This window comes from Myodes glareolus, chromosome 19 (genome assembly GCF_982192425.1).
Source record: "Myodes glareolus chromosome 19, mMyoGla1.1, whole genome shotgun sequence".
Taxonomy (NCBI): Eukaryota; Metazoa; Chordata; class Mammalia; order Rodentia; family Cricetidae; genus Myodes; species Myodes glareolus.
The window spans coordinates 64,688,530-64,828,297 of record NC_142044.1 but is presented as its reverse complement, the minus strand read 5'-3'; the positions used below and the strand labels follow the sequence as shown (position 1 = coordinate 64,828,297).

The 139,768-nt window shown below is 50.7% G+C and overlaps 7 protein-coding genes and 1 long non-coding RNA gene across 12 annotated transcripts; 4 read left to right on the top strand and 4 right to left on the bottom strand.

The window, feature by feature from the left end:
- Positions 1-4,449: 4,449 nt before the first annotated feature.
- LOC125410148 (keratin, type II cuticular Hb5) lies at positions 4,450-11,910 on the top strand. Of its 2 annotated transcripts, XM_087899323.1 has the most exons (9): positions 4,450-4,949; positions 6,905-7,113; positions 7,577-7,637; positions 7,760-7,855; positions 8,469-8,633; positions 8,996-9,121; positions 9,520-9,740; positions 10,471-10,502; positions 10,938-11,910. In XM_087899323.1, the coding sequence occupies exons 1-9, from the start codon at positions 4,530-4,532 to the stop codon at positions 11,129-11,131; spliced, it is 1,524 nt and encodes a 507-aa protein (XP_087755449.1). In that variant the 5' UTR covers positions 4,450-4,529; the 3' UTR covers positions 11,132-11,910. The 2 variants fall into 2 exon arrangements, with proteins under 2 accessions (XP_087755449.1, XP_087755450.1); XM_087899324.1 differs by lacking the exon at positions 10,471-10,502.
- A 33,051-nt stretch (positions 11,911-44,961) lies between these two features.
- Positions 44,962-51,921, top strand: LOC125410183 (keratin, type II cuticular Hb1). The gene is made up of 9 exons (XM_087899321.1): positions 44,962-45,362; positions 47,094-47,302; positions 48,232-48,292; positions 48,415-48,510; positions 49,016-49,180; positions 49,414-49,539; positions 49,811-50,031; positions 51,123-51,154; positions 51,618-51,921. Exons 1-9 carry the CDS (start codon positions 45,000-45,002, stop codon positions 51,782-51,784), a joined length of 1,440 nt encoding a protein of 479 aa, XP_087755447.1. The 5' UTR covers positions 44,962-44,999; the 3' UTR covers positions 51,785-51,921.
- A 347-nt stretch (positions 51,922-52,268) lies between these two features.
- LOC146890987 (uncharacterized) lies at positions 52,269-53,753 on the bottom strand. The gene is made up of 3 exons (XR_014998147.2): positions 53,645-53,753; positions 52,762-52,922; positions 52,269-52,366 (listed from the first exon to the last, which is right to left on the bottom strand). It is a non-coding gene; the product is annotated as an uncharacterized LOC146890987 (long non-coding RNA).
- Positions 53,754-64,560: 10,807 nt separating this feature from the next.
- On the bottom strand, positions 64,561-70,938 carry LOC125410186 (keratin, type II cuticular Hb6). The gene is made up of 10 exons (XM_087898718.1): positions 70,531-70,938; positions 69,698-69,906; positions 68,974-69,038; positions 68,885-68,886; positions 68,119-68,214; positions 67,789-67,953; positions 67,430-67,555; positions 66,918-67,138; positions 65,271-65,302; positions 64,561-65,145 (listed from the first exon to the last, which is right to left on the bottom strand). Exons 1-10 carry the CDS (start codon positions 70,897-70,899, stop codon positions 64,964-64,966), a joined length of 1,467 nt encoding a protein of 488 aa, XP_087754844.1. The 5' UTR covers positions 70,900-70,938; the 3' UTR covers positions 64,561-64,963.
- A 9,117-nt stretch (positions 70,939-80,055) lies between these two features.
- Positions 80,056-84,812, top strand: LOC148119034 (keratin, type II cuticular Hb1). Its single transcript, XM_087899322.1, has 9 exons — positions 80,056-80,472; positions 81,109-81,317; positions 81,842-81,902; positions 82,508-82,603; positions 82,769-82,933; positions 83,167-83,292; positions 83,565-83,785; positions 84,016-84,047; positions 84,322-84,812. Exons 1-9 carry the CDS (start codon positions 80,104-80,106, stop codon positions 84,486-84,488), a joined length of 1,446 nt encoding a protein of 481 aa, XP_087755448.1. The 5' UTR covers positions 80,056-80,103; the 3' UTR covers positions 84,489-84,812.
- A 5,862-nt stretch (positions 84,813-90,674) lies between these two features.
- LOC125410185 (keratin, type II microfibrillar, component 7C-like) lies at positions 90,675-109,091 on the bottom strand. Of its 4 annotated transcripts, none has more exons than XM_087899318.1 (7): positions 108,847-109,091; positions 99,992-100,105; positions 99,634-99,689; positions 94,735-94,860; positions 91,674-91,909; positions 91,392-91,423; positions 90,675-91,139 (listed from the first exon to the last, which is right to left on the bottom strand). In XM_087899318.1, exons 2-7 carry the CDS (start codon positions 100,002-100,004, stop codon positions 90,955-90,957), a joined length of 648 nt encoding a protein of 215 aa, XP_087755444.1. In that variant the 5' UTR covers positions 100,005-100,105; positions 108,847-109,091; the 3' UTR covers positions 90,675-90,954. The 4 variants fall into 4 exon arrangements, with proteins under 4 accessions (XP_087755444.1, XP_087755443.1, XP_087755446.1 ...); XM_087899317.1 differs by lacking the exon at positions 108,847-109,091 and adding an exon at positions 100,277-100,435; XM_087899320.1 differs by lacking the exons at positions 94,735-94,860; positions 108,847-109,091 and adding an exon at positions 100,277-100,470.
- On the top strand, positions 105,785-112,875 carry LOC125410181 (keratin, type II cuticular 87). Its single transcript, XM_087899316.1, has 9 exons — positions 105,785-106,194; positions 107,453-107,661; positions 108,002-108,062; positions 108,829-108,924; positions 109,364-109,528; positions 109,770-109,895; positions 110,487-110,707; positions 111,448-111,479; positions 111,914-112,875. The coding sequence occupies exons 1-9, from the start codon at positions 105,832-105,834 to the stop codon at positions 112,105-112,107; spliced, it is 1,467 nt and encodes a 488-aa protein (XP_087755442.1). The 5' UTR covers positions 105,785-105,831; the 3' UTR covers positions 112,108-112,875.
- Positions 112,876-113,860: 985 nt separating this feature from the next.
- Positions 113,861-127,554, bottom strand: Krt7 (keratin 7). Its single transcript, XM_085678635.2, has 10 exons — positions 127,422-127,554; positions 126,842-127,247; positions 125,264-125,475; positions 123,417-123,477; positions 121,590-121,685; positions 121,075-121,239; positions 120,125-120,250; positions 117,833-118,053; positions 114,597-114,631; positions 113,861-114,203 (listed from the first exon to the last, which is right to left on the bottom strand). The coding sequence occupies exons 2-10, from the start codon at positions 127,148-127,150 to the stop codon at positions 114,046-114,048; spliced, it is 1,383 nt and encodes a 460-aa protein (XP_085534761.2). The 5' UTR covers positions 127,151-127,247; positions 127,422-127,554; the 3' UTR covers positions 113,861-114,045.
- Between the last annotated feature and the right edge of the window lie 12,214 nt (positions 127,555-139,768).

Below are 139,768 nucleotides of genomic sequence, written 5' to 3'. Positions count from 1 at the left end.
AGTGTAGGTCCAAGAGCAGAGGAAAGAGGCGTGTGAAGAGACAAAGGGACGGGCAGAAAAGGTCTTTTCACCTGCACGCAATAAGGAGCCAACGGGACATTAGAGCAGGTCAGTGACATGATCCAGCCCTAGACAGGTAGGTCTCTGGGAACTGGGGATCCTAGAGCAGCAGCGGGGAGACCAGCAGCGCAGCTTGTCTCTTCTCTAGATAAACACAGCAGTAAATGCACGACTGCTTTCTGGGTCCATGGCTCAGCCGAACACAGCAGAGGAAACCGCACCTGTGCTGAGTGTGTTGGGCTTTTCCTTGTCCTGTTCCCTATACACCACAGTGTGACAATTCAGACAGCACTGACATTGTATCAGATACCGAGGTTACCTAAAAATGACGTAAAGTGCTCAAATGATTGCTGCCTCGAAGCAAATTCTACACCTTTGTGTAGAAGGGACTTGAAGTTTTTGGATTTTGACATCCTCAGGGTTCCTGAACCAATCTCTCATGGACACCCAGGAATGACTTCATGGCGTTATATAGCTGTCTTCCCTATTTGGGATGTGTTTCTACTTCTAAAAGAGAGGGAAGCTTTCAGAACCACGAATGTGGCCCAGTCCCGAGCCTAGAGGTTCTGCTGCTGGAGCAGGAAATCCACTGTTGGGAGGACTCGGGGAGTCGAGAGACAGCCTGAGAGGACAGCTTGGGAGAGAATGGGGTTTCTAGAGAGAAAACCGTGATGAAGGAGTGGGGACAGGGCAGGGAGAGCTTAACCAGCTGATGCAGGGCTAGCCTGTGCTATCCCAGGCAGAGATAGTTGTTCCTCCAGCTGCTCCATATTTCTCCCATGCTGGGTCTCTGAGACATGTCCAGATCTGTGAACACTGCAGAAAGAGTCAGGGGGCCAAGAAGCCCGTTAAAGAGCTGCTCTGACCTTGAGCATTTGGCACAGATTTGGTGTCAAAGTCAAAGTGTGACCAGCAAAGTTTTTTAAAAAAACATTCCTGGAGTGAGCCAGATGTCCCCAAGTCTCCATACCATATTTGGGATGAAAAAGCAGCCAGGCAGATACACATATAGAGCTGCTGGAGTCAGCAGATGCCTCTAGGGCCACGCAGAGCAGGACCAGTAAAGTATCAGTGCCCTCCTGCCTTCTGATACATCCAAGGAGGCTTCCTGCAAGCAGAGGATCCCAAGTCCAGAGGACAAGGACAAGGAATGGAGGCAGTGAGGCCTAGCGTGGGGAAGATCAGACGGGCCCAGAGCACCCAGCGTGGTACAGGTAAAGATGGCAAGGCAGAGCCAGGAGGGGTGAGTGACTGGGCCGCCAGAGAACACGGCTGTGTGCCCTGTAGACTGCAGGCAACTCAGAACACTTCTCAGAAGCTAGGGACTCCACGGTAGTCAGCCATCTTTTCCATTCAGTTAGGCCTCCTAGACATGGCCACTGAGAAGCATTTCTAATGACGAACTAGTCAGGGACTCTTGAGTGGAAGTTCTAACACTGGGTGGGGTCTTAAAAGATGTTAGACCAGGAGGTAACCAGACCAAAAGACATGAATGACAGCACCGGAAATAAGAGGCTATAGAAGGACATGATTTGAGTGACCGGGGACACCCACAGAGGCATTTTATGAGGCTCAGAGGAAGGGAAATCACGGCTTCTCTCCCAGTGAGTTGTTCACAACAGCTTCCTGAGAGAGGCCGTTGTTCCGGGACATTCCAGGCAAAGGTATAACTGTGTAGAAGGCTTGAAGCAGAAACAAGGGTGCAGTCTAGTGACAACAGAGCCGAGGTTGGTAGTGACTAAGAGGTGAACTATGAGACCTGTCCCCACCTGTCCTCAAAGCTCCTGACCTGGAATAGTCAGGGACCTGGGTGTCCCCAGCAGGGTGTCGGGGTGTGGGGCTATGGGTTCTCTCGCCCTCTTACACCACAGCTGTCCCCAGCTGCCTGTCCGTCTGTGTCACCTCCGAGCAGCACTGAGGTTTGGCCTACCTGTCACCTTTGTCTTCTACCCAGGCAATCCAATCAGAGCTTTAGGGGGGCCGCTTCCCTGAGCAGCCTGCCAGTGGGGATCAGTGCTGCAATGGCAGGGGGCAGACTTCACCCTGAGGCAGAGACAGCTGCCCTTTCCCTGTGCCTCATGATACCCGCACAGCTTGTACCTATGTTCTGCCTGTCCAGGCCCAGGAGTTGTGTCCTGAAACAGTGGCCAACCAGGCCTTCCCTAGCCCTGGCGCCCAGGCCTGCTCTAGCTGATGGCAGGGAACACACATACAGGTTTCCATGTTTGGTGAGGAGAAAGGCTGGGACTGAACTGTGTCCCTCAGGACAAAGGCTGCCTTCAGCTTCACGGAAGCAGGAGGTGAGCTTGATCCAAGCAGCACAGCAGGGAGGGGAGAGCCCCAGGGTTAAAGTGGACTTTCCCAGCACCCTCCTGTCCGCTCTCAGCTGCCTCTAAGGCATCCCTTTGCCTTCAACACAAGCTCCAAGTCTACACAAAAGAGAGCCAAGCCCTGGAATATACCCTGGACCCCTGGCAGCAGGGCCCCATATAGGGCTAGAAGCTGGGAATCATCCCCTGTGCTCCCCCAAACAGCTTCTCCTTCCACCCCCAGGCTCCACCCCAAGTTTTTATAAGAGTGAAATCAGGCTGAGGGCACATTAAGCACAGCCTTGAAAGGGTAAAGAAGTTGTGAGGTGCAGAGGAGGCAAGAGCTAAGGGTGGGGCTGAAAGAGGCCCGCACAGCAGGGGGCGGGGTGGGGATGCTCCCCGAGGAAGGCGGTTGCTCCCTTCCCACAGACCTTCATGATGCCCCAAACAGTCTCGCAGGTTTGTCACTTGCCTCCACCAAAAGGAGGGTTAGAAGAGAATCAAATCCTGGAAGGGAACAGAAACTTTAGGAAGACGAATTTCCAAAGACACGGTTAGAGAGGAGTCGAGTTGAACTTGGTCTTGCAGTTTTGATTCAGCTACCCCAGTTGCTAATCCCTGTTGCTTTCCCTGGAGATGCCAGTGTTGGAATGTCCTTTGGGGACAGCTGGTGAGCACCTGGGCTTCCCCCACCAGCTGCCCAGAGTCTCTGCAGCTCCCCTGATGGTTCAGAGTGGGGTATAGGGTGTATGTCCATCTGCCTAATGCCAGGTGAAAACCGAAGTCGGCAGGCCGTGGACATTCGAGCTCACAGGGCAGAGAGCAAAGCATGATTAGATGGGAGCATTTGGTTCTGGCAAAAGACCCTGTCTCTAGGCAAGCTCGCCAGCCCTCCTTCTTTAAGGCCTGAATTCCTCAGGTGTCTTCAGAGCCCCCCTGGGGGCAGAGACCATATTCTTGGTGTCTGTGCTCCATAAACATTTGCAGAATGGCATCATTATCCTAATAAGTGGCCCAGGGACACACAGGTAACAGGGATGTTAGAAGGCCATGGTTCCCAAAGGCCCCAGGAGACAAAAATCCAGGTCCTCTGACAAGAGTGAACCACCACTCCACTCCCGTCTTCGTGCATTTAGTGCAGGCTGTAAACAGACCTGGAGAGGCGACACTGCGCGACAATGCGGGACAGTCGTACATTCAGTGCAGGCCCTAACAGACCTCGAGAGGCGGCAATGCAAGACAGTCTATGAACAGGCTCCCTGCTCTGGCTGGCGGTCTTGGAAGGGACAGACACTAACAAGACATGTTTCCTCTTAGGGAGCAAATAGAAGGGCTCAGGAGCAAGCTGATACCTAAATCGAGGTTCCCTCAAGGTTGGGCACGCCTTCCTATTTGGGCCACATGGAAGAAAGTGGCCGAAGGAGTCTCCCCGTTACCCACAAGTGGTCATTATGTGACCACTGAAACTTGAGTGGTTTGTTCTTCTGCTGGGTGAGAAAGACAGGCTCTAGACCAAGGTTCTCTGGACTGGAATCCAGACGGTTCCAAGGGACTGTCTTCTCCAGCCCTTTGTTCCTAAGAACACACGGTCAAAATGACCCCTAAACCACCTTCAGGCAAGCTGTCTGGGCATGTGAAGCTACTCCAGGGGCAGTGATGGACATGAGAATATGCCTGCATAGGGCCAGGGGACACAGCGGAGCCTTCCTGTGTCTCAGCCTACCTGGGACTCCAGCGATTCTATGCCCCCCACTGCTACCCATGCCGCCCCCAGATTGCTAATGGAGTTCAAATCCGTCCCCGGGTGTGGGTTGAGGCCATCTCAGAGAGACCGTGTGAAAATTAATTAGTTAATGTATGTAAAGAGCTTTGAAGATGAAAAGTGTAGCGTGGTGTCCCTAATAACATCTTCAGTCTTTTACGGAGCCCACGTCGCCTCTGAGCTCACCTTTAAGATGAGTCTTTGGGGAGTTGCTGGCAACCTCCCCAAGCCCATAAACAACATAAAATGCCTTTTCACTGCTTTTACACAGCCAACCCCAGCTCTCCCCACCAATAAAAGGACCGCAGAGGATCAGAGAGACCCAAAGGATTCCCAGCCTCACACTCTGCAGCCTACACCAAACCCCACAGCCACTTAGACGCCATCCAACTCACGCTATGTCCTGTCGCTCCTACAGGATCAGCTCAGGATGTGGAGTTACCAGAAACTTCAGCTCCTGCTCAGCTGTGGCCCCCAAAACTGGCAACCGCTGCTGCATCAGTGCTGCGCCGTTCAGAGGAGTGTCCTGCTACAGGGGATTGACCGGCTTCAGCAGCCGAAGTCTCTGTAACCCGAGCCCCTGTGGGCCCCGCATGGCTGTGGGAGGCTTCCGCTCAGGGTCCTGTGGACGCAGCTTTGGATACCGCTCAGGGGGTGTTTGTGGGCCCAGTCCACCCTGCATCACCACCGTCTCTGTCAATGAGAGCCTGCTCACGCCCCTCAACCTGGAGATCGACCCCAATGCTCAGTGCGTGAAGCATGAGGAGAAGGAACAGATCAAGTGCCTCAACAGCAAGTTCGCGGCCTTCATCGACAAGGTGAGTGTGGTTTGTGATGGCCCAGGGCAGACCTCAGGCCTGACTTCCCTTTGGAAGATCCCAGTCTGTTGGGAAGACAAATTGGCTGCCAGGTTAGGGACAGGAGAGTGGAAGAAATGCAGACCCACGGAAGTGGATGGATGCATGGCCTTCATTTGGTACTTGGAAAGTTCATTATGTAGTCTAGAAGTCAAGGCTATGGTTTAATGTGTGTGCGTGTGTGTGTGTGTGTGTGTGTGTGTGTGTACGTGTGTGCGTGTGTGTACGTGTGTGTACGTGTGTGTATATCTGAGGACAATATGAAAAGGCAGGGGTGACGCTACAAGACTGGTTGAGGGCAAGAAGAATGGAAGACAATACAAACGGAAGGCATGGTGGCCTGTGCCTAGGCAGCATGGGCAGTGCAGGGAGCCCATTGTCTCCTCATGGGCTGCCTGTGACACTTGACAGTGTGACACCCCAGGCAGGATACACCCTTGAATAGCAAGACTGGCCTCATGGGTTTATGTGAAGATTTGAGAGCTCAATTATGGAAAGGACAGGCCAATAGCAAGCATTCAATAAATGTCAATGGTTACTCTCTCTTTTTCAAAGGCAACAGTGGAGGAGGAAGTGTGACAGCTAAGCAAGGGGGTGGGGAAGAGATGGGGGGGAGGCTGGAAGAGAGATAGGGAGGATGCCTGTAAGGACACCCACCAGTACTGGCAAAGTATCAAAGTTGGGCAGCTGCCTCTAAGGAAGGGAGTCTAAAATTCCTGATGCTTTTCTTTAGTGGTCTTAATAAATCCTCCAAACCACCCCATGGGGAGGTCTTAATATCCACATTGTAATGACAAATGGAGCTGAGGATGCTTAGGGCACTGCTCGGACATACTGTGGGCCAGTGAAGGCAATAGATGGGGACTCAAGACAGCACTCCCCCCAGTGAGTGTGAACTGGTCCTACGACCCTGGGAGTCTGCCTCCCTGTCCGTGATGTGGAGGAAACGACTTCTGCATCCCCCTACCCCCACGACAAATGAGTAAACTTCATAGACAAATGATACAGACACAGACACAAATATATAGAAATACAGATACAAAAACAGAGAGAGACAGGCAAAGACATAAAAACAGATATAGAAAAGACAGAAACAGATGGACATAGGAAAAGATAAAGGTCTTAGACACAGACATAAAGAGTCATAGGGGTGTTAGATGTGTATGTAGTGAATGTGTGTGATGTGGTGTAATGTGTGTGGTGTGTGGCATGGTAAGAGTGTGTGTGATGTGTATACACAGTGTGTGTGTGTAAGTGGTGTGGTATGTGTGTGTTTATGCTTGGTATGGTGTATTGTATATGTTGTATGTGTATATATATGTGCTGTGGTGTGTGTGTGGTATGGGGGTGTGCACACGTGTGTGGAAGAGGTCTGGACACAGGCCTGGGCACAGAGTGAATGCGGGGATGTGCTTTTTGGAAAAATGGCTGAACCACCACTAGTAATTAGAGCCGCTTTATTGACTGCTATCCTTGCTGTGTGTCGGGGACTGTTCTGCACAGTACACATGTATGAACTGGCTCAGGCTTCACAGCTGTAGCCCTACTGCCATGGAGTGAGAAGCACCAAGGGGCTCAGCAGCTTGCCTGCCTCAGTCTCGGAACTGGAGCTGGAGCCTGATCTGGCTTTGAGCCAAGTTCAGAGCCGTGCAGCCAGCACGAAAGGGCAGAGAGTTCTAGCAAAGCACACCACACACATAACACACATACCACACCACAACAAACACACACACTAATCACACACAAACAACACACTCCACACCACAATACACCCTGCATGCACCACACACCATACACATCATATGCACACATACACTATAATACACACCACACACACCACATGCACACACACTACACATACACACATGCACACTCCCTAAATTCCCACTAAGTCTCTTTGCTCCTCTGAACGGCAGGTGCGCTTCCTGGAGCAGCAGAACAAGCTGCTGGAGACCAAGTGGCAGTTCTACCAGAACCAGCGCTGCTGCGAGAGCAACCTAGAGCCCCTGTTTGGAGGCTACATTGAGGCCCTGAGGCGGGAGGCTGAGTGTGTGGAGGCTGACGGTGGGCGGCTGGCTGCTGAGCTCAACCATGTGCAGGAGGCCATGGAGGGCTACAAGAAGAAGTGAGTATGCACACCCACAGGACTCAGAAGGCCATAGGCAGGAAATCTCTGCTGTGGCTTCTCAGGATCCCATAGAACTTCCTGGGCCTTGGAGGGTGTTGCAGCAGAACCCAGTCCTGAGAGAGAACTGGCTCCCAGGAAGTGAGGGTCTGAATCCACATGGGAGTCCCAGTGCTATCTTTCCCATTTCTTGTCTGCCTTCCTGCTCTGGGTCCTGGGCTCCTGGCCCAGGGTGTCAAAATGACTAGACTCGGGGTGGAATGTGTACTCTCAGGAACTCACCTCAGAGGCAAAGGACTGGGGAATGCAGCCAACCTGAGCAAGACCTTGCCAAGAGCAATGCACAAACACAACACACAAAGACACACTCACACCACCTTTCACGATCCTGGAAGAACTTGGCTAGGAGCTGAGGTAGGATTTGAGGCGTGAACCCTGACTTCTGCTTTTTCCCCACATCTAGGTATGAAGAGGAGGTAGCTCTGAGGGCTACCGCAGAAAACGAGTTTGTGGTTCTGAAGAAGGTGAGGGTCCACTTGCTGGGCAGGGAGGGAGGGGAGTCGCCCTTGTGAACGCCCGGCAGTCATCTTGTAGGACCCTGCCTTGGACCCTTCCACATGTCCTTCCCTCCTCTGTCCCCTATCAGGACGTGGACTGTGCCTACTTGCGTAAATCAGACCTGGAGGCCAACGTGGAGGCCTTGGTGGAGGAGTCAAGCTTCCTGAAGCGCCTCTATGAAGAGGTACAGACACTCACTAGCATGCCAGCAAGGATGGAAAAAGGAGGACACAGTGGTGGGGGTGGGGTTCAGGGTCCTAGGTCTGCGAGTGCTCAATCACATACCACATGTTTAAAATTATCATCCACACACATGTGAAAAGGCCCCACTATACTGGGTGTAGAGTGCTGGCTGCACACAGCTACAGTTCATCTGTGCTCGTGTGTGTAAGATAACTGCGCACTATATGTACTCATCTTCGGGGTCTGTGGGTATCTCCGCATGTTGGAGTGCGATTGCATGTTAGATGACAGAGAAATATGAAGGTTTATGGGGATTCCACATATGAAGGTTCACTCTAGACTAGTTATTATTTGACATTCAGATCTTTGCCTGGGACTTCCAGTCAGGCCTTTCCCACACTTCCCCCATTTTCAGAGGCTGACCCCAAGGTAATGTTTAGGGCTTCCAGCCTGGCTGTTTAACACTGTGCCTGTGTGTGAATGGAGGTGGTGGGGGCAGGAATCACCGAGCTTCCTCATCAGAGCTCCACCAGTGGATAAACACTGTACCCAGGGCTGGGGCATCAGGCCCAAAAGAGGCATCAAGCATAATGTTCTTCCTGTTGGCTCTGCAGGAGATCCGTGTTCTGCAAGCCCACATCTCAGACACCTCAGTCATTGTGAAGATGGACAACAGCCGGGACCTGAACATGGACTGTGTTGTTGCTGAGATCAAGGCTCAGTATGATGACGTTGCCAGCCGCAGCCGGGCAGAGGCTGAGTCCTGGTACCGCACCAAGGTGAGTACCTCCTAGTCATGGTTGTGGGATCCATGCAAGGTGTCTGTTAAAAAGGTTTATTTTCCCTTAGTACTGGTAAAAGAAAAGTTGACTGATCTCGGGGTCAGGCAGCTGGCCAGGGCTGCTATGTGTAAATACTGCACATGCTGAGCACGGTACCTGCTGCACACTCATTGCCTGAGCACTATACCTGCTGCACACTCATTGGTTGAGCACTGTACCTGTTGCACGCTCATTGGCTGAGCACTGTACCTGCTGCACACTCATTGGCTGAGCTCCAGACCTGCTGCACACTCATTTGCTGAGCGGGAGGTTGTCCTACTTTCCTTCTTAAACATCTGTGCCCCACTCTCAACTTCCAGTGTGAGGAGATGAAGGCCACAGTGATCCGGCACGGGGAGACCCTGCGCCGCACAAAGGAGGAGATCAACGAGCTGAACCGCATCATCCAGAGGCTGACGGCTGAGATTGAGAACGCCAAGTGCCAGGTAGGTCATAAGGAAGACTCAGATAAGTGACAAGCACAGGAAGGCAACAGGCGACATCACGGGGTGCTTTGCTCACTAGAATGAAATGGCCTGTCTCTAATTAAGATTGAGAAGAAGCAGGAACCCAGAGAGAAGGCAGGATTCCTTCATATCATACAGCCGTCATGCTGGGATGAGTCTACAACTTTCAAGAGATATAACCCATCCTCAGCCGTTGGCCACCAGGAAAGATGAAGAATAGCTCGGTCATCTATTCTTTGGGTTGCCAGCCCTATTAACTACCTGCCATGGACCATCACTAGGGCGCTCACTTCCCTTGCTCTAAACACTAGGGACAGCTCCGCTGTGCTCCCCCACTCCATCTTGTTCTAGCAAGATGCCCCCTTTCTACCCCATAGCGTGCTAAACTGGAGACAGCTGTGGCCGAGGCAGAGCAGCAGGGAGAAGCCGCCCTCACTGATGCCCGCTGCAAGCTGGCTGAGCTGGAGGCTGCCCTACAGAAGGCCAAGCAGGACATGGCCTGTCTGCTCAAGGAGTACCAGGAGGTGATGAACTCCAAGCTGGGCCTGGACATCGAGATCGCCACCTACAGGCGCCTGCTGGAGGGCGAGGAGCACAGGTGAGCTGAGAAGAACCATGTGGAGGTTCATTTGAGGGCCAAACTGTCCTGTAATAACAAGCTGGCTAGGGCCTGTCAGTCCTTGCAAGGCGGGGCAGAGACCCTGGGCCTCCTGGCTAACGATTTGGGCACAAGTGTGACATATAGCTCTGACCACACGACTCCAGGCCAGGCTTCAGCAATAATGGTTTCCTATCACGTATCCTATGCTCTATGTCAAGTGCCCATTTATAATCCTCCATCCTGTCAGATAAGTACCATTTTTCCTATCCAAAAACAGAGAAGGGATGGCTCAATGTTCAGATCCTTTCCCAAGTCCACAAAGTTGCTAAGCTGCAGAGCTGGGACCCAACACTAGGTCCTGGACTTCTGAAGCCCATTTGGAGTTTCCCTGGAGTCGGCCTCATGTACAATAAGGATGCTGTGCCCTGTATACCCGTAGCTCTGCCTCATGCTTACTGTGAGCATCTATTGGCATTCAGCAGGCTCAGGCACTGATGGCAGGTGGTGTGTGGAAATCACAATTCCACTCACTACTGCTCTAAACCAGGAGGGCTGGTTTCCGTGGATAGGGACACTTTAAAGTCAGAATATGAACATTCCAAGAAGATTTGGGGAGCCCTTCCTGCCTCTCCAACCTAGAACAAAAGCTGGCCTTGTCTGTCCCCAAGCAACTATCTCAAGGACCCAGCTCACTGCTTAGAACTAATGGTGCTTTCTTTCTCCTCAGGCTGTGCGAGGGTGTGGGCTCCGTGAATGTCTGTAAGTATCTGCTGGAAAGGCCCCCTAAAAAATGACTCTGGGATTGGGCAAAGCTGCGGCATGGGCCTACCCCACCGAACCTCCAATGTTTCCCAACATTCATAGTCTTTCCTCCTCCCCACGCTCCTCTCTAATGACTACTGGGCAGGAAGTGGGGTGGAAGGTGGGGAAGTAAGGGTTGCAGGTCCAGGGAAGGAGGGCTGGGGTAGCTTCAAAAACAGTTGCACACCCATTAACTGGTGGTCACTAGACACTGCAGTCCAGAGAAATGGGTCCAGATGTGCCATGAGGTTGAAAGAACAGGACATGTCATGTTAGCCACTGATCCCTTGAGGAGGACACAGGCACCTCATGTGCATGTGAAGCCCTCAGGCACCTGTGGTGGGTGGGTGACCCCAGCAAGCCCCTTATCCTTCCCTTTTTCTCTTCCCACAGGTGTCAGCAGCTCCCGTGGTGGAGTCACATGTGGGGGCCTCACATATGGCACAACCCCAGGGCGCCAGATTGCCTCTGGTCCCTCTGCCACTGGGGGCAGCATCACAGTGATGGCCCCTGACTCCTGCACTCCTTGCCAGCCAAGATCCTCCAGTTTCAGCTGTGGGAGCAGTCGCTCAGTGCGCTTTGCTTAGCGCCAGGACCTCCAAATGGGACGTCTGTCTGCCCCAGAGTGGAGCGATGTGTGAATGGAAAATGTGTGCTTGCTTCCAGAATAATCTAGATGTTCCTATGAAAGAATCAGGGCCGCTCTCCTCCACCTTCTCCTTTTAGGGAGCTGTTTCTTGGTTTTCCTTGGGCTTCACTTTAGAAGATATTCCCAACCTTCCGCTTAATTCCAACCTGTCTTCAAAGACTTATAATTGATTTGTATCATTCACCAAGCCCCCTGGGACACTACCTGTCATCCAGGGTGGCTAAACAATAAAGCCTTGCCTTTATGGGTCAAAGCACGGTCTTAACCACCCAGCCATTCCTCCAAAAACTAAAGCAAAAACTAAAGAGGGAAACCCTGGCCAAGAAGCCCCCATTTCTGGACCCAGAGGCAGCAAGCACCTGCCTATCTTTGGTTGTGTTTGGTCACCTCCCTGACTGACTGACTGCCTTCCTTGAGGCAATATGCTCTATCCATATTCCTTGAGTTGCCTCTCAGAAAACAGTCTGCTCTCCGGGGATTCCTGCTACCTACAGCCCCTGGCTAGGGAGCTTTGAACTGGTCTTGCTATTCAGGGCGCCTTTACACATTTCAAAGACTCCATATTTGCTCCAGGCCTCCCCTGCCTGCGCAGAAGGGAACTGCCCACGGGAAGGCTGATGGGACGGGGACTCTGAGGCCACTTTCTGGTTCTGTCTGTGGGTGCCTTGCCTTCTGGAGTGCCCCATCTGTGTTTCAATAAAGGCTGCTGCGATGCAAGGGCGTGTGGTGTTTTGTGCCAGCGTCGCCATCCCCTGCTGGTTTGCCTGCACCAGCCAACCAGTCCGAAGCCAGGCCCACACTGGTGACTATCGTTTTGGAAAATCCAGTATCATATGTCACAGGGGAACCTTCCCCACTCTCCCTGGGACTGTTTCTAGTCCATTCCCACAGGCTGATCTACCTGTCCCTCTCTGTCCCTGCTGGACTGGAGCACTGTTTCAGTTCCCTCTATAGCATCCTCCCCACCAAGATAAGCCATCCTGCTGTCTTAGTCGGGATTACTATTGCTGTGTGAAACACCACGCCGACCAAACCAACTTCGGGAGGAAAAGGTTTATTTGGCTTACATTTCCATATTACTGTCCATCACTGAAGGAAGTCAGGACAGGAACTCACACAGGGCAGAAACCTGGAGGCAGGAGCTGATGCAGGAAAGATGCTTGCTCCTCCCAGCTTGCTCAGCTTACTTTAGACTGAACCCACGGCCACTATGGGCCAGGCCTTCTCCCATCACTAATTAAGAAAATACCTACAGACTTGCCTAAAGCCCAACCAACCTTACGGAGGTATTTTCTCACTTGAGGGCCCTCCTCTCTGGTGAGTCTAGCTTCTGTTAAGTTGACATAAAACTAGCTAGCACACCTGTCTTTCAGCCCCACCATTCACATGCTTAGCAGGCAGAGCCCCATACAAATTCACTGCCACCTCCTGCCACTGGGCTCAGATGGCCCCAGCACAGGCCTGTGCTTCTTCCCCCACCAACTCTAATTCCTGAGCAGCTTCCCACCCAGTGCAGGTCCCCAGAGCTCCACTCCACAAGGAGACAAGTCTGCCCTCTTGAGGCTCCAGGACCACCTCGCAGCCACCCAAAGCAGACACACGGGCCAGTCCTGTGCTCCTTGTCACCTGTGCTCGGTGATCTCTGTTTTCCAGTTGCCACCACCTCTGCATCACTGCATGTAGAGCCCTTAAGATATCTAGCTCTGCCTCCATGCCTTCAGGCCTTGTCAAAAGGTCAAGCTAGAAACTTCTTGGGGACAGACAGCGTCTCCTGCTCTGAGCCTTCACTAGGCTCCAGGATGGAGCTCAGGGCATGCCAGACCTGTGATGTGTAGCGTGATCTCAAGAAGCTGAGAAAGTAGGAACCACTGACACTCGGCCCTCTCAGACTCCATCCCTGCATTAGAACACACTAGCTGTCGCCGTCGTGGGGCAGGTCCGTCCCCCAGCCCCTCTGCTGCCATACTCTCCGCCATCCCCATCTCCCAGCCTCCGTCATTGGTAGAAGGTCTGCTGACTCCCAACTTCACGCCGAAAGGCTTCTGAGCCAGCTGGAGAAGGCTAGCCGCTCCGTTGAGGTTTGCCAGGTGACCACAGACAGGCTCCTGCAAGCCCCTGGCCGTCCCCTCCTTCATCCCGACTCTCTGGGCCTTGACCACGTCCATGATCACTACATCGTTTAAGTCAGATCATTCATCTACCTGGAGAGTCAGACGGTGGGAATGGGGCTGCTGGACTGCCAGGTCTTAGTGACATCTTAGGACAGAAGTAGCCTCTGTGTTTGGGGCCCTGCAGGGCTTCTGAGATGGAAGGGTTGCCTTTTCAGCCCTGCCACATCCTGTGTTCCTAGGAAGCTGAAGTGAGTCCAGGCTAGAGAAAATTTCTTGGACTCAACAAGGATATGGACCAAAGCAACCTGAGATAGGTAATCTTAGACCCCAAACTGTGAGACCACGCGCTGACTAGTGAAAAGGTCAGACTCTGCAGGACACAACTAAGCTTTTTAATACTTCCATGTTTGTGTGCACAGAACGGTCAACCGATTCAGCTAGACAAGGGTGATAATGAGAATGTAGTCCTCTCCCTCTGGTACTCTAGGGCCAGTAGTAAGCACACAACATCAACTCTCAGGATCACAGGACTCGGGGCTCTTGTAGCCTTCTTCTAACAAGAGCTATATTCCCTGAGCAAGGCAACAGGAAGCACCTAAGTCTATTTACAGACTTTTTATTAGAAAACCAGTACATAATGTGTGTAGTGTGTGTATATGTATGTTGTGGTGTGCATATATGTGTGTAATGTATGTAATGTGTGTAATATATGTAGTGTGTGTAAGTGTGTAACATGTAGTATGTGTATTGTGTAGTGTAGTGTGTGTCTATATGTATGCAGTGTGTGTAGTGTGTGTATATGTGTGTATTATGCATGTGTATAGTATGTGTATATATGTGTGTAGTGTGTATACATGTATATGTGTGTAGTGTGCTGTATATGTACATATTATGTGTATGTGTGCATAGTGTGAGTAATGTGTTTAATGTGTGTAGTATATGTATAGCATGTGTTTGTATGTATACTGTGTGTAGTGTATGTAGTATATGTATTTGTGTATGTATGTAATGTGTGTAATGTGTGTATAATGTGTATATGTGTGTGTAGTGTGTACATATGTGTACATATGTGTAATGTATTGTGTATGTGTGTCTATAGTGTGTGTGGTGTATGCGTTTATATGTACAGGAACTGTGGTTAGTGCTTCCCTTACACATTCTCCACCTTCTCTATGAGACAGGGCCTCTCTCTGACCCTGGCACTTGCTGATTGGCTAGCCTGCACTGGGATTCCAGCTGCCCATGGCCGTGACCCACTTTTTATGTGGATCCCTGTGCTTGCCCAGCAGGCACTTTACCAGCTCAGCTCCCCAGGAAGAAATAATTGAAAGGAGTGCAGGTCTCTGAAACCGACAGATTAAGGAAAAGCCAGAAAGTGAGCGACCTAAGTGAGAAGGAGCGTCTGTTTGCTTTTCCTGTGAAGCACAGACCGAGCTAGCAACTCCCGTCAGAAAACTCAGACCTCTGCAGGTAACGGTCTCAATAGTGCGTGTCCTCCCCAAACACAGTTCCCAGCGAAAGTGTGGGTTGCAGATCTTCTGAAGTAACCATAAGCTGGGCCTGAGCTGTCTTTTCCCCTCTGAAGCCACTATTCCTCCCTCACCAAGACTCAGTCTCCTCTGCTTTGATCGTTCTCATGAACACCCCCAGGATGGTTCCTTCTCCCCCTGAGTCTTTCACTGTGCCTTGGGGAGTCACTGTGGTCCAGGAAATACAACTTCATCTTATTGCTCCTGAGGCAAACATAGTGAGAAACACAAATTCTCCACCCTGCGCAGGGAACTGTAAGGAGAGACCCACAGTTAGACAACCACCTGGGAACTGCAGCCCGTCTGTGCCATCGTTTCCCTGCTGCTCTCTGGGTGTGGGCACTGCAGGGGACCCTGTAAAGAGTCAGTTCATTGAGCGCCATGGCAGCTAGGACATCAGTACCAAGTTCTGCTTCCTTCCACATGGGGCCTGCCTGGAAGGACCCACAGTGAGAAAGGATCATTCGTACTGCCTCGTGCTAATTTACTGCCTCCTCCAGATGTCGCCTGGGTGCCCCTGCAAATCCCTGCTCATTTCTCCTTGTTCACGAGCCAAGGAAACTCCAGTGGGCCCCATCATTCCATTAGTGCTAACGCTAAAGACAGTGAAAGGGGAGAAACCAGGGAACAGAGGGGCAGGGGCAGCACAGAGGTGCATGCATTCAACATGGCTGTCATCCCAAAGCCCAAACTGGCGAGTGTGTCTTCTGCTCCACCACTGTCACTGATGCAATTGCTACTCCATCACCACTGCCTCTGCCACCATGACCATGACCACCATCACCATAGCTGCATACCACTGTCTCCACCAGCACCATGGTCACTGTCACCAGAACTATGGCTACTGGCACCGTCACTAATCCACCACTACCATCAACGCTGTTGCTGCCACCATCAACACAACCACCATCATTATCACCATTGTCACTACCACCATCATCATGGCTACTGACAGCATCAACACATACACAACTGTCACCATGGCCATTGTGGTGGTTTGAATGAGAATGACTCATCTATTGGAATGTTTGGTTCCGACTGGTGGAATGTTTAGGAAGGATTAGGAGGAGAGGCCCTATTAAAAGACATGCGCCACTGGGGGTGGCTGTGAGCTTTTAGATGACCACACCAAGCCTGCCTGTCTCTCTCTGTCCCTCTCCCTCCCTCCCTTCCTTTCTCTCTCTCTCTTTCTCTCTCTCTTTCTCTCTCTCTCCTCTCTCCCTCTCCCCCTTCTCTGCTGTTCACAAATCAGGTGTAAGCTCTCAACTATGGCTCCAATGACTGTCTCCCTGCAATGCCCCCAGTTAAACACTTTGTTTGGATAAGTTGCCTTGGCTATGGTGTCTCTTCACAGCAATAGGAATGTAACTAAGACAGCCACCATTACCACCATTGTTACCACTACCTCATCACCATCACCACCATCTCTACTACACCAACACCATGGCTACCAACATTATTACCTCCATCTCTTCTACCCATCATTATGACTACCACCACCATCATAATCACATCACCAGAACCACCATCACCATAGCTACCACCAGTCACCACCATCACCATAACCACTGCCAGTCACCACCATCACCATAGCTACCGCCAGTCACTACCATCACCATAACCACTGCCAATCACCACCATCACTATAACTGCCTCCAATCACCATTATCACCATAACTACCACCAGTCACCACCATCACCATAACTACCACCAGTCACCACCATCACCATAACTACCACCAGCCACCACCATCACTGACTGCTGCCATCACAAAGGCAAAGCCCCCTCTCCCGTGGGCACCAGCTCAGGGGCAGCCAGTTTTCCATGCGCCTCTTTCCCAAGGTCTCTCTGCCCCCTCTTGCTATCTCCTCAGGCTTTTTCCCTCCCTGCCTGGCCTGGGAAATTTCCTCCCGAGTAAATGTCACTCCTTGAGGACCTTATCAAATAAGCTGGAAATATTGAACATCAAGGAAGAGAAAAAAGCCGCTAAACTTCAACAAACTCCAGTCAGACTTGCTCTGCTCTTTGGTAAGAAGCCCGAAGAGGTCAGAGGGAGGGGGTGTTTGATGACCTTCTCTCCCTCCCCCTCCCGTAACTTGCTGCCATCCTCCCAGGAGCATCCATTCAGTTCCTGCCAGTGCTCAGAACACTCCTGGAAAGTCAGTCATCTGGCTGTCTCTTTTCTTTTTGAGTCCCATCCTCCTTGTGTGGCCCCTGTGAATGCGTTCACATGAATGAATTGATCAGTATTTCTCCCCTTATGTCTGTTGGTCTGTCTTGTCTATCAGTCTGTCTTGGCAGACACAGTCTGAACCTGCAGAGGGAAAACGTGAACTTCCCTTCCCTTCAGTGGCATCAGAACTCCATCAGAAGAACAGGGAGAATTGCCCAAAGGTTTTGCTACAACTTAAGAACAAATGTATAATTTAAGAAAATATCTTTTTGTTTGGTGATATCTTTTTCAGGTCTTATTTTGTAAGTATCAAATAAAACACTGGAAGCAGACCTCTCCCTTGGAAGCTCTTGTCTATTCCAGCCACGCAGCCAGAGGGGACTCTGAGCAGGCCTCCACAGTGTGACTTCCGGGGACCGTATTCTGGTTAGGATGTTTTTGTCAGTTTGACACGAGCTAGAGTCATCTGAGAAGAGGGACCCTGAATTGAGAGAGTGCTTCTATCCTATTGGTGTGTAGGCAAGGCTGTGGGGCATTTTCTTAATTGCTCACTGAGATGGTGCCACACCTTGGGAGGCATTCCTGGGTTGTATTAAAAGCAAGATATGGAGCAAGCAAGTAACCAGAGTTCTTCCATGGCTGCTGCTTCAGTTCCTACTTCCAGGTTCCTGCCTTGAGTTCCTGCCCTGATCTCCCCTCATGATAAACGATGATCGTAAGGTGCTTTGGGTCAGTGTTTTATTGCAGAACTAGAACCCAAACCAGGATAGGCTGTCAGCTCAGGAACCAGTGACTTCTGCCTAAGTCATTGACCAAAAGACTCCAACAGACTTCTGAGACTTAAACCTGGGTGCCCACACAGGCAGTCTGAACTGCCTAGCCTAAGATTCACTCAGGGTTCCTGGAGAGCGGAGGCTATAATACAGATGCTCAGGGGTCTCCATGCCACCTTCTATTTCTCAACTGAAATGTCCACAACTAGTTGAATAGGACAGGTAGTACCATATCTAGGAGCATCAGACAAGCCAGAATGGTGAGCCCAAACTATTAGGGAATGTCAGGGGAAGTTAATTAACGCTGAAATTCTTTATACCGGATTCTGCATCCCAAGCCACCTGTGTGCTTTAGTACAGCCTAACCCTGCATCCTGAGCCAGCTGTGTGCTTTAGCACAGCCTGACACTGCACCCCGAGCCAGATGTGTGCTTTAGTACAGCCTGACCCTGCACCCCGAGCCAAGATGTGTGCTTTAGTACTAAAGCACAGTCACTTCTTAGGGTCTTGGCTTCCATTTCTGTAAAATGGGACACTAACATTACATTTCAGAGAAATAAATGAAATCTATACATGTTGTGTCAGAAGCTGGGTAGGTGCTTAATTTATCATGGGTTTTCATTTTCATCTCTTTTTGGCCTTTTTTTCCCCATCCTGCCCTGCTTCATGTCCCAGGCTGGGCTCTGAGCCTGCAGGAGAAGCTAAAAGACTAATTAATCTGATGCTCCGAGAATCAAAAAGTAAGCCAGAACTGCCCAACACACTCTCACCTCTGCACCAAGCGGCAGCCCGCCCACTGCTGCAGAGGCATGTCCCGGGATCTTGTTTAACAGCAGGTTCCTGAAATGGCTCCTGAACTACAGATTCACCTCCATGGACCCAGTGATCTGAGTGTGAGATAAATGCCCTACAGGAACCACACCGGAGGAACAAAAGCAAACAGAGCTATGGTTGGAGAGGAAAACAGTGAAGGAGGTGAGCTGAGCCTTGGGTTACCAGGGGAAAGCCTCTTACCACTGACTTAATGCAGTGTGAAGAAGGAAAGGAGTCACATGGGCATCACAAATGCAGCCCCGCCCCAACCGCACATCAGAATTGCTAGTTCTCCACAGCCAGACTTTGCATCCTGGTGTCTGGATAGCCAGGGTTTCCAGTCTGGATACTGACTACCCTTCAGCTCCACTGCATCTGTCCCTCCTCAGAGCAACGTCTATGGCCCCTCTTGTCCAAGGAAAAAGCCCAAAGATGTTCCCACAATGCTGTAGACCCCTCTACATAGCTCCCATCCAACCCAGGGCTCAGTTGCAAACAGTGGATAAAACCTTCAGTAAAAAAGGAAACTAGAGAGCTACTTCTAGATCCCCTGAAAGGGAAATTACTAAGCTGCCATTTGGGCTGTGAGAGAAACGGTGATCCTTCCTGCCCACTCCAGCCTCTTCTCAGACACAAGAGTCCAGACCCCCAGGCCTGTCTATGCAAATCACACCAGTCTCATTCTGGAGCAAGCCTCCACTGCAGAGGAGGGGCACTGGGCACCACTGCGCATGACCATGTCCTCTGGGCCACAAGAGACGGGGAAGCCAGGTCCCCACAGACCATGCCACTGCCCTTGGAGAGAGACACGAGATCAGAAGTCATGTAACCCAGGATCATGAGCTCTATTGCCACTCTGAGGGCCTGGAGCATGGTCCTTTAAAACCCCAGCACACTGCTCCTTAGGGGAGCATGCGCAGCGATTTGGACATTTCATTCTGCTTGAGAGATGTTCATGCAAAGGATTAGCAAAAGCCATGGGGAAGTGCTGCAGGAATCATCTAGAAATGTAGCTGAGGGAGCAACAGCTGAGTTAGAGGACACCGACGTAGGCTTCATGAAAAGTGGGATCCTGAGGTTCAGGAGACCCCGCCACCTGCAGACCCTGACACACCTAAGTGTATCATTTCTCCATATGATCCACACACGGAACATTCTGTGAGGAATGGAAAGCTCAAGCTATTTTGAAGAACTAACTGTGTGGGGAGGCACTCAGAAATCTTGAAACATTTATTAACTTAAACTTCATAGGTAGTTTAGATGGATCTGTATACGGGGCAAATATTAGGGACCATTGCCTATTATTTCTCAGACTTCATGTCTGTTCTCCCTCACCCAGTACTCCATTGAAGGAGGCTCAGTTCCCAGTTAGATGTGACCTAACAGACTCTGGACACCCATGGGAGCCACATGCCCACACATCCAACTTACAGATGTTGACAGAGCCCGTGCCTTTACACAACCTAGGGGAAGAGGAAAGATGAACCGTCACAGCTGACACCCTCTGGGTTTGCAAGCTGTTCATGTCATTTAGCATAGCCTTCCACAGCCTCAGAACCTCAGTTTCCCTCTCTGTAAAATGAGTAAACAGTGGCATCATCCCACTTTGAATGTCCTCTTCCTGGAGTGCTCCAGCCACTGAGACACTATTCTGTCCACCCAGACACTATTCTACACACCAAAACACTATTCTATCCACCCAGACACTATTCTACATACCCAGACACTATTCTGTCTACCCAGACACTATTCTGTCCACCCAGACACTATTCTACACACCCACCCAGACACTATTCTGTCCACCCAGACACTATTCTACACACCCAGACACTATTTTATCCACCCAGACACTATTCTACACACCCAGACACTATTCTACCCTCCCAGACACTATTTTATCTCTAAATAAGAGCCTAAAAGGATACCCCTACTCACACCAAGAACCCCTGTTCTCACTGGCTTCCTCACCCTCCAACAGCTTCCATTAAGTGACAATCTCCATGTCCATCCCAAGTTTGGAGTTCTTGATCTCCTGGTAGTGTTTTAGCAAGTGGGCTATGTCCTACTTGGCCTTCTGCAGCTTGTGGTGCTGGAGACGGGGGTAGGGGGAATTTGAAAAGGTACAGCCAATGGGGATTTCTGGTAGGTTGTCACTGACCTTGGTCACACTACTCCCTGCCATTTAAAATGGTCACTCTTAGCAGTGTGGGGATGCACAGCTTTAATCCCACGACTTGGGAGATAGCGTGCTGGGGTTACAGGTGGGTGTCACCATGTGTAGACCTTTTCCCCTACATTTTTCTACCACTTTATTACAAAATTCATTTGATTTCACATGTGATCCAGAAGAGGGAAAGAGTGTCACACTGGCATAGCCCTGATAATTAGTGACATTTCCATAGTCTGTAAGCCAGTGCTCGTTACCGTATGTCTGTGTGCCAATGATTTACAAGGCACTTTCACAGACGCTGCGTTATTTGCCTTCAGCCTTACTCGACGGGCTTGTCAGAACAAGCACTGCTGTCTCCACTGTGCACGTGAAGAAACTGAGGCTCAGAGAGGCCATGGCCTGTCTAGGTTTTCCCGGAGAAGGGCCAAGCACAGACTACAGGAGCTGCTGTGTGGGGTGGGTGTCACTGTGACCAACAGAGTCAGCACACTGAAGGAAGAGCCCGAATGTCAGCAGCCACTTCTCAGCCAAGCACCCCAGAGAGCACAAATATGTGAGAGAAAGCCGAACCCAAATAGATGCCTCTCCTGCCTGAGGTCAAATTCCACAGCTGCACTCTATGGTTATAGATAGAGGGGCCAGTAAGCATCTAAGCATGTGACCAAATTCCACAGCTGCACTCTATGGTTATAGATAGAGGGGCCAGTAAGCATCTAAGGGCGCATGCTCTTGCTTTCTCTCACCTGGTTGAAACAAAATAAAGATCACGAGCAGTTTTTCCCAGCTTTCTTTACCCCACCCTCTTTTATAGCATTGACTGACAGCACACTTAGAAAATCACTAACAAGCTAAGATTCAAACAATTCCCGTGTGGGATGATGGGAGGAGCCATGCCCACAAGAAAGACAACATGAACCTAAGCTGTAACTACTGACAGAAAGCCCAGCAGCCACCTGAGACCTCAAGATTCCCCAGTTGGCGCGGTCTCAGTTACGGCATGGGGAGCAAAATGGCCTATGCAAATACGCACTGGACTCTTGGGGACATGGCTGACACTGGCCCCATCCCCAGTGCCTGTGACGTCATTCTCACGCCACCGTCTTCAGCACAAGCTTATCAGCTCTTCTTCATACCGGGGAGGGAGCACAGGGAAGGTTGGCCCGCTACAGCCTGAGCCACAAACCTCCCTAGTCTTTCTAACTCTCTGTGTGCCTGTGGCAGTCAGTGTTTGTCATCTGGACCTAAAGGGAGACACCAGAAAGGGAGAACCCCCGCTGAGGCATTGCCTCCGTCAGATTGTCCCGTGGACATGTCTGTGGGGGGGGGCATTTCCTTGATTGTTAATAGATGGGGAGAGCCCACTCCGGGCAGTGCTACCTCGGGGTGCTTGGTCCTGAGTTCAAGGTATCCTGGAAGCAAATAAATAAAGGACTTTTCTCTATGGTTTCTGCTACACGCTCCCTCCTTGTCTTCCTTTGATGATGGACTGTAACCTATAAGCTAAAATAAACCCTCTCCCCCGACCCCTTGCTTTAGATCATACACAGCAACAGAAAGGAAAGAGGCTTGAGGAAAGGGTGAAGAAAAAACATCAGTAGCCCCAGACTGGCCAGAGCTACACAGAGCTACATTGCACCACACATTCCGGCCATGCCCAAAAGAAAGGCTGAGGGTGCTAATGGATATAAAACCAAGGTGAAGTGAAGCAGAGAGCCCTGCAAGGTTCCCCGCTAAACCTGCTCCTCCAAAGCCAGAGCCTAAAAGGCCCAGAAAAGATGCGAGAGAAGGTTACCAAAGACAAGAAGGGGGAAGCTGATTCTGGCGATGGTGGGAATAACCCTGAAGAAACAGGGATGCAAGACAGATCAGGTATAGGCAGCTGAAGGAGCTAGAGACACCAAGGGAAGTGTGTGTGTGTTTGTGTGTGTGTGTGTGTGTGTGTGTGTGTGTTATAACAGCATACTTCTTGTGAGTGTACATTTGGAATACTATTTCTATAGAGTTTTATAAGATACAGAACTCCTGTGCTTTAAAATATGTGGCCAGCACACAGACTGTGTCATTGTTTGTAGGAGGAAGGAACATGCGTCACTAACAAAATATCTCTCAAGTTGGACTGGTCTGAGGAAAATGCCTTTCCCTGACAGTATTGAAATTCTCCTGCGGTGACTGGAATGAGAAATGTCCCACACAGACTCCAGTATTTGAACACTTGGTTCCAGTTCAGGTGGTACAGCCTAGCTGGAGGAAGGGAGTCACGTGGGTGAATGTTGAGGTCAGATAGTCTCACCCTACTTCCAGTTCCTTCTCTACTTCACACTTGCAGTTGAGGACACGAGGTGTCCACTTCCTGCTCTGGCCAGCATGCCTACATTTGCTGCCAGGCTTCCCTGCCAAGATTGATGTGGGATTCCTTTCTGTGTGCTGTGAATATGTTTTATCACTATTGATTAATAAAGAAGCTGCTTTGGCCTATGGCAGGGCAGAATATAGGTAGATGGGAAAGCTAAACTGCATGCTGGGAGAAATCCAAGCAGAGACAGAGGGAAGAAGGCAGAGCCTGAGAGATGCTGAAGGAGAAAGACACCAGAACCTTACCAGGAAGTCACAGCCACATTAATAGAAATGGGTTAATTTAAGATTTAAGAGCTAGGAATATGCCTGAACCATTGGCCAAACAATGTTGTAATTAATATGGTTTTGTGTGATTATTTGGGTCTGGGTGGCCGGGAAACCAAAAAACAGTCTTCAGTTTACACGGGATGGACTCTTACCCTCTGGAACCATAAGCCAAAATAAATTCTATCTTCCATGAGTCACTTTGGGGCAAGATGTTTTATCACAGAAATGGAAAAGTAATTAACATAACTCCTCTTGACTTCCATGAGGTATTTCTGAAGATTGATACATACGGCCACCTTGACACAAAATATCTTGTGGGGTGAGAATTCTAATTTCATGCTCCCATCCTCCTCACCTTCTGCCATCAACATAGGCTTACCTCCTTTAAATCCAGACATGTTGAGACCTGAGCCCCTAGAATTGGCTCTGTTTGTATGTTAGGGTTCATCAGAAAAGCAGCTATTCCTTTCCTGAAAGGCTGTGGACCTTCTAACTGATCAGGATCAGCTAACTAAAAGTGAAGTCGCTGAATGTGAAGTGTCGCCTGCGTGCAGCCTCCGAGAAAGACTTCACCAGCTTCTACAGTGACTACTGATCTCAGTAGAGTGTACAAGGGCAGAGGTTGCAAGTTCTTGAACACTAGTAATAACTGTCTGACCGTGTTCTTCCTGAAGTATGGAGGTTGTAATAAATGTATCTGAGTGTGACTTGGTATGGTGAAAGAAAGAGGGGTAGGAGAAGAAGAAGAGGGAGGAAGAAGATAGAGGCTTGTCTCTTGGGGTTTACAGTTTCCAGCCATGGGTGCCTAGGAAAAGGATCCTGGACTCTGGTCCCAGCTTGAACTGAAATCTCAACAACATCTGAGGCAAGTCACTTACTCTCTGTGTGCCTGGACAGTAAGCAAAGCCAGAGCCAGGAGGAGTGAACGGAGGGGGCTGCCCCCAGCGCCCTTCAACTCTAGCCTTATAAAACCATGACACTCTCCAAGGTGTTAAGATGGATCACCCACAGCCTTCCTCACCCACCCAATACCCTTGGTCTTGAATTCCTAAAAGTAGGTCCAGTCCAGAACATTCCCTCAGCCCTCTTCACCAGCCTGCTCCTTGCCCCACCCGTGATACCACCTTTCTGGACCAGCATGGCCCCAGCTGACATGGGAGAGCTCAGCCCCCCAGAGCATAGTTCCCATGATTTCCTAATCCTGGGCTGCAGTTAACTGCAGTTAACTCCCAGCCCTTTAATTATCATCCCTTGCATGCCCGGCTGGGAGCTAGACCTGGACAGCTGCCCGTTGAAAGTGTGTGAGTGTCTGCTCCACTCCAACAGAAGGAAACCCCCCTGCTGTATCTCTTGAAGTTTTAAAAGTTGATCTTTCAACATCTGATTCCAGGAGAGTCAGGGTTAGACTAATCAGGACAAGCTGATGTCAAATCTTTGTTCATAAGATTAATGCTATTCAGTGGTTCAGCATTTGCTACCCATACAGGAGGTTTGTATTTCATCCTAGAACCACATCATAGTAGTAGCAAAATCATCTTTCACACTGTCCATATCTTCAAGGGAAAGAGGGGCAAATTCACAATGATCCAGTGAGCTTGGCTGGTAAACATGTAAAACCAAAACAAAGGATTTATATTGACATTGAGCTGCAGAGCCTCGAAGAAACAGAGCTTGGTGGTATATTGCAGAATGACTAATAAAATAAGCCACATTCCTCTGATGCTTTGAGGGGCCTCAGAGAGTCTCAAGATGCCACTCCCAGGGCCTTTCACTCCCCACTCCCACTGGTGACGATTTCCCCCTACCTGCAGCTCTCTGCCTTGGGCCTGGCCCCCCTGAAATCATCTGTAACTTTTCAAAGGTCCTAGTCATGCCTGAAGTGATTTCCCTTGCACCCATTACCCCTCCCATAGAAAGCACACAATTTACACCCTTGTAGTCATTCTACAGGATGAACTTTGTGCTGCAAGCCAAGCACTGACTCCTCAAACGTGGTCCACTCTCTAACGCTTAGGACCTAAGTGTGTCATGAACCTAGTGAATGGTCTTGCTCTTAGAATAACGGTCATGGAGTTGAAGACTGGGGTTCTTGGATGCCCAGGTGGGCAAAGGACAGTCACAGGGTGTAAGAATAGCTGTCATCTCTGGGTGGTGGTGCATGCCTTTAATTCCAGCGCTCTGGAGGCAGAGGCAGGCAGTTCGAGGCCAGCCTGGTCAAAGGAATAAGCTCCAGGACAGTCAAGACTACACAGAGATTCTGTCTTAATAACCCCCCCCCAAAAAAATACCACAAAAAAACCTTGTCATCAAGAAAACAAACAAAAATGTAGAGTGAAAAGGACCCCTTATGCCTGTTGAAATTGGAATGGGTCTATGGCTATGTCCAATTTTCTGGTCTCCAAATAAATTCATGGAGCTGGATTTCCGATGCAAATTGCATAAGGGTTTTTAATATCAAACTCAGTTTGAACAAACTCCTTTCCAGCACCCCAGCATGGTGGGTGCAGAGAGTGTGTCAGGGAGCCCTGGAAGGGTAGAACTTTTAAAGGGGAAACACTGTAATTAGGGAAGCTCGTGTCCTGTCGTCTTGGCACTGGGTAAGGAAGGCATAGGGTAAGGTAGTTTCTGAAATCATTGGTCAGTTCTTATGTGTGAAAACCTAACAAAGAGCCATTAATAACTGACAAGGTGTCTTCAAGGACAGGATGACTCTTAGGAACATCTGGACCGCAGTTAAATTTTATGGCCCTGCTCCCTAGCTCCTTAATTGGTTATTTTAGGGTATCTGTTTAAATTTTGCTATTGCAGCACATAATGAGATCAGCCCCCTGCTCTTTATATGACTTAAGGTGAAGGAAGCCCCTTTTTAAAATGGAGTTTGTAAAATCGGGTCCTCAAACTATCTGCTGTGGACGTCAGTGTGGGGTCCTCAGAAAAATAAAACTAGACCAATGATACGACACAGTTGAGCCATTCCATAAATGCTCTGCAGAGATAACCGCCCTCTTGCATTTGGGACCACACTGCTCACAACGGCCAGCAGCGCAGATGTCGTCTGTTGACGGGTGCAGTGACCACACTGCTCACGACGGCCAGCAGCGCAGGTGTCTGTTGACGGGTGCAGTGACCACACTGCTCACAACAGCCAGCAGCACAGGTGTCTGTTGGCGGGTGCAGTGACCACACTGCTCACAACGGCCAGCAGCGCAGATGTCGTCTGTTGACGGGTGCAGTGACCACACTGCTCACGACGGCCAGCAGCGCAGGTGTCTGTTGACGGGTGCAGTGACCACACTGCTCACGACGGCCAGTAGCGCAGGTGTCTGTTGACGGGTGCAGTGACCACACTGCTCACAACAGCCAGCAGCGCAGGTGTCTGTTGGCGGGTGCAGTGACCACACTGCTCACAACAGCCAGCAGCGCAGGTGTCTGTTGGCGGGTGCAGTGACCACACTGCTCACGACGGCCAGCAGTGCAGATGTCGTCTGTTGATGGGTGCAGTGACCACACTGCTCACGACGGCCAGCAGCGCAGGTGTCTGTTGGCGGGTGCAGTGACCACACTGCTCACGACGGCCAGCAGCGCAGGTGTCTGTTGGCGGGTGCAGTGACCACACTGCTCACGACGGCCAGCAGCGCAGGTGTCTGTTGGCGGGTACAGATCCAACCAGATTCTCTGAATGTGGCCGGATTCTCTGAATGTGGCTGGCCCAAAGTCTTTCTGAAAAGCCATTGACAATGGCACTGGGACTTGTTTCCTCTGCATATACTGGATTTTGCGGATCCAGTCCGTCTGGACACTCACCTTCCTGGACCTGGAGGGAGGCGGGAGGAACTTGAACTTCCCACTGGGCAGGAAACCCTGACTGCTCTTAGGGATGGAGAGGGAGGAGGAGAGGGAGTGGGGGGAGTGGGAGGGTGGTGGGAGGAGGGGCGGAAATGGAAACTTTTATAATTTAATAAAATAACAAAAAAAATTAAAAAAAGAATACATAAAATGAAATATGCAGATACCACACTAGTCAGGAACTGCAGGCAGTCCCTAGAATCAACCTTGGAATCCAGTCGCAAGGACCAAGAACTCTACAACCAGAGTTCTAAAATGCCAAGCCTGTCACTGTACACACACACAGGTATGCCTCTTAGTTTGGCTGTTCATGTGACCTGCCATGCCCTCCGCACACACTTAAGTTTGTTCCCATTAGCTCTAAACCAGGTGACTTCTGCTTAAACCTGACACCTACTAGGACCACGTTATCCAGATATGATGAACTCACAATTGTCTATGTATATGGGGAAAGAATCAAAGCCTTGATTATCCAGGTCTAGAACCTTGATCCGTAGCCCACAGGCCCCAGGCAGTAGATGTCCTCTGGCCCATTGCTCTATAAGATGAAACCCACCACCAATGCACTTGGCAGCCTACAACTGAGTGCTGTCTGGAGCCTGAGGGATACTGGAGGGATATGAGTGGCTGTCAGCCAGCCTCATAGAGTTTTTCCCCAGACTAAGAGTTGAAACTTTTCAACATCAAGAGCAACATCCATGGATGATACCCAAAATGCCATGTGCTCTTTGAGTTGCATGCCTGAGGAAACAATTAGACAAAGATGCAACTGGAGGAGGGTTATCTGTCTATTGTGTTATTTTCATTGGTCAATAAAGAGACTGCCTTGGCCCCTTGATAGGACAGAAAATTAGGTAGGCGGAGTAAACAGAACAGAATGCTGGGAAGAGGGCTATGAGGCAGAAGCCATGGAGCCAGCCACCAGGTCAGACATGCTGAATCTTTTCCGGTAAGCCACCACCTCGTGGTGCTACAGATTATTAGAAATGGGTTAATATCAAGATATGAGAGTTAGTCAGTAACTAACTCTCTAAGAGATAATGGGCCAGGCAGTGCTTAAATGAATACAATTTGTGTGTTGTTATTTCTGGGACTAAGCTAGCCGTGCGGGAGCTGGGTGAGGCAAAAAGCAGGCCTGCCCGCAGCTCCTCACTACATGCAACCTCTAGGTCGGTGAAGCCTCCCACCAGGGCTCATTGTCACCACTCAGAATGCAGGCTGGACTCTAGTTCCTTCACTCTGCTTCATGTGCCATGCAATGGATACCTGCAGAGTTCCACAGTCATGGCCATAGGCATGCAGACAGGTGGGATGCTTGCCTATGGTCCTAGCGCTTGAGAAGCCAGCCTGGGCTCCATAGCCATAGTGAGCTCCAAGCCAGCCTGGGGTACATGACAAAGCCCTGTCTTTAAAAGAAAGGAAAGGAGGAGGGAGAAAGAGAAAAAGAATTAAGTCTACAGGCAAAAAAGGATGCCAAAGGACTCTGTCTCAGACTCTGAGTAAGGAGGGGCAGAGAATGCCTTGGGCAGGAGCCCCAAAGATTCACTGACTCTCTTAGGACGTCACCAGAAACGGTTAGTGTTGGCTCCAGGGGTTGTACAATGCTGCGGGGACAGATTACCAAAGTTTATTAAACCAGAAGCAAACTTTATTCTAGGAAAAGAAAAAGAAAAAAATCTCTGCAGGGCACAAAAGCTTATCAGCTCTAGCCATGACCACAGCCAGTTCGGGAAGTGGGCGTTCCTGAACTCCTCTTTTTATAGCAAGTACTTGGCATGAATAAGAGAATTTTTACAATCTCGAGGTAAAACTCAGATACAAATTGCTTTTTTTACAGTTTCCATTAACAGGGTTTTTCTGCTAAACTGGTGATTATATTTAGCCATTGTTTCTCTCTGGCCCTTTCTGGCGGTGTTTACTGAAGCTCTGACTCCCCTGATACTCCCCGTGTTGTACAGCAGGGAAGGATATGAGACAATGCGCCACCAAGAAGTCACATACATCCTATCTTTTAAAAGTTAACTTAGCTCACGTCAGGTGCTGGCTAAGAGTGGCCGGGGGGAGAGGGTTATCTAAAAAGCTGACTCTCTGTTTGCAGAGGGCCTTCAGTCATAAAACAAAGGAACCCCCTGCTAATAGTTAATCTTTAAGCTACTGAGAAAGCTGCTAGGCTTACAACTTATATTTCCTATATTTCCACATTCCTATTTCTGGAACCTACATGTCTCTATTCTTCTTCTTGGACTCTCCAGTAGGAGGGAGGAGCCTAGCCGTCTTGGTCCTGGCTCCATGCTGCGTGCCAGGTGACAGCATCCTCTGTGACAGCTGTGCAGCCCTTAGACCTTCTTGGGTGTGGCAGCTGAGATCTGGAAGTTGGCGCCACAGTCATACATGCAACTCGTTGTGTGGGTAAGGAGCAGCAAAAAGCACTCTGTTCCATGTGGTAGCTTCACATCCGTTGTTATACTTGAGTCCCATGGCAACACCGGAAAGTCAAGACTGGAGTTTGGCTGTGTTCTGCCAGCTACAGGGTAGTTGGCAGCAAGAGAATCAGAACTGCAGCCAACATGGGGTTCCAAGTCTCTTTTTTGGTTTATTTGTTTTGGTTTGATTTGGTTTTTGGTTTTTATTATTTTGTTTTGTTTTGTTTTACAAGAATAGGAATTCTTAATAGCTTTGGAGTCTTCCTAGAACTCACTCTGTAGACCAGGCTGGCCTTGAACTCATAGATATCTGCCTGCCTCTGCCTCCTGAGTGCTGGGATTATAAGCATGTGCCACCACTGCCCGGCCTCTTGCCTGTTCTTAAGCTGTAACCCTAGTGAGGATCCCACACGCCCGCCCTGATCAGACACGGAGTACTCCAGGACAGGACACCCACCTTGGTGAAGGCCGCGAACTGCTGTTGAGACACATGATCTGTTCCTTCTCCTCATGCTTCACGCACTGAGCATTGGGGTCGATCTCCAGGTTGAGAGGCGTGAGCAGGTTCTCATTGACAGTGGTGATGCAGGGGGTGTGAGCTCACAAAGGCTCCCCACTTGGTAAACAAATATGCTCCCACTGTGTGGAGGCCATCTATAATGTCCTGCAATCCAGGGGTACCTGCTGCTGAAGCATCTAAGGTGCCTGTAGCCTGCCCCCACCCCAGAACATCGTCCATGCTAGGCCACTGCAACAGAGGAGGAGCTGACATTCCTGGCCCCACAGCCAGAACTGAGGAGGTAGGAACGGACTGACATGCCTCTGCCGTGAGGAACTACCCAGGGGATGAAGGACTGGAGGACAAGGTCTCACGTTGAGACCTGGTAGTGCCCCTGCCTTTTCTCAGGCTGAGGAGGGGCCTCCTGACCACATAAAGGGCAGGAGAACAATGTTAGTGGCATTTCCAGGTGCGAGAAAGCTGCTAGGCAGCCAGAAGGGAAGGCTGCCGCTCGCTAACAGCCTACAGAGAGACAGAGACAGACGCCGCGGCAGATGAAGCCTGCTGTGACATTTCCACCTCTCTGATCCAGACTGCCTACCAAGGCTCCAGTTCCCTCCCGTCAGGATCCTTAATACCTGCTGGGTAGGCCCAGGCTTGGCCACAATATTCCCAGGACTAAAGTGTTCTGTGTTCTCCTAGGGCTCCACACCGTCACCCTTCTCAGCTAGCACATGAGGAAGAAGTTTGGATCTTTCCCTGGGACCACCATACCTCACACCCAATCAGTCCTGGACTGTGACCTCTGCAACAACAACTGTGGGTTGTTCTCGAAGGCAGGAAGCGTATCTATCCGCATTCTTGTTCCTTGGCCACAGAAGAACCATGTCCTCAGGAAAGCCTGCTGGTTTGAATGACTGAACTGACTGGACTCTCTATACGCCAAAGCCACAGCTGCCTCAAGAGCAGCAAGGGTAGCCGCGCTGTTTAACATGATAGACACACTGCTCTGAGAAACCCAGACCCAGTGCGAGCACCAGCCAGATGAAGGTTGGCACACCCAGGATGGACACAAAACTACAGCCTGGCATACTACAAAAGGTCCCTCATAGCTGTCGCTCACAGGGGAGGTAAGGCCTCATGTGGTCAGCTTTGGCAGGGGAAGAGAGACATGGATTCCAAAGCACCTGGTGGAGGTTCCTGGAGAAAGCATTCCAGAGTAGAATGCCATCAGAAGGACAAGGACGCCACATTTTTGTTGGTTTATTTTTTTATTGTTGTTTTTTTCTGTTGAACTTGTCCATATTGAGTTTCATGGTCTAAGTTGGTGAGGATGACTGACCAGGTTTCTTCCTCAAGAGGGCACCAGATCTCGTTACAGATGATTGAGCCACCACATGGTTGTTGGGAATTGAAATCAGGATCTATAGAAGAGAAGGCTCTTAACCGCTGAGCCATCTCCCACATTTTACCCAATCTTATAGGGCACCCTCTGTGTGAGCGTGGATGGAGATGGAGGGGGCTGAAGAAAGCCCCTCCTTTTGCCAGAGTGTCAGGAGAAGCCAGCTGGATCAGGCCCAGGCTCTGGGTGAAGTGTTCTGATGATGCAGGAATGGAAAGAATCTCCCGTCAGAAAGCAGCCTGTGAACCCATCTACACAGGAAGCTGTAACAGGAAGGTCACAAGTTCAAGGCCTATCTGGGCTACAGAGTGAGAGGCCAGACTGGGCAATTGTGTCACATGCCTTTAACCCCAGCACTGGAAGGCAGAAACAGATGGACATCTGAATTCAAAGCCAGCCTGATCTATATAGTAAGAACATTTCCAATAAATAAAGAGCTGAGAACAAGTTGGGTGATAGAGCACTTACCTGGCACCAGGCGTGAAACTTTAGGTCCCTTCCCCAGCACCACAAAATATGTAAGAGAATCTTCTGAAAGGCCCTGTCAGAAAGCAGGTCTAGCAGCCCAGCAAAAAGCTGGACACAGCAGGAGAAGGCAGGGACCTTTCTGCTCTCTGTCTTTACATCTGTCTTCTCTGCCTCTGTCTCTCTCTGTGTATCTATCTCTGCCTCTGTCTGTCTCTCTCTTGTTCTCTCTCTCTCTCTCTCTCTCTCTCTCTCTCTCTCTCTCTCCCTCTCTCTCACACACACAACATATAGATCCTCTACAGAGTGACAGAGATCTCAGAGCATGGGCCTCCTTAGAGACATAGAGGCACTGAGCATGGATCATGAATGGACTGGCCTCTGTGAACCTCTGTGAGCCTAGGGTAATGCTGCAGGTAGCGGGTAAGTCCATTGCTTTTCTTTTGGACACGGGAGCTACCTACTCTCACAGGAGCTAACATCTCACTAGGGCCTTATGTTCCCCTCACCACTTCCAGTCACGGGGGTACATGAGACCCCTTCCTCCTCACTTAAAACTTTGCCACTGCCCTGCATCCTTGCAGAGTGATTCCTTTTTTGTTTTTTTTTTTGATGATTTTTATTATTTTATAAATAATAGGAATCAAAATCTCCAATTCTTCCCCTCCTCCTACTTCCCTCCTACTCCTCCACTCACCCTCCCCCTCCAGCTCTAAGAGAGGGCAGGGTACCCTGCCCTGTGGGAAGTCCAAGGCCCTCTCCCCTCCATCCAGGCTTAGGAAGGTATGCATCCAAATAGAATAGGATTCCAAAAAGCCAGTACATGCAGTAGAGGTAAATCCCAGTGAAATTATCATTGGCTTCTCAGTCTGCCTCAATTGTCAGCCACATTCAGAGAGTCCAGTTGGATACCATGCTCACTCAGTCCCAGTCCAGCTGGATTTGGTGAACTCCCATTAGCTCAGGCACACTGTCTCAGTGGGTGAACCAACCCCTCGTGTTCCTGACTTCCTTGGTCATATTCTCCCTCCTTCTGCTCTTCAACTGGACCTTGGGAGCTCAGTCCAGTGCTCCCATGTGGGTCTCTGTCTCTATCTCCATCTGTCGCCGGTTGAAGGTTCTATGATAATATTTAAGAAAGTCATCAGTCTGACTACAGGACAAGGCCAGTACAGGTACCCTCTCCTCCACTGTCCAGGGTCTTACCTGGGGATATCCCTGTGGACATCTGGGAACCCCTCTAGAGTCAAGGCTCTTGCAGGGCGATTCTTCTCTCATTCTTTCCTAGTGATACCCACTTACCCTGCACCTCTACTTGGTCGAGATATTCTCAGCTGCTTGGGGGCCACACTCGCTTTGCCCCCCCCAACTCTCCTGAGTCACACTTTCTTCTCACTTTAACCGCCTCACAGGTTCCTACCCCAGACTGTCCTGTCCCTACTTTCCCTGATCCAGTAGATCCCCAAGTTCGGGACACTTCCACTCCTTTGGTTGCTACTCACCACCAGCCAGTCCCAGTTCACCTTAAAGACCCTTCGTCCTTCCCTTCCAGACCCCAGTGTCCTATTTCTGAAACCCACAGTGGAGGCCTTAAGCCTATCATCACCGTCTCCTATCTCAAGGACTTTTGATTCCTATTGACTCACCCTGCAACGCTCCAATCCTTCCAGTGTAAACCCTCTGGCGCTTACCGCTTGGTTCAAGACCTCCGCCTCATAAATGAGGCAGTCATTCCAGCTCACCCTCTGGTTAGCAACCCATACAATCTCCAGTCTAACGTCCCTCCTACCACCTTTCACTTTACTGTTCTGGACGTAAAAGATGCCTTCTTTACTGTCCTAAACTTCCTTGGATCCCTGGAATATCGAGTCTAACTGGCTAAGGCTCAGATGTGCTCTCCTACAGTGATGGTCAACTTAGCCCAGAGTCTAAAACCATCACCTCTGACAGGGTCCAGGCCCTGTGGGACTTAAAGCCCCCAACCACAAGGGGGCCTGCTAGGGTTCTGCCATTGAATCCCTAACTTTGCCATTACAGCCAAGCCTCTGCACCAGGCAGCCAAAGAGACCCCCACGGGGCCTCTCAGTCACCCAGCCATTGTCCACCACCACTTCTCTCTACTGTGAGAGATGCCCTGCTAACAGCCCCTGCCCTTGCTCTTCCAGATCACATGAAGCCTTACCATCTCTTTACAGATGAGCAATCAGGAGTTCTGACAACAGTCTGGGCCTTTGAATCGGGCTGTTGCCTTTTAACCCAAACAGCTGGACATCACCATCTGTGGATGGCAACCATGCCTGAGAGCCCAGGCGGCGGCAGCTGAACTTACTTGGGAGGCTCTCAAGATTACCTTGTCCAGGCCAATCATGGTATATTCCACCCACTACCTCTCAGACCTTCTGAGACACTCCTCTCTCTCTCTCTCTCTCTCTCTCTCTCTCTCTCTCTCTCTCTCTCTCTCTCTCCCCCTCCCCTCTCTCCTTGGGCCTTCAGTCCAGGCTTTTCACTTACTATTTCTAGAAAATCCCCAAATTACTTCGCCCTCCAGTCCTGCCCTAAACCCCACAATTTTCTTCCTGCTCCCTCCTCCTCTCCCTCCTCCTCTCCCTCTTGCCCAGAGGCTGTAGAGTCTTTAACCTCACCCCAGCTGGGTCTTCTGGACCAGCTACTTACAGATCCCCAGTTCACCCTGTTTGTTGATAGAAGTTCCCTTATAGATAAATCAGAAAACCACCAGGCAGCATATGCAGTGGTCACTTCCACTAACATAGTCAAAGGGACTGCCTGCCAATGGGAACCTCCTCACAAAAGGCCAAATTAATTGCCTTGACTAGAACACTCCAAATAGCCAAGGGCCAACCGGCTAATATCTATACTGACTCTAAAGACGCCTTTTTAATAGCCCATACTCATTCTGCACTCTGGAAGCAAAGGGGCTTCCTTACTACCCACGGCACTCCCATAGTTAACGGACCCCTTATAGCCAACCTTTTGGAGGCCCTCCAGCTCCCTGCAGAAGTAGCCATTATTCACTGTCGGGGACATCAATCCTCCAAGGACCCAGTGACCTTAGGCAATGCCACGGCTGACTCAGTGGCCCAGGGGCTGGCCTTCAGCTCCTCAGGCTCCACAGAACATATTTTGTTCTTAACTCCCTTCTATCAGCCCTGTTATCAATTAAAAGAGAGGGATGAGCTCATAAAAAGGGGACCACAAAAGAAAGAATGGATGGCTCTACTTCAATAACCATCTCATCCTCCCTCAAGACCAGGCATTGTCGATCATTTCAGACATCCACCAGACCTTACACATAGGCCCCAAAGCTTTGTTCTGCTTCTTGGAGCCCCTCTTTGACCCCACCCATCTCCAAGATCGTGTATTTCACAGGTTCACTCCTCCTGCCCAGACCAAACCACAAGGGGCTCTCCACATACGTCGGTCTCTACACCAGCTTCGTGGACACCAACCGGGCGAAGATTGGCAGGTTGATTTCACTCATATGCATACTCATAAAAAGCTCTGTTATCTCCTAACACTTGTGGACACTTTTACAGGATGGATAGAAGTGTTTCTGGCCTCCAGGGAAATGGCAGATGTGGTGGCTCAGGTACTCCTGGACCAAATCATTGCTTGGTTTGGCATCCCATGAACGATGCAGATGGACAATGGCCCAGCCTTCACTTCCAGGGTCATGGAGCTTGTGTCAGAAGTTCTCAACATCTCCTGGAAATTCCACATCCCCTACCATCCAGAATCCTTGGGAAAGGTGGAGAGGGCCAACGGACTCATCAAACAACAGCTAACCAAGCTCTCCATTGAACTCAGGTTATCTTGGCCCTCCCTTCTCCCCATTGCCCTTACTTGCCTCAGGACCACCCCATGTTCCCTTACAAGCCTGAGCCCTTTCAAGCTCCTTTATGGCAGGCCCTTTCTCCTTCCCAGTCCAAACTCCTCCACTGGCAGGGTATCTCCCCTACCTCTCTTCCTTCTGAGGTCCCTTCTCTGTTCACACGCTGACAGTTGTCTACCTGCCCCCACACAGTTAACCCTAATGCCCCTAAACCTGCCCCACTCTCCCCAGGGGACAGAGTACTCCTCAAACAGCTAGCTCCTAGGTCTCTTGAACCTCGATGAACAGGACCTCACACGGTAATAATCCTCACCACCCCCTAGGCAACCCCCTGGGAAACCCATGCTGGTACCATCTCTACAGGCTCAAGCAGGCTCCTACTCAGGACACTTGGTCTGTCTAGCAGTTAGGGCCTTCCACCCTCTGGTTTTCTAGGATGCAACAATGAAGGACCTCCCTGCTCCTCATCCTGGCACAATTATCTTTGGTGATACAAACAAGACAGGTAATAACAATATTTTTTCTCCTACTCACCTAGAGATGCCTAGCGTCTCCAGGATGACGGTAAACAGGATGCCTCTCCAGCCACACCTCTCCCTGAGAGCAAACCCACCAACACCCAGCTCTCCTCTCCCCCACATCTCCCATGCCCGCAGGAAGTAGCCAGACTTGAGTTGATGCACCTTTATTCAAAGAGAGCCTAAAATGTTGGTCATAAATATCACTTCACCATCCTGTAACCCCTTATACAAAGAATCTGGAATGGAATCCCAGCCTCAGCCTCCATCTTTAGAAGTCCCCTCCCCTGTGCCTGTCAAACCTTGACCCCTCCCCAGGAAAGGTCAAGACCACTCCCATAGGCTGTTTAAACTGCTCCCCAGAAAATAAACACATGATTTTTCCTCTTCGTGGTCATGTCGGCTTTCTGTCCCTGCTCCCTCGGGCCACCCAAGAACGCAGGCGTCCAATTAAACCTTCTAATTTAGTTTGATTTGGTCTGATTGGAATTATTTGAGTGGGCAGAGAGGCTCGTTTTTAGGAATATTTCTGACAGTGATCTTCCTGCCTCATCCTGCCAGCACCAACCATCTCTTCTGCACACTCCCGAGAGCTGAGGTTGAAGGAACAAAACAAAACAGTCCTTTTTCTTCTGTCTTTTTACTGCCTAGACCAAGACAAACTGGCTGTCTGGTGACTCCCCACATCACCCAGTTCTCAGGTTTGGAAATCAGAGTCCCCTCTTGTCCTCCAGAAGCCAAAGACTCCTTGCTTAGTTTATTTGTGTGTGTTTTGCTGTGGGTTTTTGAGACAGGTTCTGATGTAGCTCAGGCTGGCTTTGAGCTCACTATACCTGGGGCCTTATCTTGAAACCCTGGCCCTCCTACCTCCAGATCCTGAGTGCTAAGATTACAACATGCCGTTGTTCCCTGCTTGTTGAGTGCTTTTATACATTGAAAGCACTTTCTTAGAGTGTTGTTGACACAAAACTCTACATATTTAACATATCCAAGGTGGCTGTTTTGGCCTAAGTTCACAGAGTCTAGAGCAAGTCAACAGGAGGCCGTTGGGCAGCAGGGACCCATGGATGCCTAAGTCAAAGGGACCGAGCTATTCGGGCAATGATTCTAACTACAAAGTTGAAAAATGGTTAGAGAGGGAAAAGCAAGTTGTTCCAGAAAAACCTGTAAAGAAACCAAAGCCTGGTAAAACTTCTAGAGTCTGACTTCCATGTTCCAGTGTGGAAGCAGTTTTATGAAGTTTTTATAGTGACAGAACAAAGAAAGTTATAAATCAAGAAAGTTATAAATCAATATAAAAACTATATTGGTGGGAACGTGAATTAGACATCTACAGCGAGCAGAGGAATCTCAACCATTGGCCTCAGATGCTGTCTGGTAGCATTCTTAGCCCTTTTATTGGTGGAGAAGAGTATTTTGTTAATACATCCACATCCTGTTTATCAAGATGTTAGGTTTGATACAGAGGTGGGCAAGGAATGGATCATTTAGAGACTAAAAGGAATTTATATATAATTAGGCTATCAGATAAGCAACCTTTCAAACACCCAAATAGTCACTGAAGTTTTTATGAGTCTACCAGCCTATGCAGACAACTTCTCTCCAGGAATTCATATAAAGTGGGGGAAAGGATAAGCTACGAATCAGGACAGACATACACATTCCAATGGGTAAGTAAAACACAGCAATGAAACTCAAGAATCCAGAGACAATACTGGAGTCTACTGCATACCCTCATCACCAGAAAGCCTTGGGAAACCAAGATGATGAGACAGCAAAGGATCTGTGAACCCTACTTTACACAGTGTGGTGGGCTAAATGCGAATGGCCTCACAGGCTCATGTATGTGAACGCTTGGCCACAGCTGCTGGAACTGTTTGGGAAGGATTAGTGGGTGTGGCCTTGTTGGAGGAGCTGTGTCACTGGTGTTGGGCTTTGAGACTTCAGAGGATCATGCCAGTCCAGTCCAGTTCTCTCTGTCTCCTGTCTGTGGGGTCAGTATGTCAGCTTTCAGGGACTGCTTCAGCACCATGCCTGCCTGTCTGCTGCCATGCTCCCCCCTGTGACGGTCCAGGATTCAACCTCTGAAACCTTAGGCAAGTCCCCGGGTAAGTGCTTCCTCTTACAAGCTGTCTTGGCTATGGTGTTCCACCACAGCGATAGAACCGGCACCAAGATAGTAAGTACCCTGACCACAAGGTCCTCTAGAGGGGTACAAATGATTCCATCTGCTTTGCTGTCTCTATGGGGTGGGGCACACATGGGCTCCTTGGGCAGCCCAAAGGCAAAATGTCATAACCCATGAGAGGATGCAACAGGGCTGCTGCCTCAGGCTTTTTTGCACTGGGTCTGTACAATGGGGAGGGGGACTATGCACGTGGGGCCAAAGGACCTGCCTGTGTGAGGTCCTAACTCTCTGAGCATCTCCCAATCAGCTAATCTCTGGAGTTGGGGTTATCAGAAAAGAGCACCCACCTCTGAACTGAAGAAGGGGACTTGGGGGGCTCAAAAGTCAGTGCATCTAATGGGTCTGGAGCACAGACTTGTGATTTCTACATTGAAGTAACCTTATCAAGATGTTGGGCCATCTGCCGAGAAACCAGAATCTTGACTGTGGGAGTGGCTGAGGCTGAGAGAAAGGAGTGGCTACTTCATGTGACCCTGGGTTTGCAGCCAACACAGAGCGCACTGAACTTTAAGCGCCCTGTATCTGGCTACCACCAAACCCTCCAGGCACCTCCAGGTGACCTCAGACAACTGAGACTGAAAGTTGATCTTGCCGGCGCTCACCAGTATGGACGCTGGCACGTGGTCAAACGCTGGGGGCGGCACCAATGAGAATGAAACCAGAATGGTAGTAGCGATGGGGTCATTATCAAGTTCAGAAGCAGCCGCTGAAGCTGCTGCCCCCACCGCTACCTCCTCCACAGCAGAGTCCTGCTCCACCCTCCCACCTCAGATTTATTGCAGGCTGAAAGTCCTGCAGCAGAGGCTGGAAGGAATGAAAGACATCACCCCAAGTCCTGGGGGTTCTGAACAGGAGAGGGGCAGCACGGACGTGGCCAGTGTGGGGAGAAGGAAGGGGTGTGTGTGGCACTTCGTGCTGAAACTCGCCTCTGGCTTCTGGAGAAGGCTGTGCTGCTAAGTAAAAGTGGCCACAGCGCACGGGCTCCACCAAGCCCCAGTCTGCACAGGTTTAGCATCTGGTGTCAGAACTCTCAGGCCGTGTGTTACCCATTCTTCTGGTCACTGGAACGGAACACCTGACAGAATTAAGGGAAGAGGCTTGTTTGCACTCGAGGTTCAGGGGATACAGTGCATCATGGTAGAAAAGCCTGGTGGCTGAGTGGCTGGCCCTACGGCTGCTGCAGCAGTAGGTCTCAGGCTACAGGCAGCAAGGAGAATGCGACTCGGAACCTCAAGGCCTGCCCCCTGTTCCCACGGCTAGCCACACCTCCCAAAGGTCCCAGTGCCACCAGCTTCGGACAAGTGTTCAAAAACATAAGCCAGTAGAGATTTCAAGTCTACCTGAGGCCCTGAGAGTCACTCTAAGGGGTTCTAAGGAAAGCAGGTCAGGGGGTGATCGGAGGTACAGAGTAATGGGCCCGTAAGGGACAGGGACAGGCCCGAGTGTGTCCCCAAAGACATGGAGAACAACGATGGACTAAAAGGACAGGAACTGGGCTGGACTCCACCCGAGGCCTGCTTCCAGGACGCCCTCCTCACCAGAACTCTCTTGTCTAGATCCTGCAGGGACAGAGCGGGATCAGGGACAGGACAGAGTCTTCAGGCGACAATATCACTTTCCATGGACCTTTCTCTGCCTCCCGCCAGGAGCTCCCTAGCTACACTGTAACCTCTGCTCAACAGACCCAACACCCTTGTATAGCCACACCCACACTGAAACCCCTTCCTGCACCACCACCACCCACCCACACCACCACCACCCATCCACCCACCCACCCTCGTACTCCCACACACCCATACCGGACACACTCCTGCATCCTTGGGGAGGGCTGAGAAGCTATGTGGGCTGGAAAGCTTGGAAAAGGTGCAGTAGGATTGCTTCCATGTTTCCACTAGAGGGCTCCCTCACCCGGAGCCGGTTCTCTAGGACACCATCAGAGAAAGCCCTTTCTAAACAAGAAACACTCCCAAGTCCAGGAACATGGGAAGTGGCTTCTCTCAGCTCTTTCCTGTGCAATTTCTCTCTTGCAGAGGCATCCCTGGATGTGCTCAGCTCACGGGAACCAGTCTGGACCGCATTAAGGCACCACCCAGGCCCAACACAAAGCTCCGAAACAGAGCCGGGGTTTCCCACCTCCAGCTCCTGTGACAGTCTGAGCTGCCCCAAAGTCTCCTTCCAAGCTGTCCTTCACCAGAGACACTTGAAGATACATTTGAAGGCTCGGGCCCCAGCTGGCCCCCAGCCTTCTAGGCCCCTCCTACCTGGTTTCCTTTATACATGGCAGAGAGCCAAGTGGGCCCCTCTGCTCATCCTCCACCTAGGGCTATCAATATTACCTTCTTTCTTCCTTCCCCCACCTCTCTCCTCAGCCCTAAAGGATTCCTCTGCAACATGTAGCATGCATTCACCACTATGAACTAAGCGGCGATGGTGCTGCAGTGTGTACAGCATTCATGCACACATCCTGCTCCGGTGCCCAGCTCCTGCCCCGGTGCCCAGCTCCTGCCCCGGTGCCCAGCTCCTGCTCCGGTGCCCAGCTGCTCCCTTGGGCTGCTTCTATGAGGTATTCTGTTACACTGACAAAATAAAATGTAACTAATATAATGAGCATCTCTTGTCGGCATGGACCCCAGGTTCACCCTTCAGATGTGACATCCTCTGTGCTCCACCCACATAGCCACTCACCTGCCACATTCCATGCTTTTCTGAGATGTTCTTCTTCCATCCTTCCCAGCCTCCAGCTGCTGCTGAGACAGGTGTACCTACTACACCAGTCTCGACCACCTGCTTGTCAGTCGCCATTTAACTGAGGCGTAACTGCAAATTGACCCAGCTGACCAGTTGGCCCCTGGAGGACACAAGGCTTATAGTAAATTCTTCTCTGTCCTGTGAGGAGCATAGTGCTTTTGCAACATGCAGCTGTCAAGCGTGTGGCAGGGACCGCTGGCCTCTGTGCATGGTGGCTTCACAGGCTTCACAAGCAGAAACACCAGGTACAAAGAAGAGAGGTCATAAAGGCCTGGAAGAGAGCCCTAGATGGGCTGAGTTGGTATGTTTCACATATACCAGCCGGCTAGCTCATCATAGAGCCCAGGCTAACCCATCACAGAGCCCAGGCAGCCACCGTACCATTTTACAGCTGAAGAAAGAAACCTTGCCGAGATTAACTACCCTGTCACACCAATCCAATCCAGTTCAGAACTGGTACCTACATTTCCTGACTCCCAGTCCCTCTGGCTTGCCAGCAACAGCTTCCACCAAATAAATATCACTTCTACAAGCAGCCAAGCAACAGACGGGTAGGCCCCAACTCAGGCAAGTCCCTTGGTCCCGCAGGTTCATATTGAACGACTTGTGTTAAGAAAACTGAAGGACACGTGCGGAGATATTACTAATGTTTGCACAGCATTTGAGATCATTTGGAACACAGAGGTGTTCCTTAAAATTCAATTAAAAAAGGTCAGAAACAAGAGCAAAGGCCCATGGCTACTAAGACACAAAGATAAGAAGTAGCAAAGCGAGGGAGCATGAATAAGAAGCCAGGCGTTCAGGTGAGTACAACCAGAAAACCAGTTAGGAGGATAGCCAGGTGGGAGCAACAGCCCAAAACAACAGACAGGACTCAGAGGGTTGGCTGAGCAGGGCCTGAGGTGACCCAGGCAGCTGACACAGGCCAGTCCTCAGGCAGCTGAGGCATCAAGGGGCAGCCCAGAGCTGGCACAGAACACAGGCCTTATGACTGAACTGTAGTCTCAGCCAGAGCCTTTATAAGGCCTTGGTCAAAGCCAGAACCAGTCATAGCTGGAATCCAGATGGGCAGATCCAGTCTTGGTCGGGGAGAGCTGCCTAGGGCCCTTTGCCAGTTCCCTGTCTGTGTCTATATTCAGGGCCTCTCAGGTCCCAGTGTCTTTGTTCTTTGGCACTTAGACATGTGAACTCTAATTTAGGCTTTTTGAGGTGGCAATGGTCGCCTCATAAATCCATGGCTATTTTCTGCTGACCCAAGGTGTGGTGCTTGGCATCTCAGTGGCCATGACACTGTCCCTTTGCAAGGTCTTGCTGGTTTCCCAGTCACCCTGTAAGCATGAAATTGGAGTGGGGTGGAATGACCCTTCCCATGGCTTGAGCTGGTACCACTTAATCCTCTGCCAGCAAAGCGTGTGCTATGCCGTTGCCATTCCAATTTTACACACGAGGGCAGCCAGAGCAGCCTGGGCCTCACGCAGCACGAGTGAGAGACCCCGGTTGCCAAGAAAACCTTGAATGTTGGGAGTCTGCGCAACAAGAGCCGGACAGGAGTGAACATCATCATGGCTCCTTGAACTGAGGAGGTGTGCGTGTCTATACAAAGTCCCTCAGAGAAAGGACCCGATTGATTCCCGCTCCAGAACTGAGACAGACAACAATGAGGAGGTTGATCTTCCATTCCAGAAAGACTCACCACCTCTCAGCACTTCAAGGACCCAGTCCCACATGACTGCTGAAGCAAGACATTCTGATGCTTCCCTCTGCACAGGAGAGAAAGGAGCTGGGTTTTTCTTGGGTGTCTGGCAGTTGTAAACCTGCCACGGCTTAGCATGACAGAAGGAGTCAGCCCCGCCCTCCGTCCAGCAGGTGTAGAGCTCCCACTAGGCCCAAGCCTCAAGGCCAACACCACGGTGGGTCTCATACCAGATGCCCTTTCCAACACCACCCACACATTGGCCTGACTGTGTGGAGGCCTGAGTGCAGGGTCCGAAAGAGCCCTCTCCTCTGCACCCTGGCAAGTGTGGCCCAGCTTCCTGACAAGTTCCCCGTAACAGACAGGCTCCTCTTCATTCCAAAACCTTGCTGCAAAATGTGCTTGGTCCACACGCCCACACCCCAAGGAGGGAAGGGCAAAAGGTGAGGTGCTGGTGGGATGAGTGGAAGGTTATTTTTAGCTCAGCCTGTAGCTTGCTCACAAATGGTCCCATCAAAGGAGTCATTCTCAAAGGCCATCAAGAGACGTGTGCCTAGGAGGATTTATGAGCTTAGACACTGGGTTAGGGAACTCTCCTAGATCAGCCATCACGTGACCTAGACTTAAAGATAAGGAGAAATGGCTTTCAGGACAGTCCCCTGAGTCTCAGCCTTAGGCCACTCCGTGAGTCATCCCTAGGGGAGGAATAGACCCATTTTGGACCCCGTAGACCCCACACAGTACTTTTCCTGTTTCCCAGTGGATGCAGGGACACCAAGACAGCCTTTGAGCTTGCTGTTGTTCTTTGTCAGACCCGAGTTCCTGAGCCCGAACACTGAAGACCATTCTTCCCAGCTGCTGCCTCTCCATTACCCATTGGCCAAAAGCTGGTTTCCCCAAACTCTTTCCACGCTACCAACCTCCACAGCCCTGAGTCTTGGCTAAATCCCTGGAGAGCAGCACCGTAGCTACAGCCAAGGTGACCGAGTTAGCATTTCCTGGAGAATAGAGGAATGAGCAATCTCCAGACCAGAGCTAGACTATAGTGTCTCGGGTCCTCTCAATTCACCCCCCTCCCGGTTCTTCTCAAACCCACCTTCAACTCCCCACCAAGACACCTGGAACTCTGGAGAGCCTGTTCTCAAGCCTTGCTCCAGATTCGACCTGCAATGCCATCCGGAATCCAAGCAACAGTTCTCAATCTGTGACTTGTGACCCCTGGGTTGCATAACAGACATCCTGCACATCAGGTATTTACGTTACAATTCATAACAGTAGCAAAATTACAGTTCTGAAGCAGCAACAAAATAGCATTATGGTTGGGGTCAGCACAAAGTGAGGAACTGTGTTAAAGATTCACAGTGTCAGGAAGGTTGAGAAGCGCTGCTCTCAAGTCTATGTGGAACATTCCACCTTGCCTCGTCCCACCTGTCAGCTGCTCTCCTTGTGCTGGAAATACTCAAAATGCAGAGGACAAACTCTGTTCCCATTCTAGTCTCCTGAGCCCCCACCTCCACCCTACCCTGGCCAGGCTTCATGAAAAAAACCACTGGAAGTGGTTGGCCATGACAATGAAGACCTGCCCTTTGGATGGGGACTGATGAGGAGGAAATGTCCCTCATAAGGAAAAACAGACCAGCCTCTCTGCCCAAAGCCAGTCAGCTCTCCAGGATCCATAGCCCGGGTAACATGCTCCGAGGGATCCCCTTGCTGTCTCTCCCGGAGACCCAGGAGGGGCAGAGGCCGGGTGGAAGCTCGTAAATGGCTTTGAAGATGAAACAGGCCTGTGGCCAAGGATTGTTGACACAGCCACACTAGGAGGTGCTGCCAAGCCAATAAAACACAGCTATTGTCTCTTCTTGGCCTCTTTTAATGCCAGCTACTGCGGGCATATAAAAGGGCCGTAGCGACCCAGGGAACACACGGCCTCAGCTCCATCCACTGTCAACTTCTCTCCTCTTCGCACGTGTCGATCCTCCACCATGACCTGTGGCTTTCGAACTGGAAACTTCAGCTGCGCATCAGCCTGTGGGCCCAGGCCTGGCCGATGCTGCATCTCCGCAGCTCCCTACAGGGGGATCTCCTGCTACCGTGGACTCTCAGGGGGCTTTGGCAGCCACAGTGTCTGTGGGGGCTTCCGCTCTGGCTCCTGTGGACGCAGCTTTGGATACCGCTCTGGAGGTGTCTGCGGGCCCACACCCCCCTGCATCACCAGCGTCTCTGTCAATGAGAGCCTGCTCACGCCTCTCAACCTGGAGATCGACCCCAATGCTCAGTGCGTGAAGCATGAGGAGAAGGAACAGATCAAGTGCCTCAACAGCAGGTTCGCAGCCTTCATCGACAAGGTGGGTGTCTTGGACCAGCCCCTTCCTGGGTCCCACCATATGCACAGCCAAGGCTGGGGGCTAAGGGGGAAACAGTGAATGCAAACCCATTGAACCCCCAAGGCCAGAGGGACACAGACAGAGACTGGAAACAGGAACTTTTGAGAAAGGAACTTTAACCACCCCGCTTTGCAGAAGGTTAAGTGCCTTATCCAAGGTCACATACTAAGAAGAGGCAGCTGAGTTCTGGGGACATGGCTTAAGCACTTTTCATGACCCCAGGTGAACTGCCTGATGTTAGTGCTCAAGAAGGATCCCCAGGTGGTAAACTACCCAGCCCCAGTGTGGTTATGGATAGATGACACGCCAACAAAGGAGGACATGGGCTTCACGTGTCGTTGCTGCATGTGTGCAAACACACATGCATGCACACATGCACACATGTCTGACATGGAAAAACAAACTGAAAAGAGAACTGGGGCCTACAGAGCCCAGGCACAACTTCGCCCAGAGCTGCCCTCTGGGACTTTCCAGCGTGTGAGACCAAGTCGTGAAGGAAGGTAGTGTCCTCCTCGATCAAGGGCAGGAAGAGTAACTGTGGAGACTGTCTGAAAGCTCCTCTCACAGGGCTGCTTTAATCCCACGTAGCAGCTGCGCCGCTGTACTTTGTGCAAGCTACTGCACTGGCGCTCAGCATGCGACCTGAGCTTCAGACACAGCCCCCGTCCTCGGGGCCCCATAGGAAAGCAGTGTCTGTGTGGTCTGGACTCCACAGACATCCACTGCAGAGCCAGAGCAAACTTGAGCCTGCAGCCTTCTTCACAGAATTCAGGCAGCCATGTGCAGCTGAGGTTTAAGCACAGGGAGAAAGGTTTGGGCTCCAGGAGAAAGCAGCTCTGGGATGGGGAGAGCTGTCCAGAACAGGCACACACGAGACACTAAAACCAGCACAGGAGAGAACTCACCAGGGATACGGCAAGGGCATCAGACGAAATCGTCTACATCCGAGAGTGGACCGAGCTGGGGTGGGGAGACAGAGGTAACACGCAGCGTGGGACCCAATAATCTGTTATTATCAGGTGGGCTCTGCTCCTGCAGGTCAAGGGTCTCTCTCCACAGCCAGCACGTTCGCTGGCCTTCAACCCCACTCTTGAGTGTAAGGGTGGAACACGGGCATTTCTGCACTCATACCACACGTGCCTATTATTCTAATTGTGTTGTTGCTGCAGGGTTCCATAACTGCCACACACTTCACTTTCCAAAGTTTACAGTCTAAACAGGCCTGCCGAACATTCGCAGGTTGGCTGTCATAGCTGCCTTGCTGTGTTGCCTTCTCAGGGTAGCATGCCTCTCTGCACTTTGAGACGGGAACTTTAACTACCCTGCTCCGCAGAAGGTTAAGTGCCTTATCCAAGGTCACATACTAAGAAGAGGCAGCTGAGTTCTGGGGACACGGTTTAAGCACTTTTCATGACCTCAAGTGAACTGCCTAAAGTTAGTGCTCAAGAAGGAGTCCCAGCTGGTAAACTGACTCAGCCCCAGTGTGGTTATGGAAAGATGACACGCCAACAAAGGAGGACATGGGCTTCACGTGTTGTTGCTGCATGTGCGCAAACACACATGCATACATGCATGCACACATGCACACATGCATGCATACAAACAACATGCACGCACGCGTGCACATGCACAAGCACCCTTACCTTCTGATCATGCAAGGGTCCATTCTCAGACTTTAATTCTGAATGGCAGGTGCGCTTCCTGGAGCAGCAGAACAAGCTGCTGGAGACCAAGTGGCAGTTCTACCAGAACCGCAAGTGCTGTGAGAGCAACGTGGAGCCGCTGTTCGAGGGCTACATCGAGACCCTGAGGAGGGAGGCTGAGTGTGTGGAGGCTGACAGCGGGAGACTGGCGGCTGAGCTCAACCATGCCCAGGAGGCCATGGAGGGCTACAAGAAGAGGTGAGAATCGCTGGACAGTCTTGGCAGGAGCTCCCTGGGTGCATAGGAACATCTGGCCTGTGGTTGACTTCTCTGCCTGCCTAGGTCAGGAAGCCCGCCCCCACCTTGCCCATTAAGGAGCTTCTTTCCCTGCCTTCCTCTCCTTTGCAAGCTAGACCATCATCAGCCTCCCCGAAGGGGTACAAGGCTCCCTTCTCCACCTAATAAACACTCTGGGGAAACCTACATTTCCTGGTCTTCAGAACTAGCCCTTAAGCCTCTGGATGCTGTTTTTCGGGTTTCTTCATCCACTCTCTTCTCCAAAACCTTCCGCACCCAGGTAGACCCAACAGGATGCTACTAATCCAGCCAGCAGTGTGCATGGTCTAGACCCTTGGGGGCTTTACCGTCTGCTGGGACGCAGGCGTGACATTGTCACATATGGAGACTTGCAGTTACATGCGACACAGCCATGAAGGATGGGCGCTGAGTCTTAGAAAGCTTCTGCTTCTCAAAGGGACCAGCCTTCTTCAGTGCCATGATTTGCTATGGCCTCTGGCCACTATCCTTGACTCTGAGCAGGCCTTCCCACAGAGTGGTCCCTTGGCTCCTTCCAGGAAGATAATGGACAGGGCATCAACCAAAGGCTCAGAGCAAAGGAGAAGGAAAAATGGCATCTCCCTCTGCCCAACCACACACACACACACACACACACACACACGCACACACACACAGGCACGCACACACGCACACGTGCACACGTGCACAAATGCACAGCTTCCAAAAACCACGATCCTGTCTCTACTGTAAAGACCCAATGTTCCTACGGGCCTGTGCAGAGAGCCTGGCCTCTCCCAGGTCCTCGTACGAGGCCTGGAGTTCAGGCTGCTTTCTGAGACAGCTTCACGACCACTCCCACCTGAACAAGGCCTCCTTCCCCCCTGCCTCAGGTACGAAGAAGAAGTTGCACTCCGGGCCACAGCAGAGAATGAATTTGTGGCTCTGAAGAAGGTGAGTGATTGAAGCTAGTCCCTGCCTTCCACCCACCCTGCCCCCTCTAGCCTGCCACTCATTGGACAGATGCCCCAAACCCAAGGAGGAATTAGAATTAAGACTCTCTGCAACCCCCACAGGATGTGGACTGTGCCTACCTGCGCAAGTCAGACTTGGAAGCCAATGCAGAGGCACTGACCCAGGAGATCGACTTCCTGCGGCGACTGTATGAAGAGGTGAGGGTGGTAGCCTTGGCAAGCATACACGAGACTCAGAAGGAATCCCCAAACGCACCAAGTTCCCCCCATAATGAACCTAATCTGACACATGAGGCCAGGTTAGAGACTGCTTGGGCAGGGGACTGAAAAGTCAAGCAGACTAGCTGAACTGTCCACTCAGAGACCACCTAGTCCTTCCTGAACCAACAGGTATAGCCCAACCCTGCTGGCCCTAAGGCGAGTCTAAGAGAACATCAGACCCCAGGGCGCAGTCTGTCCCTAAGGAACTATCCAGAGACAGCCTGGATTCGCTAGGCCTAAGCAACCACAGAAGCAAGAATTTGGGAAATGCTCATGGCTGCCTCCGAGCGAAAGTTAGAAACAGAAATCAGTCTCTTTCCAGGGTCGGTCATTCTGCTACAAATATGACTGACATGTTCCAAGAGAGTCGTGGGGGTTGGGGGAATGGCGGGTGAAGAAAATCCCAGACAACCTGACTTTCTTCCTCCCCCTCCTCCCGCAGGAGATCCGAATCCTCCACGCCCACATCTCAGACACCTCTGTCATCGTCAAGATGGACAACAGCCGGGACCTGAACATGGACTGCATCGTGGCTGAGATCAAAGCTCAGTATGATGACATTGCCACCCGCAGCCGGGCAGAGGCCGAGTCCTGGTACCGCACCAAGGTGAGTGAGTGGTCACAACGCCTGTCCTTAGATGTGACGGTGGGAAGGACTCTGGGCTCTGTCAGAAAAGGCTTCTTGCACCCCAAGAATCACAAAAAGATTGCAGACAGCTCTCAGGTTGGGGAGGCAGCCCTGGCTGAGCACCGTGCTGCTGTGTGTCTTGTGTACTCAGTGACTGTGCTCACTGGGTCCTGTGCCTCATGGACATCTATCTCTGCTTCCCCCATCCCCAGTGTGAGGAGATGAAGGCCACAGTGATCCGGCATGGGGAGACCCTGCGCCGCACCAGAGAGGAGATCAATGAGCTGAACCGCATCATCCAGAGGCTGACAGCCGAGATTGAGAACGCCAAGTGTCAGGTATGTGGGGGTCAGCTGTGCTGAGACCAGGGACACTGGATGCCCACTCAGTGCCATAGTGCCAGCATGTGCCCGGCCTGGATCTTACCATTTAGTATACCTTCTAGTTATGTATGCCCACGGTCACGCTGATTGAATCCAGTCTATAAAGAAAAAGGGGTTTTTTTGAGAGTGAGGGATGTTTCCCAGATAGTTGCAGACTAGATACATCCAGGTAACACATAGTGCCACCCAGAGATCATAAGATATCCCATTCTCTGTGTGTCCCCAGAACACCAAGCTGGAGGCCGCAGTGACCCAGTCTGAGCAGCAGGGAGAGGCCGCCCTCACTGATGCCCGCTGCAAGCTGGCTGAGCTGGAGGCTGCCCTACAGAAGGCCAAGCAGGACATGGCCTGCCTGCTCAAGGAGTACCAGGAGGTGATGAACTCCAAGCTGGGCCTGGACATCGAGATCGCCACCTACAGGCGCCTGCTGGAGGGCGAGGAGCAGAGGTGGGTCCCTGGTCCTCTCCACTACCTTAGAAACTTTCCCTGCTTAGACTGTCTCCTACCTTCACATCTCAGTTTCCGACCCAAGAACCAACAGAAGTTAGAGCCATTTCTGCCTGGAGCCCGGTGCTCTTGAACTGGCCTTGGGTGGCTTCATTACGCAAGCCCCTGGCACCACAGAGCCAGAACTCCAACCAGCATAGGGGCCTGCTAGGACTAGAGCCAAAGTGCCCTACCTCTGGGTCAGAACTCTCATGGGTCCTAACTCTTGGCTCTTCCAAGATGGGCACCTTGCCTATAGGTCCATGAGGTCTTGCCCTGGGTTCGAACTGCTGGCCAACTTCTGCCCCTGGCCTGTGTGCCCAGGAGGACACCTTCGACCACAGTGCTGGACAGAACAGCACAAGTGGTGGGGGCTTTCCTCTGACTCGTAGTTTCAGGGGAGCTGGGTCCACTGTAGCAAGGAGAGTGGTAAGGCAACTCCGCCCACAGCAGTGGAAGCAAGTTAAGGCGGCATGAGGCAGGAACTCGCTCTCTTTCAGTCTGAAGATTTCAAAGAGCTCTCTAGTGGTTGGCTGCTTTGCTTTTCTGATCTTCATATTGAACCCCAATGTCTGTCTCTGGGTTTTTATTAATTGTCCTACAGTATGTCATGGGGATGTTCCCATGGCAGCAGACTAGACAGGATCAAGAGCCAGAGACTAGAGTGTAACCTTTGAAGTCTCTCTTCTGGTGACCTACTATCTCCAGCTCAACCCCACCTCTTAAAACTCCACAGCTTCCCAAAACAGCATTAGCGACCAGCCCAGCCCTTCAAAGTGTGAGCCAGTAGGGGGTCATTTCTTCCTAAAGCTGGGCCTAGCCCCGTCTGTCAGAGACTTGTTTGGGCTACACATTGCAGAATCAGCTGAATAAAGGCAGACGAGACTTGAAGTCAGTCTGAAGTCTGTTCAGTATAGTGCGCCCTGCATGGCCACAACCACCACAAAGACGCCTTTGTCTAAGTGACAAAGATAAGGATGTGGTTTCTGAGGAAGCCCTGATGATGCCTCGTTCTGACTACTCTCTCCTTCCCCTTCCTTCCCTCTGCTCAGGCTGTGTGAAGGTGTTGGAGCCGTGAATGTCTGTAAGTATAATCAACCCTGAAAGGAAACTGTAGCCTTGGACATCAGCAAAGACTTTCCGGTGTGGTATACAGACAGTGGGTAAACATCACTAACAGCTCTAATCAAGGGTACTAGGTTGTTCATGCAGAAAGAGACACTGAGATCAGCTTCCATCAGCTTCCAGAGTGGCTGCAGTGAAAAAGGGAAAGATACCGCTCCAAGGGCCTTCAGAAGTCACTTAGTATAATGTCTGCCTTGTAGAAGTGAGGGAGCTGTGTCCACAAAAGGAATCACAGAGCAGAAGCTGGCCCATAACTCAGCCTCCTGGCTCCTAAGAGGAGGCTTTTCTACACAGTTTACAAACTAGACTGAGCGTTCTTTGTGACCTTCCCCAAAGGCTGGAGCAACCTAACTGACCAAGGGAAGGTGACTGACTGGGGTGGCCACCAGCCAGGCTTAGAGACCCTTCCCTTGTCCTTACAGGTGTCAGCAGCTCCCGCGGAGGGGTCGTGAGTGGGGACCTGTGTGTGTCTGGATCACGGCCAGTGACCGGCAGTGTCTGCAGTGCCCCCTGCAGTGGGAATGTGGCAGTGAGCACCGGCCTGTGTGCACCCTGTGGGGGTGGCTCCTGCTACCAGGGGAGGTGTTAGAGGTCTGGAGGGAGCCGGGAAGAGGCTTGCCCCACAAGGCTGACCACAGCAGTCTCAAGCTCTGCTGCCCTTGTGTTCTGAGAATACAGTCCCCATTCCCAGCAGCTGCCCTCTGCCCAGCTACCTGCCAGCAAGGAGCCTGCTGCTGAGAGATCAGCCTCTTGCCTCAGTTACAGCCCTGAAGGTGCCCAGTGCCGCTTCCTGAGACCTCAGCCTCTAGGCCCTGTTGTGTAATAAACTGTGCCTACTCTCAGAACTGTGTGCGGTGTCGTGCTTTCTTGGGGTGAGCTCATGGTGTCACCTAGGGGTCACTGGCCTGTTCTTGTGATAGACATCTACAGGGCCTGATCCCAAACAGAACCGCCTCTCATTCCCGCCAGGCAGAGCTCATAGCACAGGCGGCCTATACCACACCTACTAGGCCCTGTGGCTTTGAGGGGATGCTCCCAGTGTTGCCCACCAAAGAGAGATGTGATGCCGAATACCTGTTTCTCCCAAATGCACATCCTTTCTTCATTCCCAGCAGCCTTCTCAATCATCCTGAGGTTGGGACAGTGAGACAATGGGCTTCCAGCTTCCGTCCTGAAGGAAACAGAGGCCACAGGCTCTGCTGAAAGGCAGGGTTGCATTGTCTGCCTGCCTGTCTGCCTGTCTGCCTGTCTGCCTGTCTGCCTGTCTGCCTGTCTGCCTGTCTACCTGTCTACCTGTCTGTCTGCCTGCCTGTCTGACCATCCATCTGTGTGTGGGTTTGGGAGGTGCTGGGGGACATCTGTCAATCTAGTCATCCATCTGTTTGGGGAGATAGGGGGAGTTGGAGGTAGGTGTCTGTCTGTCTGTTGATCCATTGAACTGTGAGTGAGCATGTATGTCTGTCTGCTGTCCATCTGTCTTTTTGTATGTCTGCCACTGTGGTTCCACCCACACCCCACTTTCTTCTCCCACATATATCACTCCCCGCACCCCAGCACCACACTCACATCACAGCAGCAGCTATCAGGAGTTGTGTTGCTCTTTGCGTTGCTCTGGCCCCCACTCCTTGTTGCCATGGCCACGTCACTGCTTTGTTCTCAGCACCTGAGCATCTCATCCCCAACATGAGGATGGCCACTCTGTTCTTTGTGGCCTGACATCACCGGTCCTGGGGATGGTCCAGAATAGAGGATCCAGAAAAGCTCTGAGCCCAAGCTAGAGAAGCAGATCTCAAGTGCTCTCTATCCCCAGGCATCCATCACTGATGCCACCCCACCCCTCTTCCTCAGTACTGCTGAGGCCCATGACCTCCTTCCCCTTCACTCTTTAGGTCTTAGGCCCTCTTGATCTACACCAAGCTCCCTGCCTCCATCTCTCCTCCACCCGTGGCCCCTAAGTCTCAGGTCTACAGCCTTTCCCTCCTGCCTCACAGGCTCTCACTCCTCCCAAGGGCATCACCCATTGGTCCACACCCCTCACGCTGCAGCCTCACCTTGAGAACTCGGGCCCCTCTACCTTTGTGCCCTGACCCTGGACCATTGCACCAGCCTCCATCTTGGCTCCCACTATGCTCAAGGTCCTGCTCCGTTAAACCCTAGACCATGCTCAGAACCCTGATGCTCAGCAGCAGGCCCCCATGCCATCACTCCACATGATCCCTCTACCACAGCCCTGGCCCCGAATTCTTCCTGCCCCTCCCTACATCTTTCTCCTCCCTACTCTGTCAAGAGACTTGTTTTTTATTCCTCTTTGCTCTTTGGGGTCCCACCACGCAGCTCCCAAATAATCACATGGAGACTTATTACTTATAAATGCCCAGTCTTAGCTTAGCTTGTTTCCGGTCAGCTTTTCTTAAATTACCCTATCTACCTTTTGCCTCTAGGCTTTTACCTTCTTATTCTATGTCTGGCTGTGTGGCTGGGTGACCGGCCCCTGGCATCCTCCTGTCCTCCTTTTCTCCTTCTCTTGCTCCTCTTCTTCTCTCTCCTCTCTCTATTTATTCTCTCTGCTTGGAAGCCCTGCCTATCCTTTCTCTTGCCTAGCTACCAGCCGTTCAACTCTCTATTAGACCAATCATGTGTTTGAGGCAGACAAATGCAACATAAAAGAATGTAACACATAATTGCATCATTAAACAAACGTTCCACAGCATAAACAAATGTAACCCGTCTTTAATTACTACTCTAGAACAAAGAGCAGTGCCCTTTGAGGCCACAGTCCTGTCCAGAACTGAAGCAAGCATCTCTCCTAGCCAGGCTGCCCCTGGATTCAGCCACCAGGACGGTCCTCCTCTTCCTCCCAACACTTTCTAGCATACTTTCTTCTCTCCCTACTGCCTCAAAACCATGTAGCAAATGTCTGTGTCTTTCAACAAGCTTAGAATTATTGAATGACAATAAATTATTTAGCTATATCAGTACCCTTGACTGCAATTTATTTAGTAATTCTGATCTCCCTATATAGTGTGGCAACTGGCAGTCACAAATGGTTGGTTAGTTGGCTGGGTTTTCTTGTTTGTTTTATGAAACAGGTTTTCATGTCATCCAGATGGGTCTGCAACTCACTATGGGTCCTCCTGCCCCCACTTCCTGAGTCTTGGATTATAAGCATGCACCACCAACAGCCACCCACCCCGCTCCAGTTGTCTTTATCCCAACAATAGTTACTGCTGTCACCCGTCAGACACAGCACATCCACACAGCAATCCATCTCTAAGTGACAGAGTAGCTACAGGAGTTCAAGACGCCTCAGAGTTCCTAGAGATCTTCCTGAGCACAGAGTACTGACACCTATGTGGGTGGCCATGACCTGCTGTGGAACTGCTGGACGGCAGAGCCAGGCATACGCACCAGCGGGCCAGTCAGGTGAGGTCCAAGGCCAGATCCGTACAGACAGAATGGTCTTCACTGTTCTTGGTGTGTTGGACAAGTTCTCAGGCCTGGTTTTTCTGATATAGTTTAATCTGCTCATGTGTCCATGTGTTTCCATCTACTCTGATAAGCTCGTGGGTGACACTTTTTAGCTTACATAAATGAGCTATTTATCAGTGTGTATCTTGTGACAGATATGCAACAGTTGATAGTATCTTCACACACACATGCTCACACAAGATGCAGAGACAGTTGAAGATATCTTCACACACACACACACACATGAGTTGCAGAGACAGTTGAAGTTATCTTCATACATACATACATGCACATGTGCGCACACACACAAGATGCAGAGACAGTTGAAGGTATCTTCACACACACACACGCACACACACGAGATGTAGAGACAGTTGAAAGTATCTTCACATACATACACACGTGCACGCACACACGTACACAAGATGCAGAGACGGTTAAAGGTATCTTCATACACACACACACACACACACACACACACACACACACACACACGAGATGCAGTGTTAATGAACCTGCCTTGTTATTTGTACGCAAATGGAACCAATTTCTGTTTTGTAAAATGGAATCACCCTGTCCAAGGCTCAGTTCAAAAGCCACTGTTTTACACAATTCAGAGTGGGGAGAAGCTTGCTCATAGCATACATAGGGACCTCCACAGAACACGAGCCCCATCTTCCATGGCTCCCTCTACCCTCCAAGTGACCTCAGGCTATCTAAATGAGTACCAGCCCCCCCCCCCACACACACACACTGGCTCTGACCCACCACACAGTGCTTTCAAGTCTCCTAGGCCCCCTTCACTTGGTCCCCTATGGGGGCCTTGAATGTTCTCAACACCTGGAGTGCGGGGACAGAAGCTCTGCGGGCCCTGCAGTCCCCCCCCACCCCCCCACCCTCCCACCCCCCACCCCCACCCCCATCCCTGAGGAAGCTGCTCTGGGCCACTGATCCCTCTTCCTGAGGACTCCAGGGGAGCAGAGCTTGAGGGCAGGCACCCTCAGGAGGTGCAGTGCAGTGCCATACAGAGGAACCCAGAGGATGCCTCCTCATTCCTGGAGGAGCTTTTGAATTTGTGCTATTTGGAGGAAACAGCCAAAGGGCTTTACAGAACCACGGGCCTTAGGGCTGGGAGAAAAGGGAACTGGGTAGGAGGATCACTAACCAGCGTCAGAAGCAACACTGAAACTGAGACCTTACGGAGAGGCAGGGTCTCTGGCAGAATCACCAAAGAAGTATAGGCTTCACATTCACTCAGGTAAGGAGAAGAGTTAAAGATGATTGCCTCATGCCGGATGTGGTGGCTGTTTTCCTGTCACCTGGGTACCCTATCCCTTTAAGAGATAAGCTCCACCCACTCCCAACCTCCCCCCCCCTTTTCAGCCTAGGCAAGTGGATCCTTCCCTCGACCTTCCAGCCTGTTCTCTGTTCCTGTCCCTCTTCTGAAGAGGTAACTACTGCCTCTCTTCCCTCTTCCTCTCTCTCTCTCTCTCTCTCTCTCTCTCTCTCTCTCTATTTATTTATCTCTCTCTTTGCCTCTCTCTTCTCCCTGCTTCTCCCCTTCCCCCTTTCTTTTCCCCTCCATAACCCACTGAATAAACTCTATACCCAAACTCTCTTTCTCTGCATGATGTATCTGTCTCTTACCCATTGCAGTCTTCCACCTGCCAAGGGGACCTATCGAGTTCTCTGGGGACCCACCAAGGCCTCGGATGCCGCCACTGCCCCTCGTGGGACTGCTGCCCCTCGTGGGACCAATCCCCCACAATATATTTATAAACAATAACATTAGTGTGTGACTCAGCCAGGCTCTCTCTACGCTCCCTCCCACCTGCAGGCGGGCCAACTGAGGACATGTGGGGACCCTGGACTCAGACCACCTTCCAATATCCTGCCTGCTCTATCTCTACAAATGTTAGGACCCCCTTCTCCAAGTCAGCTTTCGCTCATATTCTCCTCTGGTTGCTCCCCAAGGCTAAAAGCTGAGGTTTGGCACTGCTGATGTTCAGGCCCTGTCGCTGCTGTTTGGACTTTTTGTTTTGTTTTGTTTGTTTTGTTTCTTTTCTCGGACCACTTGGAAGTGGTCCTATTGCCGCCGCTGTTCATGCTGCTGGGAGCAGTCCTGTCTGGCCCCCAGTTGCTGTGCTGACGGGTCTTGAAATCGGCCTGGCCTAGTTCTCAACCCGCGCGCTTTTCCAGAGACGCCCAGACAGTTGCCCTTAGGTTTTCGTCATTCTCACATTTTTTAATCATGGGAAACAAACCCTCAAAAAAATCCATCCAACCTCCCCCGCTATGTCTTTTACACGACTTAAACCCTCTGCCTTACTTACGGATTCCTGACCTTACCTGCCTCTGCAGTAACAAATGGCCGAAGTACCCCTTGGTACCACCTGAAGTGGGAGCTTTCTAATTTCCACCAGCAAACAGGACTGCCGCTGCCCCGCTGCTGGCATCTCATGCCCATACGCTTTTCCTTTCTCTAAGCAGCCCCGTCCCTACCCACCTGTAAACACTCTTTTGTTCTCGCTCCTATTCCTTCTCTCGTTCTATCCCTGCCACCGCCGTCACTGGTCCCACAGAAATCAGCAAGATTAGTCAGATCCGTGAGGCAGCTGTTACCAGTTCTAGCCCTTGCTCCTCAGCGTGGCAACATGGCCGCTCATGGTGCTGAGTAATTTTCCTCTCTACTTCATGTATGGAAAAGTATGTGTAAATAATGTGACCACACGGATCTAATTCTGTTTGAAATGTATGTTCTACACAGCCTCTGTGCCGCTCTTGTTATTTATATCTGTTTAAAATTCCCTAAAAACATGGTTTCTTCATACAACAGGTGACTGCTGCCGTTTTGACTAAGGTCAGGTGACCTCACCATCATTTTGACTAAGGGCAGATCAGGTGACCTCACCACCATCTTGACTAGGGGCAGGTCAGGTAGCCAAGTCCCACCATCTTTACTGAGGTATTCCTTGCCTAGTCTTGCAGTTTACTTATGTTTTTGTCCCTAAATTCCTCTTACGGACTCTGTTACATGTGTGTTTTGCACTGTGACTTGCTTTTGGTAGGGCCCACTAAAAACACCCACTTTGCTCAACTCCCATTTAATATGTGTGTGTGCATACATGTGACTTGAGTTAACTTTGTATAAATATAAGTTAGCTTTCACTCTATATATCTGTATAAAACGTGGGTTCAACTGGGTGTTCATATACATATATTTACTGTTAAATATTATAATTGTCTGTTCATTGTATCTCATTCCAGACTGGGAGAGCTCAGGGTCTCATGTTTTGGTTTGGTATGTGCTTTTGAGACTCTTACAGGAATACTGTATATGTGATGCAACCCTGCTTTAAAATATATTAAGCTGTTCTCCGCTGTTGTCAGGTCTACTGCTGAGCTTCTATTGCAAACAGTCTTTCTCCTTTGTCTTTCACGAGTACAAATCTCATTTGTTAAAAACTAGTACAGTCAGCTCAGACCCAGCTCTCCAGGCAGATCCTATGCTGTAGTTATATCTTATATATACCCAATAAACAGCCCTCAACTGCTCAGAGATCTGGTGAATATGGCATTTAAATGTTTAATTATTAAAAGGCTTTTCATAACAAACAGGTTGGCTCCTAGCAGCACTCTATTTCCTCCAGAGAAGATGGAAGACAGATGGACACAGAACAACGTACATCTGCAGTTCACTTCAACAAGTGAAAGTGCTAATCACCGGGGCAAGTGCTTTTCCTCTAAACTGGAGATCTCCGGACGTGGACAGAATCGCTGGAATCGACAGCCTAGCTGCTCAGGTCAAGGTAGGTTTGTCTTCCTACAGACCTTCTCACACGCAGAATCTTCTGGAGTCTGGCAGGCCCTGCTTCTCACAACAAAAGGCAAATTTGACCCTCAATGAAACATGAAGGACCCTGAGCAGAGTAAGTTCTGTCATTATTAATCAATAACTCAAGTAAAATTTTATCCTTCTCAAAGATCTCTGATGCAGTTTGACAGCTGAGTGGTTTTATAAGTTTAAAAGGACAAACTCGCCAAACAAATTTCAGTATAACTTAACATGTTCTAAATAAAGGATGTTTTAAGACACACAAATGCAAGCTATAAAGGTGTGAGGACAAGTGCATGCTATCAAATTTCCTCTCATGCTGCCTTTCATAGTCTTTTCATTGTGCAAAAACATCTGTCAGCCATTCTGACATGAATATGCTGCTGTTTATACAATGTATGTGTCTAAAACTTATGTTTTCACAAACTCAAAGAATTATTGTGAGTTTTAGGGAGCCAAATTGAAGAATCCACCTTAAACAGGTCAGGTATACACCTCTCAATTCCCTGGTCCTGAAATGTTTCTTCCTAGGCTTAACTTTGTCCTCTGTTCTGCCAACATTTTGCCAGGTCCAAGAAACACCGAACAGTTCCACACCACAAACCCTGGATAGGAGTAAAGCGATCAGCTACCCCAGGATGTGACCAGCACCCAGCTTTCTCAGGCCCCTCCCCTCCAGACGATGCCCACAAATAAACAGGAAGCAGTCTTGAGAATTCACTACCCCAATTCCCTCAACCTGCCATGCCTAACCCCTGTCTTTTTATTATAAGAGAAAAATGGAAATGTTATCATTTTGCTGACCTTCCCTGTCACCTGGGTACCCTGTCCCTTTAAAAGACAAACTCTGCCCACTCCCAACCTTTCCCCCTTCCATGGCATGCCTCCTCTCCATCCTGCTCTCTCTCTTCCAGTCCCTCTTCTGATGAGGTGTCTATTGCCCCTCTCCCTTCCACTCCCCCCACCCCCACTTCTCCCCTTTCACCCCTTCTCCCTTCCTTTCCCCCTCCATAACCCATTAAATAAACTCTATACCCAAACCTTCTCTCTCTCTCTCTCTTCTCTCTCTCTCTCTCTCTCTCTCTCTCTCTCTCTCTCTCTCTCTCTCTCCATGGCCTATCTGTCTGCCTCTCACCCGTGGTCTCCCACCCACCAAGGGAACCTTCAGGTGACCAACTGCTGCCCCTTGTGGGACCAGTGCCCTTCATGAAACCAGTCCACCACAATATGTTTATAAAAAATAACAGTAGCACATGCTTGCAATTCCAGCACTCAGGAAACTGAGGCAGGAGGATTATCATGAATCTGAGACTAACCTAAGCCACAGTGTGAGAGACTCTGTCAAGAAAGAAAGAAAGCAAGAAAGAGAGAGGGAGGAAAGACTGGAGAGAGAGGCTTGTCCCTGAAGCTTGTCTTAAAGGGGGTTACTGACTGTGAGGAGCTCCCCAGGCAGACAGACATGTTTCAGGCTTGCAGTAGCAACCGAAAAGGGACCAGGCAATCCATGGGCTCAGGGAGGCTGGGGGGCTGGTCCCCAGGATCCCCTCGAAGCTTGAAGTGAACCATCCTGCTGTCCTGCTTTCCACTCTGCTCCCTGCCCCCAACCCCACCCAGCCTCCCTGAAGCTTCCTCATGCTGAGGAATTTCTCATTCTTGTCATCTTTGCCCATCACCTCGCTGGATCAAGGGCAACCAGGCTTTGCAGCATGTCCAGTGAAGAATGGAACCGCTCTGGCAGTCAGACCCTCTGTGCTGCTGACAAGCCTGAGATGAGGTGGCTCACATGGTGATGGTGTCAAAATAACTGTCCCTTGGCTCCTGCTCTGCTCTGCGCATCAGCCAGAGCTCTTGAGCATCCCTGGGCTGACAGCATCACCCCATTAAGCACACAGGTCAGTGGTTCTCAACCTGTGGATCATGACCCCCTTTGCCGGAGTTGCCCAAGACCATTGGAAAACATAGATATTTACATTATGATTCATAATAGTAACAAAATTACAACTATGAAATAACAATGAAAATAATTTCATGGTTGGAGTCACCACAACAGGAGGAATTGTATTAAAGGGTCACAGCACTGGCATAGGTAAACTACCTGGGGTCTGGAAGTGCGGGCCCTAACTACATGTACTGCTTGACAACCCATGACAAGAGTCTAAACAACCCGGCCTTTTTCTACCACCCCACTTCACCTTCTCAACCAGATGACGAGAAATGCTGTAGCAAACGCTGTTAGTAGGGCTCTGGAAGCTCTGGTATGCCAAGCTTAGCCAGTTAAAGACGAGTATAGTGGGAAACAGAGGAAGAAGATTTACTCAAGGAGGCCGCATTGGAAGAGGAGTAAAAAAATCTAGTGACTCCAGTCCACTTTTGGGGTGCTGGCATGAGGTTGAAGTTTAAACTGACTGCAAGAAGCATGCATAACTAGGCAGTTCTAATCAAGGTGCCACCACATTTAACCATCTGTCTCTGCTGCAGTCTCCCAGCAAGGTGATCTGACCAGTTGTCAGTATCCCTCAGGTTTGGCACCAAGCTTGAGTCTTTTAATTCTCCAGGCATGAGATTCCTGGGGCATTCCTATTCCCATGGAAACATTGTTTCGGTAGCCTGACAATCAAAGGAGGGCCACAAGTCTCTGTAGAACATCTTCATGACTGCTGGGATGCTTCCAGTGCCACTGATAGCAACAGTAACAAACGGGATGAAGACCTCATCCCCAGCATCATTTAATGCTACACAATGTCCAACAATTTATGTCTTTTTCAAGTTCATCCTCCTGAGGAAACTGTCTTCAAATATGGTCCCCAACAATTCTGCCCTTCTCTGAGCACACAAAGGGTTTAAGACTCAATCTCTTGACTTGGGACTGGTCCCTACACTCTCTTTGCCTATGAGGGCCCCTCCAGGCTTCTCTGCTCTGGCATTGTGAGAACTTGAAACCATGAAGGAGAAAAAAGGCCCCTGATCATCACTCCAGCTGAGCTTTCCAAATGCCAACCATTTCAGTGAAGGCATTTAGGACTATCCAGTCACCTGAGCCCATACCAATGTCATAAAGAAAGCCAGTTACCTGCTACCCCATGGAAAAACAGTATTTTAAGCAACTGCCTTTGGGAAATTTGGTTATGCTATAAGAGAAGTTATGCACAGAGAAATTGGTGGATGTAGAAATTCATTCTACCACTAGCTTTAGGGTACTGGCCTTAAGTCATGACTCCTCTCCCTCCTTTTAAGAGATCGCATCTGCAGACAAGGAGCCACACCTTAAGACCAGTACCCCAAAGCTATTCCAAAATGCTCCATATGGAGCTTGCTTTTTTTTTCTTGGCAAAACTGGCCTATTGGGCAAAGAAGTGCCCTTACCTTGACTTCTGACAGTAAGTATGCTGTCCAGCCCAGACAAGCAGGATACAAGGAAACATGACTGCTGAACCTTGCCAAGATAGGATAGGACAGTCTTTCAAATTTTTCTGATTCTAAAAATAGTTTGTCAGATATTCTAGGCCTATAGCCAAATTGGTTGCCCAATGTTGCAGAGAGATTTTGGGTGACTCTCCAGGTAGCCAGTTGTTTCTGTCATTTCTTACATCTCTTGGAAGTTGCTTGCTTGCACTTCAGGATTACTCAGGAAATACTATTTTGTGGGGGTCGCTCCACACCACGAGGTCAGCCTCACCATCCACCTCCCACGAGCTCCAATATCCTAGGGGTTGAACACAAGACACACACAACACAGATAGAGAGTTAGAGTCATCCTCAAGAAGAGAATGCCCAATTTATTCAGCTTAATCTGGGGTTAATATACCCTTTTGCCCCAGTAAAGAAAAACTCCTCCCACCCAGAGGGGGCTGGGGAAACTGGCGCCCGTGAGAGCTTCCCTGCAGGCAGGTGGTCGAGGGTGCAAGGCAGTGTCAGACAGGGTAGATGGACCTTGGCACCTGGGCTCTTCCAGGCAGGTTGAGAAATTACCATTTTAAAGTGATATAGAGCCCCAGGCTATTATACCAGGCTGGAGCAGAAGCAAGCACAGAACTTAGCAGGAAGCTTAGCTGGTTAGCGTAAACATTTCTTGGGTCCTGTGTTTTGGCCTCGAGGAACAGGGAAGACAGGGCCTCACACTATTTTCCATCTCGGGCCTTTGATGGGATTGAAGACTAGATGGTCACCATTACTATCTTCTCTTAGCTAAGGCATATTAGGTACAAGACTTAGACTCTTCAGGATAGGACAGAATGTGACTGTCTTTGAGAACTGTTTCCTCCCACTTTATAATCCTCTCTAGTGCTTGGATTAAAGGCATGCACCGCCCAGTTTCTATGGCAACTAGTGTGGCTACTGGGATTAAAGGTGTGTGTCACCTATGCCTGGTCTGTTAGGCTGACCAGTGGGGCTGTTTTACTCTCAGATCTTCAGGCAGTCTTTATTTATTAAAATACTAATGAAATGTCCTACATCAATGTCTCTGAGAAACTATGTGAGACAGGAAAGAGTTACTTTGGCTGGACATTGTGGACATCTCCATGGAGAGCATGTTGGGGGAGCAGAGCCACACCCTTACTGCAGCCAGCAAACAGGAGAGAGCTCCTTAACTGACTTCCTCCTTTTCTCCTTTGTCATACCCAGTCCTTTAGACTGCCGGGCAGTGCCCCCCATGTTCAGAGTAGGTCTGCTCCCCTTCAATCAGTATACTTTGGAAAACTCTTCACAGACACAACCAGAGGTGTGCTTTGCATTGGATGGTCATTCTCCAACCAATGAACTAATCAAGGTTAACCACAACACCAGGCAGGCCCAGCCATGTCTATCCCCACAGTCCTGTGCTTTCCTGCTTTACTGTTTGCTAGCCACCCCTCGTTCCCCTAGTCCTCCACTGTAGTTATAATTATTTGTGACCATTTTCTCTGCTCAAATTATTTCCTTCCCATTCAAACCTAGATGATATAGTCTAGCTGGCAACCCTTACCCACGCTCCCAACTGGCAGCCAGCACCAGGACCAGCCTTGTCAGAGTGGCTTTGAGAATCTCTCAGTCATCACAGTGCCCAGAAAGATGCCAGGTAAAGAGGAGGAGCTTGCCTGCAACCCACAGTCAAGAGAAAGCAGGTGGAGGAAGGAAGTTGTGTTTGAAGTCTCCCTGACTGGAATCAGAACTCAGTGAGTGGGAGCACTTGCCTAGGATGTGCAAAGACATGGATTTGGTTTTCAGCACTGGTCAAAAAATATTTATTTTAAATTTTAAAAAGGACACCGCTCTGGAGAGATTTGTTGTGTGCCATCCTTGCCCAGCATTCTTGCCCACACAAAGAAGGCAGCGTTGCCCCATTTTGCAAGTGAAGAGCTTAAGTCTGGTGAGAATGAGGCCTGCCTGCTGTGCCAGAACTGGAAATAGCCAAACCAGAGCTGACCCCAAGAGCAAGGCCCTTCCCTCACCTCAAAGAGCTGGGAGCTTCCTCACTCTCCAGCAGGGAAACTGAACACTCAGGGTGGCAGCAGCTCGCTCATTCACCCACAGCAGGTGACAGCCGCCGCCGCTCTGAATACCAGCTCCTCAGACCCTGGCCTGCCAGGGGCTCCTCTCCTCCTCTCCTCTGCTGCTCACTACCTTCCCTCCATTCTCCCAGTCCCTTTCTCAAGCACTGCACCCAGAATTGCCTTTCAAGAAAGGGCAGCAAAATGACTGTGCTGAGAAGTCCTAGGTGACATTTCACCTTGTCTAGAAATAGCTTTTTTTATCATAATAAGGGGAAGAGAAATACTGCCTGCATCTGGTGACGGGGCAAGGATGCTACAAAATAAGAAGTCCCAGGAGAGCTCAGGGACAATCGCCCAGCCGCTAATGCATAGTACTGAGGCCTCAGATAGAATACTGACTACCCCACAAGACTCTCTGTCTTGAATCTACCGTTGTTGTCCCCAAGGCCTGTTTTCTCCAAGCCAGAGAAAAAGTACCTACTGCAGCCTTGGCCTACTGAAAACACCCAGGTAGCTGGTGGGGTCCTGAGACCTCTGTCCAAGGCACCTGTCATAGGCAACATTTTGGAGAGTCTGAGGCACAGATTTGATTCGCTGCAATTAGTTTATTGGGAACGCAAAGGGAGACAAAGGCAAAAGTGCAGACAGCTGGGTCCCTGGTTTGGGAGGAGCTGCTGCAGGCAGACCCTGAAGGAGATACTCTGGGTCACGTGGTCTCTTGCTGAGCGGCAGGAAAACCAGCAACCACGTTGATCTGCATGTCCAAGCAAAAACATGCTAGGGACCTGGCGGTCAAAGAGGATCCAGGGCAGTGGATCCTCCAAGACCTTAAGACCAATGAATCCAGTAAAAACAACAGAAGGGGAAATGAAAGCAAGAATCGTCGGAGAAAGTTGCTCGGGAAGGCTAGAGAATGAGATGGAGGCGTCGAGGCCACTGTCCTGCTGTGCAGTCACTTTGGGAAGGGTGAGGGTGGTGGCAGTATTGCGGCTTCCTAGCACTTCTTACAGCCTCCGCTGCAGGAGCCCACCCCGGCGCAGGGGGCGCAGGCATTAGGGGTGCCCACCACCACGTTGCCGCTGCAGGGGGCGCTGCACACTCTGGTGTTGACAGCAGGGGCAGTACCAGAGACGCAGAGATCGCCAGAAACGACGCCACCGCGGGAGCTGCTCACGCCTGAAAGCAGGGAGAACAGGAGAGGCGTCAGGCACCGCTGCAGCCCGCTCTGCAGCAAGCACATGTGTTCCCACCCCAAAGGCTCGCATCACCCGGCAGGAAAGGGGAAGACTGGAATTACTTACACACATTCACGGAGCCAACGCCCTCACACAACCTGTGAAAGCGGAAAGGGAGACGTTAGTACACCGGAAGCATGGAGCAAGTGCCATCGTGGGCCCGCCTAGGGAGAGACTGGGAAACCAGGAGCTGGAGGTAGGCCTGGGAGCACTATGTGAGATCAGGAGTCAAAGTATATTATCCTCCATCTCACCATGCTTATTCTCTGTGAAGCCTGAATTTTAGCCTCCCCAGTGGGGTCTAGGTAACCTCCCAGAATAATCCAATTGTTCTTGTGGCGACAGAGAGACCTAGACACACATGCCAAGACCCTGGCTGCTGTTGCCCTGTTGATTCTGAGTTGTGAGTACATTCCAGGGGACCAGATGTGACCTTCTAAATCTTATCTGATGGTCATCATGAAAATATTAGCCTAAAGGAAACCAGAGCATTTTGCCCCAGTGTCTGAAGACAATGCCGGTCATCACAAATGACTCCTGGTGAAGAGATGAGACATTAGAAACCTAGAGCCAGCTCGGGACCACCAGCAGCAGTAATCTCACTGGGCACCCACAGAGGAAATGGCCAACAGCAGAGAAGGGCTGAAATACCAGCTGCACCCAGCCTGTATCTCTTCCACTTGCCATCATCTCCCAGAAGAGAGCTAAGCAGAGTTGGAGTTGTCCAGAACACACAATGGCCAAGGGCTGGTAAACTCAACCTCAGATCCCAGCGACCATTCCTCTCTGGTCTCTTATGTAACCACTCCCCTGCCACCCACACACTCAGTGTGGTGGAAAAGCTGTGGTCCCGTTCCCAATGCTGTGTCCATCTCTCTCTCCAACTTCCAGACCCCTGAGTACCATCACCCTGTGGACCTGGGTTTGCCAAGCTACTTCACTGTGTTGGGGGGGTCTCTCTATGTGGTCACACAGACTTCCAGGTACCAAGTCTGTGACCCCCATATCCCCAGTACACACAATTCTCAATCTACATGCCACCCTGGAGGCTGGCTATACACAAAAAGCGGCTCCAGGCACAACCAAATGGCTGACCGGAAAACATAAAGCAAAGGTACAAAAATAAGATCTTGGTTTAGAGTGGGATACTTAAGGGGTTGGGTTGTAAGGGCCCCTCCACATCAGTAAGGCAGAATGGCCAGGGCTTCCTCCGCCTTAGCCAACTCCAAAGCGCAAAAATTAACTAAATTCTTCTGCCGCCCTCTACCGCTGTCTGAACTACAATGGGAGAGCACTTTAGGACACTTATTGTCAATTAACTAAGCAGAAGTTGGTGGAATCTGCTACCACAGGCTGCTATAATGAAATAAGTCTGAATTTCCAAGGTTGGGGGGAGCTAGCCAGGGCCAGGCTAGGAAAGAAGACGGAGCCCTGAGGATACATGCAGACCGTAATGGGGAAAGGGAGGCAACCCTAGGGATGACTCCAGCTAGGCCTCAAGGGAGCAAAACCAGTGCTTCCCTGGAGGGAGCCTCAGAGACAGTCAACCTGAAGAAGTGTGGTGGAGCGAGATCAAGGTTAAAGGACTTACACGGATCTCCTATGCACGTGCAGGGTGGTGCTGAGGAAGCGAAGATTGACAGGTACCCAAGTTGTAGGGCTTAAAGCTGAGGACCCAAGAGGGTTGGAAGAATGCAAAGCTACAGGACCCACCTCTGCTCCTCGCCCTCCAGCAGGCGCCTGTAGGTGGCGATCTCGATGTCCAGGCCCAGCTTGGAGTTCATCACCTCCTGGTACTCCTTCAGCAGGCAGGCCATGTCCTGCTTGGCCTTCTGCAGGGCAGCCTCCAGCTCAGCCAGCTTGCAGCGGGCATCAGTGAGGGCGGCCTCTCCCTGCTGCTCAGACTGGGTCACTGCGGCCTCCAGCTTGGTGTTCTGGGGACACAGAAGAGAATGGAATGGCCTATAGTCCCTTGGTCTCTTTCAGTAATCAACATGTTGTCCAGTATTTCCCACCAGTTCATGTTGTCCAGTATTTTCCACCAGTTGGGGACATTCTAGAAGCAGCCTTTTTGCCTTGTTCACATGGGTCAAACCGAGTGACCGTGGGCATACATAACTAGAAGGTATACTAAATGGTAAGATCCAGGCCGGGCACATGCTGGCACTACGGCACTGAGTAGGCACCCAGCCTCCCTGGTCTCAGCACAGCTGACCCCCACATACCTGACACTTGGCATTCTCAATCTCGGCTGTCAGCCTCTGGATGATGCGGTTCAGCTCGTTGATCTCCTCTCTGGTGCGGCGCAGGGTCTCCCCATGCCGGATCACTGTGGCCTTCATCTCCTCACACTGGGGATGGGGGAAGCAGAGATAGATGCCCATGAGGCACAGGACCCAGTGAGCACAGCCACTGAGTACACAAGACACACAGCAGCACGGTGCTCAGCCAGGGTTGCTTCCCGAACCTGAAAGCTGTCTGCAGTCTTCTTGTGATTCTTGGGGTGCAAGAAGCCTTTTCTGATAGAGCCCAGAGTCCTTCCCACTGTGCCATCTAAGGACAGGCGTTGTGACCACTCACTCACCTTGGTGCGGTACCAGGACTCGGCCTCTGCCCGGCTGCGGGTGGCAATGTCATCATACTGAGCCTTGATCTCAGCCACGATGCAGTCCATGTTCAGGTCCCGGCTGTTGTCCATCTTGACGATGACAGAGGTGTCTGAGATGTGGGCATGGAGGATTCTGATCTCCTGCGGGAGGAGGGAACAGCAGTCAAAAGCTTGTTGAAAATTCAGTCCAACCCCACATTCCTGAGCCAGTCTCTCAGCCCTCCCCTGGTTCACACAGGTCTCCGCAGCCATAGAATGACTCTCTTCAGCCTCCTTGCTGTGTTTCCACCTGGCTGATGCCCTCACCTCCTCGTACAGCCTCCTCAGGAAGTCGATCTCCTGGGTCAGTGCCTCCACATTGGCCTCCAGGTCTGATTTGCGCAGGTAGGCACAGTCCACGTCCTGGAAAGCAGGGAGGTGTGAGCCTGAATCATTAGGCTGATCGTGCCCCCCAACTCCATTCTTGCTTCATCCATCCCATGCAGCACAGGGAAGAAGATCCCAGTGTGCAAGCCATCTCTGCCTGGCAGCTCCTCAGGACTGGAGACTCGTTGCCTCTCAGCCCACGAGATGGCTTCCCTCATTTGCTCTTTGATACCATTCTACTCTCAAAAGCTTCCCAGTGATGCCCAGATGAGCCAATTGACCTTGACCTCAACCAGCAAGGGTTCAAGAGGCCACCTGACCACCTGGTCACTCCTAGTAATGCTATCATTCTGTCCACACTGGCTTTGGTCCTAACATTCTGATCAGACTGCTGAATAAGATGTAGAACACACCATTTTTCCATTGACCGAATGAAACCCTGTGTCTGTTGGCACCAGAACCATATACTCAGAAATAGGGAAAGGCACAGCAAGGCCAATATAGCCACCACCCTGCAACAGCCCACAAACAAATAGACATTCCAATTTGATGTATGGCTCTATGGAAGTGGAACCACTGGCTCTCCGCTAGGTGCCAGCCTTCCAGCTGACCATTGCCCTCACAGCAGCCATTGCCACAGCTTTGGATATGACACTCATGGGGACAGCTCTTTGAGACTTTTCCTATCTTGATGTAGAAAGATTACAACTCTGCAGAGGTTAAGCCCTGGGGTCACCATAGGCACAGTGTGTCCCTCAGGTAACCACATTGCCCTGCCTCCCACAGCCCAGCTACTTGCCTTCTTCAGAGCCACAAACTCATTCTCGGCTGTGGCTCTCAAAGAAACTTCCTCCTCGTACCTAGGACAGGAAAGGGAAATGAGACAGTGTGAGGAAACCCTACACTCCTTGCCAGGGAGTGCAGGAGAGGAGCCCTCACTGCGCTTGGCTCTGCCAGGGTCTTCTGGGGGATGCTGGGCTACCTGGGAGTAGAATCTAGGTGTAAGCGAACTTCCTGATGTTCTGAAGTCACTGCAGGAAGGAAATGAGGGTTCAACCCCAACTTCACCTGGGAGTGGACAGGGTCTTGGGTACACAAGCTCCAGCCTCCCCTCACTTGCACGTCAGTCCCAACCCAGCTGTTAAGTAGACCCAGAGCCCAAAGACTGAGAACCCAAGCACGGAAGACAGGTGCATGCGCGTGGACAAGGAGCCTCCTAATCCCTGGCTGATTCTGCGCAGGGGCCACAGTGCGGGGGATCAAAGTCAGAAAGGGTGAATGGGGTTCCTGCGGCCTTCCCTTCCCAAAGAAGGCAGAGCTATTGGTCTCAGTCTCTAGAGGGAAGGTTGAGGCAGAATAGCTCACTCTGAGACACCCTGGTTCTCTCCAGGGAAAATTTGTGCAAATATTTCATAGACAGCAGGATCCCACAATGTCCTCAGCTGGCCCAGACTGTCTGTGTCCTGGATTTTTATATAAAACATGATCTTATGCCAAGGCCACACCAGGCTCTTTTCACCTCTTCTTGTAGCCCTCCATGGCCTCCTGGGCGTGGTTGAGCTCAGCAGCCAGTCTCCCGCTGTCAGCCTCCACACACTCAGCCTCCCTCCTCAGGGTCTCGATGTAGCCCTCGAACAGCGGCTCCACGTTGCTCTCACAGCACTTGCGGTTCTGGTAGAACTGCCACTTGGTCTCCAGCAGCTTGTTCTGCTGCTCCAGGAAGCGCACCTGCCATGGGAGTGAGAGGGGTTCAGGGTCAGATCTGGGGTGATGGTGGAGATGAGGTGGAGGGGCCCTGGGAGGAAGCTCAACTCTCCATTCCCTGCCTCAGCTTCCCCGCTGGGGCAGAGTTCAAGGGACAGGGTCAGTGCCCACACTCACAGACCCAGGAGACCACCTCAGTCTCCTATGCTGGGCTTGGTACTCTCCTCTGAAGCTGGGAAGGCAGGAGCCCCCACAAGCGAGCACCCACATTCATGTCCCAGGATGAGGGACTGACGAGGAGCCAGGGAGACAGTGTCACAGGCCACATGAGGGAGCTCACTAGGCTGACTCTGTCCTCCCTCAGCAGCCTACATCCCTTCCTGTCAGCTGAAGTGCAGCCTTCCTCCTTGGCTGCTCACAGCTCCATGCTGCAGTCAGCTTGTGCCCAGGGCAGCCTGGCCATAGCCCCACTTCTCAGGACTGACAGATGAGCCTCGTGGATCCTTAGTGTGCCCATCTGGACACACCTCTCCCTTGGGACTAGGGGCTCAGTGTGAGAGGTCTTTCTTCCTCCTGTCCCCCTCAGTGCTCTCAGCCTTGGCCATGCATATGGTGGGCCTCAGGAAGGGCCTGGCCCAGGACACCCACCTTGTCGATGAAGGCCGCGAACTTGCTGTTGAGGCACTTGATCTGTTCCTTCTCCTCATGCTTCACGCACTGAGCATTGGGGTCGATCTCCAGGTTGAGAGGTGTGAGCAGGCTCTCATTGACAGAGACGCTGGTGATGCAGGGGGGTGTGGGCCCGCAGACACCTCCAGAGCGGTATCCGAAGCTGCGTCCACAGGAGCCAGAGCGGAAGCCCCCACAGACGCTGTGGCTGCCAAAGCCCCCTGAGAGTCCACGGTAGCAGGAGATCCCCCTGTAGGGAGCTGCGGAGATGCAGCAGCGGCCAGGCCTGGGGCCACAGGCTGAGGCGCAGCTGAAGGCATGGCCACCACAGTAGGATCCACACGTCATGGTTATTTGGGGAGATGGGAGACTGGGAGACTGGAGACGTCCAAGTGGAGGGTACAGTGGACGTGGATTCGGGCGTTTACCTCTTTTGATTTTGTCAGCCTTTTATATATGTAGGGACCCTGACTGTGACCACGTGGTCTGAAGCAATTAGATGCCTTTTATTAGCTTGGCTTGTTTAGCTGCTGTGGCTCCTCCTTAAATGTGCTTAATTGATGCTCAGTTGCAGGCAAATGTTTATGGTCTTTTACCCTAAACTGTACAATTTTCTTCTTCAAAGGGCCAGCTCATCTCCTCCATCCTCTGCTCACTCAGAAACAGAGGTGGAGAGACAGGGTTGGTGATTCAGGTTGCAAAGAAAACGGAGAAGGGACCGAACAGTGGTGTAAATCTGCTGAAGAGAAAAATGTCGACCCTGCTGTCCGTGGTCCTGACCCACCCAGGCCTGGGAAGTGGACAGAGTGGAATTGGTGTTCTAAGTGGGATTCCTCAGCTGGGTGGTTCTTTTCTGCTTCCTCTAAGGCACCTTGTCTGCATAACCTCTAAGCCAGTCATCTTCTCCCGCTCCATCCCCAGGGCCCACTGATTTTTTTTCTCCCTTCCCTCATCATGTTGCCCTTCACACACACACACACACACACGCACACGCACACGCACACACACATTTACTAACACAGACTGTTCCTGGCTCACCCTGGCTGGCCTGAACTGAGAGAGTGTCTTCCTTCAATTTTCCCCAAGGCCTAGGGGTATACACTGCCTTGCTGGCCCCAGGAAAAGCCAACATTTTGCAGAAAGGCCTACAGCAAGAACTGAAATGTCTTCATTTCACCTCAGGAGCCTGTGCCATCCAAGGCAGTGTGGGACCTCACTGTTATGTGTCTACATGGTATTTGCCTCAGAATATAAAATCCAGTAAGAACATGCAACCTTCAACTGCCACTTGAGTCCTTCCTGTGTTCCACACTATGCTGCCCCCCATAACCTTCCATTTTGCATATGAGCTTGCCAGTAGCTTCGATAAGCATTACAACACAACTATACCATCTGGTACTGCCTGTCCAGTATAAGCCTTGAACTCAGGGCCAGAGCAGGGCCCTGACTAGTCTACATGTCCTGGAAGCAGAGGCTTCACTCTCTTAGGAAGCAGGCTGAGACTTTGTTCCCCTGGCCGTTCTGGAAGTGTGCAGAAATGTGTACAGGCTCAGTAGCCTTCAGAGCACCATGCAGTAAGGCTGTGTCCCACTCTTTCCCAGTTGCTCTGGGCAGTGCTTTTCCAGAGTTCACATTGCAGCCCACTACGTGAATAGCCATCATTTTTCAGCCACAGAAGAGACGGGAAGAACACTGTCCAGAGTAGAACAGAGGACACGATTGTTTGGCTTGCATTGCTGCTGTGCCCTGACCTTCTGGTTCAGTCATATGTGGTTTGCGTTTATTCTGTCATTGCATAAAATTATTCCTCCTGGAACGCAATTCTTAAAAAGTGGAAATACATGTTATACCAGTTGAGGACACAGATCCGGATTCCAAAGTGCCTATTTTCAAACCCAGCTCCACCACGCTCCTGGGAAACCTTAGGCAGCTCCTTAGCGTCTCTGAGATACCATTATGATTTGTAAAATGAGCTAATACTAGCACCCACCTCGTAAAGTTGTTGCAAGAATCAAGGAATTAATCTATGCTAATCACTTAGGCCTGAGCCTGATACATTCTGAGGGCACAAATAGATGTGAATTGTTGTTGCTGTGTTGTTGATGTTGTGAGTATAGTGACAGCTTTGATGGGATGTACTCACTCACATTCCCAAACCACTTATGCTCAATTACCAGTAAAGTGGCCCAGTATGGAAGAGTGGTGGGGGAACTGAATAACATGATAACACTCAACACAGCAGCGCTTAACACTCAACATAGCACTGTCCAAAAAAAAGGGTTAGCACTCAACATAGCAGCGCCCACAGAAAGTGCTCAATTATTACTGTGTGCACCATATGAGCCTACCATTGTCCTACCATATGAGCCCGTCCCAGTAGAAGAAAGGACCATGGACTTTACCCTGGGAAAGAGCCTAAGTGTCCTTCTCTCCGCTCCAGCCCAGTTGCTGCAGGAAAGGACTGCTCAGGAACCCTCATGTTGGCCAATACTTGGGCAGCAGCTCTAAGAGGAAATAAAACTCAGATGACCTAAAATGTCATTAATTGAAAAACAGTTCAAAAAATTGCATTTTTCATTTGGTCTTAGAAGAGCATCAGAGATTGCTGACCACACAACCAACCAAAAGGACAGAGTTGTGGATCCCTGTCCCAACTGATATAACTACAACAACATCCGCCCAGTAAGGGATCGTGGTGAAGGGGGGCAGAAAGATGGGAAGACCCAAAAGAATAGGAAGTTTGCTGGGATATTGTGTCTCCTATAAACATCAGAAGCTGCATAAAGTCTCACTAGCAAGGATGCCTATACAGGAGCTGAAGAACGGCACCCATAGACATGTTAATGTAGACGGAGGGAGTCTCACAAGGCCTCAGAATTACAGGCAACCTAGGGAAGCTGAGACAACAGGGAATGGAGAGTCTTCCCCAGAGAAGGGCCACTCATTAATTACTCATACCAAATGAGCATCCCCAAAACATATATGCAAGTAACATTATACAGATTGAGCAGATTTTCTTTGTGTATTTAGGAATGTTTATATGAATATATGCACATATATGAGTAACAACAATTAAAGAAAAAACATGAATTTGAAAGAGGTCAAGGGGATACGTGGGGGATTGGAGGTAAGAAAGGGAAGGGGAAGTGATGTAACTGCATCACCTAAAAAAATAAAATGCTATTTTGAAAAAAGAAATCCTTGGTCATAAATTAAACAATATCTAGCTTGTATATCTTGTTTTTTTGTCTAATCCCCAAAGCTCCTGATTGGGTGGTAGCCAGAAATCCCATGGGGCTGTTGAGGGAAATCTACCCTAACACAATAGAACTGCAGAAGAAGCAAGAGCAGACAAACCCTCGCTGGCTGGAAGCTGAGGCTGAGGAAGAACTCCCTGGGAGAGGACAAGTAGCCACACTGCTGGAAGAAGGACATTAACGGCATGGTCTCCCCTTCCAGCCCATGTAGGCAAGTGGGCCTTGTGGTGACAGCACATCAGACATTTTTTTCTTATGAAGTCCTCATTCAGAACTCATTTCAGTCTGATCTGCTTCCGGGGAAAATCCTGGGTGTGAGACAGATCCTCAAGATGGGTGGTAGAAAAGACTCGATGTACCTCGCTGATGGAGCATCTGGGGACTCGGGGTGATGTGTCCTATTAGGTGAATCCTGAACATGTGCTGACTGGAAAGAAACATGGACTCTGGACCTCCCATGGTGCAGGAGTGCCTGCTATGGAAGAAAAAGGGAGGCTCTCTGGGGAGGGCAAGAAATGCAGAGCCCTGGGGATGACTCAGAGAGGAGGTGGCAGGGAGACAGTCGAGGATAGAAGTCTAGAAAGGGTGACAGTCCCTGAAAGGAGGATCATAAAATTCAGTGGTTGGTAGTCAGAGACAGAGAGACACAAGACACAGACAGATAGAAAGACAACAGAGACAGAAAGAGAGAAAGACCCCCATCCAGCAAAGCCAAGGCTCAGGAAGCCAGCCATGTCATCCTTGAGACCAGTGGGCGTTTAGACTGAAGCAGCCCATGGACTGTACAGTTGGAGGACACCTAAGCATCACCTGCTGGGTGTGCCCTTCCCAGCTGTCAGCAGAAAGAGAAGCTGAGGCTGGTGGAGCTTCCAAGTTGAGGGAAGAAAGATGTTTCTACGCTAGCAGGACTCTTGAACAAGAGAACTGAACTCAGGTCTAGCCTCTACATCTGGGAGGCAAGTTGGGGGACATTCCACATCTGAACCCTGCATCTCATCTTTCCCCTGCCCAGGACACTGGCTAAGCATTCATCAAGATGCAACAAAAGAGATGAGAAGCAGGGTTCAGATGTGAGATGCCCAACCCCTGGAGCTCAGCCTGCTGAACCTCATACCCCAACCCCTGTGCCTGCCTGTGAGACCTCATCTCCAGGAATGTGGGCTGAAGATGCCCTCTGCAGACTGGTCCAGAACCTGACCTCATGTTGCACCTTTCCAGCACAGCAGCTGCCTCCTCCTCTTTCTCCTCCTCCTCCTCTTCCTCCTCCTCCTGCTGCTCATCATCCTCACCCTCCTCCTTCCTCCCCCTTCCTCTCCTCCTCTTCACTCTCCCCTCATCTGTTTCTGCTGAAGCGTCACCACCACACAATTCTCTGGATCTTCACCCACTTGTCCACCACCCGCTCCACCTCCTACCCTCTTTCTGTCCTCTCATTCCTCCCAACTGCATCCACCACTTCCTTCCCTTCCTCAGTGGCTCTCAGAGTAACTCATTTAAGATCACATAGCTCTTCCTCCCCCAAAAAATCCCCTCCCATTCCTATCTCTCCTTCCACCCCCAACCTGGCACACACCATATCTGCTTTGCCCCAGGCTTTCTGGATCCTTGCCTTTGCTGGCTGGCTCTCTTTGGCCAATAACACATTTTTCTTACATCACTCCTTCAGACCTCAGCAAGAAGCATCTCTCTTCCCACTCCACCCCCAGGAATGGCCACTTCCTGGTCTGTTTCGTGTGACCCCACCCCATTTGACCACAAAGCTTTGGACAGCAGTCCGCCAAGCTTCAATGACCCCATTACTCAGTACTTAATGTGAAGCTGGTACTCATTGTATTCATTCAGTAGACATTTATTGAGCACCTACTATGTGACAAGCCCTTGAAATGCATCCACAAACAACATTTTTGTTAAATAGTAATGTGTTTCAGGATGTACCTCACTATTCATGATCTGTGCATGTGTCCAGCTTTGCTCTTAAAGCTAGAGATTCACCAAGGGCAAAAATGAGTTCCCTTCCATCCTCCAGCCCACAACACTGAGAACAATGTGCAAAGAAAGCCTTGAAGAGGGTGTTGAGGGGGCTAATGAGTGTGTGTGCTCCATGAAAATATATCTACAATGTGTTGATGATGGTGGGCAGATGGGAGTGCAAGAACCAAATCATTCCTCCCAACAACGTCTGGCACATCCACTCTGGGGTCAGTGGTGTCCGACTCTCGCTCTGAGAAATTATCTTCAATATCCCTGGTCTCAGTATTTCAGAACACTAGCCTCAGAGGAGACCCTATTACACAGGGTGAGGGGGCCACTGGTACAGTGATTCAGTGCAGAGGAGTCAGCACCACAACCGCCCATAACTCCATCCCCAACTCCATCCACAGCTCCATCCCCAGCTCCATTCACAGCTCCATCCCCAGCTCCATCCACACCTCCATCCCCAGCTCCATCCCCAGCTCCATCCACAGCTCCATCCCCAGCTCCATCCCTACCTCCATCCACACCTCCATCCCCAGCTCCATCCACAGCCCCATTCCCAGCTCCATTCCCAGCTCCATCCCCAACTCCATCCCCAGCTCCATCCCCAGCTCCACCCCCAGCTCCATCCACAGCTCCATCCCCAGCTCCATCCACACCTCCATCCCCAGCTCAATCCACAGCTCCATCCACAGCTCCATCCCCAGCTCCATCCCTAGCTCCATCCCAGGCTCTATCCACAGCTCCATCCACAGCTTCATCCACTCAGTTTCCAAGGAATCTGATACCCTCTTCTGACCTCTACAGACACCAGACATATATGCAGGTAAAACACTCACACATATAAAATTAAAATTGTAATAAAATAACTAAACAAAGGTCAGTAAGATTTCTCAGTGGGTAAGAGTACCCACCACCATGACCTGTCAATCTCCACGATTCAGATTGTGGAAGGAGAGAACTTACTTCCATAAGGTGTTCTCTGACCTCCACGTGCACACTGTAGCACACACACACACACACACACACACACACACACACACACACACAGAGAGAGAGAGAGAGAGAGAGAGAGAGAGAGAGAGAGAATAAACAAAATAAATATTTTAATTACACAAGTTTGCATCAGGAGAGATTCTTTTGAAAGTTGGAAGTATTTGGAAAACACACCCTATGGCTGGTGTGCAGCTACAGCTGCATCAGAAGATGGGAAGGGATTCTCCCAAGGTCTATCTTCGGTGTATGGACACAAGACCATGAGCCAGCCTGGGCAGAGAAGTGACTGGATACGGTCTCTGCTCACACAGTGAGCACATACCAAGCGAACACAGCACAGGACAGCTACAGAAGGCAAACCAGAACAAAAGCCAGACATGAAAGAAGACATACAATGTGAATCTATGTAAAATTTAAAGCCTGGAAAATGGACAAATATGCCACTGTGGGTTCTAGAACCAGTGGTTCTAAACCAATAAAGAGAAAGGAATAAATAATTATAAGACCCAGGTAATGGATCACTGAGGCCAGGGGGCAGAAGGTATAATTTCCAAAGGAGTCATGGTCTATAGGAGCTCTTAAGGACTGTTCATGTTCTATTTCTTTTCTTTTCTTTTTGTTTTGTTTTTTGATTTGCTTTATTTTGGGTTTTTGTTTTTTGTTTTTTGATTTTTGATTTTTTTTTTGAGACAGGGTTTCTCTAGCTGTCCTGGAACTTGCTCTGTAGATCAGGCTGGCCTCACACTCACAGTGATCCACCTGCCTCTGCCTCCCGAGTGCTGGGATTAAAGGTGTGCACTACCACCATCCAGCCACGTTTTAATTCTTACTCTAGTCTTAGAACAGATCGGTGATACATTCTCCCCGTCTGTTGGTACAGTTCACAATTAAAACGTTTTTAACTTCTATAGTTGCTATGTTCTGACTTTATGCTGTCAGAGCTGAGATGTTGTCCTTCCGTCTCCCTCTCTCCTACTCCTTTCTCACCACCCCCTTTTAGTTTTTTAGCTTTTCACCAGAAGAAAACAGGCTAAATGTCCTATTAAGTGTTCAAAGATCAGCAGCAATTAGTAGCCTCTGAAGTCCAATGATGTGCTGTCATACCTGAGTTTCTTTGTATCTTGTTCCAATTGCTCCTTGGAAATTGAGAATTGCTTAGCAAGAGCTAGGCATTAGTAATGGGCCCATGCTTCTGCACGGCTTTTTGATGGGGAGTTCCCCTGGCAGAAAAATGCATTCTGGAAGGTGCTGTTTGACTCAGCACTCTCCAGGGACACCTGGCCAGCTGGTTGGCTGGGGACACTGTTGTGGGCAGTGCCCAGAATGGTTGCATAGCCTAACTCTCTGAACACATGAAGTGGCCTCAGGTACCACACCCATCTGCAAGACCAGATCACTGACGCAGCCTGTGACTCCCACATCTGTCCTGTCCATCTCTGATGCTTTGTGCAGATGCTGGAGCCTGCCCTGAGGTTTCTCCTTCCTACCCTTTCACCGAGCCCACCCCTTGCTCCTCCCTAAGATCTTTCTGTTTGCATGGGCTCACAGGGATTCCATTATACCCTGTGCTGTCTGTCCTCTGTGCCTTCCCAGATGGTTTTGCTAGGGTATTATTGGAGTAGAAATGGCTGGCGGATACACAGGACACAGTAGTGAAGCAAAAATAACTGCAATCTACCCAGAGGATGCAAATAGCTAGAACTGTTGCTTTCCATGGCCTTGCTAGTGCTCACATCCATGAAACTACCCCTCGGCCACATGGAGCCCCAGACTGACCGGGGAGGACACACACCACTGGTCCCTCCCAGTCAACCAGTCCCAATCACTGCCTCTGCCATCTCCCTTGTACTGTAAGTCACAGATATCTACCCCAGCCAGCATTCTCGACCCTCTGAAGCTTTCTCAGAGACTAGTAAACCAGGAGGCTGTTCTCTCAAAGGCTCAGCATCTCCCAAATTCATCGCTTGACAGCTGGGGGACTTTGGGTAAGTTGCTCAACCTCTCTGAGCCTCCATTTCCCTCAAAAGGCCGATGTAAGAACTGAAGGTTGACTCTTATTGATACTGATGAACACAGAGTAAGTGACCTGTGTAAGGGATGCACGCTTACCAAAGTAAGAGGTGTACTCCCTACAGAGTCCTTGTTCCGTGTAAAGGGGAACTATTCTCAAGTAATCCAACTTCAAATCTACAATCTGACATTACTGTCTGAGGCAGTAAGAAGAACCCAGAATTCATCATGAAGCATTCTGCCACCACTGTTGATTTGGAAATGGGCCAAGCCTCTAGCCCAGCACTGCCTCAAAGAATTTTGTCAAAGGGTGGCTGTTGCTCCTCTGTGCTGAGCACCACTTACAAGCAGGTAGTGAGGGCCCGGATGTCCACACAGAGCAGTTGTCACCAATACCTACGCTGTCCCATGTGAAGCCATCAGTCTCAAGTTCTGACCTCCCCTACAGAGGGCACACGGGCCAGAGGGACAAGTTAAATTGTTAAAAATCTCCTTTAAAAAATAATCCCAGGAAAGCTAGAGGAGTTGAATATGGAGTAGATGGTAGTGCTTTTCTGGATTTGTTGTTGATTTTCTTGCATGTGAAAAGGGTACTGCCTGTATTTTTACGAGATGTACATTGAAGACTTTAGGGTGCCGCTCAGGGGTGGAGCGCTTGCTAGTACACTCAAGACCCTGGTTGAGTTGGGGCTGGGGGATGAAGCACCTGAGGGCTGTATGTCACACTTCCTGGAACTCCAGGCAGGTTTTGAAGGACGAAACAGACACAAAGGGGTGGGTGCGCCCCCTTCAGGAAGAGCAATCCTCACAGTACAGTGAGGGGGGAATCCCACTGGGCTTTGGAGAAGCCAAAGTCCAGGACGAAAGTGGGTGTTGGGTGTTGATTCCCCAGCCTTGCCTGGGTGCCCTCCTCCCCACACACTGAAGGCACAAGTGCATCTGCATCCCATTCCTGGCTCTCCTCTGTCCATGGGTCTTTCCTGCCCTCCCCGATGTCACAGAGCGCATGCCCCACCCCTGACACTTTGAAGATGCAACCAACTGAGTGCCCCAGGCACAGGCTCGCATACCTTACAAAGGGGAGTGCGGGTGCGGGCCACTCCTCCATTAAAGCACACTCTAGAAAGGCTTGGACAGGGCCAACCACCCAAGCCCATAAAGTGCAATTGCCTCAACCACCTTCTTAGCCAAGCCCCCAAGAGTCTGCCATAAATAGAACCCAGGCACTAGGACTAGCACATTGGAGTTTCCACCAGGACTCCAGAGCTTCCATCCAGAAATCCATATTCAAAAACAGTCCGTTTTCAAAAGCACAATGACTTGTGGATCAGGATTCTGTGGCCGGGCCTTCAGTTGTGCCTCAGCCTGTGGCCCCAGGCCTGGCCGCTGCTGCATCTCCGCAGCTCCCTACAGGGGGATCTCCTGCTACCGTGGACTCTCAGGGGGCTTTGGCAGCCACAGCGTCTGTGGGGGCTTCCGCTCTGGCTCCTGTGGACGCAGCTTCGGATACCGCTCTGGAGGTGTCTGCGGGCCCACACCCCCCTGCATCACCAGCGTCTCTGTCAATGAGAGCCTGCTCACACCTCTCAACCTGGAGATCGACCCCAGTGCTCAGTGCGTGAAGCATGAGGAGAAGGAACAGATCAAGTGCCTCAACAGCAAGTTCGCGGCCTTCATCGACAAGGTGGGTGTCCTGGGCCAGGCCCTTCCTGAGGCCCACCATATGCATGGCCAAGGCTGAGAGCACTGAGGGGGACAGGAGGAAGAAAGACCTCTCACACTGAGCCCCTAGTCCCAAGGGAGAGGTGTGTCCAGATGGGCACACTAAGGATCCACGAGGCTCATCTGTCAGTCCTGAGAAGCAGGGCTATGGCCAGGCTGCCCTGGGCACAAGCTGACTGCAGCATGGAGCTGTGAGCAGCCAAGGAGGAAGGCTGCACTTCAGCTGACAGGAAGGGATGTAGGCTGCTGAGGGAGGACAGAGTCAGCCTAGTGAGCTCCCTCATGTGGCCTGTGACACTGTCTCCCTGGCCCCTCATCAGTCCCTCATCCTGGGACGTGAATGTGGGTGCTCGCTTGTGGGGGCTCCTGCCTTCCCAGCCTCAGAGGAGAGTACCAAGCCCAGCATAGGAGACTGAGGTGGTCTCCTGGGTCTGTGAGTGTGGGCACTGACCCTGTCCCTTGAACTCTCCCCAAGCGGGGAAGCTGAGGCAGGGAAAGATAAGGGAATAGAGAGTTGGGTTTCCTCCCAGGGCCCCTCCACCTCATCTCCACCATCACCCCAGATCTGACCCTGAACCCCTTCTCACTCCCATGGCAGGTGCGCTTCCTGGAGCAGCAGAACAAGCTGCTGGAGACCAAGTGGCAGTTCTACCAGAACCGCAAGTGCTGTGAGAGCAACGTGGAGCCGCTGTTCGAGGGCTACATCGAGACCCTGAGGAGGGAGGCTGAGTGTGTGGAGGCTGACAGCGGGAGACTGGCTGCTGAGCTCAACCACGCCCAGGAGGCCATGGAGGGCTACAAGAAGAGGTGAGGGCATGGATGGGGAGCTGGCACAGGATTCCACTTAAAGGGAAACCCAGGACACAGGAAGTAAGATTGTTTCAGAAAAGTGTGTGGTCCCCAGCTAAGGCATTGCCAGATCCTGCCAGTCAGCTGAAGGGGAGCTGGTGTCATTGATCAGCTCTCTCTAGCTCAGCTGGAAGCTTCTAGCACTCTGCCACGCCCCTCTGGGGGAGGACACTCTCAGGCACTCTACCTGTGCCACGTGACTTTTGTCTTCTGCACTGTGGCAGCCAAGTAGGTGCAGCCTAAGGCATGAGGAGGACCAGGACCCAGGCCCAGAATGTCTCAGTCTTAGGTTCTCAGTCCTGGGTCTCCAGGTCTTTCCACAGCTAAGGTAAAGCTAGTGTGTGTGAGAGAGAAGGCTGGGACTACATGCCCAAGGATGCATGGGCCTTCGTTCCTCTCCTAAGGGGACCTTAGAGCAGGATTGGTGCTGTGGGGTTCAGAGACCCCCTTTCCCTTCCTGATCTCTCCTCTCTTCATGTCAGGTACGAGGAGGAAGTTTCTCTGAGAGCCACAGCCGAGAATGAGTTTGTGGCTCTGAAGAAGGCAAGTAGCCGGGCTGTGGGAGGCAGGGCCACGTGGCACTGAGCTTGAAAGGGAACTGGAGCTAACATCAGGGAGCAGGGGTGCGAACCTTTCCATGTAGGATGGGAAATGCCCTGAGAAGCAACTCAATGTCATGTCAGGCCTTTGACAAAGGGCAAATTACCTGGAATGTCTAATGGCCCTGACACAGACCTCTGCTACCTTATCCTGCCTGAGAGGCTGTAGTCTGTGGCTCGCATCTGAGGGAATCCTGGACTCCCTTCTGTGCACCGAGCAATTGTGTGGTCCACTTCCCATTCCACAACTCAGAGCACAGTGTAAGACTCAACTAAGTATATCAGGAATGATGGACCAAACACATCATTGTCGGGGGCAGGACAGGCTCCAGGGGCACAGCCGGAGCCCATGGAGGGAGGCTTGCTGGAGCAGTACAGAATCGCTTAGAGCCAGGGCTAAGAGGCAGGGAGGATCTCCACAGAGAAGAGCTGCCCAGTGCCGGGAAGGGATGCCGAGATGGTTTGCACGTAGAAGCCCTAGAAGGACTGTTCTCCCCTGAGCTGCACGGAATGAATGAGGAAACAGGCTCACACATCCCTGCTTTCCAGGATGTGGACTGTGCCTACCTGCGCAAATCAGACCTGGAGGCCAACGCAGAGGCACTGACCCAGGAGATCGACTTCCTGAGGAGGCTGTACGAGGAGGTGAGGGCATCAGCCAGGTGGAAATTCAACAAGTAGGCTGAAGAGAGTCATTCTATAGCTGCAGAGACCTGTGTGAACCAGGGGAGGGCTGAGAGACTGGTCCAGGAATGTGGGGTTGGACTGAATTTTCAACAAGCTTTTGACTGCTGTTCCCTCCTCCCGCAGGAGATCAGAATCCTCCACGCCCACATCTCAGACACCTCTGTCATCGTCAAGATGGACAACAGCCGGGACCTGAACATGGACTGCATCGTGGCTGAGATCAAGGCTCAGTATGATGACATTGCCACCCGCAGCCGGGCAGAGGCCGAGTCCTGGTACCGCACCAAAGTGAGTGAGTGGTCACAACGCCTGTCCTTAGATGCGACAGTGGAAAGGATTCCGGGCTCTATCAGAAAAGGCTTCTTGCACCCCAAGAATCACAAAAAGATTGCAGACAGCTCTCAGGTTGGGGAGGCATCCCTGGCTGAGCACCGTGCTGCTGTGTGTCTTGTGTACTCAGTGGCTGTGCTCAGTGGGTCCTGTGCCTCATGGGCATCTATCTCTGCTTCCCCCATCCCCAGTGTGAGGAGATGAAGGCCACAGTGATCCGGCATGGGGAGACCCTGCGCCGCACCAGAGAGGAGATCAATGAGCTGAACCGCATCATCCAGAGGCTGACAGCCGAGATTGAGAACGCCAAGTGCCAGGTATGTGGGGGTCAGCTGTGCTGAGACCAGGGAGGCTGGGTGCCTACTCAGTGCCGTAGTGCCAGCATGTGCCCGGCCTGGATCTTACCATTTAGTGTACCTTCTAGTTATGTATGCCCACGGTCACTCTGATTGAATCCAGTCTATAAAGAAAAAGGGGTTTTTTTGAGAGTGAGGGATGTTTCCCAGATGGTTGCAGACTAGATACATCCAGGTAACACATAGTGCCCCCCAGAGATCATAAAATATCCCATTCTCTTCTGTGTCCCCAGAACACCAAGCTGGAGGCCGCAGTGACCCAGTCTGAGCAGCAGGGAGAAGCCGCCCTCACTGATGCCCGCTGCAAGCTGGCTGAGCTGGAGGCTGCCCTACAGAAGGCCAAGCAGGACATGGCCTGCCTGCTCAAGGAGTACCAGGAGGTGATGAACTCCAAGCTGGGCCTGGACATCGAGATCGCCACCTACAGGCGCCTGCTGGAGGGCGAGGAACAGAGGTGAGTCCCTCCCAGAGGAACCAAACTCCATCTTTCCCTTGGCTTACCCATAGCCGAACTCTGGGCATGAAATCTTTCATTGGTCCCTTTGAGGCTGTGTTCATAGTGGGCCATGTTTTGAATGACTTTTGCGGGCAAATTCTGATATGTGGAGCACGATTTTGGGTGGCTGTGTTTGCTACTATGTTGGGCTTCATAAGTTTTTTTTTTTTTTTCTTTTCTTCCCTCAGACTGTGTGAAGGTGTAGGAGCTGTGAATGTCTGTAAGTACTGGGGGTTTGGTGTGGACAGATTCACTCCCTGTGACAGGAGGAGAAGTGTGGTGGGAGGGATTTAGGTGAGAGTTAAATTCACAGCAGCAGGAGGGATTTGGGGTCATACGAAACCACCACGTCTTTGGATCTAGATGGAACCGGAGTTCTTCACTAGAAATGGGTCTGTCAGGGCCAGGGAATGGGGTCCTTAGGAAATTGGAACGCCTTCCGGGCTAACCCCCACCATCCTCACTCAGACCCATTCTTCCTTCCTGATCTGCAGGTGTCAGCAGCTCCCGCGGAGGGGTCGTGAGTGGGGACCTGTGTGTGTCTGGTTCGCGGCCAGTGACCGGCAGTGTCTGCAGCGCCCCCTGCAGCGGGAACTTGGCAGTGAGCACCGGCCTGTGCGCACCCTGTGGTTCTGCAGTGTCCTGTGGTCGTAAATGTTAGGAGCTCCGTTCTTCCCTGGCTCAGGGCAAGGCTTTTCTCCCGCTGAGCTATCTCTGGCTGCCCAATATTGGGACCTGGCACAAGGCACTCAGCGACTTGGTCACACTGAAGCCACCCTCTCACTCTCAGCCCCCTCTGGTCTCCCTGAACGACCCCCTGCTCTCAGAAGTGAATACTGGGATGGGCTTCTAGAAGTGTCTTTGGAGCCACAGTGTCGGGGTCTGGAGGGTCGGGGGCTAGGACAGCACCTCCGCTGCTTGGCCTGGGAGCCAGTTGGTAGATCCACAGCTCCACCCCTTCTTCTCTAATCTGTCTTGATCTGTTTCCAATAAATTAATGTAGCCAACCCTGAGCGTTGTCTGTCTCTGTTAGCTTTCCAAGGGTCAAGGTTCAAGTCTCCAACATCACTGAAAGCAGGGCTTCCAGGAAAGTCTTTGTCCCTGGGCTCCCGCCAGTTTTAGACTTGACTGAGGCCCATGCTAGGCCCACGCATGGTGTAGTTTTCCCCACACCATCTTAAAGGTACATCTCCCAGGACAGAGGAAAACAGTCGTCAGAGATGAGCAACGGCTGGGGCAGGGACTGTTCCTTAGTTGAGGGGTCCAGATGCAGTGAGTCCCGTGTTTGTGGCTTGTGTGCATCCTGTATAACTGCCACTACCTCCCCCAAAACAGAACACGTTTGTAAACCATAGACAAGAAGCATCATACTCCCCAGTGCCTGAAGCTTGAGGAAACATTGCTCACTGTCATGTGGGGAAGACTCAGACCTGAGGAATTTACTAGAATCCTAAAGGCATGAACACACAAATGAGATGTAAAACATAAAAAAAAACAAACCTTTGATTTGACCACCCTTTCCTGATGGCGCCCCTTGGGGCTTGGCGCCCTGCCAGAGCTGTTGCCTGCCTCGAGCACAGCAAACAGTCCAGGATGCTCTGTCTTTGCCCAGCTGAGAAAATGTAGGCTGCGTGCTTGCGTTCTCTGTGCATGACTTTAAGACAGGGGTGACAAGAGGGGGCCCCCAACTCGGGGTCCATGGGAGAGGAAAGCACTTTCAGAGATGTACGATAGCCAGGCAGAGAGCAGCCACTACCTGCGTTTATTAGTTATTGCTCTTTTGTAGAATATAAAGTAAAAATGTCTCCAGGGAGCAGGGCCACCACCAGTCTCTTATTACATGCATATTCATGAACAGAAGTCACAAGCACTGAGAAAAGTCCATATTCTGCAACTAGGGGCTGTCCTGTGGCCTTCAGGCTTGTCTCTGAACATGCATCTTTAGAGCAGAATGCACGTCTAAACTTCCACTCCCAGGCTCAGAAGACGAAGCAGAAATGGAAGCCCTCACATTGAAGACTATTGAGAGAGCAGGAGACAGCCTGAACAAAGGCTTTGTCAGAGTTAGGGTCAAGCCAATGCCAGCCACCTCTGATAGACAGAGTCCCCAGAGAGTTCCAGAGTGTGTGAGTCTTCTTGACAGCCCCCTCCCCAGGATATCACACAGCTAAGAAGCAGAGCTTATTATACAGATCCCAGCCCTGAAGCCTCAGCAGACCCAACCCAGCCACAGCCCAGTCACAGCCCCTGCCCCAGCCCCTGCCCCAACCCCTGCCCTTACTCCAGCCCCAGTCCCTGCCCCAGCCCCTGCCCCAACCCCTGCCCCAGCCCCAGCCCCTGCCCTTACTCCAGCCCCTGCCCCTACCCCAGCCCCTGCCTCAGCCCCAGCTCCAGCCCCAGCCCCAGCTCCAGCCCCTGCCCCTGCCCCAACCCCTGCCCCAGTCCCTGCCCCAGCCCCAGTCCCAGCCCCTACCCCAGCCCCAGCCCCCGCTCCAGCCCCAACCCCTACCACAGCCCCAGCCCCTGCCACAGCCCCTGCCACAGCCCCTGCCACAGCCCCTGCCACAGCCCCTGTTCCATGCGGAAGCTCATATCAAGCTGCAGTCTTGATAGGCCACTTCTCTGCCCCTCCCTGTCAACTTTGCTGCTCTCGCCAGCCAAGCTGGGCTATGACTGACTACTGGGTTGCTCCTCTGTCAGTCTTTCATCTTGCTGAGCCCTGATCCTCTCCTCCCTCCTTCCCATTCCAGTTACACAGCTTTCACACCCTCCATGCCTCAGGGATCTGTGAGCACACAGGAGTGCAATCCAGGGATGTGGACAGACCCTACGTGTGGTGGTTAATCTAGACTGTTCTGGGATCAACTAAGAAACCTGTTCCTGAGCAGATCTGTGAGGATGGTTCCTGGAAAGATTAGCTGAGGGGGAACCCCTAACCCAAAATGGGCAGCACTTTATGGCCCAGCTATAAAGAGGTCTGAACAAAAGGTAATGCTGATTTTACCTGCCTGGTTTCGCTCCTTGTTGGTGAGTGCATCTAGTCTGTGGTCCTGCAGGCATCCTTCATTTCTTCAGCCTTGCACCGTGGGCCAAGACCAGTGATTCTGAGACTTTGGTGCCAGACTGAGCCAGCTGAGAGAGAGACAAGCAGCCTCATGGGTTCAGCAGTGATGTGGTCCTCAGCTTCTCTAGTGTACAGCCAGACATTTTTGGACTTCCCAGCCCATATTGTTTAAGCCAATCATCCCCTATGTAATATGCATGCATTCTGTGGGTTCTGTTCTTCTAGAGAACCCTGACCACCACACCACATGTGCTGGTTAGGCAGGTGTCCCAGGAGGACACTGGGAGTCACATAGGAGAGGTGATGGCCTCATGCCACTGGGCAGCATTCTGGAAAGTGCTCCTCTGGAAACACTGCCTTTGATGTTCCAACCCCTGGGCTTAGCTGCCTGTTCCCGCCGGCTGTTGATCTAACTGTAGCCGAGCAAAGTCGGTGGCCTTAGGCTTTGCACCTAAATGTGTTCTAAACGCCCATGAAGGACTAGGCATGCAGATAGGAGCAGAGTGCACACTTGGCACACACAAGCCCTTGGCTCTATCTCCAGCACTGCGATAAATATTTTTAAATGACTTCAAGGAATTATGTAAGATGGGTTAGGTGCTGAAAATGCAAAATATTCCTGGATCGCTTATATGGTTGAGCCCTAAAGACAAGCGAATGAGACAATCACTGTCCTCAGGGGGCTGTGAAGTGTGGGGCAGAAAAGCAGTGGGGGCACAGAGCCAACAGAAGGCCCTCTTTATGAATGACCTCTCTGCGGGGTGGGGGGAGTTCCCAAGGCATCTTCCCTTAGGAGTTTGAAATCTTGACAAGTCAGTGTGAGCTGAGTATAGTTTATGAGGAGGAGAAAGGAGAGCAGCGAGAGAGACCTAAGCACTGTGTGTGTGTGTGTCTGTGTGTGTGTCTATGTGTGTATGTCTGTGTGTGTGTCTGTGTGTGTATGTCTGTGTGTGTCTGTGTGTGTGTCTGTGTGTGTGTATCTGTGTCTGTGTGTGCATGTCTGTATGTGTCTGTATGTGTATGTGTGTGTGTGTGTGTGTGTGTGTGTGTGTGTTGTGGCTTTTAAACTCATTATTCAAAGGATGCAACTTACAACCAGGCTCAAAAAAATTAAAGTGTAAAAATAAGTAAAGCTTAAGTTTTAAGAAAAAACGTGCCAGGCATGGTGGTGCACACCTTTAATCCCAGCATTCAGGAGGCAAAACAGGCAGATCTCTGTGAGTTCCAGGCCAGCCTGGTCTACAGAGTGAGTTCCAGGACAGCCAGGGCTACACAGAGAAACCCTGTCTTGAAAAACCAAAAAAAAAAAAAAAAAAAAAAGAAAGAAAAGAAAAGAAAAGAAAAAGGAAGAAAGAAAGAAGGAAAGAAAAAGGAAAAAACATATACGCTGGTTTACTTCTCTTATCTTAAAGAATTTCCTCTTCTGGGAGCTGAAGAGATGGCCCAGCAATTAAGAACCTTTTGTTCTTCCACAGGACCTGAGTTCAACTCACAGCACTCATGTCAGGGGCTCACAACAGCCTGCAACTCCAGTTCTAGGGGATCCAGTGCCCTCTTCTGACCTCTTCAGAAACTGCATGTATGCTGCAAACATTCACACAGGCATACACACGTACCTATAAAACTAAAAAATAAATCTTAAAAAAAATGTAGGAGACTTGTGAGATGCGTTGTTCAGGTGTAGAATAGGAGCTGAATGCCCATAAATCAGACTCAAAGCTGCACACTCGGTCTTTAACAGATACCGCCCATTTATTGCTCTGCCTCTCAGAAAAAGGGTTCTTTTCTCTTTAGGCCCTCTTCCCTGACTCGGGCAGTGTGTTACATTTATTCAGCCAGTTAAACATACACACTGCATCCTAGGTAAGGGGCTTTCCTTCTTCTCATGACCCTTAACTTCCCTTGTCCTCCTCTCCTGCCTCATGCTTGTAAGGAGAAGGAATGACTGAATGGGGACAGCCCTGCTTCCTTCAGAAGTCACCTAAGAACAAATGACTCCTCGTAAAGCTACCAGGCGGGTCTCTTCCATCCCTCGCTGGAATGTGGTCCACGGCTTGGGGAACCTCTCAGAGAACAGCTCCCAAACCACAGATAGTCTGGTGATTCAAATGGCCCTAGCCCTAGCCTAGACCTGACCTCAGGCTCTTACGATCTCAAGGAAGTCAAATCTTAGGGGTTGGAAAGGAAGAATGTGAGCATCCAGTCTCTGAGGAGCCAAAGTCCTGCCTGAGGTCCCTGAGATATTCTGTCTGCACTTCCTCAAAGCCCCCTCATCAACACATACACTCAAAGTGGAACAGAAAAAATACAAAACCAAAACAAAAACCTGCTTTGAAAATCAAACTCATTACTTCCCAGCAAAATACAAGGGACAAGGCACTGGACTCTGGACGTTCACAGAGGGGGCTGCACCCCAGGTTTTCTTGCTTTGGGAGAATTTGTAACAGTGAGATCTGATTAGAGAGGGCCAGAGATGACCCATTGGGGCCGATGAGGATATGCGTGGTCACCAGCAAGCCAAGTTTCCATCCATTCCTTTTCCATGAGACTGCTGTGTTTACCCAGGAAAGGAGCCTTTTGGATACCTGCTCCTCAGGTGCTGAAGCAAGGAAGCAGCAGACACTCCGGCACTTATGCGCCTTAAAAGGCGATGCTGGGCCTCTGGCTAATGACGCACCTGCGCCCCACCCAGAGACGGAGAGCAGGGACTATTGTTCCCAAGGCACACTGATGATGTAATCCTTTTCGCAAGGTTAAAGAATGTGAACACTCTGAGCACACACTGCTCTCCAGGCCTGTAAAGCCAGCCTTGCTCCAGCACCTCACCTCCAGAGAATCGTCCTATCTCTGCCCCTTGTGAAAACACAGACCAGCGTATCCCTCAGGGCTGGAAGCAGAGGCGAGGATGCTTCCCCGTGCCTCTATGTGCTCCTGGCCCACTACCATCACATCCTATAGGTTAGAACCCAGGTCTGGGCCACCCGGTTTTGACTATCTTGGCCCAGCCTCAACCTGAGCCTGGCCTTTAGTGGGTACCAGGCAGCAGAGGTGGCCTTTCTTTCCCATGCCATCCTTCTTTATTCCTATCTGTGTGTCAGTGTCCTGCATCCGGAGAGCAAGGTAAGAGTGTCTTACTCTCCGCAAGTCCCCCATAAGGACCTTGTACCACCATTCCAGGGGGAGCTGGGTGTTGTGGTGCATACTTGTAACCCCAGCACTAGGGACGTTGAGGCAGGAGAATTTTGAGGTCAGGCCTGGGCCACAGGAAGTTCCATACCAGTCTGAGTTGCGTAGGGAGACCCTGTCTCCAAAAAGCGGGGAGGGGTGCTGGAATGTAGCGCAGCAGTGGAGCATGCCCCTAGCATGTACAAGTCTGGCGTTAACACTCTCAACTCCAACACGAGGTTGACAGAGTGAAGGAGTGGATGCCGGGACAGTTGACTGTGGACCCCAGCACAGTCTGTGGGATTTGCCCTGCCTCACCTTCTCCACCCTCCTTTCATCTGCCCCTTCATAAAGTCCCAAGTCATACAGTAAAGTCATCCAAAATGTCAGTCACTTTGTACCCACACAGCGGTGTTTTTTTTCCCCCCGAGACAGGGTTTCTCTGTAACTTTGGAGTCTGTCCTGAAACTTGCTCTTGTAGACCAGACTGGGCTCAAACTCACAGAGATCCGCTTGCCTCTGCCTCCTGAACAAGCCATATCCTTTTACAGTATTGGTTGGAGCCGAGCTAGAACTCGGCTGTGAGGTAGCCAGAAAGTCAGGTTCAGAGAGGCTAGCTGCTTAGCCACCGCAGAAAGTTTTATTAAAGGGGGGGGAGCCTAGGAGAAAGGGGATGGGGCAAGTCAGAGGGGCAGGGTCCAAAGTTCAGGTAAGACACAGGTGTTGAGTACAGAATGACTCCAGTCCAGCGTCCTGTCTAGTTCCAGGTGAGGCACAAAAGAGAGTGAACGCGAGGGCCCGCTTTGTGGGCGGGGAATCTGAGACGGGAGGGCCAAGTCTTCAGGCAGAAGCACGAGTTCCTCCTTGTCTTCTCCGGAGGGAAGTGAGAGGGACGGGTTCAACATTCATGGGAGCCACAGGAGCCCTGGCAGCCAAAGCCCCCAACACAGCCCACCGAGCTGCAGAGAGTGCAAACACCGTCGGGGGCGCTCACATCCAGGCCACGGGAACAGACTCCTGGTGCCCGAGGTGGTGCAGAGACTGAGGTCAGGCCCGGACCTCGGGTAACATCGCTGCCTGGAGCTTCATGGAGAGTCACGTGAGAGGTGAGACCAAAGGACTCAGGAAAGCCCTCCTGCCCAACCCCTGCCAGGGAGGCCCACAGACTTCTAGACTCCCAAACACACAGGGAATCACCCCCTGAGAAGAAACACCCCCCTCCACAACTGTGATCTGCACAGACAGACAGATAAATCCCTGCTGCCTTCTCAGGGGACCGAGGGAATTGGGGTGGGGGGTGGCCAGAAGAGCTTACATCTTACCCAAGTACCTTACCTGAGCTCTCTGCCCCAAGTCCCAGATCAAGCCTGTGTGACAAAAAGAAGCCACAGCTAACTCAGTCTGCCTGCCAGGTTCCCAAGACAGACACCTCTGACTCCCACACCCCCAGACCAGATAAGCCTTTACCCTGCAAGCTCCTTGGGTCTGGTCTTGGTACCTACACTATCTCCTGTCTGACACTGACTCCGCCTGCACCAGTACTAGGGCCTTTTCATTCAGGAAGCTATTCAGGTGTGGGAAGAATGACACCCATCCCCTCACCTCCTGATCCCTCACCTCTGCTGCTGGCCCTCCAGCAGCCTACGGTAGGTGGCGATCTCAAAGTCCAGGCCCAGCTTGACGATCATGAGCTCCTGGTACTCACGGAGCTGCCGTGCCATGTCCTGCTTGGCCCGCTGCAGGGCGGCCTCCAGCCAGGCCAGTTTGCCATTGGCGCTGCTTGAGACCACATGCTGCCCAGCCTCCACGTCTTTGGCTTTCTCTAGTTCACAGGGCTGGGCATGGAGCAAAGACTAGAGAAAGAAAGATACTCTCAGCCTCATTTCCTCCTCCGGCCTCAGAAGGCCAGCCGTTACTCAAAGCCCTGAGGTCAATGTGGGTGTGAAGAGGATCTGTGGTCGGGAAGAAGTGAGGCTTGCTCTGAAATTCGTGTGTTTGTCTCAGTATGTCTAAACCATGAGATAAAAAGAAAGAAAGAAAGAAAGAAAGAAAGAAAGAAAGAAAGAAAGAAAGAAAGAAAGAAAGGAAAGAAAAACACCTGTCCACTCCCTGCACTCAAGATGACACTGGGGGTCACCAATTGGGATGGCTAAGGATTCTGTGTCTCAATGATGGTGCTACTCACGTGAGTTAAGATTAAAGATAATGTCAAATACTCTTTATCAAAGAAACTGAGCCGGGTGGTGGTGGTGGTGCACACTTTTAATTCCAGCGCTCAGGAAGCAAAGGCAGGCAGATCTCTGTGAACTCAAGGCCAGCCTGGTCTACAGAGCGAGTTCTAGGACAGGCACCAAAGCTACACAGAGAAACCCTGTGTCAAAAAAACCAAAATAAATAAACAGAAAAACTGGTTTAGTGTTTCCTAAGGAATGAGCAGAATCTGGAGGCTTTGTAATCCCAGCTATTCAAGAGGCTGAGGCAGGAGGATCAAAAGTTCAAGGCCTTCCTAGACCCCAGAGAGTGCAAGACCAGCTCAGGGAAACTCAGGGAGACTTCACACTGAAAGGGATAGATATCTGGGAGCAGCTCAGTAGCAAAGTGCTCACCACTATGGGAATAACTCTGGGCTCTTCCCCCAATACCACCCAAATCAGAACAGAAAATCTCCTTTCCCATAGGAGCCAGAGTGCACATCTCTAGAAACAGTATTTATAACACATGCTTGGTGAGGGTGCCTGCTGCCTGGGTAATCGGGGCAGCTTGGCTAGTGGGAGACTCAACCACTGTGGGCCTTCCCACCCTTTCTGTCACCACTAGAACCACAACCAGGTCATTTGCCTCAAAGCCACCAGTTTCTGGACAAAGGACCCTACACCAAGAATACACCTCAAGCCTAAGACACTTGGATCTGCCAAAAGTAAAACCAGACCCTGAACAGAAAGCCCTGGACAGGGGCACAGGATGAGCCAGGTAGATCAATAGAGAGGACTTCATGGGTAGAAAGAGGAGGCTGGAGGGCAAGAGGCTGGGAGAAGAAAGGTGTCCGTGAGCATCCTCTCCCGGAACACCGGGGCCTCAAACACCTCCAGGGTCTGCCTGACGAAGAGGAAGGCCAACACACAGAATCCTGTTCTCCGACAGACTTGGTCTCTCCCACTCCTGCTAAGGCAGGACTTCCACATGCTTTCGGTCTTTTCTCCAGTGACACATTCCTTCTTCAAGAAGTGTGGAGTCAGAGTCCTTCCTCTGCTGCAGGACAGGCGCGGGGTCAGGAGTGGCAGAGCTGGGGGCGGCACACAGGAAGCTGCTGGGCCCTGTGAGGAGTCAGATCTTCCCACCAGGTTGCTACTGCCAGTTCTGCGTGTTTCCTTTGGTTTTGGACGGGGAGGGGGGCTTTTGCTTCTCTGTGTTGTGTCGTTTTTGTGGGTTTGCTTGTTTGCCTTAGGACAGTGTCTCACTCTGTTTAGTCTAGACTTGCCTGGACTTCATTGTGCAGCCCAGACTACCCTCATCTGGAAATTCTTCTGTTTCAGCCTCCCAAGCACAAGGATTAGGGCTCCATTTTATCATTGATTTTTCAGCGAGGGACTTGAGAACCAAGGCCTTTGGCAGGCTAGGCAAACTTTCTGCTGATGAACCAGAACCCAAGCTAATAAGCCTTGTAGCTCAGATCCTCGTGAACTCACCCTACAGCCCTAGGAGGCCTGGAGCTTGAGGTCCTCTGAGCACAGGAGTCACAAATGTGTGCTACAACACCCACCTTGACTGTCACATGTTTAAGAATAAACTGGACAACTGAGTTTCTGGTGAATCTTGTCATTTCTGAACATAGCTCAGAATTATTACAAGGTAAAACAAAAACCAAACAAAGGGAAGGCCAAGCGATATGCGTTGATATGTAATTTCTTGGTTAATTATCTTTCTATATAAAACAGCCCAGGCAAAGGGAAGCATGAGTGGCACATGCAGCCACCATCCTATGTGCTAAGACACACACATTGCACACAGGCACACACACACTCAAACATACACACACATACACTCTCATACACATATACATATTCACACAAACACACACACATACACTCTCCCACACACACTCTCACATACCACACATACACTCACACACACTCTCACATACCACACACATACACTCTCCCACACACTCTCACACACATACATTCTCCCACACACTCACACACACATACACTCTCTCACACACACTCTCACACACATACATTCTCCCACACACACTCTCACATACCACACATACACTCACACACACACTCTCACATACCACACATACACTGTCACACATACTCTCACATACCACACACACACATACACTCTCCCACACACTCACACACACATACACACTAACACTCACACACACACATATTCACACACATCACACACTAACACAAGCACGCACACACATACACTCACACACACATATTCACACATATCACACACTAACACAAGCACACACACACATACACTCTCACACAATACACTCACACATACCACACACATACACTCTCCCATCCACTCACACACACATACATTCTCACACACACTCACACACACAGCATACACACATACACTCTCACCTCTTCCAGAGGATGAGGGACCTAGAGAAAGTGTCGTGGCGATGGCACCTCCCACAACTCGCTCTCACCTGGCTCTGTGCACTCCCCACTTCCTTCTTCAACTGCTGAATGGCTTGGTTGAGTCTGTTCAGGGCCTCCTTGCTGTGCTGAGGGCCCTGCACACAGTTTTGTCCAGTGCTTTTCACCTCCTCACACTGGGATGGGGCAGCAGAGCACAGGTCAGGGGAGCGGCGAAGACAAGGAGAAAGGAACCCCCGTGCCCACCAGACATCTCTTGTCCCCACCAGCCTCTTCTCTGAGCACCCAGTTCTCCATCCGTGTTATTGGGAGAATTTAGTGAGTTCCATGGGCCAGACTGGGAGGCAGCAGAGAGAGCCTGGTGTCGACTCTAGGGATCTGTCAAGGGGCTTTAGGGGCTGGGCAACCCGGAGTTCATCCCAAGAACAGGGCAAGTTAAGCTCTGTGGAATCAAGCTCTGAAACTTAGTACATATGCCCATCATTAGGAAAACCCAATGGTAACTCTTAATTTCAAAAAACACTTTAAATTTTTAAATCTTTTTGTGGGGTGTTCGTGTGTGTGTGTGTGTGTGTGTGTGTGTGTGTGTGTGTGTGTGAAAGTGTGTATGGAGGGCAGAGATCAGATCTGAGTGTTATTCTGTAGGACAACCGTAGGCCTTGGCTGTGTGTTTTACTTTGGGTTGTTTGTTTGTTTGTTTGTTTTTGAGACAGGGTCTCTTACTGGAGTTCAGGGCTTGACAATTAGGCTAGGCTGGCTGGTCAGAGAGTCCCAGGGATCCCCCCACCTCTGCCTTCCCAACTTTAGGATTACAAGAACATACCATCAAACCCAGATTAAGACTTGGGTTCTAGGGATCAAATTTGGGTCCTCATACTTGTACAACAGGCACAGCCTTCATGGACAGAGATACCTCCCCAGCTGCTCAGACTACGTTTTAGGTGACTCTACACTCTACACTCTACACTCTACACTCTGAAGGAGGGATGACCCAAGCCTCCACCCTGACAAGAAACTGCTCACATCAGCACAGTACAAATTTCACAGGCAGAACACAGGAACAGACAGAGCCTGGTGGTAAAACATCACCTCCATAAATGTCTCTTGTACCCATTGACCCTGTTGCATGTGCCCAGGGTAAGTGGGCTACAGCTGACGGCTGCAGTTGACAGCCCTTAGACTCCTAGTGGAGTCCAGGACCCTCAATCCACGCGACTAACAAGCCTGTAGGCAAGTCTCACCATGGTCAAGGAACTGTGACTCCTCCACGCCTTTCGAGCACCAAAGCCTAGCTTCAACCTGAAGAGCTCACAAAACCCTCATCTCTGAGGACTCTCTCCCCCTCTGGGAGCTCTGTGACCTCACCTGGTTACAGTTGCCAAGTTCTGATTGGAGTTTTCAGAGGCAAGGGTGGAAGGAGAAGGCTGGAGGGGAGGCTTCCTCCTATAGGATTTAGTTCACTGTGACTATCTCATACTTAGAGTAATTCTAGCTTTTTCTTATAAAAATGGTGCGCACATGGGGCTGGAGACATGACTTGGTCATTAAAGGGATTTGCTGCCCTTGCAGAAGGCCCAGATTCTGTTCCCAGCATCCAGATTGTGGCTCACCACCATCAGAACTCCAGTTCCAGGGGATCTGACATCCTCTTCTCATTGCTGTGGGCACCAGGCACAGGGGTCATGCACAGATAAACATGCAGGTAAAACACTCATACACACAAATAATTCTAAAAAATATTTAAGATGGTGGCGCATGCTTCACGGTGCACGTGCATACAGCCAGGAGTAGAGTTGCAAGGCTAGGCAGATATCCAGCTTGGCAAGAGGATAGAAAATTATTTTCTATTTTCTAAATTTGTTTGAATTCATTCATTGGTAATGTATAAAAGATATCCTCTTCAATATGTACCACCTTTTTATTTTATCTTATGGGCATTGATGTTTTGTCATGGGTGACAGGTCCCCTGAAACAGTTACAGACAGTTATGAGCTGCCACATGGGTGCTGGGAATTGAACCCAGGTCCTCTGGAAGAGCAGTCAGTGCTCTAAACTGCTGAGCCTTTTCTCCAGCACTTGTGTATTAACTTTTAACAGTTAAAAAAAAAGTAATTGTATTAGTTACTTTACTTGTTCCTGGGACAGGAAGGGTTAATTCTGGCTCACAGTTTGGTGGTGCAGTCCATCATGGCAGGGAAGCCCAGCAGCAGGAGCCTGAAACTGATGCTCACCGATCTGCAGTCGGGAAGCAGAGTCATACACACCCATGCCAGGTTCACTTTCTCCTTTCTATTTAACCCAAAACCTCAGTCCATAGAATGGTGCTGCCCATATTTAGAGTGTGTACTCCCAACTCAGTCAACTTAATATAGAAACTCCCTTCCAGATGTGCTCAGAGGTTTGTTTCCTATTTGAAATCCCACCAAGTTGATGACAAAATTAACCATCACAATAATAGATCCTGGTTTGGGTCCGACTTTGAACTCTGGCGAAGGGTGTGTCTCCAGCTTGCTCTCCTTCTAGGCTGTTTGTTTTTCTGATGGGATTGTGAGTGTTCTTTATGTTCCGGGAAGTGCCACTTTTCACAAGGACAACAAACACTATCTTCAAGTTTATAGCTTCGTTGTTCTCTCTCGTTTTTAACTAAATCTCAATTGTTTCATTTTACCAATAAAGAATCAAGAGCCAGATGCTGGGGTGAAAACCTGCTAGCTCAGAGAGGCAGAGAAAGCAGCTGACTGACCTTCCTCCTCCACCAATGTCCCAGAACATTCTCCTACTCAAAACTCCTCAAACTGAATGATCCTCCCTTCTACTTCCTGTGTGTCTCTCTATCCATCCTCCTGACTCCCTCTTGCTCTCTATGGTTTTATTTTTCCTGTCAACTGGTTGCTTGCTCTGCCTCTTGACCTATGGCTGGTTTTATTTAATCCTGTTTACAATATTTAAGCAGAAAGCTCTTATATTAGAGGTATGTTCTAGGACTGAGCCACACACAACTAGAAACAAGTTTTTGTAGTCAATAATGCAATCTTGGGATCCACAGTGTGATTAAATAGTCTGGAACACTCTATGGCTTATTTTGATAAATAAAAGCACTTAGTCTTAATGTAATTTAATATTTTTTTATTATCTTCTGTGCCTTGTTGCCCTTCTTTCTAGTATGATCACATGAAACAAATCCCTTCCCTGCTTTCACATTACTTGTTTAATGGGCTTACTGAAGATGAGTGTTCGAGGCCGGCTCACTGGAGCTGACCCCTGATAACTGCAGCTCACTGGAGCTGACCCCTGATAACTGCAGCTCACTGGAGCTGACCCCTGATAACTGCAGCTCACTGGAGCTGACCCCTGATAACTACAGCTCACTGGAGCTGACCCCTGATAACTCCAGCTCACTGGAGCTGACCCCTGATAACTCCAGCTCACTGGAGCTGACCCCTGATAACTCCAGCTCACTGCAGCTGACCCCTGATAACTCCAGCTCACTGGAGCTGACCCCTGATAACTCCAGCTCACTGGAGCTGACCCTTGATAACTTCAGGGACACAGAAAACATTTTCTAGGTCTTTGTATTGTGTTTGAAGATCTTGAGGCTCTTGAGAGTGGAGTTTTTCTCAAACATTGGATATTATATATTTTCTCCTGCCTCACCTTCCTTTCCTTCTAGGCAGCCTATTACAAGGATGGTCAGTTATTTACTGGCCTTCAGACCCCTGAGGTGCTGCTATTTTTCCTTTGGTATTTTTTTCTCTATTCATTGGGTTAGAACATTTTTACAATCTGACTCCAAAATCACTGCCTCTACTATTATATGAGCAACACAGACAAAGGTAGCTTCCAGGACATTAAAAAACAGAATACTACACTTCAGCGACCCAAACCTCTTAGGTAAGAACTAAGGTACATCTTTCTCCGGGAAGACTGGATGACCTACTTCTCTCATTACTTTAAGCCATTTAACCATAAAATGTTGTATACGCCTTATTCCACGATGTATACTAATTGCCTCCTAGCTCTTTCACTAACCCACACACACCTGACCCTTACTGTCTTACAAGACCAAAGAATGGGACTGCCCTCATGGCACCATCCCTGCTCACGGCTGTGCCCTTTTGGAGTGGTACATTTAATTTGCATATTCCATTGGAAAAATCAAGAGTTGCCTCCAGCCAATATATTCCAAAAAAAAAAAAAAAAAACAGGGAGGGCAGGCACTGGGTTAGATGTGTAGGCAGAGCAATGTAGAGGCCCACATAAACTGGACACAGATCAGGAAAGATTGCCCATGGGCTTATGTCCATTATCAGAGCCTCCTGTAAGTGACACACTCAGCTTCCTCCATTTTCCATAAGGGAAGAATTGCTATTTGCTCTGATCATGGAAACCCAATTTCTCTAGGACTTGGTTTTTAAGTTTTACTTTAGTGTGTATGTGCATGTATGTGTGTCCACACTCGAGTGTGCCACACGTGTCAGATGTCTGCAGAGGCCAGAAGAGAGTGCCATACTCCCTGGAGCTGGAGTTAAGGAATGTTGTGTGTTGTGGGGGCTGCGAATGGTGCACTGGTCTCTGAAAGAGCAGGGAGCGCTGATAACTGCTAAGCTATCTCTCCCAGCCTGCGGGCTCCTAATGTGCCCATCTTTGACATATACAGTCTATTGTTTGGGAACCATTTTTTTGAGCTTTTTATTTCAGCTAAAATTTTACACTTTATTTTGTCCTATTTTAAATTAACTTCTTGTACTCAATGAGATCAAACGAGCGCTTTGAACATGTCTGCGTCAGTTTCCTTGAAGTCTGCTAAATTCATCACCTTGGCATCCTGAGGTTCATTTCTGTGACTTCTCTGGGCCTCGGTAAAGGAAGATCCAAAGAACCCCTACCCTTTAGGTCTATGGGGTTAAATTGTCCATTCATGGATGGGGTCTGCTGATCCAACCACTCACCTTGATTACGACCAGCTTAGTCTCACTCGTGGTCCTCGCAGATGTCAACTCCATCCCTGCAGAAGGAGAGAGATGCGAGCAAGGGGAATCAGGCGGTGCCGAGAGCCTTTTAATGTCCAGCTATTATTCATATTTTTACTTTTGTCATTTCTCTGTGGATTTCATATCATGCATTCTGATCCCTCTGATCTCCTCATCCCTTTGATCTGCCCTCTGCCCTTGCAGCCTCCCCACCGCCAAATCAACAACAAATTTGAAAGAAAAAACAAAACAAAGACAGAAGGAAAATCTTGTCATAGAAGCTGTAGTGTGGACCACTGAATCACACAGTTTACCCCCTTAGTCTGTTTGTCTTTACTTGCAAGAGTCATGGGTCTGGCTTGAGGCCTCTGGCTTTTGCTATGCCACTGATAATGGGTTCTCAATGGGACTCCTCTTGGATATCCTGTTGTTGTCCTGTGTCGTGGAAAACCTGTAAAGATTTCAATCTTGTTGTTTTAACATAATAAATAAGTTTCCTAGGTTTAGGATAGCTCATTGGTAGAATGCTTGCCTAGCATGTTCCAAGTCCTTAATTCAGTCCCTACCAGTGAAAATGTAGCTTTCCTGAGCTTAGATCTAGAAAAAGGGGTATAGCATGTACCATGTGGCAGGAATGGGGTCTTTCATCTCTGTGCTCGGGAAATCAGCATAATCAGGCTACAGTCAGTGCTCAGAAGAGGCGTGCAGGATGCGTGAATGGACGGATAGAGGACGGGGCGTCCTGGCTCATTTCTGTGACTTCGCAGCTGTGGCGAGAGAATGGTTTGCTTGGCTGCAGTATCAAATCATACCCGTTATTTCTGGGAAGGTCACAGTCAAGAGCAAAGAGAAAATAAAGACTCCCCGACTTGCTCACTTCTGCTCCTTTATAGAGATTGTCCACTAAAAAAGTCACCGCTCTCCTGAGTGTGGTGGCACGCAACCTCAAACCCAGCACTCAGAAGGCGGGAACTCTGCGTTCAAAGCCAGCCTGATGTACATATCAAGTTCCAGCACAGCTACAGCTACATAAAGAGACCCTGTCTCAGGAAACAACAACAAAAACCACACATTCTTAAGAACTCCTGTTCTAGTCCCACCTCTCTGTCCCCGAATGTCTGGCCACCCCTCCATCAGACTGGGAGTTCTCCCATGGACTGAAGATTTGAAAAGGATACAGGGCAAGACAATAGCCCTGCCCCTTACTTTTGCATAACTGGAGACTGAACCTAGAGCCTTGTAAATGGTCAGCCTAGAAGCTACACCCACAGAGCTCCAGGACTTGCTAATGAAGACTGCCAGCAGACAGGATGGTGAGGAAGAGCTGCGAGAAGTCTCTAAAGCTATGTCCAGAGGAGCCCAGACCAAAGCCCCCCTAGAGGCCACATGTGGCAAGAGATGCTGAAATGGGGTGCAGAGGAAATGCAACTGAAGACGTACCCGGACGCCGCTGTCGGAGTCCCGAACCAGCCACCTATGGTCACCGGTGGCTCTAGGCCGGAAAGGATGGAGTCAGAGGAGGAAGAACGCCATCATTGCCGCCTGTTTATAACTCCAGACTCAGGGGTCCTCTGCCTTCCTACGTGCGGTGATCACTTTGTCACTTACAGGCCTGGAGAATGTCGGCCATTTCCCCTCCCCTGGAGTTTACCCCATCGAGATGTTGCTTTGGCTATCCTGCGCTCTGGTAGTTCTGACATCTTAGCAGGCTTCTTCCTGGGTTGAGGGCCTGAGTGTGTCCACCAGGGCCTTGCGTGCCGCACTCTGTGAAGTTATCCCAGCAGCAGGGGAAGCCACATTGGGCTGCATCCTTTGGATTATTAACCAAACTCAGAACCTTGACTTTTCAATTGGGCCACAGGATGAGCCGCGGCCAAGAATAAATGATACGCCATCTCACTTTGTGGAAACTCTGAGATAAAGCACCTCTCAGGCGCCTCCCCCCCAGGCAGAGCTCCAAGGGTCAAGTTCTCAAGGTAATCTGGGACACTTGGACCCTGGCATGGCCCGAGGGAATGTGTCAATCTCTACCAGAACATGGAGGTCCAGCACGCAGCCAAATTATTCTTTCTCCTTGAGGACCCATGGGCTTGGTGACCCTGCATGAGCATCTGATTTGGGAGTTCCAAATACCTGTGTCTTTAAGGACTACAGCCAGTCCACCTGCCTCCATCCTTCCCACGTGCTGTCAAGATTTCTTAACCCCGCTACATGCCTCTCACTCAATGTGCACAAAAGTCCACGACTACTCTAGAATTGGTTCTGTTACTTTGGGCTCCTTTCAGGAGGCCTTGTCTCACAAACTCTGAGTCCATCTACCAGATCTTGAACTGAAAGGGGAAACTGAGGCCTCCCCAGACCTGGAAGAACAGGTGAGGCTGATGGTGGTGGCTGTTGTTGATGACCAGGGCACCCAGAGTGACCAGCAGGTGAAGGAGAAAGAAGAGCAGCTACCGTGGATTGACAGCGTAGCTGCCCACCAGCTGTGTGCTGACCCTGCGTGGACACCTGTTGTGGAATATTATCTTAACTAGGTAAAGAGGTGGGACATTAGGACTTTAGCTGTGTGAAGGTGTGCCAGTTTTGTTTATGCTACATTTATTTTAATTAATTGTGTTTAATTATGTAAAAATGTATTGCATTTTTTTCACCTTGCCTGCCTAAGGCAACTGTCTGGTTTACTAAAGGGCTGAATGGCCAATAGCTAGGCAAAGAAAGGATAGGCAGGGCTGGCAGACAGAGAGAATAAATAGGAGAAGAAATCTAGACTTGAGAGAAGAAAGACAAGAGAGAAGTGGGTAAGAAACCAGGCAGTCAGACACAAGAAGCAGTAAAAGTAAGATATACAGAAGGAAAGAGAAATAAAAAGCCCTGAGGCAAAAGGTAGATAAAGAGAAACAGGTTAATTTGAATGAAAAGAGCTGACCAGAAATGAGCCTAAGCTGGGCAGAGCATTCAAAACGAGTAATAAGTCTCTGAGTCATGATTGGGGAGCTAGTTGATAACCCAAAAGAACAAGCCTGGTAGAGACACCCCTCGCTTAATCCTCATGGTGTCCTGGACAAGTCTGATTACGTTAGTGCCAGCAACAAAGGAAACTGAGTCTCAGATGAAATCTGTGATTTATCTCAGGTGGGAAGTGGTGGAGCTGAGGTGCATTCGATCGTTTGATTCTATACTCGACAACTATGCCATGGAGAAAGAAGAGGTAGAAGCATTGATGTTTGTGGTGATTTAAAAAATGGCTGCATAGGCCCATAGGGAGTGGTATTATTAGGTGGCATAGCCTTGTTGGAGTAGATGTGGCTTTGTTGGAGGAAGTGAGTCACTGGGGTGGATTTTGAGGTCTTTTATTGGAAGTTCAAACCAGGCCTTGTGGCTTACAGTCACTTCCTGCTGCCTGCAAACCCAAATGTAGAACTCTTAGCTACATCTCCAGCACCATGTCTGTCTGCATGCCACCATGTTTCCTGCCACGATGATAGTGAACTAAACCTCTGAAACTGTAAGTCAGTCCCAATTAAATGTTTTCCTTTATATAAGAGTTGTTGTGGTCATGGTGCCTCTTCACGGCAATAAAACCCCAACTAAGACAATGTTCAAGATATTTCAAAATGAAATTACCAGAAGTAGTGCGCGTGCACGCATGTGTGCACGCGCGCGCGCGCGCGCACACACACACACACACACACCACGTACTCTCTCTGCTCTGCTCTCTAATCTTGGTACTTTCTAACTCCACATATTCTTTAGCTCCAACCAAAGAGCCCTCTCCTCCAAGAACTTGCCCTGACCTGGCCCCAAGCCCCAATGTGGGAGGTTCACCCAATGAAAAATTCATATGACTTGGGGTTCCAAGGTCAGTCAGACCCCTGTGAATGCCCACCCCGTCCCTTCAGCCTCCTCATCACACTCTGAGCCTGGCTCCTGGTGGGCATGATGACCAAGACAAGAGAGCAACCCCACCCGAATGCCAGCTGAAAGGCCAAGGACAGTTTCCAGGGTTGAGACTGGGGAAGCCCTTCCCCTCCCCAGCACCAGTCACCTCTTACCCCCTGGCGGAGATGCCTGTCCTGGGTTGCCTCTGACATTCTCATGATTCAGCCTGCTTCCTTCCCAAGTTCTAAGAAAAATAGAGGAATCTTAGGAGCATGCTTTCCTAAGGCTGGATAAGAATTAGGATGAAGATTTGGGGGGACCATAGTGGCCTCTGTGTCAAGCTACCCCTTTCGGCTTGTATACTTAGCAGTCTCAGCTCAGCCACAGCTCTTCCAGTTTGTGCTGGCTGACTGCTCTAGCACCAATGGTCTCCTCAAGACCCAGAAAGGCTCCACGCCAGAACTGTGCAAGCCTATCACACATCTGATTTAAATACTCATACATCAGAGGAATGCCCCCAGGAAGGACTCCTCAACACTATTGTTCCCAAAAGAAAATTGAAATGTGGGCTCACTGGAGGATCAAGTTATCAGCATGCACAAGGTCCTAGTTTTTATCCCCAACAAACTGATAAAAAGGAATATATACAATCTTGAATCAGATATGGTAGCACATATCTTAGGAGAATAGAGTATTCAAAGCCACCCTGAGCTACAGATAAAACCTCGCCAAAAAGAAAAAGAATCTTACATCCAAGACACTGGAGTTGTGGGACTATCTCATGCACACAACCATGGTTGGGCTAAACTGATATGAAACAATCCCAGGCTGGACCAAAACAACCCAACCCAAGGGAGAATGTAAAAAGACAGCAACAGTGACAATGGGACACTCCTCAGAAATGAGATGCCGGGCTGCCCGTGATGATCTTGGAGTTCCCAGATTTAATTACTGCATACACAATAATAGCACGGCTTTAAAACAAAGGAAGCGCGGGTGACATGCATGCTTCCCTTTAATGCTGGCTGCTGAGTACACACTCGGTTTCCGCTGCTAATAATGGGACACATAATTAACCTCCTTTGTCATGGTTCTGGCCGCCTAGAGTCAGTGTCCTTGACCATCAGTGAACTGAGGGGAGTCAGGAGAAGCCCAAATCCTGCCTCCAAGAACTCAGCCTCACTCCTGCTCCCAGCACTCAGGCACACGCCCTGTAGAGACAGCGTTGAGCAGCCCTGGACTCGGAACCTTCCACATGAGTCCTATACCACTATGGGCTCATCTTCCTGAGCAGGTGAACGGGCACAGTCTCTGAAGAAAGCCTGCGTAGTCAGGAGAAATCAGCTGTTAAAACTGAGCATGGTGGCCAGCACCTGCTGTGCCAGCATTTGGGAAGTAGAGGCAGGAGGATTAAGCTACACAGTGATTTGGGGCCAGTTGGGACTACATGAAACCCTGTCTCCAAAAACAAGGAAAACCCCCCTACGGTGAGCTAGGCAGGATGTTGGTAAACCCAACAGTATTACTGGTTTCCCTCTCCAAGCTGCGTGGAGAAGGGTACAAAGGCAAGAGGAGGCAGGAGCTGGGCTGTGAGAGGGAGAAGAGAAAGTGTCTACCCAAGGGGACACAGGAGAAATAACAAATTAATAATAGTGGAACAAATAGATAAACAACAAACATTGCAGGAGCTCTTAGTAAGTGCTAAGTCTCACCCTGGAGGCTTTCGGGTCCATTATCCCATTAGTTCCTCCCAGCCGCTCTCGGGTGGACATTATAATTATTATCCCTTTATCCCTACTCCCCACGGGACATCTAAGGCTCAGGAAGATTATTCACCTGCCCAAAGTCGTGACATGAACTTGCCCATAACTTCAAAGGCCTTGTCCCTCATCACACATGCGCTCATGCTCCCCCTACCCCCCCCACACACACTGAACTCAAAGGTCACTAGACACCCAAAGCCAGGATTTCCTAGTCTTCATGGTGAGACCAGCTGGGGTGGGGTGTGAGCCAGCCTGGGATGGACAAGGTGACACACTGAGTCCCAGCAGCAGGGCAGGAGAGTCCCACCCGATGCCTAGAGTACCAGGCCCTGGAGCTGACCAGGCGCTTCGTGGCACCATAAAGCCCAGGCGGGCGGGAGAAGAACGCTGTTTTATGGGGGCGGGCAGCCCCGGCTGCTTTGATTCCAACCTGCAAGCTCGTAAACGCTGGGGCGGAGGGCGCGCTGCCTTCTGCAGGATATAAGGCACAGCACCGGCCTTGGGGTCCAGATTGGCCCTGTATCACCTGCACACCATGTCCTGCTTCTCCCGTCTCGGAGCCTTCAGCTGCGCCTCAGCCTGTGGCCCCAGGCCTGGCCGCTGCTGCATCTCCGCAGCTCCCTACAGGGGGATCTCCTGCTACCGTGGACTCTCAGGGGGCTTTGGCAGCCGCAGCGTCTGCGGGACCTTCCGCTCTGGCTCCTGTGGACGCAGCTTCGGATACCGCTCTGGAGGTGTCTGCGGGCCCACGCCCCCCTGCATCACCAGCGTCTCTGTCAATGAGAGCCTGCTCACACCTCTCAACCTGGAGATCGACCCCAATGCTCAGTGCGTGAAGCATGAGGAGAAGGAACAGATCAAGTGCCTCAACAGCAAGTTTGCGGCCTTCATCGACAAGGTGGGTGTCCTGGCCCTTTCTGGAGCCTAAGAACCAATTAAATGGTTTTAGAAGCTCAGGCAGAATGGAAGCTCTTAGTTAACTTTAGCTGAGGAGATAAATCATGCCTCTAAGAACAGAGGGCAATTGAAGACTGATGCCTTTATACCCAGAAGAGAAAACGGCAGTGACAACATTGTCAACCACAGTGAGTCAGATTAGACCCAGTCCTCTATCGTCCTGTTCCACGGGCCCCTGAATTAAAGGGCCCAAGGCTCACTGTCGCAGGTCCGTCCAGTCAGGCTACACCCTGGAAAAGTGGTAAGAGTCAAGCAGTATGGATCCTGGGCCCAAGAACCTGTGGCCTTTGCCCAATGCCTACTTCCTCCTCTGACTCACTGGGTGACATGGAACAGTGTCCTCCTTGCTCCACCTCAGAGCCTCTGACCCGTGGCAGTGTGTGAGCTGGCCACAATCTTGAAATGGAAAGTAGAACTAAGACAGTCACAGGATCCTGTCGGCTAAGACACAGTAGGGAGGACCCTAGACACCGTTTCAGGAAGCTCCAGCCCAGGACTCCTCAGCTGTACTCAATGGTAGAAGGTGCACAGGGACCAGACCTGGCCGTAAGAGGTGGACCAGTCCTGCAGCCAACAGGCAACTCCGCTCCAGCTCAGGGTCTAGAAACCTAGAGGTCCAGGGCTAATCTGGCTTGCTGTTGTTCTTCTCCGCCAGCACAGTGGGTCTTGGCCACATGGGCACTTCTGTCTTCATGACCAGTGACATCTTTTTCTAAAATCTTTTCCAGTCTACATCATCCACATGGTCTCCAGAGACCTGTGAGTTCAGGTTCACTTGGGTCTGCAGGCCTCTTATGTGACAAGAGCCCCAGAACATTCACCCCTGCCTGTCTAATACCCCTCCCCCTGCCCAGGCCACCCTACCCACCTCATCCATTCTCAGTTGTTCACCAAGCTCCCTGGTCACCAAGAACATCACCTAGGCCACAACCTGTCCTGAGGAAGAGCGTAATGAAAGTCTCCCTTCCTTCCCCCTCCACTGCCCTGTGTTCTTTCCTCCGGGGAGCTTTCTTGATTCGCTCTGCCTTACCTGCAGTCTCTCAGTTACCCAGCACAGCTCCCTGCCTCAGTTTCCCCATCTGGGCCCACCTGAACAGACATTCACTTGCCCATCCATTGCACACCTCTTCAATGAGTTTTATCAGGAGACAAAGGCAGGTTGGTTCCCTGCCACAGACATCCTCCCTCTCCCATGGCAGGTGCGCTTCCTGGAGCAGCAGAACAAGCTGCTGGAGACCAAGTGGCAGTTCTACCAGAACCGCAAGTGCTGCGAGAGCAACGTGGAGCCGCTGTTCGAGGGCTACATCGAGACCCTGAGGAGGGAGGCTGAGTGTGTGGAGGCTGACAGCGGGAGACTGGCGGCTGAGCTCAACCACGCCCAGGAGGCCATGGAGGGCTACAAGAAGAGGTGAGGGCATGGATGGGGAGCTGGCACAGGATTCCACTTAAAGGGAAACCCAGGGCACAGGAAGTAAGATTGTTTCAGGAAAGTGTGTGGTCCCCAGCTAAGGCATTGCCAGATCCTGCCAGTCAGCTGAAGGGGAGCTGGTGTCATTGATCAGCTCTCTCTAGCTCAGCTGGAAGCTTCTAGCACTCTGCCACGCCTCTCTGGGGGAGGACACTCTCAGGCACTCTACCTGCTCCACCTGACTTTTGTCCAAAGTGTGAGGTCCTGGGGTATGTCCATCTGGGCCTTTATTTTCTTTTTCCCCCTCCTCAAATCTGTGCCTTGTGCCCTCTGTCCCCAGGTATGAAGAAGAAGTGGCACTCAGGGCCACTGCTGAGAATGAATTTGTGGCCCTGAAGAAGGTGAGTGACTCAGTCATCCTTCAGTCCAAACTGACACGTAGCACCTTTGCTGGGCCCTGGAGGCTAGTGCTTCCGAGTCACAAAGACTAACCCCGCATAGCCCTGGGCCTCAGCGCCCCATGCCAGCCTCACCTGGGGCACTGTTATCTCATGCTCATTAGTCTAGGCTTCTAATGCCCCTTGGGGCTGGGGCTGTCAATGGAGTGGGCACTTGATACGTTGTGGTGAAGGAGAGAGTCCCAGTTGCTAGGGCTCCCTGGACAGCCACAGTGGGAAACACATGATGAAGATGCCTAGTGTTGCTTGCTTCCTAAACGTGACTCCACCCTGTGGACTCACCTCCTGACCACCTGGATGAGGGGACTTCTGTGAGAACCTGAGGCCCAGATGCAGCGGGTCAGGCTAGGCTGCCCTGGGCCCTCAGTTCTGTCACCGGCCTGGTTCTTCTCTAAGATCCAGAACATAGTTGCAGGGCCCAGTCAGAAATGGCCCATTCTACACTTCCACACTAGACCCCACATTTTAGTGGCAAAGCCAGCTGTGGGTTTAGAGGACCCATTCCAGTGGCAAGAAGCAGGCTGTGCCTGGGATCCCCAGGTCTCCTTCCCTTCCCACTCCTCACCAATGACATAAAAGGTATTGCTCACTCCATGGCCCTGGGCCCTGGGATGACCATCAGGCCTCCCGAGAGGTGCTCAGCCTAATCACTGGAGAGGAGAGAAGCACTCTGAGCTCCCCGTGAACTCCTGCTTTGTCTTCCCTTTAGGACGTGGACTGTGCCTACCTCCGTAAGTCGGACCTGGAAGCCAATGCAGAAGCTCTGACACAGGAGATCGACTTCCTGCGGCGACTGTATGAGGAGGTGAGGGGACACAGGGCCGTGGGGCAGCAGGAGCCTGCAACACTTTGGGATGGACTTGCGACCACTTTGGTCTCTGAGCCTCTCAGCAGAGTCAGGGGACAGAATACTGTAGAGAGCTGAGACAGACCTCAAAGTGAAGAACTGTAGCTTGCATCTCATTGAGCATCCCTGGCTACTGTAACCACGGTGACCACAGCTAGTAAACCACAGGCTTGGGCAACAGCACCAAGCTGAGGTTACAGACATCAATTCTGTTTCGTCCTGCCTGTGGCATGATGTGGGGAGCACTGAGGGATGGTCCCAGGGGACACCAGGGCGTGACAGTGGCCACCAGTCTGAGACTATGGGAGAAGCAGGGGAGGAGAGAGACTGGGAGAAGGTAGGAAGCCAAGAGTAGGGGTGTGAACTAAAAAGAGCTTTCCTCCCCCTCCTCCCGCAGGAGATCCGAATCCTCCACGCCCACATCTCAGACACCTCTGTCATCGTCAAGATGGACAACAGCCGGGATCTGAACATGGACTGCATCGTGGCTGAGATCAAGGCTCAGTATGATGACATTGCCACCCGCAGCCGGGCAGAGGCCGAGTCCTGGTACCGCACCAAGGTGAGTGATCTGGACACTTGTCCCTTAGACGTGGTGATAGAAAGGATATGAGGTGTCCACTAGAAAAGGCTCGTTTGTCTAAGCATTCTGCGTCCTAAAGGACAGAAAAGAGCCAACAGTAGGGTGAGGCTTGCTGCCTTGCTCTACGGGCTAAGCACTCAACAACCTTACCCTCACTGACAGTATGTTCAGTGGGTGGACATCCCACCCTGAACTTCATGACATGTCCAATTCTTCTCAGTGTGAGGAGATGAAGGCCACAGTGATCCGGCACGGGGAGACTCTGCGCCGTACCAGAGAGGAGATCAACGAGCTGAACCGCATCATCCAGAGGCTGACGGCCGAGATTGAGAACGCCAAGTGCCAGGTAAAAAGCCCAACCCCCACCGCATGCCCAGCATGAGGAGTGAGTGGAGTCAGCTACCAGGGTTAGAAGCCAACACTAATATCAGCAGTTTCCTGAAAAATGCTTTCATTCCTATTGCACGGGGACGATGCCCCATGTGGAGATGCAGGGACTTTCCTGGTCCCCAGGTCAGAATGAGGCTGAGAGAATACCAGTGGTTTGTAAGGTACTGGGAAATAGATTCTGAAACCATTCCTGGTACCCACAAGTCACAGGTTTAGGGTAAACAGTTTAATATCCAGCCTAGGTTCTAGGTCAGGAGTCACACACTCAGGCAAACAGAGTCTGGGATTATGTGCAACAGGCTAGTGTAACCAACTGAAAAACAAAGAGCAGAACTGATCAGACCCAATAGGAACAGGTAACAAGGGTGCGCAAGTCTAGCATGGTGAGGCCTCTTAACTTTTTCAAAAAAAGCCAGAATCTGCACCAGTAGGCTAATGTCTAGAATTGAAGACATGGCACTAAGAATAGGAACTTTTAGCAGTGAATGCTGGGATTTGGCCCTTGAACATAGAACAAGGAACTTTAACAACCCTCCCTGTACCCCAGAACACCAAGCTGGAGACCGCAGTGACCCAGTCTGAAGAACAGGGAGAGGCCGCCCTCACTGATGCCCGCTGCAAGCTGGCTGAGCTGGAGGCTGCCCTACAGAAGGCCAAGCAGGACATGGCCTGCCTGCTCAAGGAGTACCAGGAGGTGATGAACTCCAAGCTGGGCCTGGACATCGAGATCGCCACCTACAGGCGCCTGCTGGAGGGCGAGGAGCACAGGTGAGCTGAGAGGAACCATGTGGGGGTTCATTTGAGGGCCAAATTGTCCTGTAAGAACAAGCTGGCTAGGGCCTGTCAGTCCTTACATGGAAGGGGCAGAGACCCTGGGCCTCCTGGCTAACGGTTTGGGCACAAGTGTGACATATAGCTCTGACCACACGACTCCAGGCCAGGCTTCAACAATAATGGTTTCCTATCACATATCCTATGTTCTATATCAAGTGCCCATTTATAATCCTCCATCCTGTCAGGTAAGTACCATTTTTCCTATCCAAAAACAGAGAAGGAATGACTCAATGTTCAGATCCTTTCCCAAGTCCACAAAGTTGCTAAGCTGCAGAGCTGGGACCCAACACTAGGTCCTGGACTTCTGAAGCCCATTTGGAGTTTCCCTGGAGTCGGCCTCATGTACAATAAGGATGCTGTGCCCTGTATACCCGTAGCTCTGCCTCATGCTTACTGTGAGCATCTATTGGCATTCAGCAGGCTCAGGCACTGATGGCAGGTGGTGTGTGGAAATCACGATTCCACTCACTACTGCTCTAAACCAGGAGGGCTGGTCTCCGTGAATGGGGACACTTTAAAGTCAGAAAATGAACATTCCAAGATTTGGGGAGCCCTTCCTGCCTCTCAGGAGGTAGTTCCAACCTAGAACAAAAGCTGACCTTGTCTGTCCCCAAGCAACTATCTCAAGAACCCAGCTCACTGCTTAGAACTAATGGTGCTTTCTTTCTCCTCAGGCTGTGCGAGGGTGTGGGCTCCGTGAATGTCTGTAAGTATCTGCTGGAAAGGCCCCCTAAAAATGACTCTGGGGTTGGGTAAAGCTGCAGCATGGGCCTACCCCACCGAACCTCCAATGTTTCCCAACATTCATAGTCTTTCCTCTTCCCCAGGCTCCTCCCTAAGGACTACTGGGCAGGAAGTGGGGTGGAAGGTGGGGAAGTAAGGGTTGCAAGTCCAGAGAAGGAGGACTGGGGTAGCTTCAAAAACAGTTGAGCACCCATTAACTGGTGGCCACTAGACACTGCAGTCCAGGGAAATGGGTCCAGATGTGCCATGAGGTTGAAAGAACAGGACATGTCATGTTAGCCACTGATCCCTTGAGGAGGACACAGGCACCTCATGTGCATGTGAAGCCCTCAGGCACCTGTGGTGGGTGGGTGACCCCAGCAAGCCCCTTATTCTTCCCTGTTCCTCTTCCCACAGGTGTCAGCAGCTCCCGTGGTGGAGTCACATCTGGGGGCCTCACATATGGCACAACCCCAGGGCGCCAGATTGCCTCTGGCCCCTCTGCCACTGGGGGCAGCATCACAGTGATGGCCCCTGACTCCTGTACTCCTTGCCAGCCAAGATCCTGCAACTTCAGCTGTGGGAGCAGTCGCTCAGTGCGCTTTGCTTAGTGTCAGGACCTCCAAATGTCTGCCCCAGAGTGGAGTGATGTGTGTATAAAAAAATGTGTGCTTGCTTCCAGAATAATCTAGATGTTCCTATGGGAGGAAAGAGTCAGGACCACTCTCCTCCACCTTCTCCTTTTAGGGAGCTGTTTCTTGGTTTTCCTTGGGCTTCACTTTAGAAGATATTCCCAACCTTCCGCTTAATTCCAACCTGTCTTCAAACACTTGTAATTAATTTGTATCATTCACCAAGCCCTCTAGGACACTACCTGCCACCCAGGGTGGCTAAACAATAAAACTTGGCCTTCAAGGGTCAAGGCACAGTCCTAACCACTCAGCCATTCCTCCAAAAACTAAAGCACCAGAGGGAACCCTGCCCAAGAAGCTCCCATTTCTGGCCCTAGAGGCAGCAAGCACCTGCCTATCTTTGGTTGTGTTTGGTCACCTCCCTGACTGACTGACTGCCTTCCTTGGGGCAATATGCTCTATCCATACTCCTTGGGTTGCTCCCAGAAAACAGTCTGTTTTCCAGGGATTCCTGCTACCTACAGCCCCTGGCTAGGGAGCTTTGAACTGGTCTTGCTATTCAGGGCACCTTTATACATTTCAAAGACTCCATATTTGCTCCAGGCCTCCCCTGCCTGCGCAGAAGGGAACTGCCCACGGGAGGGCTGATGGGACGGGGACTCTGAGGCCATTTTCTGGTTCTGTCTGTGGGTGCCTTGCCTTCTGGAGTGCCCCATCTGTGTTTCAATAAAGGCTGCTGCGGTGCAAGGGTGTGTGGTGTTTTGTGCCAGCGTCGCCACTCCCTGCTGGTTTGCCTGTCCAAGCCAACCAGTCCGAAGCCGGGAGGAGGGTTGTCTCCGGATACTTATCCACTCTGCACAGCACAGTGCTCAAGGCACAGGGGATGAGTTGGTAGGCCCCACACCCACATACAAAGAATCACAAGGCACTGAGGGACAGATTCTACCCTGGATGTGGACTTCACCACTCAGAGCTCTAAGACACCAGTAGTCCACTTCCTCCGTGTCCTGTTCCACACCACACCCAAGTTCAAAACTCCATGCCCATGCGGTCAAATACACAGACTCCTCAGAAGTCACATCCTTGATGATGGGCTGCATCCTGTCCACTGTGCCCACCCACTCCCTGCTATCCTTTGAGGCTCACTTGTAGATCTTTATTACAACCACCTTATGCTGCTCCCAGCCCTACCCTGTGGGCCCCACACTTGGAGACCTCAAACCAGCCCCATGCCTGGGATCAATCCTCTCAATGAATAGACACCTGGAGCTCTACAGCAGAGACCCAGACATTGGGAGGCCCCTGCACAGAGGTCCCCTCCTCCCTCCCTAGGTATCTAGACACAGCCATTCCTCCATCCAGGGATCCAGGCACAGACTCTCTATCCATAGCCTAGGCTCTGAGACCCCTGCTATACCAGACCTCCCTCTGTCACCCCCTGGGAATCTCAGTTGCAGAGGAACCCCTCAAAAGTATCAGAACACATAGTCCTAGGTCCCAGGAATTGATGAGGATGGGTTTCTTCAGCATCTACTTGTTGCCACCTGTCCCCTGAGGCCTTCTTGAATGCCCTCAGCAGAGGCACTGGAACCAACCCCAGCCTGGACAGGGGCCTAGATGGCACCCTGGAAAGGGGTTCAGTACCTTGGAGCCACACCCCTATCAATCTGAACCCCAGTCCTGAGCATGCCATACCCTCTGCTCCCTCTGCACATCATTCCTGGCTGCCAGGGAAGGTCGTTCAGAGGAAAATTTTACTAAAACCAACAGCAGTTTCAGAGCATCTTCTGTCTTGTGACAGGGACACGAAGCAGGAGGGGTCCTGTAGGTGGGACAAGGATGTGAAGCTGGAAGGGTTCCGTATGTGGGCAAAGGGGTGTGGAGATTCTCCAAGTCCACAAGCTTGGTTATATGTGCTCAGTTGTGGGGGCTCCTGCGGGTGGTAGATGTGGTCCTGATGGAATGGGCCTTGAGCCCCCTGGGCCCCCCACTGCTTGAGAAGCTCAGAGCATTGCTCCCCATGGTTCCCTCGAAGACGAGCCTGCTGCCACTGCCCCCAGTAGAATTCACTACAGCTGGAAGAGGAGAGGGTCTGATTAGTGCACACACCCCTGCCACACTTCCCCCAGCCCACCTTCCTGTCACAGCCGCCCCCCCTTGCCCTGCCTCCCTTCTCTAGCAAGGCCCCCCAGCCTAAAAGAAACTCCTTACAGCAGCAGGGCCCTCCCCAGGGTCTCAAAGCCTTTCCTCGCTGGCTTCCCTCTACTCTCTCCTCTGCATTCTTGCTCTGAGCCCCTGAGCTGGGTGGATATGGGTTCCATGGAACCTGCCAGAACTGTGTGTGGAAGGGGAAGCTCCCAACTCCACAAGCCAGGGCTCTCGGGCCAATCTACTATGCTCTAGCTATCTAAGCCAGCTAAGTCCTCACAGCTGGCACTGTGGGGGTGGGGGAGTAGCCAAGAACTTACAGATGTTCACAGGGCCAATTCCACTTCCAGACAACCTGGGAGAAGAGGATAGGTCTATAAGGGTGGCTCTCACCTCAGGGCGGAGCTAGCACTGCCAGGCATCAGCCTCCAGAGGCCAAGCAGAATCTCCATCCCTCCCTTCTTGTTTCCAGCTCATCTTTAGCCTTGTTTCAAAATCACTGAAGAGTAGGAGCGAAGAGGCCACTTAGTCCCCGTTCCCAATCAACTACATGGCCTACATCAAAGTTCCAGGGCATCCGTATCCCATCTCTAAACCGGGCCTACCTCCAGAACCAAGGTGACAGGTTTGTTTGTGAACATTGCTGCATGCAATTTCCCTACGAGCCCCAAACACCTAGGGCTTGGGATACGATTACCATGCTTATTAGTTGTGAGCAGGCCTGCCCTTTCTCACCAGAAGTTCTCAAAATGGGCTGCTGCTTACGGACTCCTGTGTTCAGCCCCTAGCACAAGGACTGGAACTAGCAATTACTTAATAGATGCTGAAATAATTAATGAATTGTTGACTGACTTTGGCTCCAGCCAGGACTGAGAGGGTAGGGGAAGGCGGGGTGGTTTTCAGCTGCCCGTGGGCCTGAAACAGGTCTTGCAGTGGAAATTCAAAATCTGAGACAGCTGGGTGTGTTTGTTTGGTGACTCATAGTCCCATTGTCACCAAGCTCTTGGCCTTGGGGTTCAGTTGCTTGGCGAGGGGGGGGGGGAGATACCTTACTTTGATGGGGAGGGGCAGCGAGGATCCACTGGCCTCAGCAGCCTCACAGTGAAGGTGGGAAAGGGTCAGGTTTTCGGGATGCTTCCAGGATGCTAGACCAATGGCAGAGACTGCTACAAGTTGGAGCGCCAAGGGCTGGGTGCCACCAAGCAGCAATTCCAGGGCACTATCTAAAGGGCACGCTGGGAACAGTCCTGATGTCCAAGTTACAGAGACTGATTTGCTCTTCCATTCCAAGTATATATTGACTTTGTGACTAAATTTGCAACATTGTATCTCAAAGAATACAAACTCAAAACAATTATGAAAGTTTCAGAGCCACAATCCCTGAAATGCCTAGGAAAAGTTAAAGGGGTTGAGGGATTTAAAACAGGAAGAATCAGGGCCCCATGTAGATAGGAAGGTGCAGAGAGGCCTCTCAGATGCAGCTGCCTGTGGGACAGCATGTAAGACATGCCTATGTGACAGCCTGTGGGATAGCCTGTGTGACATCCTGTGTAGCAGCCTGTCTTCCAGAAGCCTCTGATGTTCAGTTCTTCTTTTCACAAAGAAGTCAGGTGGTTAAATAAATGTTCGTATAAACAGTGTAACAAATAACACTAAATAGGGTGCACAGACCCTCTTTTACCTCTGGCCTACATTCTCAACTATGCCCCCTTCCCCGTCTTCCTACCACCCAGGCTTTCCGCCTCAACACCCCCCCAGTCCTGCTCCCACACACACCCACCTTTTGGTCTGCTCCATTCATCTTACCTACACACACAGCTTAGGAGAGAAAAAGTTCTCCAGTGAACTTAGCATTTAAACATTGTAAGTTAATGGGGCCAGGATGACGGCCCTGCAGGTACGAGAGCTCGCCACCAAACCTGACAACCTGAGTCCCATCACACAGTGGAAGGAGAGAACCTAGTCCCCAAACTGTGACCTCCACTCACACTGTAGCACGTGTGTACACACACACACACACACACACTGTAGCACGTGTGTACACACACACACACACACAATATAAATGTTTTTTTTCTAAACTAATTTGTTTTTTAATAAGTGTAAGTAAACAAATGTAATAAATAAATAAATAAGCAAATAAATAAATAAAGCTAAAGATCCTGGTTTCTGAGCTTTTCCTTTGCAGGTGTTTATCTCCACGGTGAATGTGCTTCCTCCCTGAGGGCAGAAACATGGCTTAAATATTATCTGCCTCTACGCTGGATTCTAACTCTAACAAGTGAAGACTAGCGAGGCTACTCCCATGTTTTCCCGACATGGTTACTTCTCGCCTCGCCAAACCCTAACCTTCTCCAGGACAAAGCTTTGTGGGGCCCCAGAAGGAATCAGTCCCTGCAGCCTCTAAGAACAAAAGCAGCCTCAGAGGAGCTCTATCTTGCAGGAAGCCAGCCCAGCCCCTACCAGTCTTCCCCTCACTGCAGGTGACTATGCAAACAGCTCTGGGGACAGAGAAAATGCTTCTAGCACACTGAGTGCCACATGGTGAGCCCCGGTAGCCATGAAAAGTGGCCTAGCTTGTTCATGGGCCAGCAATCAGCAGCCCTCAGCTGCACACTGCTCTGTCCCTCAGGTGACTGAACCACAGCTTGTGTTTCTGCAGACCCTGGAGGCAATGCTAGGAGCTGTGGGGATGGCTCAATGAGTAAGAGCACCTGCTGAGACCTGCATTTGAATCCCCAGGACCCACATAAAAAGCCAGGTGTGGCCTCACATGTGCCTGTGCTATGGGGGAGCAGGTGGGAGACAGGGTGATCACTGGAACTATCTAGCCACCAGCCTACCTCTAGGTTCCATAGGAGACCCTGTCTCAAAGCAAGGCAAACATGGAGCAGGACACTGACATCCTCCCCTGACCTCCAAGCATCAGCTTGAATATGGGAACCTATGCACACATGTCCATGCACCATACCAAGGAACAACTCATTTTTTAAAAGCTCTGCTTGTTAGTATTAAGGCATCTGTACTGGCCTGACCTTGGGGTTCAGACAGGATCCGTCCTCAGCTGCAGCCACTGAGAGCATCCCCTGTGCACATTGCTACGTTCCCTTTTAAAGGACCCTGCCCACCTCCCATCTCTCTCTCTCTCTATTTCTCTGCCTGTCTTTGTCTCCCCCACTCTCTGCTTCTCTCTTCTCTTCTGCTGTTTCTGTCCCTAGAGGCCTGTCTCCCCACCTCCCCTTCCCTCTTTTTGCATTCCCTTTATAGAAACCCCTCCACATGAACTTCATTGCATGATATCTTTCTCTCGCCCACCACTTTTTAAATTCCAACACTGCTAATGGTCCTACTTAGGAAGGGACTTACCACATGGCTTTTCTACCCGGAAGAACATTTTCTACAGGGCTAAGCAACAATCAGGGACTTTGGGCACCCTGTCCCTCCCACCCTATACCCTGCAAAGGAAGGGCACCTAGGAGATGCCTGTGGGTATATTAATAGCAAAGCCAGACCTTACTGATCCCCCAGGACCTCCTGCTCAGCCTGCATCTCTCACCGGCTCTCCTCGCCCTCCAGCAGCTTGCGGTAGGTGGCAATCTCAATGTCCAGGGCCAGCTTGACATTCATGAGCTCCTGGTACTCCCGCAGCTGCCGCGCCATGTCCTGCTTGGCCTGCTGCAGAGCGGCCTCCAGTTCCTCCTGCTTGGCATGAGCATCTTTGAGTGCTAGCTCCCCGCGCTCCTCAGCCTCAGCAATGCTGGCCTCCAGCTTGGCACGCTGTGGGTGGTAGTGAGACCATGAGCAGAGGGAACAGTTGGCCACTGCCTTCCTACCAAACCATGATGCTCCAGTAGGCTTCACTGGCCCTGCCTACTCCCCCAAACACCAGGGAATCCTGAAGGTTAGACACAAGGATATGAGGAGCCAATGCTTAGGAGCTGATGCTGGCTCTGCCACTTTCTAGCAGTGTACCCTTCAAGCCAAAGACTCTTCTTTCTAAAAGAGTAATGATCAGTGTCTATCCCACAGGAATACAGTAAGGGTAAGGGGATGAGACATGGTTCCCACAGGCCGGTGTCTGCTGAGAGCAGCTACCACTTACTATGAGCATTAGGGCTTCCCCAGCTTTGGGAACTTCCCCTACTTATCACAGTTTTGGTCTTGAATGGACATCAAGGGCCCATGTGTGAAGCTTTGGTCCCCAGCCGATGGTGTTTATCAGGAGGAGGGTAGGGGATGGGGCTAGTGGAAAGAACTGAGGTCACGAGGTCGCTGGGGACAGGTCCATGAAGGGGAATGAGGAACCCTGGTCCTTCTCTGCATTCTGGCTGAGGTAAGACGAGGAATTCTGTACTACCATCCACCCACACACACACCACAATGTTCCACGTAGCCACCTACTCGAAGTGACGATGCTTAAACCAGGCACTGAAACTGTGAGCCGAAGCAACTCTTTTCTCCTCTAAATTGGTGCTCTGCAGTGTTTTACACAAAGGGTAGATCGCTGGCTAACACAACCACTAACAAAAGCTGCTTCCCTCTCCCATCCCATACACTCCAGCCCAGGGTGTCTCTGCCTTCATGAGGATCCCTCTCCATCCTAGGGTCTTCTCCCTTCAGCTGAAGTCGCCACCTCTCTACTCCATGGACCCCACTCAGTGGAGTCCTCACACACTAGTGTCCCCTGGGCCAGGCAAGGCAGCCCCTGCCTCTAGAGACCACCCCAGTCCCTTGAGGCCCTCAGTGATGATTGCCGTCTGAGAAAGCTGGTGGATGTGGTGAAGGCTACGGTCTGAGGAAGGACCATTCGGACCATTCGTTACCCTGAGCCTCCTGTTCTGACCAAGAAGTTGGACTGCTTCCCTGGGTGACTCACAGCTCCGCATCCAAGCCAGAAGGCAGCAGCTGCCCTGTGTATAACCCACCTGCAGGGCTCAGAGAAGGCTCTTCCTGGGTAAACCGCTCTACCTTGCGACCGCAGTTCAGTGAAACGTTTGCTGAGACTGCAGCACGCATCCTCTGCCCGCCCATGCTGCAGATGCCTGCTCGGGCTGAACTGTCGTAACCACATTGGCACCTCAGTCCCTCATTGACACCCCCATCCCAGCTTCCAATAAAGTGCATGTGCTCTCAGACTCTCCTTTAAGACTTCCGTCCCTGAGGCGTAACAGGCTCCAGAAGACAGGACCAGAGGTCAGACAGATGGCTTCCACTCTCAAGAAGTATGCAGTTCCAGGGGGCTGAAGACAGCCAATAATTTAATAACCTCCAACACTCCAGACCGTAGAAGGTGCTTCAAAGCCCTTCAGGTGGCTGCTAGTGTGGTGGCTGGGGATGGAAGATGCCAGTTCCCACACGGGGACTCTGGCCCTAAATCCCACAAATGATAAAGCAAAAGCCCTGGACAGAGATGGGGGAATCACAGGCTGGTGGACTGGGAGCCTTGGCGCATGAATGCTAGGTGAAGGAAGATTTAGGAAGCAGGCTAGCATGGCCTGAGTAAAAGGAGAAAAGGGTGTGGTCCAGACTGAAGACGGGGTGGGGCGTGTAAGGATTTCTGACGGATGCGCTGTGAGCCCAGAGTTAGGGGCAAGCAGAGTGCTCAGTGTCAGAGTGGTTCCTCTTTGGTTGGTGACCTGAGCTCCCTTCCACCGGATCCACGCCCAGCCACGACTCTTACTGTCAACCCAGCCCAGGCCCTGGTCAAAAGTTTTCCATCAGGTAGGCCTGAGATGTGAGCTACATCCACCTGGGCCCAGGCCTCCCAGATTCACCCTGACCTTGACCTGGCTAGCTGCCTCTCACTCCCAAAAAGCAAGGATAAGGCAGCAGAAGGGCAGGTCCCCACCTGGTTCTTCACGGAGTCAATCTCAGCCTGCAGCCTCTGGATGGTGCGGTTCAACTCCGCAATCTCATTCCGGGTGTTGCGGAGGTCATCTCCATGTCTCCCGGCCTGTGCCTGGAGGGTCTCAAACTGAAAGGTCGTGAACACAATGATGGCAGGGTGGGCCATCACTGCCAACCACCAGGGCCTTCTCTCCACCCACAGAAAGCCTCTCCCAGCCTACATTCCCAGGAAAGACCTCAGCCACCACTACCACCCAAGCCCCCACATTCACAATCCCAAAAGGCCAATCTACAGGGCAGTCTCTGTCCCCTCCTAGCCAGGATCTGAGAGCATGAGTCCAGGCCTGTTCTTCTCTATCTATGCACACTGCTGGGCTCCACACCCTTTGCACCCTTCAAACCTGGCTTCTGACTTCCTTCGGTGACACTGGTTTAGCCCATGTCTCTCCCATGTCCTTAGCATATTGCCTGCCCTCAGCTGTTTTGACTCTATAGTAACAAGTAAGCCTCCCGTTCCTGGAACACTGCACTTCAAGAGCTAGTGTCCGCTCTTTCACCTACCAGCTGTGTGAGCTGGAAAACTGACTTAACCTCTCTGGGCCTCATGTTTAGAATGGCAATCACAGCAGCACACACCCAGCAGGGCTGTTCTGTGGATTAGACACGTTGGGGTGACAGAAAACACTGCCTAGCCCCGTGTAAGTGTATCCCACTGATCAGCACTGACACTGAACCATTCTCAATATGTCTCATTGCTCTTCCTCGGCCCCATCAGCCTCAGCCTGTGTTCAGCCCTAAGGCAGGGAACTAGCCTTGGCTCCTTCTTACCCTGAACTCGAGCCCACCATGTTCTCAATCACTGGTGCCTGCCAGGTCCCGAAGACTGGAAACAGGATGAGGAGAAAGGGAGCTGCCCCCTAGAGGAGAAGATGTCCCCAAATGGCCACACACCTTGGTCTGGTACCAGGCTTCAGCCTCAGCCCGGCTATGTTTGGCCATCGCCTCATATTGAGCCTTGACATCGGCAATGATGCCATCCAAGTCCAGGGAGCGGCTGTTGTCCATGGACAGCACCACGGATGTGTCTGAGATCTGGGACTGCAGCTCTTCTAACTCCTGCAGGGACCAGGCAGGACACTGGGCTGCATGTCTGGGACATGATCCGCCCCATTCCATACCACACTGGAACCCACCCAAGGAAAAGAGCAAGAAGAAGCCGGAGTGGGGAGAACAGCCAGTGAGGACCCAGCACATGCTGAATAGTTCTGCCCACCCTGGCTTCTAGCATCTCAAAGAGCAGAATCTGGTAGGACTAAAAGAGAGAAAGAGAAAATGTGGTGCACACAGCAGCTCCTCCTGCGAGGTCCCCTCAGGGTACTAGCCTTGGCCCAACCCCTGCCAGGTGATGGTCAGCAGGGCTCCTTCCTAAGGCTAGAAGATGACATGCCACCCACCCTGGAACTCACCGTCTCATTAAGGGTCTTGAGAAAGCTGATCTCATCATTCAGACTATCCACCTTGCCCTCCAACTCCACCTTGTTCATGTAGGCAGCATCCACATCCTGGGGTGGAAAGACAGAATAGAGAGACACCACGTCCTCAAGACAGGGAACAGCCAGTAGAGATGAGACCAAGTCATCAATCCTGCTCGATATTTCAGGATATTTCCTGCCTCCCCGGAAACTTCCTCGCTGGCCCTGCAGGTTGCTGGATTGGTCACATTTCCAGCCTCTCCACAACCAGCATTACCTCCCCAGCACCTTCAACCCTGGGACCCAGACCAAACATGTGACCAGCTCCCAAAGGCTTCATGGTATGGACACAATCCTGGCTCAGACATCCTGGCTGTGTGCAGAGTCAGTTCCACACTGAACACCTCATCTTCTCCATCCGTGTAAGAGCAGAACACCAGTCATTCAGATCCCCTTCATCCTCCTAACGATGAGCAACCCCAGCTGGCCAGCTTCACTGGAAACACTGGGTGACTCTGAGGCCAGTGAACGCCGGTCACAGCCCAGGTGGGAGACAGGCTTCTGTCAGTGCTTTTACATCACTGTGACCAAAATGTCAGCCCAAACAATGTCAGGGAGGAAAGATTTGTCTAGCCTCTGGGTTTCAGAAGCCTCAGTTTGTCAGAGCAGAGAAAGCCTGGAAGACATGGCAGCTCACATCATGACTGACGGCTGACCAGAAGCAGAGGGAGGGAATTTTGATGCTCTTTTGGCTCTGGCTCACTCTGTCTGTCTGTCTGTCTGTCTGTCTATCATGGATCTACCTACCTACCTATCTATCCATCCATTCATCCACCCATCTACATATCTACCTGACTATGTCTCTCTCTGTCCATCCCTTTTATTCTGTCCAGGGCCCTAGCTTCCTCCCTCAGTTAGCCCTCTCTGGAGACGCCCTCTCAGACACACCCAGAACCTCACCAATGTTGCAAGTGATTAACAGTAATAATAATAATAATAATAATAAATCAGGTTCTTACTATGTGGCCCGGGCTAGCCTGGGATGCACTATATAGTCCACGCTGGCCTCAGGCTTGCAATCCTCTACCTCAGCCAAGCTAAAATTAAAGGTCTGTACTGCCATATCCAACTCCTAGCTGATCTAGTCAAGCTGACAGTGGAGAAAACCATTGCACTCTTCTACCTACTCTCTGGGTTGACCTCATGGGTCTTCAAGGGCGCGCTCTGTGGCCAGGCAGTACACCTGCAGCAGGGTCTGGAATACAGAGCTGCTTGGTGAAAGGGTTTGGACTTGGGATTCTAAAAGTCTGGTAGCACAAATCCCTCTAAGACACCTCTACGGCTTACCAAAGGTCACTTGCACATCTTCAGGAACAGGGAGCTCATCCTGACTCAAGACAGATTATTGTTCATTCTGCAAACATCTGAGACCACCCAGGAGCCCTGAGGTCTGGGGTAAAAGTTCTGACCCCCAAAAGACACTTCCTTAGATGATCCTAAGACCTCCCTCTCAAACTTCTATCTTTTGTCTTAGTTCTAACCCTAAAGGTCTGGAAACAACTCTATTTGCCTACCAGACATGTACATGTGCACAGGTGCATGTATGCTTGCATGTGCACATACAAGCATACATGAACATACGGCATGAGGACACAGGTTGTCCTACTCCTATATAACTTTGTGACTTCCCCAAACTCATAATTCCCTTCTGTTTAGTCAAAGGCAGGCCTTGACCACAGACCTAGCCCTGGGGTATAGGGGCCCTAAGGACCCTGGTACCACCCTGGGTATGAGACAGCCCCCAGTGCCTCTGCCCCTCACCTTCTTCAGCAACACAAACTCGTTCTCAGCAGCCGTGCGCCGGTTGATTTCCTCTTCATACCTGCAACCAGAGAGGGGCATGTGGACAGCCCAGCTTTGTCTCAGGCCAGTCACACACAACACTCAGTGACACACCTAAGAAAGCAGGTGGCACAGTTACAAAACCTAATTTCTCTTACTTCCATGCAAATAGGCCCAAGTCTTTGCATCTCGGCATGGAGGGAAGGGGCTCGGGAAATGTATGTGAATTAGAAGCCAAAGGCTGTATCTACTGGTGGGGAAAGCAAACAGAGCCAGGTTTAGGGGCTGTTTAATGGGGCCTAAAGTGCATGTTTAGTGGCATGCACTTCCTGTGGAATAACTCACTCCCCCTCCCAATAGCCCTACAATATAATACTGTGATTGTCAGAGCTGAAAGCACAGAGGCAAGTCACCTGGCCGGGTCATTGCACTGCAAAGGGACAAAGCCCTGGCTTTAACCCCTGGCAGCTGACTCCACTGCACCTGCTTTGACCACTAGCTAGGCCCACCCCTGAAGTGCGCAGAGGAAGTTCAAATGGGGAAAACAGACAGAGTACGTACGAAGTGGTAGCTGGTGGTAGCCCACATCTCCCCCCAAATCCCTCTTCCTCTCAAGGAGCTGGCACCTGCTTCGGGGAGGATCTCTGCCGGCAGGAGCCCAGGCTCAGGACATTCATGCATCCAGAGTGGCACTTCGGTCCCACAGAAGCTACAAATCTGCAAGGCTCCCTGATGCCCCGCCTTGGTGCTGGGCTGCTGCCGCCAAATGCACTGGCTGATGCTCTCAGAGCTCCATGCCCTTCCTTCCCTGTGCCCGCTGCCAGCTTCCCATTCACCCTCTGCCTGGAGCTCAGTCTGGCTCCATAGAAGCCAGATGCTCTGGGGGAATCTAGTGCAGGGAGATGGGTGCAGGCTGAATCCCAGGCAGCAGGGGTGGCTGGCTACTCACAGCCCCTTTGCCCTGCACCTGTCTGGTTCTACCCACTGTGAGATTAGTCTGTTGACAAAAGCCCAAGGGAAGCAGCTGGTGGGAGACACTCCCCGGAGGTCTTGTTTGTTCTCCTCCAGTCAGGGCTGGTATGCCTGGCTTAGTCACCCAACCACAAAGCACACTAGCTGCCCCCAGTACCCAGGGACAGGGGGCAGGGTGGGGCCCAGCTCAAGCCTTAGGCTTTGCTTTCTGATCAGGGAGGGAAAAAATGAGCCACAAGGGCATTCAAAGGCTTGTCCACAAACTCCAGGCTTCCTGTCTCTGGTAGCCTCTTCCCTGGCTCTGTCCTGAGCCCTGCCCTGTCAATCAAAACCATCATTCCCATCTGTTTCTTTCCTTCTCACATCTGGGAGTTAGGGACCCAAATTCAAGACCAAGTTTCCTGTGACCTACTATGAAATCTTGACTAAGTCCCATAGACTGTCTGGTTCCAATCCTTCATTTGCACATAAGTAAATAAATAAATAAATAAATAAGCACACAGTTCTAGAATAATCTGTGAGGGTTTCAAGTTCTGAAGTCCTCTATCATGGGATACCTTCTGCCTATGGCACCTGAGACCTTGGGGCTTAGCAGGCACCCAGAGGAACCAGGACTGTCAGGGAAGACTGTGCTATTTCTCTCGACTAAGCCAGGGGAAGCAATGAACAGAATGCCCCAACAACATTCCCTGGGAGGCAAAGAGAGAGGTGGGGCAGGGACACCGCTCAGGCAGTTCTAGTGGTGGGCAGCTATGAATTCTGACCCCTGAACCAGGGATACTTGCAGAGTGCCTATGAGTGGAAGGCACACTGCCCCAGGCCTGGGGTCCTCCGAGTGGCACCAGGGACATTACTTATTCTTGAAATCTTCCACCACGTCCTGCGTGCTTCGCAGTTCCGCCTCCAGGCGGCCTCCATCCAGCTGCAGTGCCTCCAGCTGCTGCCGCAGTCCCGCAATCTGGGCCTCAAAGATTCGGGGAAGCTGGCTGCCCTTGGCTGACTTCTGCTCCTGCAGCAGGGCCCACTTGGTCTCCAGCATCTTGTTCTGCTGTTCCAGGAAGCGCACCTGGAGGGGTGTGGAAGAGGTGGCTCCTGAGGGGCGCCACCCAGCAGAGCCCACAGACCCACAGTTGGTCCCCAGTGCTCACTTCTCCTCTCCAGAACCCTAATATGGAGGAGGCGGGCTTGGTTTGGTGGCGTATAAGCATTTCTAGCCAATTTGGCTTCAATGATATTCATTCTCTCTCTCTCTCTCTCTCTCTCTCTCTCTCTCTCTCCGCCCTTTAGCAGCCTCTTTCTTCTCTGAAACCACGGGTGAGAGTATTAGGCTGTTGACTGGACTGCCCCTCCTTCCAGGCTGGTACTACTCCTTCTTCCTCAGTATCTTTTCTCCTCCCCATTTCCTCCAGTCAGGCCTCAGGGCAGCGTGTTAGGACCAAACCAAGGAAAAGAAGCATTGACTCCCATCCCAGGACCAAAAGGAACACTCAGCCTGAAGACAGGAAGAAGGTAAAAGGAGCTGCCTCAAAACCAGCAGCCTTGAAAACCAGGAATTGAATTAGGACAGTCCGGCCCAGCATCAAGGCAGGAGCCCAGATCTAGGTCAGCTGGAGGAGAGGGGACTTCTTCTAAGGATTTATAGGACAAAATAGTACAGGCAGGAGTGTTGGAAGGAAGACACTGAGACAGGGGAATGGGCTCTAGCCAAAGGGCCAGGCAGGGCTGAAGGTCTCAGTTCTCCTGGGACCCCTTCTTTGAGACCCAAGTTGCCTCTCTTGTCCCTAGAAGGCCATGAATGGTAGGAATGGACAATCAGGGAGCATTATCTTCAAAAGGATTCCTGTTGATGGTCCCTCAACCCAGTCCCTATCCCCCACTGGGCCATCTCCAAAGGCAGAGATAACCTCATCTCCTACCAGCAAAGGAAAGTAGAGGAACAGGCGGGTAGGTGGGGCAGGAACCTCCCTCGCCCCGGCATCTATTCTCAGATATATCCTTCTCTCATTGGAAAAGAACAGTCATTTCACCTCATTCCCGACTCCCCACAACCTCCTCTCAGGAAGAGGGACCCAGGCAGAAAAGAACTAACTATTGGCCTTGGCCTTCAGAGCTCCCAGCCTCGCCCCTGCACCACAGTGGCTCCAAAGCCACAGAGATCTCAGACCAGAAAACAAAGATGGAGATCGAGACCAGTAAACAAAGGAAGATGGGCAGATCTTAGAATCCTTGAGGAAAGGGAAGTACACAGGGCCAGCTGCTGGAGGAGAGAAGGAGCTTGGAAACTGAAGGAGGGTGTACGGAGAGTTCTACAAAGATCCCGCCCAAGACACTGAAAGAAAGAAACCCCGGCAGGCCTCCTTGGGCAGGACTGACGCAGGCGTGACCGCTAAGAACCGCTAGGGCCTGACTGGGGTGTGTCACATCGGTCTCACCTTGTCGATGAAGGAGGCAAATTTGTTGTTGAGGGTCTTGATCTGTTCACGTTCCTCCTGGCGCACCTGCTGGATTGTGGGGTCGATGTCCACCCTCAGCGGCGCCAGCAAGTTCTGATTGATAGTGATCTCTCGGATGCCAGAGCCCACCGGGCTTCCATAAGCAGAGCGCACGGCCATGCGCGGCCTAGAGCTGCCCAGGCCATAGAGACTGCTGCTACCAAAGCCGCCAGCACGGCTGGAGCTCAGGCGCATCTGGGCACCTCGGCCGGGGAAGGCGGTGGAGCGAGAGCTAAAGTGGATGGACATAGCAGCTGGACGTGGCTGGCTGGACCGGGCGGGCGAGGAGCAGTGGGAACTGGCTGACCTCAGGCAGAGTGCGACCTTTTATTCCTCCGTGCGGGCCCTGAGCACACACAGGTGGGGACAGGGCGGGGCTGGCCGCTGGCCACCTTTCTCTGCCGCCAGGGGCCTCTGGGGCCGCCTTCTGCCCTCGCGCCGCCCCCAGCCTCCGCCCAGGCTCTCTGTCCACGACAGAAATGTATGCAGGATGTCAAACGCCATCCTGGGACACCCTCACCTCAGGACGCCTCAGACACCGGCAGTCCAGAAATCTCTGGGCCTCTAAGAGACCACCTTTCAGTTGGCAGAGGAAGGCTTCCTAGAGTAGGCCTGGAGTGGGAATACCCAGATTCCTGAGGCCAGCAGGGAAGCTAAGTTCTACAAAAGGAAGTGGAGGATTCTCAATTCCAGTTAAGAAAGTTGAAACCCCTCACCCACTGGCTAGGGAAGCCCAAGGCATTTATAGGACACTTCCTCCCAGCCCAGCTGCTCCTGGAGAGATCTGACACTCAGTTCTTGTGTAACCTGACTTGGTGATGAGCCTCGTTGCTGTTTTCCTAACTGCAGAACACCCTCCCCACTCCACCCAAGCTCTGAGGCCCCCCACTCAAACTATTTTATGGGTTTCTGGAATGCCCATATGTACACTTCTGTATGTTCACACTCCTAGACACACGCATGTGTGCATACAGGAGTGGAGTTTGTGCATGCTGGTCTGGATACACAACTGAACACATGTGTATGTACATCTGTGTGTCCTGGCTCCTATGCATTTCACTGTGTGCCCTGGCTCCCATTCACACTGTGTGTCCTGGCTCCCATTCACATCCAAACACTCTGCCCATCCTGCCCCATTTTCCTATTTAAAGGCCCACCAGGTTGTACCTGAGAAGGGAATCAACGGTCCAGGTCTGGCCCTGCTGTGTAGTAGCCAGTGTCAGTACACTTATCACGCCCCTGAGTGTTCCCCACTCCCATTTTCCCAGACTCACCTGGTCAGCCTTTAGCCTACCTCTAGCCCCACCCAGTGAGCTGAGTCTTCAGGGAGTCCTGCGTGAAGGAGGGTGGGAATGGACCGCTCTTCCTGCTTTGCCTTCTCAGTTAGAAACTCCTAAACTGGCCAAGCAGACCCCCCACCCCTCAGGATGCATCCTCGATTCTTCGGCTCCTCTATATCCTCCTGCATCCCTGCCATCCCTCCCCACTCCATCCCCGATTTCGAAGGTTGTGTCCTGCCACACCAAGAGTTCCTCTTTCTCTAGCTGGGCTGTGCCATCCTAGCAGGGTACAGCTAGTGCAGTGACCTAGACAAGCCTCGGCTTCTCCCTAGGCCTCAACCCCTTCAGGTCGAATGCCTCAAGAACGCTGGGAAGTACGCTGCAAAGAAGAAAGGCGCCGTCAGGCCAGGCCTCGGCCCCCAGGAACCACCACGCACAGACTTGAGAGATATTTCCTCATTCCAGAGCCTGCACTGTGTCTTTCCTGGACCTCTTGCCCCTCCCTGGAACACTCTTAAAGGCTCCAGCGCTGGCTAGATTCCTCCTGCCCCTACATTCCCAGGCCAAACTGAGAGGCCACTCAGTGCCAGGTGAAGGCAGAATTCTCATCATTCTCATTCCTCCCCCTCGCTCTCAGGTTTCACAGCCCTGGAAGCCTCCCATCAAATTCTTGCCCCAAGGGAGGTCAGTCTAGTGGTTCAGCTGAAAACACACACACACACACACACACACGCATACACACACACCCCCACATACTCCTGCTGGCCCTCACAGAGACCACCTTCCTAGACGCTGTGACAAACTCTTTCCTTCGTTGTCCTCCACCCATCTCAGTGAGAGCACTGTGCTATATATACACAGAGAGAGCATGAGCGTGCACGTGCACTCATACACACATACACACACACACACACACACACACACACACACACACACACACATTCATTCACATTAAGTCAAGTCAAGTGTAAACTTCACCTGTCCTCCGACGTCCGTGCTAAGCACCCTTAGGAACCTAGCCACCAACAGCAGTGGACCCAGGTTCTTAGCCTGACCTGGATTCCTGGCCCATGGACATAGTGACTCCTCCCACAAAGTAGCGAAAACATTTACGGCTATTACTCATAGCCCAGCAATGTAAAAGCACATTTTATGATTCTTTGTTTTGATTTTTAAAAATATTTTATGTATGAGTGATCTACATGTCTGCCTGCAGGCCAGAAGAGGGCATCAGATCTCATTTACAGATGGTTGTGAGCCACCCATGAGGGTGCTGAGAATTAACTGAGGACCTGTGGAATAGCAGCCAGTGCTCTTAACTGCTGAGCCATCTCTCCAGCCCCATGTCTTCTGATTCTTAAAGGGAAGATAAAAATCCCTTTTTCTTATCTTGGAATGTGAATGCTTCTAACCCCACTAAGAGCCACTTAACATTCTGTATGGACCACTGGGCGAGGTGGCTCAGTAGCAGAACGTTTGACCGGCGTGCATGTGGTCCTACGCTCAATCTCTGATAGTGGTACACAGAAAAATCTGCACATAACTCTTACAAAAGAAACAAGTGACAATAGCTAAGAAGAATGTGACTGACAGCAGGCTACTTCTCTGCCTGGAAACCACCATCCAGAAGAGTGTAGCAGACATGAAGAGTGTGGGCTGCTGGTTCCCTAGTACCCAGTGCACATGCGCCTGCTACAGACAGGATGACCTCTGACACCTCCTGTGACAGGCTCTCACCATATAGCCCAGGCTGACTCGTGGTCCTGTCTCAGTATCCTAAGTGCTAGAATCACAGGTACGTGTCACCAAATGTAATTACTGTCCCCATAGGAAGAGAAAACATTAAGGCACAAATAATTGAAGTCGTTTGGCCAGGATTCCACAGCTAGTATGTAGAAAAGCTAATATTTGAACCCCAGTAATTGGAACTGGATTACTTGCAAAAAAAATAATGATGATGACAGTAGAGACATGGGAGAAATAATTCAATGATTAAGAGCACCAACTTAGGTTCCCAGCACCTTTGTCAGGGGACTCACAGCTACCTGTAACTCTAGCTCCAGGGGATCCAATCCCTTCAGCTTCTGTGAGTACCTGAAAGCACATACATGTGTGCGCACTTGTACACACACACACACACATAAAGTGAATAAATAAAGTGAATATCACTGTAAGAAGGAATACTAGTTGCAAATCTGAAGGAGTGCTCAGCACCACTCAAGCTGGGGTGAGGAAAAGATAGAAGCAGGACACCAGGCTGCTGTGGTGGCCACGCCCGTAACCCCAGCTCTGCGGGAGCTGACAGCCAGGGATGGTGAGCTGAGGACCAACGCAAGCTGCATGACAAGACTACACCTCAGAAGACAGCGGCAAAGCAGACATGAGATCCTTTTGTGCCTGTCAAGTCATCAAAGACTAAAATTGATGTTAACAGCGTTCCATGTGAGTTGCTGTGGAGGTAGCCGCAAATCTTGTCCTTTACTGCTGGGGTTATTGATAGTCACTTCCTCTTGCGGGAAAAGCTAGCAAAAGATCTCAGAGTTACACTGGCAAAGACTGGAGAGACAGCTCAGTGGTTAAGAGCACTGGATGCTCTTGCAGAGGACCTGAGTTCAGTCCCTAACATCCACAAGGATGTTCAGAACTATCTGCAACTTCAATTTCGGTGCATAAACATATATGTAAGTCTTCACAAACACACATAAGATAAAAAATAAACCTTTTCAAAAAATGTCATCAGCTTTGACATGTATGAATAAAACCAGATGAGTCCATCATCCTGCCATGAGTTCTTCCCTTCCTGGCATTCACAATGACTGCACACGTACAAGGTCCCTTCTGTACTGTCTGCGTTCAAGAAAACCAGGAAACCTAAGTGCCTGTGCACAGGGAACCCAAAGAACAGGCTGAGCTAGCTGCTGTATTAGTTACAGTTTTACCGCTGTGATAAAAGGCAACTGGCAGAAGTTTCTTCTGCGGCTTACAGTTGAAAAGGGCTCAAATCCGTGATAGCGGAGCAGAGGCAGCAGGCGTCAGGAGGTAGGACCAGCAGCTCAGATCTCTCAGATTGCGAGCAGAAGGCCTTTTGAAACCTCAGAGTCTGTTCATTGTCACTTCCTCCAGCAAGGTCACACCTCCTATTTCTCCCCAAACAGTCATCAACTGGGAACCAAGAATTCAAATGGATAAGCCTTACTTACAGGGGCATCCCATTCAAACCATCACAGCTTCGTCAGTGGATGGCTGTTTAATGAATACATCTTTTCCATGCTGACCAAGTCTTCAAATCTCTAATCAATCAGTTCATTTGGATGTTTTTCCTGCATGTATGTGCAGGCATCACGTGCACAAAGCACCCAGAGGCCAGAAGAGGATGTCAAATCTTCCGAGACTGGAGTCACAGCTGATGTGACATGGCAAGTGAGTGCTGGGAATCGAACCCAGGTCCTCTGGGAAAGCAGCCATTTCTCCAGCCCCCTTGAGATTTTAACCTTTACATATCCACTGCAAAATTGGTGCAATTTTACTTTATTTTTAACAACTCCTTTAGCTTTGTCTACATAGTAATGGATTTCTTCACACACGTGTGTTGTACTTTGCTCTTTTTCATTTATTGTTATTATTATTATTATCATGTCACCATCGTTTTTCTTTTTTCAAAACAAGGTTTCTCTGTGAAACAGCCCTGGCTGTCCTGAAAATAGCTCTGTAGACCATGCTGGTCTCAGCCTCACAGAACCTGCCTGCCTCTGCATCCTGAGTGCTGGATTAATGTGTAACACCACCACCCAGCTGTACTTTGTTCTTATTTCATCCCTTCTCTGACTTCCCTCTCTCAGGTCAACCCCATGTGGTGATATTTCATTTGTGTTTTAATAAATAAAACCTGTCTGAAGATCAGAGAGTAAAACAGCCCCACTGATCAGCCTTACAGACCAGGCAGTGGTAACACACACCTTTAATCCCAGTAGCCACACTAGTTGCCATAGAAACCAGATGGTGCCCGCCTTTAATCCCAGCACTAGAGAGGAAGATAAAAAGGAAGGAGACAGCTCTCAGTCACAGTCTCATTCTGAGATTCCTGGAGGCAGGATCGTCATTTTCGGACTGAGGTCAAAGTAAGAGTCAGTAGCTGGCTGTTTTACTTTTCAGATCTTCAAGTTGAACCCCAAATTCTCTCTCTGAGTTTTTATTAATCGTGTTTCATGTAACATGAGGGCCAGCTTGTTGGGGTATCTGTTCCAGCCCAGTACCCCACAACCGGCAACTCCCAAGGAAAATCACACACAGGACTTCATAAGATTATAAACTGAATGCGCCATTTAGGTCAGGCTACTTATTAGTTCTTATAACTTGTGTTACCCCATTATCCTTATCTACGTCAGCCACATGGCTCAGTACCTTTCTCAGCTGGGCAGCTTACATCTTTCCTCTCCGGTGGTCTGGCAGAACTGGAGAGGGAGCTTCCTCCTACCTAGCCTTTTCCTATACTCATTGCCTGCCTCTACTTTCTGTCTGGTTGACCCGCCTAAACTTTCTGTCTGGTCAATCAGCATTTTATTAAAAAAATATGATTGACAGAATACAGACAATTCTCCCGCATCATTTCCCTCTTTTTTTTTTTTTAAACAAAGGAAAATACTCATAGTCCATTTGTTGGGAATGTGGGCGTAGTATTTCAGGCTACTTCCTGCTGGTTGGGGGCGCTGATAATCTTATGGGGACCTAAAGAAAATTTAGAGTTATAATCAAGTCCTGGCTGGAGTCTCAATCATCTCAGGCAGCAGTCTTGAATCTGTTCTGGATGTAGAACTCTGTCATCTGGGCCATCTATTCCTATCGGAGATTTCTCAGGTGGTCTTCCTTTTATGAACCTGATTTTTCTTAACTCAGAATGAATCCACAGCCTCTCATTTTTGTGGAAACAAAAGCAAAATCTCTTCTCCAAAAGTCTCCTTTTGACTTCAGTTTTGAAGCCAAGGTATTTTCAAAATACCTATCTTGAGTTAGTTTAGCAGCATTTATAAACAAAAGTGTTTTAGCAACTGTTGCTCCTTTCTCAGCAATTAAACCATTTAAAGAGAGCATAATAACACACAGTATCAAGATTCTCTGTGTATTTTCCATCTTTATGTGGCTTTATTTTAACCTCTATTTTATTTTTTTTTAACTTTTGGCTTTTGAGACAGGTTCTCTGTATATATCTTTGTCCTGGAATAACTCTGTAGACCAGGCTGAGAGGAAAGATGTAAGCTGAAAAAGGTACTGAGCTGTGTGGCTAACGTAGATAAGGATAATGGGGTAACATATGTTATAAGAGTTAATAAGGATCCTGACCTAATGGGCCAATCAGTTTATAACCTAATGTAGACTCTGTGTAATTTTCTTTGGGACTTGCCGACTGTGGGGTACCAGGCAGGACAGAAACCCCAACAAGCAGGCCCCTCATGTTACAGTTTCACCCCTGCCTTCAGCCAGTTCCCTCACCCCTGCCTTCAGCCTCCCCCCTGCCTTCAGCCAGTTCCCTCTCCCCTGCCTTCAGCCTCTCCCCTGCCTTCAGCCAGTTCCCTCCCCCTGCCTTCAGCCTCCACCCTGCCTTCAGCCAGTTCCCTCACCCCTGACTTAGCCCATTCCCTTTCCCCTGCCTTCAGTCAGTTCCCTCCCCCTGCCTTCAGCCTGTTCCCTTTCCCCTGCCTTCAGCCTCCCCCCTGCCTTCAGCCAGTTCCCTCTCCCCTGCCTTCAGCCTCTCCCCTGCCTTCAGCCAGTTCCCTCCCCCTGCCTTCAGCCTCCACCCTGCCTTCAGCCTGTTCCCTCACCCCTGCCTTCAGCCAGTTCCCTCACCCCTGACTTAGCCCATTCCCTTTCCCCTGCCTTCAGCCAGTTCCCTCCCCCCTGCCTTCAGCCTCCCCCTGCCTTCAGCCAGTTCCCTCTCCCCCCTCACCTTTCTCAGCATGTTTTCTATTACCCTACATCATTGTTCATTTGTCAACATGACACAGACCTAGACATACCTAGGAAGAGGAACTCTCAATTAAGGAATTGCCTCTATCAAATTGGTCTGTGGACAAGTCCATGGGCATTTTCTTGATTCCTAAATGATATGGGAAGACAAAGCCCACTATGGGTGGTGCCATCCCTGAAGAGACAGACAAGGATCGTATTACAGAGGAAACTGAGCACACAACAGAAACACACACTAGTTTTTCCGAGTCTGACTGCCAGCGTTTCTTTAAAATATCCTCCAGGGTTGTACAGGCCTCCCTCCCTCCCTCAGCTGTTTCTACTACCTGCCAACCCACACCACCTTCTAACCTCCTGGCCACTACTTCCTGTGAGCAGAGATCCTAGGGCTCCCACCTGCGCTGGCACCCTCATTCTCCATACAGATGGCCCACCAGATCTTACCCTCCTCATTCCTTAAGCTGCTCAGTTCCAGAAACATCCACTTTCATCTCTATTTTTGTGTGAGACACAAGACCCCAACCTGCTCGGTCCTGAGGCTTTAAAACCACGGGTGGATTTCTCAGCTACGCCAGCAGTCCTGATACTGAGCCCAGATATTCCATTCCCTTCCCACCCCCCACCCTGCTTCAAACACGTCTCCAGCTTGGACTTGATCACCTCCCCTGGCCCCCGACTCTGCCTGTTGCCCTTCTCCCTAGATAAGGCCCTGAACATTCAACTTCTCTCCTTGGCTTCTAAACTCAAGAGAGAAAGAAAAAACTAAACAAAAAAGGGAAGAGGAAGGTGAGATTGCTTGGTGTATAAAGGAATCTACTGCCACCTCCGATGACCCGAGTCTGAACCCTGGAACCCACACGGTAGGAGGCAGGAACCCCAACTCCCAAAAGTTGTCCTCTGATCTCCACACGCACACTGGAGCATGTGTGTAAATTCTTCCATGTGCACAATGAATAAATGTAAAAATAACTAAACTACATAGCTTCGCGTCTATGAAGAAAAATATATCCCAGACAGAAACAGAGATGCCCACAGGTAATCCAGCATTCATGGGCCTGAGATGGACCAGCCTGGACTAAGAAAAAGGGAAGAGATGAAGCAAGGGGAGAGGAAGGAGAAGATGAGGAGAGGAAGGGAGAGAAGGGAAAGGGAGGGAGAAACCATGCCTAATATTGCATCACCACCAATCCAGCTCAGCTGCATCCTCCATGCAACCAGAAGGGCGCTGCTCCCCGGTTCTTGGTCTGCAGTCTCAGTCAGGCCTCTCCACTGCTTTGGCAAAGCTTCAGGGCCCTCTCCCTGTCCCTGAAACACCAAGCTGCTATCATCTCCTCCAGAATTCCACTCTATTACCTGCCTCCTCTTGCTAGCATGTCCATGCCCTTCTCTCCCCTCTTCCAGGCTCTCTGACTGCCTCCTCCTTGCTATCAAATGTTCCTGCTATTGTTCCGCCCGGCACTGTGGTCGCGTGCACCATCACTGCTGATGTGGGGTAAGAAGTCAGATGTTAGCAGGCTGCCATTTCAGTGGGGTGAGGAAGCAGGAATTAGAAGGACCTGCTGAAACTTGATTTATTAGCGTGAAGTGCGGGGCAGGCAGGAGACGTGCTTACCATTGTGTGCATGTGGAGGTCACAGGGCAGCTGAGAGTCAGTTCTCGACTTCCACCATGTGGAGTCGTGGGACCAAACTCAGGTAGCTGGGCTTGGCATCAAGCACCTTTACCCTCTGAACCATCGCCAGATCCAGAAGGACCCTTGGAAGGAAAGAAAACAGACACGGAAGCTGATGTAAGCAGAAAGTAAGCTTAAATGAAGGCATATTTACAACAGGAGAGACCTAGGCACATGGGAGACAGACATGTTAGGGAGGGATCTTAAACATGAGAGACTTACACAAATCACTGGAGCAGGATCCAGAGAGACACATCTAAGAGACCTGGAGGAGCACACAAGGAAAAGCCCCCGCCTGTGGTCGGAAAAGGAGCCGAGGGCAGAAGGGACACATTCAGACGCTCACAGCGCAGGCCAAGTCAGGCTCTGGTCTGCTTCTGGAGAATGTATCCGAGTTCTCGATACCTGATTGCCATATCCAGCAGACTTTAGAGACTACTGTGACTGGCTTTGTTATTGAGGTAATAAAGAAAAGGCAAACACACAGACACGGAAAAGTTGGCATTGAGTGTACTGGGCTGTCTGATGGAGAAGCCACAGCACGCCGGAAGCTCAACGTGTTTATTACATACAGTTGAGCAGGGAGGCAGGGTCAGTGATACAGCTGAACAAGGAGATGGGGTTAGCAAAGCTGGAGGAGCAAGCAGTCTCTGTTGGGGAGCATTCTCTGTTGGGGGAGCACTCTCTGTTAGAGAGCAGTCTTCAGGCCGAAATATCTGGGAGGCAGAGGAAGCTTGGGACATTTTCTGTACACATTGTCCATACCTGCACTTGGACCAAAAGGGGAGACTTTGCCGTTTCCCCGAGCTGATCTGAAGGAGGTTTTGCCATTTCTCATGGGTCTTAGACATTGGGGTCCTAGACCCGGTGGTGCCCATGACAGCAGCACACATTCTCTCAGGATTTCATTGCTTAGAGCTTCCTCCACTCCCCACATTCGGTCACCCCACGTGTTGGCTTTCTCCAGTCTCTGCCATCATGACATTCCACCCTGTGAGAGATCAGCCACCTCAGGGGAAGCTGCGCAGCTCTCAGCAGGACCGGTGACGGTGATTTGGCTCAGTCTCACCCCAGTTATACAGCCCTGTAGCTGACCCCTGTGAGACCCCATTTCTTTATCTATAAAGTGTCTGTTCTGTGGGCTGAAGTACTGAGGAGCAAAACCTCTATGATGTGCTAGGAGCTCTGTGCCCCCTCGGAAAGGCCCAGTAATGAGACGCCATCTTGTCAGCTGATCAACAGCACATCTGTCACACTGTGGACATTCCTAGCCTCTCTCTTTTGATGAGGGCCCAAAGGTTGGCTCCTGGGACACCACCTTCCTTGATTTGTTCCTCATTTCCCAAGACTATGTTCTTTCTGGTTATCTGATTCCTGGCATGTCCCATGTGCTTGCTGAATGTTCTGGAACTAGACATACAAAACACAATTTCCCTACTTCTTGTTGAGGTCCACTTGATATAACAAGAACTGATGGCAAGCGGAGCTGGGAGCTCTTCAGAAACCGCAGGACTCCACGGGCTCCATGGGGAGGCCGCTGGTGCTGGGGGTGGCTGCAGCAGCGGGGCCACCTTCAGGTTCTATCCCCTCGGGTGTGGCCGGGAGACCTTGTACTAGGTGCCGGAGGCTCTGTGGATGCGGTTTTCTGTGCTCAGGGGAGCACGAGGAGAAGACTCTTGGGGGTGCTGAGTATGAAACTGGACAGAACACCAGGCCAGCTCAAGACAACTGCAAGTGAAGGCACAGTTCACACTGAGGGCAGCCTTAGTTGCAGCCCCATTTATTAATTCACTATTTAGTCAGAAGACATTTGGAGAATTCTGAGACTAGAACCCGATGCTTCTAGCCTCAAACTGGAGCACACAAATGGCAGAGCTGGGAGCTAAGAGATGACTGTGCTACCAAAGTGTTTCTTTACATAAGCGTGAGGACCTTACTTTGGGTTCCCAGACACCGGTAGCCTCAGTGCTGTGGAAGCAGACAGGGTGAGTTTGGCTGGCCAGCAAGTTCTGGATTTTGTGAGAGCTCCCGTCTCAAAACATAAGGTGGGGGCTGGAGAGATGTCTCAGAGGTTAAGAGTCCCTGCTGCTCTTCCAGAGGTCCTGAGTTCAATTCCCAGCACCTACATTGATGGCTCACAACCATCTCTAGTGGGATCTGACGTCCTCTTCTGACATAAAGGCGTACAAGTAGATAGGGCACTCATAGCCAAAATAAATAGATCTTAAAAAAAAAATAAGGTGTCGTTATTTTTTTCTGCTGTGTAGTACTCCATTGTGTAAATATACCACATTTTCTTTATCCATTCTTTGGTCGAAGAGCATTTAGGTTGTTTCCAGGTTCTGGCTATGACAAACAATGCTGCTATGAACATAGTTGAGCACATAATGACATCTTGAATTTTGTAGGCAAGTGGGTGGATCTAGAAAACATCATTTTGAGTGAGGTAACCCAGACCCAGAAAGACAATTATCACATGTACTCACTCGTAAGTGGTTTTTAAACATAAAGCAAAGAAAACCAGCTCACAAACCACAATCCCAGAGAACCTAGAAAACAATTAGGACCCTAAGACAGACATAGATCTAATCTACACGGGTAGTAGAAAAAGACAAGATATCCTGAATAAATTCGGAGCTTGGGGACCTTAGGAGAGGGTTGAAGGGGAGGGGAGAAAAAGGAAAGGGAGCAGAGAAAAATGTAGAGCTCAATAAAAATCAATTAAAAAAAAGAAAGAAATACACTAAAAAAGAAATAAGGTGGATGGTGACCAAGGAAGACACCCAACTCTGACCTCAGCCACTGCAACTCCTGAATCAAGAGTGTCCCCCAACGCTGACCCTTAGGTGTAGCAGTTCTCAACCTGTGGGTCACAACCCTTTGGGGGGTTGCAGAACCTTTTCACATGGGTTGCATATCAGACATGTACATTATAATTCGTAACAGTAGCAAAATTACAGTTACCAAATAGCAACAAAAATAATCCTATGGTTGGGGTCACACAACTTGAGGAACTGGATTAAAGGGTCGACATCAGGAAAGGCTCCCGACGTGGCCTCTTCTAAACCCCATCACAGAGTTCGATTTCTTCCAGAAGATGAGAACAACAAATCCCTGACAGAACATGTAGGAACAGCGCCTTCGTCAACAGCTAAGAACTTGCAAGAGCACCGATAGTCATCTTTTCTGTCACTTGTTCTTTGGTTGTACTCTGGGGCCTCCCGGGGTTTTCTGCAAATCATTCCCTAGCTCTACTCCCTAGTGACAAGCATTGCTCATTGTTTCCGAAGAGAAGAGGGGAAAGGCATGCTGGGAAAAAAAGAAGCTATGGTGGGAAGCAGTCTCCAGACATGCTCGAGTCTTCAGCATCAAAAGAGTCTTGGAACACACTGACCTTCCAGTGTCTCGAGACCCTTTCTATAAAGAGAAAATAAAAAATAAAGATTAAAGGCATTGGGGAAAATGACTTAATTCCCGCCTTTACCCCCTCAACCCCACACCCTTTCTCTCCTGCAGGAGCATCTCATGTTCCCCATGCCTGGTGTTGAGAGTTTTTCCATCTGGATTTATTAACAGTTACTTTCCTTTCTCAGGTCGTATTGGACCCAGAATTCATTATTAGAAGAATACAGCAATATGACCCCTCAGCTCAGGGTGATGTGACTTCAGATCTTACCTCCCCATCTCCTCCCACTTCTTCTCCCAATGCCTCAAACCCCCTGTTCCACATTCTGGGCTTGGTTGAAATAACCTGTCATTTTAGTTCCAATCCATTACCAAGAATTTTCCTTGGTTTTCATTCATTTCCAAACGCGTTCCAATTATGATCATTTGAAATGACTTTATCACTGACCACTTACCTACTGTAAAGTTCACCAGCTTTGTTGGGTCCCCTTTCTCATGCTGGTCCTCTCACTGTTGCTGTGAGCTTGGGGTGTATTTATTTTCCAAATT

Bases quoted from the DNA above. Each gene is read 5' to 3' on its own strand.
- LOC125410186 (XM_087898718.1), bottom strand. From the start codon at position 70,899: ATGACGTGTGGATCCTACTGTGGTGGCCATGCCTTCAGCTGCGCCTCA. The intron at 69,039-69,697 runs GTGAAAAGAGCC...TTCCTGTCCTAG, and splicing joins ATGGAGGGCTACAAGAAGAG to GTACGAGGAGGAAGTTTCTT. The intron at 65,146-65,270 runs GTAAGTAATTCC...CCCTGCTTTCAG, and splicing joins CGTTGGCTCCGTGAATGTGT to GCGTGAGCAGCTCCCGCGGT.
- LOC125410185 (XM_087899318.1), bottom strand. The intron at 94,861-99,633 runs GTGAGTGGTTGG...GCCCCATCCCAG, and splicing joins CTAAGCTGGTCGTAATCAAG to TGTGAGGAGGTGAAAAGCAC. The intron at 91,910-94,734 runs GTGAGAGCGAGT...TTCTTTCTCTAG, and splicing joins TGGGGAGTGCACAGAGCCAG to TCTTTGCTCCATGCCCAGCC.
- LOC125410183 (XM_087899321.1), top strand. From the start codon at position 45,000: ATGACCTGTGGCTTTCGAACTGGAAACTTCAGCTGCGCATCAGCCTGT. The intron at 48,511-49,015 runs GTGAGGGTGGTA...CTCCTCCCGCAG, and splicing joins TGCGGCGACTGTATGAAGAG to GAGATCCGAATCCTCCACGC. The intron at 49,540-49,810 runs GTATGTGGGGGT...GTGTGTCCCCAG, and splicing joins TTGAGAACGCCAAGTGTCAG to AACACCAAGCTGGAGGCCGC.
- LOC125410181 (XM_087899316.1), top strand. From the start codon at position 105,832: ATGTCCTGCTTCTCCCGTCTCGGAGCCTTCAGCTGCGCCTCAGCCTGT. The intron at 106,195-107,452 runs GTGGGTGTCCTG...CTCCCATGGCAG, and splicing joins TTGCGGCCTTCATCGACAAG to GTGCGCTTCCTGGAGCAGCA. The intron at 111,480-111,913 runs GTAAGTATCTGC...CTCTTCCCACAG, and splicing joins TGTGGGCTCCGTGAATGTCT to GTGTCAGCAGCTCCCGTGGT.
- Krt7 (XM_085678635.2), bottom strand. From the start codon at position 127,150: ATGTCCATCCACTTTAGCTCTCGCTCCACCGCCTTCCCCGGCCGAGGT. The intron at 121,686-123,416 runs GTGAGGGGCAGA...TTTCCACCCCAG, and splicing joins AGTTTGTGTTGCTGAAGAAG to GATGTGGATGCTGCCTACAT. The intron at 114,632-117,832 runs GTGAGAGATGCA...CTCTTCTCCCAG, and splicing joins CTGGAGGGCGAGGAGAGCCG to GTTGTCTGGAAGTGGAATTG.
- LOC125410148 (XM_087899323.1), top strand. From the start codon at position 4,530: ATGTCCTGTCGCTCCTACAGGATCAGCTCAGGATGTGGAGTTACCAGA. The intron at 4,950-6,904 runs GTGAGTGTGGTT...TCTGAACGGCAG, and splicing joins TCGCGGCCTTCATCGACAAG to GTGCGCTTCCTGGAGCAGCA. The intron at 7,114-7,576 runs GTGAGTATGCAC...CCCCACATCTAG, and splicing joins ATGGAGGGCTACAAGAAGAA to GTATGAAGAGGAGGTAGCTC.
- LOC148119034 (XM_087899322.1), top strand. From the start codon at position 80,104: ATGACTTGTGGATCAGGATTCTGTGGCCGGGCCTTCAGTTGTGCCTCA. The intron at 81,903-82,507 runs GCAAGTAGCCGG...CCTGCTTTCCAG, and splicing joins AGTTTGTGGCTCTGAAGAAG to GATGTGGACTGTGCCTACCT. The intron at 82,604-82,768 runs GTGAGGGCATCA...CTCCTCCCGCAG, and splicing joins TGAGGAGGCTGTACGAGGAG to GAGATCAGAATCCTCCACGC.